The 130,298-nt window shown below is 46.7% G+C and overlaps 1 protein-coding gene and 1 long non-coding RNA gene across 6 annotated transcripts; one reads left to right on the forward strand and one right to left on the reverse strand.

Annotated features, from left to right (window-relative positions):
- Positions 1-281: 281 nt before the first annotated feature.
- LOC144266978 (uncharacterized) lies at positions 282-98,124 on the reverse strand. 4 transcript variants are annotated; one of them, XM_077820568.1, is made up of 30 exons: positions 98,007-98,124; positions 96,226-96,338; positions 93,641-93,740; positions 91,990-92,108; positions 86,061-86,137; positions 85,601-85,732; positions 82,465-82,584; positions 74,349-74,386; positions 70,182-70,234; positions 61,659-61,758; positions 59,759-59,880; positions 54,803-54,882; positions 54,272-54,400; positions 51,735-51,830; positions 51,360-51,530; positions 36,353-36,472; positions 35,691-35,728; positions 31,645-31,697; positions 30,121-30,220; positions 28,392-28,513; positions 25,368-25,447; positions 24,138-24,269; positions 13,461-13,553; positions 13,152-13,271; positions 12,387-12,515; positions 11,599-11,636; positions 11,283-11,335; positions 3,245-3,301; positions 2,572-2,625; positions 282-2,435 (listed from the first exon to the last, which is right to left on the reverse strand). In XM_077820568.1, exons 1-29 carry the CDS (start codon positions 98,111-98,113, stop codon positions 2,594-2,596), a joined length of 2,724 nt encoding a protein of 907 aa, XP_077676694.1. In that variant the 5' UTR covers positions 98,114-98,124; the 3' UTR covers positions 282-2,435; positions 2,572-2,593. The 4 variants fall into 4 exon arrangements, with proteins under 4 accessions (XP_077676694.1, XP_077676695.1, XP_077676696.1 ...); XM_077820569.1 differs by lacking the exon at positions 98,007-98,124 and adding an exon at positions 96,595-96,730; XM_077820570.1 differs by lacking the exons at positions 86,061-86,137; positions 93,641-93,740; positions 96,226-96,338; positions 98,007-98,124 and having other exon boundaries at positions 91,990-92,022.
- Positions 98,125-110,643: 12,519 nt separating this feature from the next.
- LOC144266979 (uncharacterized) lies at positions 110,644-121,823 on the forward strand. Of its 2 annotated transcripts, XR_013346522.1 has the most exons (4): positions 110,644-110,915; positions 114,407-114,501; positions 117,929-118,096; positions 119,115-121,823. It is a non-coding gene; the product is annotated as an uncharacterized LOC144266979 (long non-coding RNA). The 2 variants fall into 2 exon arrangements; XR_013346523.1 differs by lacking the exon at positions 114,407-114,501 and having other exon boundaries at positions 110,648-110,915.
- The last annotated feature ends 8,475 nt before the right edge of the window (positions 121,824-130,298 follow it).

The raw sequence follows: 130,298 nt of genomic DNA on the forward strand, positions 1-130,298 counted from the left end.
AGAGAATGGGCTAGAACCAGGGAGAAGGTAGGTACCCACTCTATGTGGGCAGAGTCGGGATCCCAGACCGGCAACAGGCTGAGCAGCAGCGGGCTGAGCCGCTCTGTCCACTGCCAGTCTGGGGTCCCAGTCGCCGGCCCCGCTCAGCCCGCTGCTGGTCTGGGGTCCTGGCTGCAGGCCCCACCCAGCCTGCTGCCAGCCTCAGTGAATGGCCCAGGCTGGCAGCGGGCTGGTGGCGTAAGATCAGCATTTTAATTTAATTTTAAATGAAGCTTCTTAAACATTTTGAAAATCTTGTTTACTTTACATATGACAATAGTTTAGTTATATAATATATAGACTTATAGAGAGAGACCTTCTAAAAAACGTTAAAATGTATTACTGGCACGCAAAACCTTAAATGAAAGTGAATAAATGAAGACTCAGCACACCACTGCTGAAAGATTGCCGACCCCTGCACTAGACTATAGTAACAGACAGAAAGCATCTGGTTTCCTGATTAACCCCTAACAAGATATAGGTAAACACAGACAAATGCAATCGCTATCTTCTTCTAATTCTCTAACAATACAAGTCTACATCTGAAAGTTCTAGTCCATCTGACAGGGCTTTGTTAGCTTTATATATTTTTCTAAGATGTCTTTAAAGGTTGAATTTGGGTCATTTAGCTTGCTAGTCACTGAACCCATTTGTAGCTCACAAAAGCTAATGCTCTAATAAATTTGTTAGTCTCTAAGGTGCCACAAGTCCTCCTCTTCTTTTTACGGATACAGACTAACACGATTTCTACTCTTAACCCATTCTGGCTCAGTGTCACGACCACTAGCAACAAACCTTGAGTGGGCTGTAGCAGAGAGACAAAGGGGGAGAGTGATGTGTTTAAGGGATCTTTGTTCAACAGACATTCAAGCAGTCAAGCAGGAAACTATGTGGAAGACTACTGCCTAGAATATCATGGGGATGGGTGTTCTACTCGTTATTTGTATGGATATATTGCTGGTTTATTGTTGCTACGTTCTTTTTCCTTAATAAATATTTCCTTGCTTCATACACAGACTCAGTGCTTGAGAGGGGGAAAATATCAGCTGCTAAGGTATTCAGTTTTCCCCCCAGGTTTCTGGGTGGGGGCTCATGCCAGTGGTGTTGGCTAATTTTAAGAGGAAACCCCAGACATTTGAACCCGGCCCTCTTTTTCGCTGCCAACAACACCTGGCAGCAAGGCTACAGAGCTCTTGAGTGAAATATCTTTTCTAGAAACTTGTTGTGACAAGATGTTCATGCTTTCCACCTACTCCATTATCAAACCATGTTTTCCAGAGAACATGTCACACAGGAAGTAATTCTGCTTTTAAAAAGTATATTTAATGTTGTGGTGACTTTTCTGGCAAATGGCGTCCAGTACGTCTGGTCCAACCGAGTTGGCAACCCTAGGCCTGGGAGGAGTAAGTGGTCTTCAGTAACAACAAAAAACTCTCAAGTCCGAGTAGAGGGGTTATTTTACCTCTCTATTTGGCACGGGTGGAATACTGTGTCCTGTTCTGGTGCACACAATTCAAGAAAGATGTTGATCAGTTGAAGAGGGTTCAGGGAAAAGCCAAGAGAATGATTAAAGGATTAGAAAACAGGCTTCGTAGTGAGAGACTCAGGGCTGCCGGTGGGGAGGTAAGTGGGGGGACGGCAATTTAAAAGGGCCTAGGGCCACCACTGCTGCTACCACAGCAATGGCAGAGGCCAGAGCCCTGGGCCCTTTAAAATCGCTGCTGGGGCCCTGGGCAGCCCGGTCCGGGCAGTGCTGAAGGGCCTCAGCCCTGCCCCTTCCACCTGAGTCCCTGCCCCTTCCGGGGGCCCAGAGCCACATACACACACACACCTTGCCCAGGGGCCCAGCAAGTCTGTCAGCTGCCCTGGAGAGACTCAATGAGCTCAATTTATTTAGCTTAATAAAGAGCAAGTTAAGGGATGACTTGATCATAGTCTATAAGGACCTGCATGGGGAAAAAATATTTGACAGTGGGCTCCTCAGTCTCGCAGAGAAAGGTCTGGCATGATCTAACGTCTGAAAGCTGAAGCTAGACAAATCCAGACCGGAAATAAGGTGTGATATTTTTAACAGTGAGGAAACTAAACTTTGGGACAATTTACTAAGGGTCGTGGTGAATTCTCCATCACTGACAATTTTTAAATCATGATTGGATATTTTTCTTACAGATCTGCTCTGGGAAATGTTTTGGGGAAGTTCTCTGGGTTGTGATATATGGTCAGACTAGATGATCACAGTGGTCCCTCCTGGCCTTGAAATCTATGAAAAACTTCACACAATTTTCTCCTCTATGGGCAACTCATGGGCTCAAATTGAAGAGGTGACTTAGTGCTCTGAAATTTACTTGAGCTTTTTTTTCTTTTTGCTGTCTGGTTTCTGCTGAGGATCAGCTGCCCTAGGAGTAAAAAATACGACAAGTTTTGAAATGTTATTTTAATTTAACTGGTGTTGTTATGTAGCAAGGAAGAGCAGTATTAGGACATGCCCACTACCGCAAATCAACATGGAAATAGAACATGTACTGTACTCACCTCATCAGTTCAGCACACCCTGTTACTGGGGAAAGCCTCCCCACATGCTTGAATCTTGAAAGAGAATAATGAAAATACATTAGGAAAAATAACATCAACCTTGTATCAGTCATCACAAGGCACGGGATTCCCCATCCCTTAAACCATTCACTTCACCCTCAGTGGCTTCCTGGCTCCTACTCCTTCCACCCCATTTTCTGATGGATCCTACCTATGGTGTGAGACATGTAAGGAAGGATCTGTTCCCTCAGATCCTTTCAACACTGAGGCCCAGCTCTGGATTTGAAGTATGAGGGAAGGAAGAAAAGAAAAAGACAAGTGACAGGGTTGGTGCATTTGGACAGCAGGGGGCAGAATAAGAGTTTTCATTGTTAAACACAGTTACTGGGAGGTGAGGGAAATCATTCCAGGGAATATCACTAGGACCTTCTGCAGCCAACAGAACTGTCACCATCCTTGGTCTCTGCATTTCAGCTGCAGAGCTGCAGCAGCCATGAGGCAGGAGGGGCTCTGTCTAGCCTCTACTGCCACTGTTACTCCACACCCCCGTCACAACCTGCCACCTGAAGTGCCCCTGGTAACTCTTCTCTTCTTCACTGACTCCCATGCCTGCCTGACTGTACAACCCTCTACAGCTTATCAGCCTCCATGACCACTTAGTAAGTCATCTCACCAGGCACCTGCTCTCCTCTGTTCCTTCTGCCAGTATTCTTCTCAATTTTCTTTGCTTCTGTCATAAAAATAAAGGGAAGGGTAACGACCTTTATGTATGCAATAACATAAAATCCCTCCTGGCCAGATGTACTGAATCACTTTACCTGTAAGGGGTTAAGAAGCTCAAATAACCTGGTTGGCACCTGACCAAAAGGACCAATAAGGAAAGAAGATACTTTTAAATCTGGGGGCGGGGGAGGTTTTGTTCATGCTCTTTTTGTTTTTTCCCTCTGGAGAGAGAGACCAGGCAGGTAAAACATCTGAAAGCATACCTGAAATGATCCATCTAAGATTGCAAAAATTGTAAATAAGGGCAAGAAAATGCGTTAGATTATCTTTTGTTTTAGCTTGTGAATTTTCATAGAATCATAGAATATCAGGGTTGGAAGGGACCTCAGGAGGTCATCTAGTCCAACCCTCCGCTCAAAGCAGGACCAATCCCCAATTTTTGCCCCAGATCCCTAAATGGCCCCCTCAAGGATTGAACTCACAACCCTGGGTTTAGCAGGCCAACGCTCAAACCACTGAGCTATCCCTCCCCCTGAGCTATCCCTCCTTTCCCTATGCTAAGAAGTAATTTCATTCCTGTTTTGTAACTTTGAAGCTGAGCCTAGAGGGGAATCCTCTGTGTTTTAAATCTTTTTATTTACCCTGTAAAGTTACCTTCCATCCTGATTTTGCAGGTGTGATTCTCTTACTTTTTTTTATAAATAAAATTCTTCTTTTAAGAACCTGATTGATTTTCAGTGTCCTAAAAACCAAGGGGTTTGGTCTGTGCTCACATTGTAACCAATTGGTTAGTATATTATTCTCAAGCCTCCCCAGGAAAGGTGATGAAGGGTCTTGGGGGAATATTTTTGGAGAATAGGGACTCCAAGTGACCCTTTTCCTAAATTTTTGTCTAAATCACTTGGTGGTGGCAGCAATACCATCCAAGGTCAAGGAAAGGATGTGTGCCTTGGGGAAGTTTTTAACCTAAGCTTGTGGAATATAAGATTAGGGGGTCTTTCATGTGGGTCCCCACATCTGTACCCCAGAGTTCAGAGTGGGGAGGGAACCCTGACAGCTTCTCTTTCACTTAAACTCACTGTGGTCTGTGCTTCTTCCTCACTGACCCCATTCTACCCCTCACATTTCAGTATCAGCTCCTTCTCTTCTTCCCCTCCTCTTTGATCACTCACTCATTCATCTCACTTCACCCCTTCTTTCTCCCTCACCTAAGAGACTAGTTACACCAGTGGCATTTCCATCTAGTGGCTAGTGCTACTGTCACTACCAGCTAAATGCTTAAGCTTGAGTGGTAGATGCCCAGGCTTCTAGGGCTGATGCTCTTGGTGTTCAAACCCATAACGGGAAAGACTATTAAAGTGGTGTCCCAAAAGTGCAGGTTGAATTGCCGTGTATCTCAGATGCTTGTGATGAATCTCCCTGACAGGGTAAGTGTGTAACACACTTGTGGTTGCTGTTTCCTGCTGAAGTGACTGGTCTACACAGAGGAAAATACCTTATTACTACTATAGAAGAGGGAATTAACTCCTCTAGCTAAGCTCTAGCTATGCCTTTAGTGCTGTAGATCCAGAGAACAAACCCCAATTACAACCCCTGAGGGGCACTGTTATGCACATGCATTCCCCTGCTTATCCTAATATGCTCACAAAGTCGCTCCCCCAGAGACATTCCTCAAGGGCTGTTAGGTCACCTGCTAAGCAGCCAGAAGAGGAGCCATTTGTTGAGCACAAAGGAACTGAAAGGAGCCCCAGGACCCACAGATTGTTGCACCGGTAGCTGCTGGGAGGGCGAAGGAGAGGACTTCATGCTCTGAGCACCTGCAATCTCAGCTGGAAAAGCAACTTTCTGCAAGAGCCCAAGGCAACAGCACCAAGGCAAAGGAAGCTGTCCTGACTAGGATGCTGCCAAGCCCAGCTCCAGCACAGGCCTCAGACAGTTGGTCTTGCATCCATCCCTAGGGACAGCCCTGACTTGGGTGGGCTTTGGTCAGCATCTTAGACAATAAGAAACAATTTATTTTATTTAGGATAGATGTTTTGTGTTAGGATATAGATATAGATATTCAGGCCTGTCTGCAAAGTCCTATACTTTAAGAATGTAGGTATAAAAGAAAGAATTAAAATCACTGTCTGCCAGGGTAAGGGCCTTCTCTCACTGTGACAGTCTGGGGCCCTGTTCTTAGGCTAAGGCCTTTGGCTAAGCAGCAGAGGCAGCCTTATGCTGGGAAGCGACCGGTCACATCCTCCCATTCCAAACCCGGCTCCACCAAAGTTCAGGGCCGGGTCTCTCCCCCGGCCCCGCCTGCCGCCCCCAAGCGCCTCCCCCAGAGCGTCCCCCATAGCCCCACCTGCCGCCCCTGGGCAAGTTAAAAGGGCCTGGGGCCCCCGCCGCCACCACCGGCAAGGCAACAGGACTAAGGCGGCTTCTTGCTCCCCGGCTCTGCTTACGGAAGCGGCTGGCACGTCCCTGCGGGCCCTGGGTGGGGAGGAGGGGGAGTGAGCGGTGGGATATAATTGGTTAGATAATCATGTTACAATATGTTAGGATTGGTTAGTTAAATTTCAGTAAAATGATTGGTTAAGGTATAGCTAAGCAAAACTCAAGTTTTACTATATAGTCTGCAGTCAATCAGGAAGTAAAGGGGGAAATGGGAACAGGGAATGGGGGTGGGGGAATTGGAATTACGTTTCGCTAAGTGTGGAATGGGAACAGGGACACAGGCAAGGTTCTGTGGTGTCATGGCTGGGAAGGGGGACACTAAGTAAGGAAATTGGAATCATGCTTGCTGGAAGTTCACCCCAATAAACATTGAATTGTTTGCACCTTCGGACTTCGGGTATTGTTCCTCTCTGTTCATGCGAGAAGGACCAGGGAAGTAAGCGGGTGAAGGAATAAATCCTCTAACATTTTGCCTGGTCCAGGAGCTGGACATGGCCTCTGCAGAAGAAGGATTGCTAGGCAGAGACAGGCTCCACCTAACGAAGAGATGGAAGAGCATCTTCGCAAGCAGGCTGGCTAACCTAGTGAAGAGGGCTTTAATCTAGGGTCACTGGGGAAGGAGACCAAAGCCCCGAGGTAAGTTGGGAAGTGGGATACCAGGAGGAAGCAAGAGCAGGAGAGCGCAAGAGGGGAGGACTCCTGCCTCATACTGAGAAAGCAGGACAATCAGCGAGTTATCTTAAGTGCCTATACACAAATGCAAGAAGCCTGGGAAACAAGCAGGGAGAACTGGAAGTCCTGGCACAGTCAAGGAATTATGATGTGATTGGAATGCCAGAGACTTGGTGGGGTAGCTCACATGACTGGAGTACTGTCATGGATGGATATAAACTGTTCAGGAAGGACAGGCAGGGCAGAAGAGGTGGGGGAATTGAATTGTATGTAAGGTAGCAGTATGACTGCTCAGAGCTCAAGTATGAAACTGCAGAAGAACCTGAGAGTCTCTGGATTAAGTTTAGAAGTGTGAGCAACAAGGGTGATGTCGTGGTGGGCATCTGCTATAGACCACCAGACCAGGCGGATGAGGTGGATGAGGCTTTCTTCAGGAAACTAACAGAAGTTACTAGATCATAGGCCCTGGTTCTCATGGGGGACTTCAATCACCCCGATATCTGCTGGGAGAGCAATACAGCAGTGCACAGACAATCCAGGAAGTTTTTGGGAAGTGTAGGGGACAATTTCCTGGTGCAAGTGCTGGAGGAACCAACTAGGGGCAGAGCTCTTCTTGACCTGCTGCTCACAAACAGGGAAGAATTAGTAGGGGAAGCAAAAGTGGATGGGAACTTAGGAGGCAATGACCATGAGATGATCAAGTTCAGGATCCTGACAAAAGGAAGAAAGGAGAGTCCAGTCAGCCTGGACTTCAGAAAAGCAGACTTTGACTCCCTCAGGAAACTGATGGGCAGGATCCCCTGGGAGAATAACATGAGGGGGAAAGGAGTCCAGGAGAGCTGGCTGTATTTTAAAGAAGCCTTATTGAGGTTGCAGGAACAAACCATCCTGATGTGTAGAAAGAATAGTAAATATGGCAGGCGACTAGCTTAGCTTAACAGTGAAATCCTTGCTGATCTTAAACACAAAAAAGAAGCTTACAAGAAGTGGAAACTTGGACAAATGACCAGGGAGGAGTATAAAAATATTGCTCAGGCATGCAGGAGTGAAATGAGGAAGGCCAAATCACAATTGGAGTTGCAGCTAGCAAGGGATATTGAGGTAACAAGAAGGGTTTCTACAGGTATGTTAGCAACAAGAAGAAGGTCAGGGAAAGTTTGGGCCTATTACTGAAGGGGGGAGGAAACCTAGTGACAGAGGATGCGGAAAAAGCGAATGTATTCAATGCCTTTTTTGCTTCTGTCTTCACGAACAAGGTCAGCTCCCAGACTACTAAAGCTGGGCGAGCACAAGTCCATGGGGCCAGATGCACTGCATCCGAGGGTGCTAAAGGAGTTGGCAGATGTGATTGCAGAGCCATTGGCCATTATCTTTGAAAACTCATGGAGATCGGGGGAAGTCCCGGACGACTGGAAAAAGGCTAATGTAGTGCCCATCTTTAAAAAAGGGAAGAAGGAGGATCCTGGGAACTACAGGCCAATCAGCCTCACCTCAGTCCCTGGAAAAATCATGGAGCAGGTCCTCAAGGAATCAATTCTGAAGCACTTAGAGGAGAGGAAAGTGAGCATGGATTCACCAAGGGCAAGTCATGCCTCACTAATCTAATTGCCTTCTATGACGAGATAACTGGCTCTGTGGATGAGGGGAAAGCAGTGGACGTGTTGTTTCTTGACTTTAGCAAAGCTTTTGACACGGTCTCCCACAGTATTCTTGCCAGCAAGTTAAAGAAGTTTGGGCTGGATGAATGCACTATAAGGTGGATAGAAAGCTGGCTAGATTGTTGGGCTCAACGGGTAGTGATCAATGGCTCCATGTTTAGTTGGCAGCTGGTATTGAGCGGAGTGCCCCAAGGGTCGGTCCTGGGGCCGGTTTTGTTCAAATTCTTCATAAATGATCTGGAGGATGGCGTGGATTGAACCCTCAGCAAGTTTGCAGATGACACTAAACTGGGAGGAGTGGTAGATACGCTGGAGGGTAGGGATAGGATAGAGAGGGACCAAGACAAATTAGAGGATTGGGCCAAAAGAAATCTGATGAGGTTCAACAAGGACAAGTGCAGAGTCCTGCACTTCAGATGGAAGAATCCCATGCACTGCTACAGACTAGGGACCAAGTGGATAGGCAGCAGTTCTGAGGAAAAGGACCTAGGGGTTACAGTGGACGAGAAGCTGGATATGAGTCAACAGTGTGCCCTTGTTGCCAAGAAGGCTGTTACGAATTACACCTGAGAGGACACGCACACAACTGCTACGAATTACACCTGGTAGGACACGCACACAAATGCTGCGAATTACACCTGGTAGGACACGCACACAAATGCTGCGAATTACACCTGATAGGACACGCACACTAGTGCTGCGAATTATACCTGATAGGTCACGCACACCAATGTTGCGAATTATACCTGATAGGTCACGCACAGTTCGAGTCTAGGCTGAGGCACAGAAACAAAGTCCACAACTGCAGAGTTCCCAAAAGACACTAAGTTTATTACGCTCAAGCGTGGTGACCCCCTGCTAGCCAGGAGGGGACCCTGAATACAGATTATTCAAAGGTTATATACTTTTTAGCAAAGCATGTTGCCCTCGTGCATCGGAAACCTTAGCCAATAAACAAACCCTTGTCTTATCTACCACCTATCCCTGCTTGGTGCATTCCTCGTGCTATACCAGTATGTTAATTACACAGCATGGTCCTAAAGCCATGCATCAGTAACTTTTATTATCAGGATGGGAGGCCTCACATCAAGGCCAAGAGACAAGGAGTTAGAGACTAACAAAAACCAGATACTGGGAGTCAAGGCAGGCTGGGGACAAGGAGGAGGATTTTCACAGGGATTCAGTATCTAAGGATCACTCCTCCTGGTGTATAATGTGCTGGCATTTAAACAATGGTGGGCCCCAAACCAAAATGGAGTCACATGTGCTAACTTTTCCTTAACAGGCTAACAGCATTTTGGGCTGTATAAGTAGGAGCATTGCCAGCCGATTGAGGGATGTGATTATTCCCCTCTATTCAGCATCGGTGAGGCTTCATCTGAAGTACTGTGTCCAGTTTTGGGCCCCACACTACAAGAAGGATGTAGAAAAATTGGAAAGAGTCCAGCAGAGGGCAACAAAAATGATTAGGGGGCTGAAGCACATGACTTATGAGGAGATGCTGAGGGAACTAGGATTATTTCGTCTGCAGAAGAGAAGAATGAGGGGGGATTTGATAGCTGCTTTCAACTATCTGAAAGGGGGTTCCAAAGAGGATGGATCTAGACTGTTCTCAGTGGTAGCAGATGACAGAACAAGGAGTAATGGTCTCAAGTTGCAGTGGGGGAGGTTTAGGTTGGATATTAGGAAAAACTTTTTCACTAGGAGGGTGGTGAAGCACTGGAATGGGTTACCTAGGGAGGTAATGGAATCTCCTTCTTTTGAGGTTTTTAAGGTCAGGCTTGACAAAGCCCTGGCTGGGATGATTTAGTTGGGGATTAGTCCTGCTTTGAGCAGGGGGTTGGACTAGATGACCTCCTGAGGTCCCTTCCAACCCTGATATTCTATGATTCTTTAAAAACACAGTGAATAGAGTAAGGAAGAAAGGGAAAGCTCTAGTGGCTTGGTGCTGCTGGTGAAGAGAAGGCAGCTCACTCCAAACTGACTGGGGTAGCAACCCACATGGAACATGACGGGAGGAGCGTGGGTCGCAGGAGGGAAGTGTTTAGAAGAGGCTACAAACAATCAGTCTGGATGCATGTGGCTAGAATAATAAGCTGCAAGAACTGGAGTCAGGAAACTGAAGGGAAATTTAGCAAGGTACAGCATACTTGACATACTACGCTCGGACAATGGGCTGTGACAATGATTCAATGCAAAATGGGAATTTGAGCACAAGGCCTCTTCCCCGGCTACCCACAAAGCAATGGGACGGCATAGATGGCAGTAAAAACAAACAGCCAAGAGATTGATGGCAAAGGCCAAAAACCAGGATAAGATTCCGACCTGGCAATGCTGGAACATCATAATACTCCCTTCCACAGACTAGGTAGTTGCCAACCCAGCTACAATTGCTCCACCAGTTACCACAAAGGATTCCTAACCCAGGTCAGCCCAGAACAGGGGTAATAGGATAAGAGACTTGTTGAGATTCCCTCACTTTGTCCCCCTGCCTGCAGGCCGCCGCCCTGTGTCTTCCTGCTGTGTCAGCAACAGAGTGTAGCTCTGTTCAGTTCTCAGCCTTCCCACCCCAGCTCACAGGTTGCCTGCTACCCAGGTACTTCTCAGCTGCTTTCTCTGGCCTGTTGCAGCTGCTTTCCCATGGCGTAGGATTCCTTCTGAGTCCTGAGCCCAATCCTTTTAACCTCAGGTTGGGCTTCCTTTGTTTGTACCAGAGAAATTATAGAGCCCTCTACTGGCTGGCTGTTGAATGGGGTTCTTTACAACAGGAGAACATAAGAACGGCCATAGTGGGTCAGACCAATGGTCCATCTAGCCCAGTGTCCTGTTTTCCAACAGTGGCCAGTGTCATGTGCTTCCCTTGGAATCAGAGGTGAGAGACATACATTTGAAATCAGAAAGATGATTTACGCACAACAATCCCAAGAGCCTGGCAATGTCATCACACCCCAGTAGCAATTTGCAGCAGCTCCAGCTCTCACTCCCCGGTCGAGTGGCAGAGAGGGTATCCCAGTACTTGGGCTTAGGAGGGCAGGTTTCTGTCTGGGCCTCTCCCTGTCAAACCCCACCCCCACAAACTGCAGCAGCTCCTTCTCACACTCCCCAGTGGAGAGGTGGGATGTGAGTCTCCCAATACATCAGCCAGGGCAGGGGCCCTGGTGTCATAATGTTTCCCTGGCTCTGGCAGCGAATAGTAAACAATAGGTGCATGTTACTTACCTGGCTTAGCATCAGAATTCACCTTGTGGTACATTAACAGAGACACGGTGCCACTATAACAGAAACAAAGGGCTTGTTTATACCTAGTCACGTGGACGCCCATATCCCTGAGCCCTTCCCACAGCTCAAGGGTGCTTTGCAAGTGTAGTACAATATTTATATTATTCAAGTGAGTTATACCATCAGAGTGCTCGAAGACAAATAGAAATAGTCTGTCAGGGGGCCTGACCGGGCCAACTCTTTGGGAGCTCTGAAAATGTCACACTGGGACTGAAATGGCTGAAAGCCTGATTCTCAGAATGGGCATTGAAAATACCTGTTCTGGATTTTTGAAGAGATCTGTTCTTCTGAGACCTGTAAAAAAACAGACAGGATCATTTCCCAAGGCAACTTCTGACTTAGTTATTAAATATCTGCAACACAGACAGTGGATGGAAGCAAAGGGAATGTCTCCTGTGTCCACAAGCGACAACTTTCAAAAGTGCTGGGGGGTGCTTGACCCCCTGGCTCTGCCCCAGGCCCTGCCCCCACCCCACCCCCCAATGCCCCACCCAGCCCCACCTCTTCCCGCCCCCACTCCACCCTTGCCCTGCCTCTTCCCGCCCAGTTCCGCCTTCTCCCCTGAGCATGCCATGTCCCCGCTCCTCCCCCATTCTCCAGCCCCGGAGCACCCATGGAGTTGGTATCCCAATGGCTGTGCTAATGCTAGACAAAAGGTGATAACATTATGATGTACATTAAACACCAATCAAGGGGAGAACTATGCTTTTTTCTATGTGTTTCAATTGAGTATTTCATTTCTATCTGGTCAGTCACTTCAGAGGATCATTACAGCTCTCATCTACTACACCTGCTGGAAAAGGCTGAGGGTTGTAAGCTGAGGATCAGAGGCATAAAACTGGGGGAGAAACGTTCTATAACTGACGAGGGGGGAAGGGCTGGGGACTGACAATGCTCTACCTATATTTTCGGTAACACAAATAATGGATAATAATAATTCTCCTGTATTAGGAGACGTGGATGACCCTTTATCCAAATCAGAGCTCCGTCCCCACACAACTCAAGGTATTACATAGTTTCCATGAACTCTTAAGCACATTTTACCTCAGACACTCCTTTATCATTGAAGTGGTACCAGTGATTATCTTCCAATGACTTTACTTCAGCTGTGTAATGATCACCATGATTTGCTCCAATATGGTGACATATTCCAAAGAGCTCATAGTCTGTGTACTACAAGATAATCATGATAAAGTTCAGTAGTCAACCATCTTGTATCTTCACAGCAAGAAGATTGTCAGAGTTCACAACTGATGAGGTCCTAGGGCACTAGCAGTGATGTTAACAATGAAGGGTTGGGATCATGAACTGAACCCTACATGATTATATCTGAGGAATGGGTAGTGACCAGGCCACGAAGGTTTGAGTTTATGGGCTCATCTCTCCAAGGGGACATGCTCTGAGCCTGGTGTTCCCCAGATACAACTGATGGGGGAAGCCACTGAGGACAGGGAGCCAGAGGAGGAGGCCATAAGACCCTACCAGAAGATGGAAATGGTAAGTAGAGGCCCCAGGGCTCAGAGAAGGGCAAATATCAGGCTAGGGGCATCCAGCTGTATTCATAGATTTCTCCTAATGGCAAACTTCCTTCCTTCAGATTCACAAAATATCAAAGTTCCAGGCCAGGCTCAGTCCCACAGGCTCAAAGTTCATTACAATAGCCTTGCACAACAGCAGAGCTGAACTCTGTGACGCCTGGTTAAAGAAGCTGTTGGTACATTTTCCTCCCTGTTCTTTTTGTCATTAGATCATGTAGGTAAAACAAAATAATAATCCCTTGAGAGCTCGATGGAAAGTCCATGTACTTACAAGCTGCTTGCCTGTTGTTAGCGTGAGTGAGAGGGGCACAGACACCCCAGCACTAATGTCAACCGGATCTCTCTCCAAATGGATGACCAGAATCTGGGGTAGAGTTTCAAAACAGTAGCACTGAAAGAGACAGCAGTGCAGGACACTGTATCATTTTGGCCATGCTAAAATTTCCTATTGTAGGCAGACAAGAGTAATGAGATACACGTTTATAAAAACCTTTGCCTTCTGCTTGGGCTTGCCTTTTACATTTTAACAGCTCAGCCCAGCACTGAGCACAACAGAATGTTCTAAAAAGTCCTTGCTTACCTGTGTGCTTCTTTGGTTTCCACAGCATTGACAATAGTGTTGGCCATCCCCAGTATAGGGATGTTCTTCCTGCATATCAGCCAAAGCATGATCCTATGCAGAGAAGGATATTGAGATGTTATACGGCATTACTGTGACCAAAATAAAACAGTATGGATTCTATTTGACAAGGCAATAAAGGGACCTGCCTTGGGAGAACTATAAGGGAAATTCTATGGACAGTCATTAGGGGGAAAGGTAATAGTTGGTTGTAATCCACCTTGCACTCCTCAGGTCCTGAACCCTAATGTCTGGGGGGAAAACATCCAACGCACACAGGGTGCCAATTTTATATAACTGGTTAAACTAAATAACTAAGTCAAAAGCGCAATACATATAAACTAATCAAATTAAAAGTAAGTGGGTTAATATGAAATCATCAAATTAATTTAGTAATCAGGTTGGTTAAACCACATCAAATAAACCAGCAATTCTTTATAAGCATCATCTAATAACTTGGGAAGGTGGCAGTTTTTTGTTTAAGTAACAGCCCCAAAATAACAGGACATTTTCAATCTCAATGCCAATTAATATGTTTATAGTCCAGCCAAATGCTTGGGAGGGTCAAGTCACGCCAAGAGCAATTTGAATGTGAATCACTTTGATAGCAATTCGGTAATCTTGCTCAAATAAGAGGCAGTTAAAGTGATAGATCATCTCTTGCTCCCACAATGGATTACATGAGACATTCCAATGAAATTCAAGATAACACATAGCTGGTTACATTTATAATTCAAACTAGAATTTAGGTGAAATTAGCAATGTCAGGATTTTACATATTACTCCAAACCCATAAGATATATGTACACATGATCTTTCACACAGAGGGGTTATTTAACCTAGAGCTTTTTTAGATGTTCGAGGGGGGAGAAACGGTTACTTTACCGTCCCGTAACTCTCATGCTTCAAGATGTGTTGCACATGTCCGTTACGCTGTAGGTGCGCACGTGTTTTGTGCGCTGCTGCCAGAGAGTTTTACCTAGCAGTATCCATAGGGGTGGTCCCACCCAACGCCGAACTCCTCATGCTCCATAGCGAGGATATAAAGGGTGCCGTTGCCCCACTTATCCACAAGTTCCTTCGCCCTGGAAACCGATGGGAGACTCCAACACTTCTGGGAGGGAGGGTGGGTGGTTAGCATCTCCCGTTTACTACGGCCACAACTAACGAACCAGATGCATGATGTAAATAAAAGTGTTCAGACCCCCTGAGGTGCCTGGTATTTATGTTCCTTTCTTTTGGCCACAGTGAAAGGGGTTTGCCAGATTGTTTTGGCCAGCTGCATGATGACCTCATTTATGGGCAGAGCCACTTTCCCTGCCATAGCAATTGGTTTGTGGGTATTCTTCTCCACTAGCTCAACCGGAGGTAGGCTGCCATTCTCCTGGGGAGCTCCTGTAGCCCCTTAAAGTCATCCAGTACTGGGTAGGGTGCCCCACCCCTGGTACCAGATCCTCATCAGGAAGACTCATGCAGGAGGAGCTGCTCTTGCGGTACCAGGACAGGTTGCAGCTCCAGAACAGGCTGAGGTAAGTCCTGAGCTGAGGTCAGTGCAAAGGCTGATCAGTGCCAACCGTGACAGGTCTCAGCACCAAAAGGAGAAGGCTCCTTCCTGGAAAATCTATTTGCATGGAAAATTGGCAAAGGACATCTGGATACTGGAAGCATCCCCCAGGGTATTCAGTAGGGTCCCTGAAAGGCCCCTGAAAGGCCACAGGCGTGTCTGCCCCAAGCATCCCAATCCCTGGCTGAAGTCTTCTCAAATCCAGGCTGGTGATGAGAAAGGGACTGGGAGGAAGCTCTGGACTCTCAGTACCGACATAGCCCAGAGCCTACCCTGGAACTGGAGTATTCTAAGTGCCAGGATGGCACAGAACCAAGAGGGGACCGTTGACAGAGAGCTAGGCTTGCATTGAGGATGCAGCACTGGAGGAAGCATGGATGACTTCCTAGCTACTCATAACGTGTGGTGAGGAGGAGCCGGTACCAGTCCAGAAGACAAGGTAGGAGGCGGTACTGATCCTGAAGCTGGAGGTTCCAGACTAGAGTGTTCTGGTGCCAATGGTTTAGGCAGCTGCACTAGGCCCAGAGGAGGGTCCTCGATCTGAAGCAAGGGTGATGGCAGTACTGACAGGCACAGCAAGGCCCTGGCTGCAGCATAGGGCTCTGGCGTAGTTGGAACAGACATGGGCTACTGACCTGGAGTGATCAGGGACAACTGCTGCATTGCAGCTGAAGAGGTAGACTGTCTCGACAGTCTCTGGGAGGGTACCAGAGACAACAGCTCAGATCTGTCTCTATGAGCCAGCACTGGGGACCGTGCTGTAGGGTACATTCTATTGTCTGTACCAGACTGATCTTCTGTAAAGGAGACCCACACTCCGGACTTCGAAGAACCTGATGCCAACTTCTTCTTATGTTTCAAGGCCAGGACTCTTCTGAAATCTTGGGCCTCGAAGAAGATAGTGCCAGTAAGGGGGATCTTCTCTGGCTCTGTCTGTGGGCAAAGCTGGGGGAGCTCTTTGGGACCAACAGAGTGCCAACGCTGACCTCCAGGTAGCCTCCATATGGATGTACTGGAGACACTCCTCCCTCAGTCTCTTTATCCTGGTCTTGAAACCAATACAATTGGAGCACATCTCTCTAACCCAAGCAGTTGAGACAGTGTGATAAGGGTCATTAACGGGCATAAGTTTTCTGCAGCCTGCACTAGGTCTGAACCCTGGGGATCCTGGCATAGGCCCTCTGACTGGGAAAATAAAAAACTAAAAAATTAAACAAAAAAACTGAACAAAAGGAAAAGCAAACAAACAAAATAAGATTTTAGAACATCAGGTGATGGGAAGAGCGCCATTGTGCACAAAGGTAAGTTTGTTCACAAGGAACACCAATGCTCCAACCACGGATGATAAGAAGGAACTAAAGGAGGGATGGGGTGTGTCATAAATATAAAGGGAAGGGTAAACACCTTTAAAATCCCTCCTGGCCAGAGGAAAAATCCTCTCACCTGTAAAGGGTTAAGAAGCTAAAGGTAACCTCGCTGGCACCTGACCAAAATGACCAATGAGGAGACAAGATACTTTCAAAAGCTGGGAGGAGGGAGAAAAACAAAGGGTCTGGGTCTGTCTGTATGCTGCTTTTGCCGGGGACAGAACAGGAATGGAGTCTTAGAACTTTTAGTAAGTAATCTAGCTAGGGATGTGTTAGATTATGATTTCTTGAAATGGCTGAGAAAAGAGCTGTGCTGAATAGAATGACTATTCCTGTCTGTGTGTCTTTTTTGTAACTTAAGGTTTTGCCTAGAGGGATTCTCTATGTTTTGAATCTAATTACTCTGTAAGGTATCTACCATCCTGATTTTACAGAGGTGATTCCTTTACTTCTATTAAAAGTCTTCTTGTAAGGAAACTGAATGCTTTTTCATTGTTCTAAGATCCAAGGGTTTGGGTCTGTGGTCACCTATGCACATTGGTGAGGATTTTTACCAAACCTTCCCCAGGAAGTGGGGTGCAAGGGTTGGGAGGATTTTGGGGGGAAAGACGTGTCCAAACTACATTTCCCAGTAAATCCAGTTAAAGTTTGGTGGTGGCAGTGGAAATCCAAGGGCAAAGGGTAAAATTAATTTGTACCTTGGGGAAGTTTTAACCTAAGCTGGTAAAAGTCAGCTTAGGAGGTTTTCATGCAGGTCCCCACATCTGTACCCTAGAGTTCAGAGTGGGGAAGGAACCTTGACAGGGTGACTGTCCTTGCTTTCGAGCACAAGGAGCTCACTGGGTGGATGAGGCCGTCCCTAGAGGTACTGCTAGGGAAGCCACTCTGGCACTGGTGCATGAGGTACATGCACCATACAGCATAGCGCACATATGCGAGCACTCAAAGAAGAACTGTTCTATAGGCACCATTCTCAGAGCAACGCTATAGTCATCTGCTGGAGTTTAAAATAAAGTGCAAGAATTCCAAGGTGGTGGTATTCCCATATCAATAAAAGTAGGGGAAAGAAAACCAAAGCAAAAAGGTTAATACTCATGGCAGGTTTATAGCTGACACTCTGGGAGCAGTGGTAGATAGGCTGGAAGGCAGGGATAGGATACAGAGGGACCTAGACAAATTGGAGGATTGGGCCAAAAGAAATCTGATGAGGTTCAATAAGGATAAGTGCAGGGTCCTGCACTTAGGACGGAAGAACCCAATGCACAGCTACAGACTAGGGACCGAATGGCTAGGCAGCAGTTCTGCGGAAAAGGACCTAGGGGTGACAGTGGACGAGAAGCTGGGTATGAGTCAGCAGTGTGCCCTTGTTGCCAACAAGGCCAATGGCATTTTGGGATGTATAAGTAGGGGCATAGCGAGCAGATCGAGGGACGTGATCGTCCCCCTCTATTCGACATTGGTGAGGCCTCATCTGGAGTACTGTGTCCAGTTTTGGGCCCCACACTACAAGAAGGATGTGGATAAATTGGAAAGAGTCCAGCGAAGGGCAATAAAAATGATTAGGGGTCTGGAACACATGACTTATGAGGAGAGGCTGAGGAAACTGAGATTGTTTAGTCTGCGGAAGAGAAGAATGAGGGGGGATTTGATAGCTGCTTTCAACTACCTGAGAGGTAGTTCCAGAGAGGATGGTTCTAGACTATTCTCAGTGGTGGAAGAGGACAGGACAAGGAGTAATGGTCTCAAGTTGCAGTGGGGGAGGTTTAGGTTGGATATTAGGAAAAACTTTTTCACTAGGAGGGTGGTGAAACACTGGAATGCGTTGCCTAGGGAGGTGGTGGAATCTCCTTCCTTAGAAGTTTTTAAGGTCAGGCTTGACAAAGCCCTGGCTGGGATGATTTAATTGGGGATGAGTCCTGCTTTTGAGCAGGAGGTTGGACTAGATGACCTCCTGAGGTCCCTTCCAACCCTGATATTCTATGATTCTATGATTCTTGTACTTTTTTCATTCAGCTTCAGGAAGCTCGTATCCCGCTGAAAAGATGAGCTCTGTTTCGAGCTCAGACTTGCTGGCTGGCTAGAGGTTGCTTGCTTGTGTGATGGGATACGCCGCCATCCCACTGACAGCAACGCAAATGAGTCAATGCACTCGGCAGCAGCCAGGCACACAAGCAGAGCATGCTCTACCAGGAGAAGGGGAGCTTACAAAAGTGAAGCTGACCGCAGAGCAGGAAGGACGTTTGCCCAAGAGCAGAGGCTGCTGGAGACTGCTAAGGAGCCCAGCAGCCAGAGGAGTCTAACAACTAGGGGAGCCCAGACTGAGGCAGTGACTAGCCTTCCCTTTCTCCCCCTTATTTAGGGCACACAGACACTTCAGCCCTGAGAGAGGCTTTGGGTGGCTGCTCCCTGTCAGTGCCCTGTAACTAGATCTGATGAGCAGTGCAAGGGACTGGATGTAATTGGACTCAGAAAGGACTCTGGGAGAGAGCTCAACTCCCATGGGGAACAGTGAGCTTGCCCAGGAGTGGGGCTCCCAGGGGGAGAAGGGATGGTGATTACTTTTCTTGATTTTGAAGATGGCGGCCTGGCTGATACTCCTTGGGACTCCTCCTCGGGAGTTTTTTGGTAAATCACAATGGAACACTCGCTGTCTAAAGGCACCAGTATCATCCAGTGGTGTTTGATTGTGTCACCTTTCTGCAAACATTTATGTGAGTCCTGACTAAAAAAACAATGAAAATGCAAAGCTAACAAAAAATTGAAATTTAAATCATAAGGAAAACCCCAATCACACATTCATTCATCCAAGCACACAGAGGAAGAATAGTTCCTTATTCTTCAGACAGATGCTTAACTTTTCTTTTGTATTTTGGTATTCAGCAGCTCATATCTGAATAGTGACACAAAGTATGTGTGAAAGGTCAGAATTTAACTCTATCAGAGCAAAGTCTTTTCCTCCTAAAAATGATGGTTTAGGAGTTCCTTTTTCATCAATACAGGTCTATATCTCATAATCTGAAGGTCAAGAGATTCAGAATTTGATCTGTTTTTTTCCTTATATAGAGAAGTTCACTGACTTTGCTAACAAAGGACTTTAGCCCAACACCCACAAAAACGTTTTGTGCAAAGAGCATTCATGTTTAGGAACATCCCTATTCAGGAACACACTTAGACGTATATCTTCTATTAACTTCAATGGGACTTAAACATGTTTCAGGCCATGTCTACACTACCACTTACGTTGGCAAAACTTATGTTGCTCAGAGGTATGAAACCCCTCCACCCCCAAGTGACATAAGTTTTGCCAGCATAAGCGCTTGTGTGCAAAGTGCTATGTTGGTGGAAGAGCTTCTCCTGCCGACACAGCTACCATCGCTCGTCGAGGCGGTTTTATTATGTCGACGGGAGAGCTCTCTCCCATCAGCATAGAGTGGCTACATGAGCGATCTTACAGCGCTGCAGCAGGATTGGTACAGCTGTGCCGCTGTACGTTCGCTAGTGTCAACGTGGCTTAAGTGCCTTCCTATGTGGGAATGGACTTAAGCATGTACTGAAATGCTCTGCTGAGTTGGGATCCTAGAGCTGATGGTCACACAGGGGCTGTGGCAGTGGCTGGCCCAGAGAATCAAGGAGCTGTAACTGGCCTGAAGCCCTCTCCTACCACTGACTTCTGGCAAAGAACCTAGTCCCATGGCTACATTTTTCTCCTCAAATGCATCATGCGACAATAACCTCAACTACCTTGACAAATATTTGATCTAATCAAAGTAACAGAGCAGAATTAAATAACCCTTGTTTAAATCATCCATGTTTGTAGGTAGATTTAGAGAACAGGATGGCCCTAATGCTGCAAAGACTTACACATGACTTTAGTGTTATCTATTTTAAGGACAGAAGGGCCTGTTGAGATAATCTAGTCTGACCTCCTGCATAACAAAGGCCAGAATATTTCCTGCAGTAGTTTCTGATTTCTGTTTGTGCTATAGCAGCGGTTCTCAAACTGTGGGTCAGTACCCCAAAGTGGGTCACAACCCTATTTTAATGGGGTCACCGGGGCTGGTGTTAGACTTGCTGGGGGTGGGCGGCACGGCTCAGGCTTCGGCCTTGGCTCTGGGTGGCGGGGATCAGGTTACAGGTCCCCAACCCGGGGCTGAAGCCCTGGGGCTTTGGTTTTGGCCCTCCCACCTGGGACGGTGGGGCTTGGACAGGCTCAGGCTTCAGTCCTCAAAGTAATTTTTATTGTCAGAAGGGGGTTGCGGTGCAATGAAGTTTGAGAACCCCTGTGGCTCGAGCATGTTTTTTTAGAAAAGCATCCAATTTTGATGTACAGCCTTAAGTGATGGAGAATCTACCATGACCCTAGGCAAACTGTTGCAACGGTGAATTCCCCTAACTGTCAAAAATACAGAATTGTCTAACTTCAGCATTAATCCACTGGATCGTGTTATGCCCTTGTTCGCAGAGTAAAGAACAAATCTTCTCTCAAGGTAGGTACTTACAGACTGATCAAGTCGCCACTTAGCCTTCTCTTGGATAAAGCTAAAAAGATTGAACTTAAGTCTTTCACTATACGGCAGTTTTTCCAGACCTCTAATTATTCCTGTAGCTTTTTTTCCAAACCCTTTACAATTTTTCAACATTTCTTTGGAAGTATGGACATCAGGGCATATTCCAGTAATGGAGTTCACTAACCCCATAATAGAGTGGAGCAGAAGCTCGGTTAAAGGTCTGAGCATCTCTTACTGTTGAAGAGACACCTAACCTAAATCCTCTCCAATCTACATGCTTAATTGGATTTTCTTGAAATTTGTGGTGCCTCATGGAGATGGAGGATAGAGATAGTGGTCCAAATTTGGAACCATTTGAGCAAGGAGTTTCCCCCTAAAATCATGTGTTTACAAAATCTCTTGTTTTTTCTAATGATTTTTGTGCACACCTGGGACTAACTATGTCTTTAATCTTCCCCAGGTTGATCTCAGACATTAGGGATTTAACTCAGCAACTGTACAGCAGCCATTGTCCCTTAGGGATGTAATATTTCCCCAGCTATTCAGGATAAAAGTTTAGAACTCCAGCTTACTTTGAGTCTAACGAATGAGCCATGAGGGTATGTCTACACTGCAATTAGACACTTGTGGCTGGCATGGGCCCGCTATGGATTTCTATTTGCAGTGTAGACATACCCTGAATGTGCAGCAATATTAGGGCTCTGTTCAAGCTACAGGGTTTGCAAGCAGGCTGTTGGTACAGTAATGGGGTGGCTCTTACTGTGGCCATTGAACCCGAGCAATACCCAAGTCTGAGCCCATGGCAGCTTTCACAGAATGAGTGTTTGTGCACATTAGCTGTTCTCTGCCTGCATTCTGCAAGCGTTCCTCTTGAAATGTTTGCCCCTGTTTAAGAGCTGGTATTTTAAAGTACTCTAAAATCCACATGCAGACTCTGATTTTAGAAGCCCTGTCACAGAAATTAGCATTAATTTTAAATGGGGAAGATGAAAGACTCTAGTAAGTAACGTAATGTAATCATGGCAATGTGGTCATGATTCAGGCTCCGCATCCATTTCCTGAACAATGGGACTGAGCACAATCAAAGAAAAACAAATTGCTGGGTCATTCAGCCAACTGATACACAGCCCCTCTACCAGGAGCTACCAGGAACAGTTAACATAAGAACATAAGAATGGCTGTACTGGGTCAGACCAAAGGTCCATCCAGCCCAGTATCCTGTCTACAGACAGTGGCCAATGCCAGGTGCCCTGGAGTGAGTGAACCTAACAGGTAATGATCAAGTGATCTCTCTCCTGCCATCCATCTCCACCCTCTGACAAACAAAGGCTAGGGACACGTGGGTTTCCAAAAGCGTAGCTCTCCTATGATCACTTGCTGAATAAGGGATCCTTCTCAAAGGGACCTTTGCTCTCTGGGGGCTCAGAATCACTGAGCGCAGAGCCACATGGTGTGTGTGGAGGGAATTGGGCACCTTTCCTTCCAGTGTTATAGTTGGAGGGGAAGTGAAGCCATCTATGTTCTTTCCCACTCCCTGCAAGAACCACCACTGCCCAACAATTCCTCCCATGGCTGCTCCAACAGGCCAAGGCAGGAGGCTCAGGAGATCCCCTCAGGAGGCTCCCTGCACTGAGCCCTGTTTGGGGGAAGGAACCCAGAACTCTCCTTCTTCCCCAGGCTGCCTCCAGCAGTGGGCTCCAGGCTCACCCTTCTCCTCAGTGCTGCTGCTCCTATGGAAGAAGAGGTCAGAGCAGTGCATGAGAGTGGGGGGGAGGGGGGAGGGAATGAGGGTGTCATAACTGTGCAGTGGAGGAAGTAGGAGGGCTTCAGCTGCGACAAACCATACCCACTATTTCTATCCCCCACTTCAAAATGTGCCCCCAGATGACTCCGTCTAAGTTTCTGCGTTGTCTGCCCAGTTCCGCAACCCATGGGGTCCCTGTCAATGCCCGCCCTTCTGTGGGAAGGAGGGTTGGTAATGGAGGACTGCCCTCAGAAGGGCAAAGGGGAAGGGTGGTAACGCTTAGTAGGTCTGGGGCAGTTTGTGTGGTGTAAACTCAACGCCTGAGTGTTGGCAGCATCTGTTCACTACAATTGACCTAAACCTTAGCAAAGCGAAGGTGTTAGACTGTCTCCTACAAGGCTCTTGTATTCTGTTCCCTGAGTGTTCAGTAACATCTGCAAGGGGAAAGGGCTAATCTGTGTGAAATTGACATGTTTGGGCATCACGCAAACAGGGCAGAGTTAAGTGTGCTTTGTGGGGGTGGCTGGTAACTTAACTCTCCATTTTATGGTCTTCAGAAGTTCGAGTGTAGCTGAACTCAATGTTCTGGAAGGGCACAAGGACAACTGGCAACCTTCATGGCACATTAACAAAGTTTTGAGGCAGTTAGTATAGAGGTAATACCACCTTCCTACTTCTGGGTGAGATTCCCCTGCTCACACATCTAGCAAGTAAATTAGCCATCTTAGCAACATCCCACTGGGGGCTCATGTTCAACTGGTTATTCACCAAGTCCTTTTCAGAGTCACACCTTTTCAGGATACAGTTCCTCCATCCAGTAAGTGTGACCTACATTCTTTGTCCTTAAATATATGATCTTACATTTGACTGTATTAAAAGACACGTTGTTCAAATTAGTCCAGTTTACCAAGAGATCCAGATTGCTCCATGCAACTGATCTTCCTTATTATTTATCACTCTACCAAATTTTGTGTCATCAGCAGATTTAAGCAGTAATGCTTTTATATTTTCTTCTACATCGTTGATAAAGATATTGATTACATTGGGGCCTCACTAGAAACACACCTATTATATTAAAATTAAGAAAGAGAATTAAAGCAGAAACCATCTTCAATTTTTTAAAATAAATGAACAGTTGAGATCAGAAAATTCCCAGAAGTGCATTAGACCCAATTTGTGGGGAAATTTGGAAATGGACAAAACCAAGGTGGTTATGCAGAGCTGAATGCAAAAGTTAGCATGCACCCACACTTAATTTTCTTTGGAATCCCCCAATTCATGGGGAGATTTGGATATAAAGTTCCAGCATTCAGGGTACTTCCAGGAACCTCCCTCCCCCTTAATATATATGGAAAGAAGCTTGAAGACTTCCTATTTAAGGTTTAACTTTAGCCAGCAGATCTGCCTTTGTAGCTTACCCAGAATTCCTAAGAAATACCAGGATATTTTCCTTACCACAGAATAAAGCGCACAATTAGAACTTTGTTTCTGAACTGAGACACAAATACTCAGATTGGATTTCTTCAGCATCTCCTGATGGTGGCATCCATGGCAAGTGATGCGGTGGACCATTTTCACCTGGTATAGCTAGTAAAAGAATGACAAGTTATAAGTGTTTCTGCCCATCTGGAGAGATTCAGTCCTAAAGGTAATGCACAGAAATGCCTTTTATCTGGGTGGTGGTGGTGTTTCAATCTTCATCTTCCCAGAAAACCTCCCCAGTAACAATCAAAGGGGTTTCTGACTTATATTGCCTTTTGAGAGCAGAGCCAGCCCTATCTGCTAGAAATAAGGACCACACCACACGTCTAAGAGCACAGGGATTTCCCAGTCTGTCTTACACTGGAAGCTTGAAACCCACAAGGGAGTCTCCTGGGGAGATGGGATCTTTACACAAATGATCATTGCTTTCTTCTGCTCTAAAACAGTGGTTCCCAAACTGTTACAGGGGGTTCTTGGGAAAAAATTCCCTAATGGTGGACAGAGCTGTCCATAGGGATCCCAGACAGCATGGGGCCAGCAGCCAGGAGCCTTGGGGACTTCCAAGAGCTAAGCAGATCAAAGCAAGCATATCTATCACACTGAGGAGATTTAAACTTCAAGACTCCTTATATGAAATAGAAAGAGGTGGATATTTTTTGCTGCTTTTAAAATTAAATAGGCAGCTAGTATTGTTTTAAAAATTATTATGAACAACAAGTTTAAACTTTGTAGTAACGTGCATTGTTTGCCTGGACTGCTCAAGATCTTACTGCTTGTGTAGGAGAAATTCTTTGAGTTGGCTTCTTAAATACCTTCATGCTGTTTCACATCTGATACTCCTTGATGAAACATAGGAGCCTTGTCTTATAACAGATTATTCACAGGGATACAAGCTATGAAAGTGAGATCTTGGAAGAGTGTTGCTGTTTTCATAATGTAATAAAAATACTGTAATGATAAATAATAATTAATAATAAATAGTGTGAAATAAGCATGGCATAAAAACAAATTTTATATTTCCAAGATCACTGCTTTTATAATTTATACTCAGGTAAAGGAGAAAATCCCTGGAAATATTCATTTTTAGGAGGAGGTTCACGAGACTTGACATTTTAGTGAAAGGGGTTCACAGGTTGTTAAAGTTTGGGAACCACTGCTCTAAAATAAAGTCTCACATTTACACTTGCAGAGAAGATGAGTTACCTGCTGAATATCTTCTTTGTCCTCAATGATTTTATTCATCAGAAGCTGGAAACATTCCTTCACATTTAGCTGCTGGCGCACTGTACACACACAAATCAGAATGATCAACGCGTAACTGTGGTTGCTGGTTCCTCTGTTCTGTGGTGGCTGAGAAGAGCTGCTAGCCCTTGGGGCAGCGTCTTCTGCCCATTTCCATTTCTCCTGGGCTATTTTGGAGGAGACTCTTTGTTAAGATGGCAGAACTCGCATGCACAGTCAGAAAACGGGGCTGGATGGAACCCTGAAAACCCATCTGGCAGCTGCCACACAGTTACCACCTTTGTAAAACATGACACACTGAGACCTTTCAGTACCATTTAAAACATCCAGAGGAGGGTTCCCCAGCCTGCTGCCTATTCCACTTTGCTAATCCCTGGGTCAGTCCCTCCCACAGCACACTTGGTGCCTCTGGGTAGAAATGCAGGCTGGATATCAAGATTCTCAAAGGCCAAGGTCTGTGGGGTGTATTCACTATGTAGAAGGGGGAAGTAAAGGAGAAGGAGGGGGACTTTGGGAGCCTTTTTATTTGCCTGAGAAAACTTCCTGGATTCACAGAGAGGCAGGGGAGCTAACAGGGGAACAAACAAGAACATGCTGGGGGCTCACAGCAATTAAGGGGAGTAGCATGACAGTCTGTTGGGGACTGGGGAAACAGTAGTGACAGGGGCCAGGAGGCAGAGAAAGAGGAGATGATGGAACTTCAGGAGATTTCAAATGAACATCCAGACTTCTGGGGTTTGTCCAAATTGAACCACTGGCCCTTTTGATGTTCACTACGAGTAATAAGGAGACACTTCAGCAACAATACTTGTCCCACAGGAACAGAGGATGGGAAAGGACCTCTTGGGTCATTGAGCCCAGTCCCCTGCTATCACAGACAACTGCATCCTATCATCCTGCTCACAAACTTCTCATGCTCCATTCATATCCCTTCTCAGCTTTCCTTTTGCTAGGCTAAACAAGCCATGTTCTTTTAGTTTCAAGGGAGGTTCTCCATTCCCTGATCATCTTTGTAGCCTTCTCTGTACCTATTCCAGTTTGAATTAATCTTTCTTGAACATGGGTGAAAACTAGGGCTGTCAATTAATCGCAGTTAACTCACACGATTCAACTCAAAACAATTAATCATGATTTAAAAAATTAACTGCAATTAATCATAGTTTTAATCACACTGTTAAACAATAATAAAATACCAATTGAAATGTATTAAATATTTTGGATGTTTTTCTACTTTTCAAATATATTGATTTCAATTGCAACACAGAATACAAAGTGTACAGTGCTCACTTTATATTATTTTTATTAAATATTTGCACTGTAAAAATGATGAAACAAATGAAATAGTATTTTCCAATTCACTTCATACAAGTACTGTTGTGCAATCTCTTTATCATGAAAGTGCAACTTACAAATTTAGACTCTTTTTGTTACATAACTGCATTCAAAACCAAAACAATATAAAACTTTAGAACCTATGAGTCCACTCAGTCCTACTTCTTGTTCAGCCATCGCTCAGACAAACAAGTTTGTTTACATTTACAGGAGATAATGCTGCCCACTTTTTATTTACAAGGTCACCTGAAAATGAGAACAGGCATTCACAAGGCACTTTTGTAGCCAGCATTTTAAGGTATTTATGTGCCAGATATGCTAAACATTCATGTGCCCCTTTATGCTTCAGCTACCATTCTAGAGGACATGCTTCCATGCTGATGACGCTCATTAGAAAAATAATTTGTTAATTAAATTTGTGACTGTACTCCTTGGGGGAGAATGGTATGTCTCCTGCTCTGTGTTTTATCCTTATTCAGCCATATATTTCATGTTATAGCAGTCTTGGATGATGACCCAACACACTTTGATCATTTTAAGAACACTTTCACTGCAGATTTGACAAAACGCAAAGAAGGTACCAATCTGAGATTTCTAAAGTTAGCTCCAGCACTCGACCCAAGATTTAAGAATCTGAAGTACTTTCCAAAATCTGAGCAGGACAAGGTGTGGAGCATGCTTTCAGAAGTCTTAAAAGAGCAACACCCCAATGAAGAAAATACAGAACCTGAACCACCACCAAAAAAAAAAAAAAAAAAATCAGTTTTCTGCTGGTGGCATCTAACTCGGATAATGAAAATGATCATACATTGGTGCACACTGCTTTGGATTGTTATCGAGCAGAAGCAGTCACCAGCATGGATGCATGTCCTCTGGAATGGTGGTCGAAGCATGAACAGATATATGAATCTTTAGCGTATCTGGCAGGTAAATATCTTGTGACACCAACTACAACAATGCCATGAGAATGCCTGTTCTCACTTTCAGGTGACATTGTAAACAAGCAGTGGGCAGCATTATCTCCCACAAATGTGAACAAACTGGTTTGTCTGAGCAATTGGCTGAACAAAAAGTAGGACTGACTGGACTTATGGGCTCTAAAGTTTTAAATTGTCTTATTTTTGAGTGTATTTTTTGTACATAAATTCTACATTTGAAAGTTCAACTTTCATGAGAAAGAGATTGCACTACAGTACTCGTATTAAGTTAATTGAAATACTATTTTTTTTACAGTGCAAATATTTGTAATAAAAATAAATATGAAGTGAGCACTGTACACTTTGTATTCTGTGTTGTAACTGAAATCAATATATTTGAAAATGTGGAAAACATGCAAAAATATTTAAATAAATGGTGTTCTATTATTGGCATTTTTAACAGCGTGGCAAATGGTATTATTAACAGCATGATTAATTGCGCGATTAATTTTTTTAATCACTTGACAGCCCTAGCGAAAACTGTACACAATATCCCAGATCAGGTTTGACCAGTGCCTTGTACAATGGCATTAATAGTTCTCTCTCTCTCTCTACTAGAAATACCTTGTCTGATACATTTTAGGATTACATCTTAGGTCACCCTGTGAAGAACTGTTTTACCAGAATCTGTGAATGCAAGAACCACATAGCATAGGTCTCTACAGAGCCCTCTTACCATTGCCCATCTCGAGGGCTCTTGTAATCTTCTCAGTGGTAGGTGAAGAATCACCAGTCATCAGCTTTTTAAACAGCTGTTGCAGATGGCACACAATGACGGAGTCACCAACATTATCGCACCTACAAAACACCAGAGAGACATATAATGAATACATCACTTCACAGGTAGAATCCAGGTGCTGATGCATAGGGAAGTGCGGCAGTGCCTGCAGGAGAAAGTGTGATCTCACCAGGTCTGGGTTGGATTCTCCTGGTGGAACTCTGAGAGGAATCCCAGAAATGAAAGAACAGTGAAATCACCTCTAGGAGGATCTCTCTGGCTCAGAGTTACAATGTGTTAGCTCAGGGGTTCCCAAACAGGGGGCTGCAGCCCAAAGATGGGCAACGACACAGTTCAAGGTGGTCCGCCATGGGTGGAGTTGCCCCCCCAAACTGCATATGTTGGCGGAGTGGTGGCCAGCGATGGCCCCCACCCAGGGCTGGAGGAATCTAGCAGTGGGTGGAGGGCGATGACGAGAAGGGGCCAGCCCTGAGAGGTGGTTGGAGAAGACTGGAGAGTTTGCAGCCGTTCCCGCTCCGAGCTGCCGCACCTTGTGACCTGTGGCTGTTGGATCCCTGAAGTATCTGCCCCAGGACCCAGCCAGGGACCTGGGCTCAGCGGTGCCGCTCTGTTTCCATCTGGACAATGCTGGGATTGGGACTGTCACAGGTAACGGCCAGGCTCGGCCTGAGTGCCTACCTCTGCCTGGCACTGGCAGCCCCTGATCCCTTCCCTTGTTCCTGGGCAGGGGTGCCCATGAGGTGCGCCGGGCACCGGGTGGATGACCGGGACAGGGCTGCCAGGTGACCAGCTCAAAACTGCTGAAGCGGAGGGTGTCGGCAGGGCCTGGCCATGCATGCCCCAGCCCGCAGTGTTCCTTCCCTGACAGAAGCGTGCTAATAGTGGGCGGCAGTGTTGACTGCAGCTGCATGGGTGGGCTACAGGGAAAAAAGTTTGGGACCTCCTGCATTAGGGGCTTGTCTACACTACCGCAGGGGATCGATCTAAGTTACACAACTTCAGCTACGTGAATAGTGTAGCTAAAGTCGATGTACTTAGATCTAGTTACCGCGGTGTCTTCACTGCGGTAAGTCCACAGCTGACGCTCTCCCATCGACTCTGACTGCGCTCCTTGCTCTGATGGAGTATCGGAGTCGACGGGAACACACTTGGTGGTCGATTTGTTGCGTCTAGACTAGACGCAATAAATCGACCCCCACTGGATTGATCATTGCCCGTTGATCCGGCAGGTATAACCAGGTTCATCTCAGAAAGGTATAACCAGGTTCATCTCCTCTGGCCCTTTTCAGTGCCCAGCTATTCCTAGGCTTTACCAGGGCAGGTTCTCTGGAACTGGATTGCTGATCCAGCATCCCACGGCCAGCCACACAACAGTCCTTACCCCACCCTCTACTAGTCACTTGCAGACATGAAGGCAGGTAACTGCTGCCTCATTTCTTTTCCCTTCCCCTGTAGCCTGCTACCACCTCCAGTTCCTTTCTCTTCCCCTCCCCGCCACTGCAGGTCTCCTTCCCTCTCCCACCACACCTGGCACAGTGCTGCCCTTTCAGTCTTGTCTCAATGAGTTAGTCTTACAGTGGGTCCCACAGCACCAGAACCATGCAGCTATCCAGAATAACCACACGTTGCTGATGTAACCCCAGGGTTTATCGTGAACACCCCTCACCTGAGGATGGCCTCTCTGAGCTCTCGCGTGAAGAAGAGACAATGCAGCAGGCTGTTTAAATAGCAGGTGCAGCTTTGGTTACGCAGCCCTACATACATCCCTGTAAACAGAATCTATGTCAAATCACGTGATATTTATGTATAATTTTTTTAAGGAGAACAAATGATCACAAATATTTTAACAGGTAAACTCTGGTTGAAGTGCTGAAATATGGTAGAGCTGTTCATCAAAGTTAATATTTGGTCTGTGTGAGCTGTAGGAAAGGTGCAGGACAGCCTTTGCAAACGCTCTTTCCTTCCTCCCAGAATTGTATTGCTTGGAAAATAGGTCTCTATTCAGTCCCAGCCTCACCCCATCCAGTGCCTTTCTTATCTCCTTAGGTGCTTTTGTGGGCTGGTTTGAGGTTTTCTAACACAACCCATGACGTTCCCAGGCTCCACATTTATGGCTTCAGGAGGAATTGTTGTTTGCTCCCAGAAAAAAAATCAAAGCTTCTATTTTCTTTCTGAGCCCCAGTAAGACACAAAAAACAGTTCCACAAAGACTGAGGCATAATTCCCTTAATAACCTCTCTATCCTAGATTGTGTATTCAGGACACCCAAGAATATCTGAGTAAATGCCTGACAAACTTTCATTCACTAAACTCTGACACTAACCCAGGTAGTTGCATCAATACTCCAATTGTTATTTTGCTGACACAGTGTATTGGGCACGGGGACTCACACTCATGCTTGGTGCCCCAGAAAGTTCCTGTGTTTTGTCCAAAAACAGCCACTCAACAGCGATAAATCAATCAACAAAGCCAACAAATAAATAACTGGGGAGACAAACTGAAATGCCCCCGCACTAACAACAGCCCCCTCCCCCAGCAACATGGCACAAACAGAACAACAGATGGCTCCAGCAATGAGGTCACAACAATAATCAAGAAAAAGGCCAACCGCTACCTGGGCAGAGCAGACTCCCTGACTTAGCTCTTGGGGGCAGGGACTATTATCCTACGGGGTATTTGTACAGCTGACTGAGCGTCCGTGCCACACAAATATTCAGTAGAACAACCAATGGAGAAACCCACCCCTTCCATCACCGAACTCAATCCCCACCTGGATCCTCACTGTGGCTGTGGGGTCTCTAGAGCCACCCTCCGCTTCTCCACGTGCTGAACCGGCTGCACTTTGCACACTGCACCTGAAGAAAGGGCTCTCAACAGGCTGTAGATAGGCTGGGGAATCTGGGAGGCTCAGTGAACCGTATCTGTATGGCCGTAATGTGTGGTGAAAGACCAATCTAAGACACAAAGACACCTGAGCAGGATGGTGTCTGGGGGAAATGGAGGTTCCCAAAGCCCTTCCCATGGGTTCTGTTTACCCAGGAACAGAATCTTCATGGCACTGGCCTTGCCCTGGCCCTGACCCTCCCTGGCAGCAAACTGAACCAGCTCCTCTCACTGGCTCTCCCATCAAATGGTGGGAAACAAGCCTCCAGGAACTTCCCTTTGTCTTTGACAGCAACATGTCACTTACTTGGCTTCGCAAAGGAATCCACCTTGTGGTACATTAACAGATATGCAGTGGAACTATGACAGAAAAAAAGAGAAGTGAATATTAATACCTAATCAAATGGATGCCACATCTCTCCACACAAACACCTTTTCAGTCTAGGAGTTTACTGGCCACTTTACCTTGAAATGGTCCATTTAAATATATGTTAACTATTTAAGCTAAATAATCTGTTCCACCTTGTATTTAGCTGTGACACTCTGAGTACATTTCCCAGACTAGAAGAAGAGCTCTGTGTAAGCTCTAAAGCTCCTCTCGCTCATCATCAGAAGCTGGTCTTGGTCTCTTTGATATCCTGAGACCCACATGGCTACAACAACGCTGCATACATACTTAGATGAACCAGAGATTCTGCCTGGCCAAGAAAAGAACCATGACTATAGCCTGCAACCACCTACTTACCATCAGACCAAGAAAGGAACAGCTCTTCTCCGGTCTCTCTTTTTGTTTACATTTGTTTGCTGTATGCTTAAGGGGGGATCTGGACTTGACAAAACTTGCAGCTTTGTAAATAAGCTGACATTGATTGTATCATCATTAATATTCCAAAATTAATGAATAAAAGCTGGGTTGGTGTCTTTAAATTTCCCTGCACATTTAGGCTAATAAAGATTCACATCATATGTGGATACTGACTACATAAAGCTAAGGCCAATACAGATGCCTATGGCAAAGCACAAGGCATGAGGTGCAAAGATATTATCAAAATAACCCTACAACCATGACAGAACTGGACTTCTGCTGTATTCTCTCCTTCCTAGCCAAGGAGATTCATCCTGTTCCAAAGCTCACTACATGGTCCTGATAAGCTAGACTATATACCAGGCCTAGGATCCAACACCCCTTAGGATCTGAGAGAGCTCTCCTATCAGATCTTCACATGCTTAGGCAAGTAGAACAAGCCACTAGGTGCTGGAATCAAGGAGTGACTCTAGACTAAAGCCCTCTACCTAGGGAGCTTGGAAACTGTGCTCCAAGCTTTAAATGGTGCCCTTGCTCTAAGCAACAAATAGGTGAGAAAATGGCACAAACTGGCAGAGGCAAGGTGGGTGACACATCACTAGAGACCGCTGAGATATGTGAAGGGTTAACCCAAACCAAAAGGGGAGAGATTTTGGCTGTGCTGCAAAAACACCAGCAGGTATTTTCCAGCAAGCCAGGTTTAACTCATAAGATGGTCCATACGATTAGCACTCTGAGGTCACAACATGTCCCTAGCAGAGCTTATTGAACCACTAGAAAAAAGAAGGGGCAAATTTGTAAAGAAATACAGAGTTGTGACACTCTATACCTTGGGGGAGCGCCCTGTAACCCCCATATTCCTCATTTGTATATGGTTGTGATATTGCATATAAAGCATGACATGTGAGGTATCACGGGAAGGTTATGATCTGCTGAAACCTGCTGTTCCAATATGTATAACCTCAATGCATATGAAGGTATGAGAATTGTATTGTATGGTTGTCACTAAAATATGCGTTTGGGAAGTGCCCAGATACAAGCTCCCCAGAGACAATAACAAGGGAAGTAACCAGTGCCCAGGCAGGTGCTGAATGGACATCACCGGCCATTGTCCAGCAGAGGAGTTACAATTCAATGGCTCACTCACACAAGACTCACCAGGGTATTGCTCCACCTTGTGACTCAGCAATGCCCACCAGACAGAGCTGGACTTGTGCTTTCCAAGACCACGGACTAAGAGTATAAAACAGAACACAGTGGCCCCACAGTTCGTCCTCTGTCTTCTCCCCGCACCTACACTGCAAGCGACGAGGACACTGGAGCTTAAGAAACCTGGTCCCCAGGCTAAGAGGGAAAACCTGCATATGAAAGACTGTAACCAACCTGCAATATCCAGTGGGGTGAGAAAAACTGCTTAATCTAGATGTTTCCTTGTTCAACAAGGCTAAGAGTTTAGACTGCATGCTTATATTTTATTTTGGTAACCGCTCTGATTTTTTGCCTATTTCTTATAGTCACTTAAAATCTACTTTTCATAATCCATAAACTTCTTTTACTGTTTATCTTGACCAGTGAATTTTCCTGAAGTGTTTGGTAAATCTGTTCAGGTTACAAAGGCTGGTGCATGTCACTTTCCATTGATGGTGTGATGAACCAATCAATAAACTTGCATTGCTCAAGAAAGGGTCTTGAGCAGTGCGAGATGGTCTATTCCTGAGGAGCAAGACTGGGATTTGGCTGGAGCCTCTCTATTGTTAGTTCATGAATGGCCAGAGAAGTAATCATGTAACTTAGTTGGGTGTGTCCCTGCCTGTGGATTTCTGTGTAGGTACAATGCCTGCCAGAGATTTGTAGCTTGTCACAGCAACACAATGTGAGAGGGAGCCCAGAATGGTGGGGCAGAGGGCTCAGCAGTACCCCAGTTCCAGGTTGCACCCCAGGGATCTCATCTAAATAGAATACTGGAATGGGTGTTCCTGAGCCTCACAAGTTATGGTTCCTAAAATAGATGGGACTATAAGATTTTAGAAGAGGGACAAGGTAGGTGAGGTAATATCGTTTATTGGACCAACTTCTGTTGGTGAAAGAGACAAGCTTTCAAGGAGAGTTCTTCAGGTCTGAAAAACTTACTTGGGGAAAGTCTACTCTACAAAATTAAGTTGACCTAAGTTATGTCAATGTACAGCACTGTAGTAAGTGAATCGGTTTTACATTTCCACACTTCGCTCCTTGGGTCAGCGGTATGTGTCCTCACGAGGAGCGACTGCACCAATTTAACTGCCAGTGTGGGAGGTTGTGGGATGGTATCTTAAAGACAGCAACAGTCGATGTAAGCAAGGCACTGTCTACACTGACACAGCATCGACCTAATTACATTGACTTAAGCGCTACGCCTCTCATGGAGGTGGAGTTATGAAGTCAGTATAGTGGGTGAGTTACAGTGGTGGGATCTACATTTAGTGTAGATACTTACAGAGTCTACTGTAACCCTGCAGCATAGACCAGACCTCAGTGTCACAGCTAAATACAAAGTGGGACAGATTATTTAGCATAATAGTTAACACATATTTCAAAGGACCTGTGACGGGGATCCCGCATGTTAAGCTGGGCCATCCCCTTGGCCCAGTGTGGGGTTGGTACACCCCATCACCCAGTCATTGTGATTCCCTGTTAAGTGGGTAGTTGCGGCCAACTGGGTTACGGTCTCCTGACAGGGTCACACAACCGAGTAGTACGTTGCCTCTGGGTGGGCAAAACAACCAAACAGTCCAGAGCCCTGTAACCACCTGGCTGGGTCAGGCAGTAGCAGTTGGGAAAACAACTCCCTAGACAGGCAAAGCAAGAAGCAGGCTGCAGCCCCTGGGCGGGGCAAAACAAGCAAACAGTCTAGAGCCCTGCAGCCTCCTGGCTGGGGCACCCATGGCACTTGGGGAATTAGCCCCCTGAACAGGGCCAAACAGCCGTCAGTCTATGGCCCCTGAGTGGGGCAAAACAAACACACATTCTGGCCAGTCCAGCTTTTGACAAAACATTCAAACTCCGTACTAATGCATCAGACACTGGTTTAGGCATGGTACAGATGCAGACAGTGGGAGGTAACAAAAGTAGCCCCTTGCTTTCTTAAGTGAGAAGCTGACACCCACTGAACAGAATTATTTTGGCATAGAAAAAAGCGTTATGCAATTGTATGGGCAGTCCACACTCAAGGGAGTGCTCTGCATACAAGCACCTGAGGAGTCAGGAATGCTGACCCTAAACCAATATTTTCACATTGCATGTCTCAACTCCAGATACCTAGCAGACCCAATCTCAATGCAAAGGGGAAGAAGCAAACAAAAGGAATGGAACAGAATTTGTCTGTGGTCCAAGCCAATCAACAGGCACACAACCCCCCCCCCTTTTTTTTAACTACACTAAACAACTGACCTAAGCAATGATCAGCAAACTAATAAGAAAAATGGTGGCCAAGGAAGGGAGGAGCTTTGAAAAAGTCACACTGGCATCGGAATGGCTGAAAGTCCAACTGTAAAACATGGCAATGGAAATACCTGTCCTTGGCACCCATTGTGTTCATGTCTTCTGGCATCTGTATGAACAAACAGAAAGGATCATTTCCCAAGAGAATTGCCAAAGTATTTATTATATATCAATACCAAGCACTGTATGGAGGTGAAGGTGATATCTCATGTATCCCTATGGCTGTGTTAGCACTAGACAATGGATGATAAACTTAAGATCTACATTTAACGTCAGTTAATGGGAAGGAGACTATACTCTGCTTTGTTCCAGCAGGGCCAACGGAATAACTGCCATCTGAACAACAATCACTTCAGATGTTCATTACCTCTCTCATCCAACAGGATGGCACCACATCTGCAGGGAGAGGGAATGCTGGGCTATCCAAACACCATATTGTATTGAAGTAAGGCTAAACGGAGCACGTCCAGGTTGTAATGCACCAATATACAGATTGCAAATTTTGCTCTCAGTTACACTAGAGTAAAGCCAGAGCAACTCCATAGGCTTTGAATGAGTAGCTGCAGATTTACACCTATATAAATGAGTACAGACTTTGGTTTACAGTGTTTTCAATCTGCTATAGAGGTAGTTCCAGATATGGCACTTCCCTCTTGTACTACACTTCTCAGATCCCTTAGTAGAAACTTGGACATGTCTATGTTTGTTTTCCCTGAACTCAGGCACCCATTACCTTTTTCACCACGGTATCGTTGAAGGAGTACCAGCACTCATTTTCATATGATTTTATTTCAGCCACATAATGGCCACCATCAATTCCTCCAGAATGGTGACACACTGCAAAGAGCTCATACTGTAGGATTGGGAAGAAAATCATGATGAAATTCAGATCAGCAATCTTTTCAGTTGCACTGCAAACAGACTTTCAGAGGGATGCATATAGAGCTAATTGCAACCTTACTTTTAGTCAGGAAGCATTTCTGTCACTTCACCTATAAGCATTTCCTAGGCCTCTGAGCTGAACTCTTCAATGGAGAATAAATTTCAGACAGTATGGAAATAAAATTTTGATTTCTTTACAAAAAGCAAAAGATTTGACTATATTGGTGAAACCGTAGTAACAATGTAAAGACTGACATCTGACTGTGTGCAAATATGACCGCATAAACGTTCACAGTATAAACGACTATTTTATATTTATTATAAACAAATGTATTAAATCTGTGCCATACATTAAATGACTTTTGTAAAAAATAAACCAATGGTCTGATTGGACACCCAAGGTGATGATACTGCTCCTTTCTAACAGGAAAACTGGCAACTTCCGAGCTCAGAGGACAACTTACTCCTTGGATTCATTTAACAGTGTCTTTCTTGCCTGTGCATTTAGCCAATCTGGAATAATGTGACAATCTGGAATCCCTGCAACAAACCCCATTGCAAATTCAGTCCGCATACCTACTCAAGGGACACCATCATAAGACCTAAGCACATCAGCCACACTATCAGTTCACCTGCACATCTAACAATGTGATATATGCCATCATGTGCCAGCAATGCCCCTCTGCCATGTACATTGGCCAAATCAGACAGTCTCTACGCAAAAGAATAAATGGACACAAATCAGACCTCAAGAATGGTAACATTCAAAACCCAGTCGGAGAGCACTTCAATCTCTCTGGACACTAAATAACAGACTTAAAAGTGGCCATAGTTCAGCAAAAAACTGAAAACAGACTTCAACGAGAAACGGCAGAGCTGGAATTAATTTGAAAACTTGACACTATCAGACTGGGTCTGAATAGAGACTGGGAGTGGCTGGCGCACTACAAAACATAATTTTCCCTCTTTTGGTATTCAAACCTTCTCATCAACTGTTGGGAGTGGGTCACATCCACCCTGATTGAATTGGCCTCATTAGCACTGGTCCTCAACTTGGTAAGATACCTCCCATCTTTTCATGTGTTAGTATATTTATACCTACCTACTGTAATTTCCACTCTTGCATCTGACGAAGTGGATTATAGCCCACGAAAGCTTATGCCCTGTCAGGGTTCCCTCCCCACTCTGACCTCTGGGGTACAGATGTGGGGACCCGCATGAAAGACCCCCTAAGCTTATTTCTACCAGCTTAGGTTAAAAACTTCCCCAAGGCACAAATCCTTTCCTTGTCCTTGGACAGTATTGCTGCCACCACCAAATGATTTAGACAAAGATTCTGGAAAATTGACCACTTGGAGTTCCTATTTCCCCATAATATCCTCCCAATCCCCTTCACCCCCTTTCCTGGGGAGGTTTGAGAATAATATACTAACCAACTGGTTACAAGGTGAGCACAGATCAACCCCCCTGGGTCTTTAGGACACTGAAAATCAATCAGGTTCTTAAAAGAAGAAGTTTATTTAAAAAAAAAAATAAAAGAATCACACCTGTAAAATCAGGATCGAAGGTAACTTTACAGGGCAAATAAAAAGATTTAAAACACAGAGGATTCCCTTCTTGGCTTAGCTGAAAAGTTACAAAAAACAGGAATAAAACTCCCTCTTAGCATAGGGAAAATTCACAAGCTAAAACAAAAGATAATATAATGCATTTCCTTGTTATTACTTACAATTTCTCTAATTTTAGATGCATCATTTCAGTAGGAGCTGGTTACTTGCTTGGTCTCTCTCTTTGTCCCCAGAGGGAACAATACAAAGAGCACAAACAAAACCTTCCCTCCCCCCCAGATTTGAAAGTATCTTCTTTCTCCATTGGTCCTTCTGGTCAGGTGCCAACTAGGTTAATTGAACTGATGAACCCCTTACAGGTAAGTGATTCTGTACCTCTGGCCAGGAGGGATTTTATATTACTGCATTCATGCAGGTTGTTACCCTTCTCTTTATATTTATGACATGCCCAAATAAATTTGTTAGTATCTAAGGTGCCACAGGACTCTGTTGTTTTTGCTGATACAGACTAACACAACTATCCCTCTGAATGTGACAACTGTTGTTTATAGATTGGTTTAACTACAGACTATCCTGTATACAATGAAGTGTTTGGATCAGGATTACATTCTCCAACTGAACCCTACATTATTGTATCTGAGGGACTGACAATGAAAAAGAGGTTACTTACCTTATAGTAACTGATATTCTTCAAGCTGTGTTGTCTATATGTATTCCACTCTTAGTACTGCATGCCCCTCATGCCAGAGATCAGAATTTTTTCCCTTATTTGTCCTCACATGCTCTCTGAATGCCCTTGCACTCTCCCATTTCCGCTCTCTCAGGACACAAAGATGTGGGGCATATAGGGAGGACCTGACATCAATGCATAATTTCACCCACTCTACGTGCAGAAGTAATCACTACTCAAAACACTGTTTTCATAGAGAGAAGACTTAATGGGCGGGTAGCTAAAAACTCAAAACAGTGTTTTCATTAAACTTGACAACACAATATTCAGATCCCATGGAGCAGGTGGAAAACACTTAAAGTAGATGCCTAAGGAATCTTTTAGAAATAGGAGGAGAAAATACATTAAACCAATCAAGCTTAGGATGAGAGGCAGAGATTGACGCTAGATACACTTTAATAGACCTAACTGATAACCCAGAGGATTTTAAGGATAAAATTTAATTAAAATGAAGGGAATGTCAGCCTGGAATGGGGACATAGAATGATCCTGGGACCAAGCATCAAATCTTTTCCAGTTATAGCTGTAAGTGGAAAGTTTTTTTTTTTTTAATCATTTGAGAAGAGGATCGCAGTTTCATTCAAGCAGCCATGATCGAGACTGTTAGATGTATGGAGGACAAGCCCAGATGAAGAATTGTCCTGCCGTTCTGCAATATCAAGTTGGGAATGAGAGGAAGTGTGATGGCTGGTCGTATCGACAGCCTGACTGGTTCTGGAAAGCAGTATTGTCCGTGCCATACTGGTGCAATGAAAATCATAGAAGCTGAGTTTTGTGTGAGCTTCATTAAAGTTCTTGGAATCAGTGGAATTGGTTGATAAGCGTAATGAAGGCCTGTAGATCATGAATGCATCAGTTATAGAGCCTGGACTGACCCCTACCTTTTGTAGGCCTTGCTGGAGCCCTAGGCTTCACTAACAGTGCGAACCAAATGCTTTGAACCAGAGTAGGCCTGGCCTTGGCAAAATGAGAACACACCAGGTATTAGCTAATACCAGGTAAGCGCATTCCTGACCAGAGAGGATGGTACAAAAACCACACAGATCTCTCAAGTTATGACATAAACACATACGTAAGAGATGGTATGGGAAGACACCAAACCCAGGATAATGGATAAGGATGTTTTGTTCGAACCAGCAAGTATAAGGAAAAGGGTGGTAATTAACAATGTCTGGCGTATGATACTTAACTTGTTTGTATCACTGTATAAAAGGAGAAGTCATAGGAGTCGTACTCGCCAAGGGGATAGCATGCTGAGCGGGTATCTGGTCATGGGCATCCATGTGTTAGTGCACCTGTAGCTCCTAGGGGGGGCTAGTACTGCGCTTCGTCGACAATAAACCTGGCCAAGCACCTTTGCCACCGAAGCTAGCCTGTGGTCTTTCTTATGAATAAGATCGAGGTCTGCTGAATCGCTAAGCTGTGTTCTCTGCTAGTGCAGCTGGCATCGGAGCTCCCAGACAAGTGGCACTGGCAGCAGTAACAATGTAGCAGCCTTAACAACTCTCCTCGGCACCTATGACATCCTTGAGCAAAACCGCTGACACTTTTCACTGAGCTGTGGGTAAAGCAAATCCACACAATGGTGGCCCCATTTCTGTAATATGGCAAGAGTAACAGCTCTCTTCAGTGATCATTTGTGATCGGAGGCAAATCGCTTGCTCAGCAGATCTGCACAAATGTTCAGCAGACTTGGTAGATTAACCTCGTTTAGGAAGGTGTGACAGTGTATACACCACTCCCAAAGAACTGAGCTTCTTCACATAAAGGTGCTGATCTAGTCCTCTCCCCCGCCTCTCCTGCACACATCTGTGTACATAATACTTTCAAGACACAAGGTGAGTGAGGTAATGTATTTTATTGGACCAACTTCTCTTGGTGAGACAGACAAGCGTTTGAGCTTACAGGTCGAGGAAAGGTACTCAGTGTCACAGCTAAATACAAGGAAGAACAGATAGTTTAGCATAAGGAATTAAAAACACCACAAACAAGAATTTAACTGTCATAGGCTTGGGGGAGGGAGGGGATGGTTCTTCCTACTACAGCAGAATGGAACGCCAAATGATGCTGAGCAAACTTTTCCCTTTAGGTGGAGCAGGTAATTAAGAATAAATTGTATGCAAACCTGTAAATAAGAGGTACCTTTCTACTGGGACCACACAGAGAATCTTCTCCATTTCCTGAGGGCAGAACATCTGGTGGATGGCATCCTGCTATTTAAGAGAACATTCAAGGAAACAGCCTGAGAGAGTTAAACACTGAGCATCCAAGCAGACAAATGTAGGCTGACAGACAGTGTTGAAATGCAGCATCTGGCTGTGGTCCTATGAAACTATGCTTGAGACCAGAGGGAGAGCCATGGGATCTTGAACTGAGAGAGTCAAAAAGTCCAAGAACAAATGCTGTTGGGGACAGGCTGGTGCTATCAAAGTTGGAATGATGTGATCCTGTCTGCATTTACACAAAACTCTAGATACCATAGGGCTGGGGGAAAGGAGTATAGAGATTTCCCTTTCTGGGACAGTAGGAGGGTATCTGGCAAAGACTCCAGTCCATGACCTGTTCTTGAGCTGTACAGGTGACCCTGTTCTGTCCGGTAGCAGGGTGGTCTATTTCTGGCATTCCCCAAGTCTGAAAAATGGACTTTGCTGTGTCTGCTTTGAGGGACCATTTGTGATCCCTGCTGAACATCTGCTAAGCTGATCCACCAGACAGTTTTGGACCCTTGGGAAGTGTGATGCTTTGAATGTAATTTTGGTCTTGATGCAGAAACTCCGAAGGTCTACTGCATCTTGGCAAAGAGGATCTGATAGGGCGCTTCCCTGCCTGTCCAAATAGAACATAGCATCAGTGTTGTCTGCAAACACCAGTACAGCACATCCTCTGATGTGGGGCAAGAATATTCAACATGCCAAGTGGATTGCTCGAGGCTCCCAGACACTGATGTGGAAAGAGAGATCTTGCTCCAAACATAGCCCCTGAATCTGTAGGTCCCATAAGTGATATCCCCATCCAAAGGATGAGGCATCTGTGACCAGGGTCATGGAAGACAGAGTTAAGGAAAAGGGAACCCCTTTGCCTATATTGGCAGGGTCCATCCACCAATCCAGGGACAAGACACTTGCAGGTATGTGAGTGCAGTGGATGACGAAAGGGAGAGTAGACTAACTCCAACCACTTCTGCGTGACTCTGAGACAAAGGGTGGCATGCTGAGTCTCATACATAGAATCATAGAATATCAGGGTTGGAAGGGACCTCAGGAGGTCATCTAGTCCAACCCCCTGCTCAAAGCAGGACCAATTCCCAATTTTTGCCCCACATCCTTAAATGGCCCCCTCAAGGATTGAACTCACAACCTGGGTTTAGCAGGCCAATGCTCAAACCACTGAGCTATCCCGGATACATCGGATGAAGTGAGCTGTAGCTCAGAAAAGCTTATGCTCAAATAAATTGGTTAGTCTCTAAGGCGCCACAAGTACTCCTTTTCTTTTTACAAATACAGACTAACACGGCTGCTACTCTGAAACCTGGTAAACTATTGGGTGCATTAATTTCACAATCTCACTTATAGTATCTGTATCCCCTGTTATAAGGCAATATTTATGTGGGATACCAGGAGGAAACACAAGGAGGAGGGTACAAGACGAGAAGCCTCCTGATTCATACTGAGAAAGTAGGGTAATCAGCTAGTTATCTTAGGGGCGTGCACACGAATGCAAGAAGCCTGGGAAACAAGCAGGAAGAATTGGAAGTCCTGGCACAATCAAAGAACTATGACATGCTTGGAATAATAGAAACTTGGTGGGGCAGTTCACATGACTGGAGCAGTGTCATGGATGGATATAAACTGTTCAGGAAGGACAGGCATGGGAAGAAAGGTGGAGGAGTTGAATTGTATGTAAGAGAGCGGTATGCTTGCTCAGAACTCCAGTATGAAACTGGAGAAGAGCCTGTTGAGAGTCTTTGGGTGAAGTTCAGAGGCTAGAGCAACAACAGTGATGTCGTGGTGGGTATGTGCTATAGACCACCGAAGCAGGAGGAGGAGGTAGACGAGGCTCTCTTTGAACAACTAACTGAAGTTTCCAGATCACAGGCCCTGGCTCTAATGGGGGACTTCAATCACCCTGACATCTGCTGGGAGAGTAATACAGCAGTGGAAGACAATTCAGGAAGTTTTTGGAGAGTGTTGGGGACAACTTCCTGGTACAAGGGCTGGAGGAACCAACTAGGGGCTGTGCTCCTCTTGACCGGCTGCTCACAAAAAGGGAAGAATTGGTAGGGGAAGTAGAAGTGGGTGGCAACCTAGGCAGCAGTGACCATGAGATGGTTGAGTTCAGGATCCTGACAAAAGGAAGAAAGAAGAGTAGCAAAAAAACAGATCCTGGATTTCAGAAAAGCAGACTTTGACTACCTGAGGGAACTGATGGGCACAGGGCCGGTGTAACCATTAGGCGAACTAGGCAGCCGCCTAAGGTGCCAAGATTTGAGGGTGCCAAAAAGTGGTGCCCAAAATGTCTGGGATGCTCACTCAGCACCGGCTAATATGTAACCTCTTCCCGCCACTGTGCGAGGAGGCGCTGCGGCTTTGATGGGCTCCAGCCAGCCAGGAAGTGATGTTATTCCTCCTCCGGCCGCCGAGGGCACTGGAAACCATGTGGGCCACCGCCTGACCCTGGGCACAGGCCCTCTTGCTGCTGCTGCTCCCCCTGCACCCCCTGCCCTGCCCGCAGCCAGCCCTGCACCCCCTACCCCGTCTCCAGCCAACGCCTGCCGCACCCCCCTGCCCGAAGCCAGCCAGCCCCACACCCCCCATCTCCAGCCAACCCGCACCCCATCTCCAGCCAGCTCCGCACCCCGTGCCCTGCCCGAAGCCAGCCAGCCCCATACCCCCCTGTCTCCAGCCAACCCCTGCCGCACCCCCCTGCCTGAAGCCAGCCAGCCCTACACGCTGTCACGTTATTCATTTATTTTCATTAAATATGTAGACTAAATAATGAAATTAATAAATTTTCAAGCCGAACATGTATTAATTCTAATGAACAATGTCACATTATGCAGTATTCATTTTTGAAAGTTTATAATAAGCAATGCTCTAGGGGGAGGGGAAGGGGGAGGGTGGGCGCAAGGTGGAAGTTTCGCCTAGGGCGCAAAATATCCTTGCACCGGCCCTGGATGGGCAGGATCCCCTGGGAGGCTAATATGAGGGGGAAAGGAGTCCAGGAGAGCGGGATGTATTTTAAAGAAGACTTACTGAGGGCACCGGAACAAAACATCCTGATGTGCAGAAAGAATAGAAAATAGAGGGACAAGGTCCCTCACCAAAGGCTCTTACGTAAATTAAGTTGCCATGGGATAAGAGGGTAGATCCTTTCATGGATTGAGAACTGGTTAAAAGACAGGGAACAAAGGGTAGGAATAAATGGTAAATTTTCAGAATGGAGAGGGGTAACTAGTGGTGTTTCCCAAGGGTCAGTCCTAGGACCAATCCTATTCAACTTATTAATAAATGATCGGGAGAAAGGGGTAAACAGTTAGGTGGCAAAATTTGCAGATGATACTAAACTGCTCAAGATAGTTAAGACCAAAGCAGACTGTGAAGAACTTCAAAAAGATCTCACAAAACTAAGTGATTGGGCAACAAAATGACAAATGAAATGTAATGTGGATAAATGTAAAGTAATGCACATTGGAAAAAATAACCCCAACTATACATACAATACGATGGGGACTAATTTAGCTACAACTAATCAGGAAAAAGATCTTGGAGTCATGGTGGATAGTTCTCTGAAGACATCCATGCAGTGTGCAACGGCAGTCTAAAAAGCAAACAGAATGTTAGGACTCATTAAAAAAGGGATAGAAAATAAGATGGAGAATATCTTATTGCCCTTATACAAATCCATGGTGAGCCCACATCTTGAATACTGTGTACAAATGTGGTCTCATCATCTCAAAAAAGATACACTGGCATTAGAAAAGGTTCAGAGAAGGGCAACTAAAATGATTAGGGGTTTGGAACGAGTCCCATATAAGGAGCCATTAAAGAGGCTAGGACTTTTTAGCTTAAAAAAGAGGACACTAAGGGGGAATAGGATAGAGGTATATAAAATTATGAATGGTATGGAGGAAGTGAATAAGGAAAAGTTATTTACTTGTTCCCATAATAGAAGAATTAGGGGACACCCAATGAAATTAGTGGGCAGTAGGTTTAAACCAATAAAAGGAAGTTCTTCTTCACACAGCGCACAGTCAACCTGTGGAACTCCTTGCCTGAGGAGGCTGTGAAGGCTAGGACTATAACAGGGTTTAAAAGAGAACTGGATAAATTCATAGAGATGAAGTCCATTAATGGCTATTAACCAGGATGGGTAAGGAATGGTGTCCTTAGCCTCTGATTGTCAGAGGCTGGTGATGGATGGCAGGAGAGAGATCACTTGATCATTACCTGTTAGGCTCACTCACTCCAGGGCACCTGGCATTGGCCACTGTCAGTAGACAGGATACTGGGCTGGATGGATCTTTGGTCTGACCCAGTACGGACATTCTTTTGTTCTTATGGCAGGCGACTAGCTTGGCTTAACAGTGAAATCTTCAGTGAGCTTAAAATCAAAGAGGAAGCTTACAAGAAGTGGAAACTTGGACAGATGACTAGGGAGGAGTATAAAAATATTGCTAGAACATGCAGGGATGTAATCAGGAAGGCCAAAACACAATTGGAGTTGCAGCTAGCAAGGGATGTGAAGGGTAACAAGAAGGGTTTCTTCAGGTATGTTAGCAACAAGAACACAGTCAGGGAAAGTGTGGGACCCTTACTGAATGGGGGAGGCAATCTAGTGACAGATGATGTGGAAAAAGCTGAAGTACTCAATGCTTTTTTTGCCTCGGTCTTCACAGACAAGATCAGCTCCCAGACTACTGCACCGGGCAACACAGTATGGGGAGGAGGTGAGCTGCCCTCAGTGGTGAAAGAACAGGCTAAGGACTGTTTAGAAAAGCTGGACATGCACAAGTCCATGGGTCCAAGTCTAATGCATCCAAGGGTGCTGAGGGAATTGGCTGACATGCTTGCAGAGCCATTGGACATTATCTTTGAAAACTCATGGTGATTGGGGGAGGTCCCGGACAATTGGAAAAAGGCAAATATAGTACCCATCTTTTTAAAAGGGAAGAAAGAGAACCCGGGGAACTCAGACCAGTGAGCCACACTTTAGTCCCCAGAAAAATCATAGAGCAGGTCCTCAAGGAATCCATTTTGAAGCACTTGGAGGAGAGGAAGATGATCAGGAACAGTCAACATGGATTCACCGAGGGCAAGTCATGCCTGACCAACCTGATTGCCTTCTATGATGAGATAACTGGCTCTGTGGATATGGGGAAAGTGGTGTATGTGATATATCTTGACTTTAGCAAAGCTTTTGATACGGTCTCCCACAGTATTCTTGCCAGCAAGTTAAAGAAGTATGGATTGGATGAATGGACTATAAGGTGGATAGAAAGCTGGCTAGATTGTTGGGCTCAATGGGTAGCAATCAACAGCTTGATGTCTAGTTGGCAGCCTGTATCAAGCGGAGTGCCCCAGGGGTCTGTCCTGAGGCCAGTTTTGTTTAACATCTTTATTAACAATCTGGATGATGGGATGGATTGCACCCTCAGCAAGTTTGCAGATGACACTAAGGGCAGGTCTTCACTACCAACCAGATCGGCGGGTAGAGATTGATCTTTCAGGGATCGATTTATCGCATCTCATCTAGACGTGATAAATCGATCCCTGAATGCGCTCCCCGTTGACTCCGGTACTCCAGCTTGCAAGAAGCACAAGCGGAGTCAACGGGGAGTGGCACTGGTCAACTCCCTGCCGTGAGGACAGCCAGGTAAGTCGATCTAAGCTACACCAACTTCAGCTACGCTATTCACGTAGCTGAAGTTGCGTATCTTAGATCGACACCGCCCACCCCCCCCCAGTGTAGACCAGGGCTAAGATGGGGGGAGAGGTAGATATGCTGGAGGTTAGGGATAGGGTCCAGGGTGGAGGACTGGCCAAAATAAATCTGATGAGGTTCAACAAGGACAAGTGCAGAGTCCTACACTTAGGACGGAAAAATCCCATGCATTACTACAGGCTGGGGACTGACTGGCTAAGTGGCAGTTCTGCAGAAAAGGACCTGGGGATTACAGTGGATGAGAAGCTGGATATGAGTCAGCAGTGTGCCCTTGTTGCCAAGAAGGCCAACTGCATATTGGGCTGTGTTAGTAGGAGCATTGCCAGCAGATCAAGGTAAGTGATTATTCCCCTCTATTCGGCACTCGTGAGGCCACACCTGGAGTATTGCATCCAGTTTTGGTTTCCCCACTACAGAAAGGATGTGGAAAAATTGGAGCGAGTCTAGCGGAGGGCAACGAAAATTATTGGTGGGCTGGGGCACATGACTTACGAGGAGAGGCTGAGGGAACTGGGCTTGTTTAGTCTGCAGAAGAGAAGAGTGAGGGAAGATTTGATAGCAGCCTTCAACTATCTGAAGGGGGGTTCCAAACAGGATGGAACTCGGCTGCTCTCAACGGTGGCAGATGACAGAACAAGGAGTAATGGTCTCAAGTTGCAGTGGGAGAGGTCTAGGTTGGATATTAGGAAACACTATTTCACTAGGAGGGTGGTGAAGCACTGGAATGGGTTACCTAGGGAGGCGGTGGAATCTCCATCCTTAGAGGTTTTTTAGGCCTGGCTTGACAAATCCCTGGCTGGGATGATTTAGTTGGCGGTGGTCCTGCACTGAGCATGGGATTGGACTAGATGACTTTCTGAGGTCTCTTCCAACCCTAATATTCTATGATTTTATTCTATGATTCTAATATTTAAGTGGGCCTCTGTAATTTGAAAAGTATTTGCTTCGAAATTGTAACACATACACCCCCGCTCCCCTGGCAGGCAAGAAACATCACCCAAGTGTGAAATACTACTTTGCCAGAGTAAATGTTATGTTCAACAAAATAAGGTCCATAGACACCAGACAAGCCATTGTGGAACATCAAAGGAAAAAAGACTTTGTTGATTGCTTGCCCCACACCCATAGGCACGACCCGGTACGGAGATTAAAAGCTTGAATAACGAATGAAAACAAGGAAAATATTTTTGAAAAGCAAGTACCACTAACAATAACTAGCTATATATACACAATAATTTTCCAGAAAACTTTCTCTGAAAAGAGAAAAAGGAAAGAGTTTGACAAACGCACACGCTCACACACTCTGACTACAGACCACAGGCAGTGAGAAGGAACTGAGGTATATTGGGACAGCTCTGTCCTTTATACCTTTGGCTAGAAGGATGAGAGGGTGTGGAGGATGCATGCTTGGGGGGAAAAAATCTCCAGCAATCTTCTTTTAAGAGCTCAGAAAGATCTATAATCATCTAGAGGTGAGGAAGATGTTGCTGTTGCCCCTTAAGGAAGAGAAGACAAAATATTTGCAGGAGTTTGCTCTGACTGAACCTGAAGAGCTCTGTGTAGCTTGAAAACTTGTCTCTCTCACCAACAGAAGTTGGTCAAATAAAAGATATTACCTCACCCACCTTGTCTCGCTAACATCCTGGGACCGATACAGCTACAATGACACCACATAATGACTGACCCTGTAATTCTTCTTCGGAGGAAACAGGCTGATGTAGAACAGGAGATGTATGAGGTTGCTCATCAGGAAGACCAATTTCTAACTATTTGGGTGATGGAGACCTTTGCCTTGAATGAGACCAAGATGGGGTCCTCTACCCCTGAGGAGGAGCCCAACAGTACTAGTAAGGCCACATTTGCTGTTCATGAAGAAACTGCTTGGCAACCCAAGAAGGAGGAAACCAAGAAGCATGGGAAAATTCATAACCTTAGAAGTAGATTTCAGAGGTCTAGTTTTAGGATGAACGAACCTTTGGTGATAGATAAGCATGTGTGTAAGAAGGAGATCCCTACAAACTTGCCTCACAAGCTGATGAAGATAATTCATATTCTTCTGAACAAAGATAATAGACCTTTGAGGGGTCTTCATTAAGTGAATACTAGATCGGCAGTCAGATATTTAATAAACAGTACCGGTGACTCACCCAGACATGGTACTGACAATGGATTGTCAGCATTAGCCAGTAAAGGTGATTCTCTTTGCCCAGGTACCAATAATCCTGGTGGTACTATGAATAAGGGAGCATTTTTCGTTGCTTTCACCATGCATAGTTTCGTGACCACAGGAGGGTGTACTAATGTCCACAAGAGGAATGCACATGATTGTTCAAAGAATTCTAATTGGTTTTTAACTGGAGCCCAAGTGTTAGCAATTGCAGAAGGCTGCTCAGACTCCATTGCTCAGTCTCTGAGCTCAGCTAGCCCTGTTCCTCCAATCAGCTGATTTGCCGCACTCCTGGAGGGAGTGGGAGGAGCAGGAGGGAGCCTTGAAGAGCTGCAGGCTACACCTCAAAAAGCCACATGCGGCTCGCAAGCCGCGGACTGAGTATCACCGCCTTAGACAATACCTGTGCACACAATACTGAATCCTTGTGTATCAATGGAGCACTTGTAGTAGAGGGTAATGTAACCTTCAGAGGAGGTATTGAAACTTCTGACTGATCTGAAGGCTCTCTCCTTAACAGTACTGAGCTCTTACAGGTATGCTTCAGGGCTTCAGATGGCACTTTTGTATGCCTTCCAAAGCCACAGCTTGAGGTGTTCTGACCTTTTTTTCCTTTGAAGACCTGGGGAATTAAATGAGCATCCCCTTTGAGTCTAAGGCCTTGGCTACACTTGCAAGTTAGAGCGTACTAAAGCCACCCAGAGCACTCTAACTAATTCACCATCCACACTGGCAAGGCACGTAGAGCACCCTGACTCCCTGGCTAGAGCACTCCTGGTAATCCACCTCGGTAAGAGGGATAACGTCTGATGCGTATTGAGTGTCATGCCCCAGCATCAGTGTGAACGAGGTGTTGCATTACTGCGCTCTGATTGACCTCCGGAAACGTCCCATAATCCCCTTAAGTCAAGTGACCACTCTTCTCATTGTTGTGAAATCGGCTGCAGGAATGCAGAAATGCCCTTTCAAAGCTCCATTTTGGACAGCCGGCTGCTTATCTGCTCCAAGAAAAAGCAAACATTTACTGTTTGCTTTGAATGAGTGAGAGAGAGGCGGGGCGGGAGGGGGGGTCTGAACTTACAAGACAGCATGCTGACACACTTTCAGCACCCCAAAAATCCACACTCTCTCCCCCCACATACACACAACACACTCCCTGTCACACTCCACACCACATCCCCCCCGCATTTGAAAAGCACGTTGCAGCCACTTGAACGCTGGGATAGCTGCCTATAATGCACCACCCCCAATGCTGCTGCAAGAGTGGCCACACAGACTGCACCACTCTCCCTACTACGGTCTCCAGAGGCTGGTTAACTCAAAGGGCTCTACATTTGCAAGTGTAGCCAAGCCCGATCTTTGAACTGCAGCAGGAGCATGACTTGTAGCAGCCGATAGACAGATCTGACTGACCAGGAACTGAGTCAGGCCTCGTGGATCTCTCCAGAAGATGCCTCCTGAGTTTAATCTCCCTGTTCTTCTGAAACCCTTTGCCGAAAGAACAGCAGTAGTACATTTACTAGGAATATGCCCCTCACCTAGACAGTAAAGACTCTTTTCTTGAGTGTTGTGGTCCAGCACAGCAACATGACATGAAGGCCATGTTTTGAAACTGGGACATTTAGGAGATGACACAGCTGCCTATCACCCACTAATTAACTAAATGTTAAAATTATCTTAAAATACTGACCCTAAAATATTAATAAAAATTAATCTAAAACTAAATGACTAAATCACTATTTGCAATAGATTATGCTACTTGAGCTTAAAACAGAAATAAGGCACTGCTAAAGTGTTCCACCTCCAGCCTAAGGCTGCAGTTGAAGGAAATGAGTGGTGGTTTTTCTGCTCCGCCCCTTTATGACTGGAGGTGGGTGGGAGAGTGTGAGGGCATTCAATGAGCACATGTGGACCAACAGCAGACAGTGCTAACTAGGAAAAAGCACCAATCTCTGGCACTAAGGGGTGCACAATACCAAGAGTGGAAGATGCACAACATCACTCAATGAAGAACCATCTCACAGAGGTTTGCTTGCAGGTTCAAGTTTATGAACTCATCTCTGCAAGGGGGCACAGACTAACTCCTGCACCTACTGTCCCCCAAAGACTGAGGCAGTAAAAGTCACCAGGGCCAAGAGGAAGTCAGAGGAAGCCATCAAACCCCCACCTGAAGTTGGAAATGGTACCTAGGGATGTCAGGGCTCAGACAGGAGCAGATGTCAGGCTAGGGACACTCCAGCATTGTTCACAGACTTCCCTGAATGGCAAATCTCTGTCCTTCCGAGTCAAGACCTCAAATCTCAAGACAAGGCGCCATCTAACACAGATTCAAGGTTCATTACAATAGCTTTGCACAAGGGTAGGCCTGAACTCTATGAGTCCTAGTTAGGGAATTTGTTAGTATATTTTCCTTCCCATTCTTTTTATTAGGCAAAGAGAGAATAAAATTCACCTGAGGGCTCAGTGGAAAGTCCATGTTCTCAGCAGTCTGTTCTTTCAAATTCACAGGCAGTGAAAAAGGCACAGACACCTCATAATGCAGCTTTCTAAACCAGTTACCATCAAACTGATATCTCTTCAAATTCAGAACAAGAATCGGGGGTAGTCTTTCAAAGTAGCAGCGCTGAAAGAGGCACCAAAGCAGCTCATTACATACCATATTACTATCGTCTCCCTTCTAAAAATTCCCTTTAGTAGACAGTTCTTTACAATAAAATATACATTTATTAAAAAAATCAATTTCCCTCTTTTTACGTACAGCTTTCAAGTCTGAGCAGCTCAGCTCAGCGCTGCGTACAATAGACCATTCCAAACAATCCTTGCTTACCGATGTGGCATCTTGTTTGCTTTCACATGTTTCACAATAGAACTGCTCATCACCAGTAAATTTATTTTCTTCCTGGACAGCATCCAACGCATTACTCTACAAAGAGCCAGAAATTACAATTTGATGTACATTATTATGATTGAAAGAGAGAAGTAAATTGAACAGCATGGATCATATCCCACAGGGCACTGAAGGGACAGCATTATAGTAAACAGTATTTGACCTGCTTTTTTTCCTGTATGAAGAAGTACATCAACTTTGCTAACAAATGAGGTTTTTTCCCCAGGCAAACTTTTAGTACATAGACCAAACCTAACCAGGAAACATCATATTCAGGAAAACACTTAAGCAGGTGCTTAATGTTAAGCACATTCTCAATGTCCCTTGACTTTAATGGGACTTAAGCATATGTACTCAAACATATGCTGAAGTTCTTATCTGAACAGGAACTGACTTGAGTATGACCTTCATTTTTTTTTGTTTTGAATTTGAACAGCAGCTCTGAGTTACAACAGGGCTGTGGCTGTCCTGAGAACTGGCCCCCAAACACCCTCCAACGAACTCTCTCCTATGCCATGCAGACCTCTGGCAGAGAATTTACCCTCTGGCTTCATTTTTCTTTTCAAAGGTACATTTTAATTATGACATCAACTTCCTTGGAAAGGTTTTTATCTCATCAAAGCAACAAAGAAGAATTAAATAACCCCTGTTTAAGCAAACTGGTTTTTTAGTTAGCTACAGAGCACCGGGCATTTTGCTCCAATTCTGCAGAGACTTAGGGCTTCTCTACACATACAGTTCTGTGCCACTGTAGCACTTAGTGTAGACGCTACCTATGCCGATGGGAGAGCTTCTCTCATCGGCATAGGTACTCCACCACCCCAAGAGGCAGTAGCTATGTCAGTTGGCGAAGCTGTCCTGTCAACATGGCACTGTCTACACTGGGGGTAGGTCAGTAGAAGGTGTGGATTTTCCACCCTCCTGAGCAACGTACTTATACTGACAAAAGTTTGTAGTGTAGACCTGGCCTTACACACATGCTTAACTTTCAGAATGTATTACAGTCAATGTGACTGTTCTCATGCTTAAAGTTACGCACATGCCCAAGTCATTGCAGGATTAGAGCCTATACCATGTGCCAGTATATAAGGTGAGAATATGCATTTCAAGTGTGAGTGAAGGTTTACAGTAAAAGAAAACTGCCCCATCACTTAAAGACGTACCACTGCTTAGTTTACACAGAGCGCAGGATACATCTGGCAGTGTAATCATCGCTGGTATACTGGTAACAAGCTATTCCTTACTACTTTCAATAGGAATTGAAAAAAAAAGTTGTCAGGGTTCCTTCCCCACTCTGAACTCCGGGGTACAGATGTGGGGACCCACATGAAAGACCCCCTAAGCTTATTTCTAGCAGCTCAGGTTAAAAACTTCCCCCAAGGTACAAATCCCTACTTGTCCTTGGACAGTACTGCTGCCACCACCAAGTGATTTAGACAAAGATTCAGGGAAAGGACCACTTGGAGTTCCTATTCCCCCCAAATATTCCCCCCAAGCTCCTTCACCCCCTTTCCTGGGGAGGCTTGAGAATAATATCCTCACCAATTGGTACAGGTGAGCACAGACCAAATCCCTGGGTTTTTAGGACTCTGAAAACCAATCAGGTTCTTAAAAGAAGAAGTTTATTGTTTAAAAAAAGTAAAAGAAGCACCTCTGTAAACTCAGGATGGAAGGTAAAGTTACAGGGTAATAAAAGGTTTAAACACAGAGAACCCTCCTCCAGGCTTAGCTTCAAAGTTACAGAAAACAGGAATAAAACTCACTCTTAGCACAGGGAAAATTCACAAGCTAAAACAAAAGATAATCTAACGCCTTTCCTTGGTTTACTTACTAGTTTTGTAATCCTAGATACTTATTTTGGAGTAGGGGTTTAGGAGACGGATTTTCCTGCCTGGTCCTTCTCCGGCTCCGAGACAACATACAAACAAAGAGCACAAACAAAACCTTCCCCTCCCCAGATTTGAAACTTTCTTTCCCCATTGGTCCTTCTGGTCAGGTGCCAACTACGTTATTTGAGCTTCTTAACCCTTTACAGGTAAATGATTATGTACCTCTGGCCAGGAGGGCCTCTGGCCAGGAGAGATTTTATATTACTGCATACATAAAGCTTGTTACCCTTCCCTTTATATTTATGACAAAGGTTAACAGCCCGCACTGTATATTTAGAAATGCATCAGTACGTAAAACAAAAAGGAACCTGTCACAAGAATGAAAAGCTCATTATTTCACAAAAATGGTATGTTCATTAACCCCAAACAAGATGACAAATCTGCACCAGATCCCTTTATAGTTCTGGAAGGCTTGAATGACCACACAACCCCCAGACAAATGAGTTTGGGGTACTTTTCTATGACAACCCTCTCCCCCTTTTTTTTGCCTATTAACTTAAATTTAATGGCTTCCTATTGAAGGTTTAATTGTAACCAACAGATCCGCTGTTGTAGGTCACCCAACCAATGCCAGGATATTTTTCTTACCACAGAATAAGCTTTACAGTTGCACTTGTCAAGAGAGAGAGCAAGACTCAGGACAGGATTCTCCTTGATTCTAGTTTGTTGTTTGCATCCATGGCAGACGATGGAATGGACCATTTCCACCTGGTATAGCTAGGGAAAGAGTGACTAGTTAGAAGTAGCAGAGGGGTAGCTGTGTTAGTCTGTATGCACAAAAACAATGAGGAGTACAATGGCACCTTAAAGACTAACAGATTTATTTGGGCATAAGCTTTCGTGGGTAAAAAGCACATCTGAAGAAGTGGGTTTTTCACCCACGAAAGCTGATGCCCAAATAAATCTGTTAATCTTTAAGGTGCCACTGGACTTCTTGTTGTTTTAATTAGAAAGGTTTCCAACAATCCATAGAGATATAATGCCCCAGATGGCACACAGAAAGGACTTTTATCGGGTGAAGGGTGTACTGTAATGTAAAGTTCTTTAAATGCAGGGTTTTCTTGGAAGTAATGATCTAAAAAGCATCTCAAGTTTCAATTTCCTGAAGGGAAGAATTACCTGCTGAATCTCCTTTTTGTCCTCAACGATTTTATTCATCAGAATCCGGAAATATTCCGCGACATCCTGCTGCTGGTGCACTGTACCAACACAAACCAGAATGATCAACATCTAACTGTGGTAGCTGGTTACTTAATCCTAAAAGGGGCAGTGTTCACTGCTTCGGTTTCCATTTCTTCTGTTTCCTCTTCAGCAGAGACTCTGTGGTAAGATGGCAGATCAGATACAGCTGGGATGTTTCCGGAACTCACATGCCCAGTGAAAACTTGTCTTGTAACTGCCACAAAGATACCATTGGAGTTTGTTTTTTAAAAACAAACAATAAAACCAAAACAAAAAACAGTGAGGCTTTGAAATACTACTTAAAACAGTGGTCACCAACTCATCGATTGCGATTGACTGGTTGATTCTGGAGCCTCTGACAGTCAATTGCAATCTCCGGCCGTTAATAGTCCAGCAATGCAGTGGGGCTAAGACAGGTTCCTTGCCTGCCCCCGCCCGGCGCCGCTCCCGGAAGTGGCCAACGTGCCCCTGAGGTAGGTACGCAGTCTCCGCACACTGCTTCTGCTTGCGAGCACCATCCCTGCAGCTCCATTGACTGGAAATGGGGAACTGTGGCCAATGGGAACTGCAGGGGTGGTGCCTGCAGAGAGGGGCAGCGTGAGGAGCCACATGCCACCCCCCAGGGCTTCAGGGGCATGTTGACCACTTTTGGGAGCAGCCTGGGGCTGGGGCTCGGGCAGGGGCAGGGGCAGGGGCAGGCAGGCAGAACTGCCTTAGCCCTGCTGCACTGGCATCTGGGAGCCGCTTGAGGTAAGTGCTGCCCAGCAGGTGCCAGCAACCCAACCCACAGCCCTGACCCCCCTTCTGGAGCCAGCACCCCGTAGCCCCCTCCCACACCCCAACCCCCTCCCCCGCCCTGAGCCCCCTCCTGCACCCAAACTCCCTCCCAGAGCCCGCATCCCTCACCCTCTCTCATACCCCAACCCCCTGCCCCAGCCCAGTGAAAGTGAGTGAGGGTGGGGGAGAGTGAATGATTGAGGGAGGGGGGATGGAATGAGTGGGGTGGGGCTCTGGGGATGGGGCAGGGCCTCATGGAAGGGGCGGGGTAGATCTGAGATGTACTTAAATTAAAAAAAAAGGAGTACTTGTGGCATCTTAGAGACTAACCAATTTATTTGAGCATAAGCTTAGGGTTTGACATCTGTAGTATGCAAGGTCTTGGAAAAAATTTTGAAGGAGAAGGTAGTTAAGGACAATGAAGTCAGTGGTAAATGGGACAAAATACAAAATGGTTTTACAAAAGGTAGATCATGCCAAACCAACCTTTTTTGAGAAAGTAACAGATTTTTTAGACAAAGGAAAAGCAGTGGATCTAATTTACCTAGATTTTAGTAAGGCATTTGATACCGTGCCACATAGGGAATTATTAGTTAAATTGGAAAAGCTGGGGATCAATATGAAAATTGAAAGGTGGATAAGGAATTGGTTAACAGGGAGACTACAACGGGTCCTACTGAAAGGTGAACTGTCAGGCTGGAGGGAGGTTACCAGTGGAGTTCCTCAAGGATCGGTTTTGGGACCAATCTCATTTAATCTTTTTCTTACAGACCTTGGCACAAAAAGTGGGAGTGTGCTAATAAAGTTTGTGGATGATACAAAGCTGGGAGGTATTGTCAATTTAGAGAAGGATAGGGATACCCTACAGGAGGATCTGGATGACCTTGTAAACTGGAGTAATAGTAATAGGATGAAATTTAATAGTGAGAAGTGTAAGGTCATGCATTTAGGGATTAATAACAAGAATTTTAGTTATAAGCTAGGGACACATCAATTAGAAGTAATGGAGGAGGAAAAAGGACCTTGGAGTATTGGTTGATCATAGGATGACTATGAGCCGCCAATGTGATATGGCTTTGAAAAAAGCTAATGCGGTCTTGGGATGCATCAGGAGAGGTATTTACAGTAGGGATAAGGAGGTTTTAGTACCATTATACAAGGCACTGGTGAGACCTCACCTGGAATACTGTGTGCAGTTCTGGTCTCCCATGTTTAAGAAGGATGAATTCAAACTGGAACAGGTACAGAGAAGGGCTACTAGGATGATCCGAGGAATGGAAAACTTGTCTTATGAAAGGAGACTCAGGGAGCTTGGCTTGTTTAGCCTAACTAAAAGAAGGTTGAGGGGAGATATGATTGCTCTCTATAAATATATCAGAGGGATAAATACCGGAGAGGGAGAGGAATTATTTAAGCTCAGTACCAATATGGACACAAGAACAAATGGATATAAACTGGCCACTAGGAAATTTAGACTAGAAATTAGACAAAGGTTTTTAACCATCAGAGGAGTGAAGTTTTGGAATAGCCTTCCGAGGGAAGCAGTGGGGGCAAAAGATCTATCTGGCTTTAAGATTAAACTCGATAAGCTTATGGAGGAGATGGTATGATGGGATAACATGCTTTTGGTAATTAAATATTCATGGTAAATAGGCCCAATGGCCTGTGATGGGCTATTAGATGGGGTGAGATCCGAGTTACCCAGGAAAGAATTTTTTGTAGTATCTGGCTGATGAATCTTGCCCTGATATGCTCAGGGTTTAGCTGATCGCCATATTTGGGGTCAGGAAGGAATTTTCCTCCAGGGCAGATTGCAAGAGGCCCTGGAGGTTTTTCGTCTTCCTCCGTAGCATGGGGCATGGGTCACTTGCTGGAGGATTCTCTGCTCCTTGAAGTCTTTAAACTATGATTTGAGGACTTCAGTAGCACAGATACAGGTGTGAGGGTTTTTTTTGTAGGAGTGGGTGGGTGAAATTCTGTGGCCTGCGTTGTGCAGGAGGTCAGACTAGATGATCATAATGGTCCCTTCTGACCTAAATATCTATGAATCTATGAAAGCTTTTGTGAGCTACAGCTCACTTCATCGGATGCATACTGTGGAAAATACAGAAGATGTTCTTATACATACAAACCATGAAAAAATGGGTGTTTACCACTACAAAAGGTTTTCTCTCCCCCCACCCCACTCTCCTGCTGGTAATACCTTATCTAAAGTGATCACTCTCCTTACAATGTGTATGATAATCAAGTTGGCCCATTTCCAGCACAAATCCAGGTTTTCTCCCCACCCCCACAAACCCACTCTCCTGTTGGTAATAGTTTATCTAAAGTGATCACTCTTCTTACAATGTGTATGATAATCACGGTGGGCCATTTCCAGCACAAATCCAGGGTTTAACAAGAATGTCTGAGAAGGGGGGGGGGTGTAGGTAGGAAAAAACAAGGGGAAATAGGTTACCTTGCATAATGACTTAGCCACTCATTATGCAAGGTAACCTATTTCCCCTTGTTTTTTCCTACCTACACACACACCCTTCCTCAGACGTTCTTGTTAAACCCTGGATTTGTGCTGGAAATGGCCCACCTTGATTATCATACATATTGTAAGGAGAGTGATCACTTTAGATAAACTATTACCAACAGGAGAGTGGGGTTGTGTGTGGGGGGAAAAAGGGCGGGGGGGGGGAGAAAACCTGGATTTGTGCTGGAAATGGGCCAACTTGATTATCATACACATTGTAAGGAGAGTGATCACTTTAGATAAGGTATTACCAGCAGGAGAGTGGGGTGGGGGGAGAGAAAACCTTTTGTAGTGGTAAACACCCATTTTTTCATGGTTTGTATGTATAAGAACATCTTCTGTATTTTCCACAGTATGCATCCGATGAAGTGAGCTGTAGCTCACAAAAGCTTATGCTCAAATAAATTGGTTAGTCTGTAAGGTGCCACAAGTACTCCTTTTTTTTAAATTCAAAAAGTGATCTTGTGTTAAAAGGTTGGAGATGACTAACTTAAAAGATCCAGAGGATGGTGCCCCATACTGCTGCCCTATTCATTTCTTCATCCCTGGTCATGTGCATCCCACAGAACTTTTCATGCCTCTGAGCAGAGAGCACCCCGAGCACCTCTGAATGCAGCAACACTTAAGAATACGTCTTCACTGCAGTTAGCCTGGGTGACTGACACCTGTGTTAGCCTAGCCCAGGTGTGAAAACAGTCACACCGCAAAGCCAGATAATGCATCATCATTGGCACTGAGATCCCCTGTGTATGTCTAGGGTTTCTGGGGGCCATATCCTATGGTTCTATGTGCTGCAGTAAACTGAGCAACTCCATGATTCTTTGCCGTTGGATTGTAGGAAAACTTGTCTGTCTTCCTGGGCACATGGGGTGGTTTGTGAGAAGGCACTGGAGGACTATCAACACTTGAGTGATTTAGCCTGTGTTCTTACTGCAAAGGGAGCGGATTACCAGCCCAAGTGAAAGCAGAACGTGGGCTCTGGCACACCCACACAGCTGGGCCAGCTAGACCAGGTTCAAAGGACCACTAAACTCGGGTGGGAGGTTTGTGGGTGTGGACAGAATGGGAGGTTAGCAGCAACACCTGAGAAAGGCCTCGGGCTACAGGAAGAGAAACTCTAAGGATCCATCAGAAGACAGTGTGCCTGACATGGCAAATCTTCAGAAGTATAGGTATCTGAGAACTTTTATTGTAAAGAAGGAGGAGAAGCTGCATAGGGAGAGGGCAGGGGAAAGTCATGGAGCAGAAACAGGATTATGGAAACCTTTTATACTTGGCTGAGAAATCATCTTGTATTAACAGACTGGCAGGGGAACAAATAAGGGAGCTAAAGTAAACACATTGGGGGATTCACAAAAATGAATGGGAGAGGCATGAGAACCTGCTAGGGACTGGAAAGCGGGTGAGAGGGGACTGGGGAAGAAATATAGGAATAATTCAAATATGCATACAGAGTTTTAGTGGCCTAGCAAAAAGGGAACTTCCAGCCCTTTTGATGATTAGCATCTATAATGAGATATTACTTAGGTAACGTCTGTCTCCTGTTTAATAGAAAGCTGTGTAAATGTGAATATGCCATGGCACAGAACTCTTACCATCTCTCACCCCAAGGCACTTTGTAATCCCTTTGGTGGAAGGTGCTGATTCATTACACTTCAGTTCTTGAAACAGCTTTTGCAGCTGACACACGATGCTGGAGTCACCACCATTATCGAAGCTACAAAATATCACAGAGACACAAATTTAATTGGCCACTTTCCAGCTAAAATCCAGGTTCTGACCCAACTGATGCTGTGGCAGTGCTTCCAGGAGAGAGTGGTCCCTCCTGGGGTCTGGGTTGGGTCCTGCTAGTGGCACCCTTGGAGAAATCCCAGAAATGAAAGAACAGACTGAAATCAACTCTCATCTCACGAGGGAGAAGTGGGGGGATTCTCTGTGGCTTGGTGATACAGTGCAATAGGGGACTGAGTAAGGGAGAGACAAAAATTACTTGCTCTGACTCTTTTCTGTGACCAGTCTATTCGTAGGCTTTACAGGGATGGCTTCTTTGGGACTGGATTTCTGACCCAGCATCGCATTTCCATTCTGGCCAGGTACACATCTCTCCTCGGCCTGCTCTTTATTAAACACTTGCAGAAATGAAGCCAAGTAACTATTCCCCTTTCCCAAACTGCCACAAAGATTGCAGATGAGAGTCAGGTTACAGGCCATAAGGGCCTGCAATACTAGAACCTGGGACGTGGAGCCTGGAACAGCTGAAGTTCCCACATTGCCACCTGGAGGCCATGGAAAGCTGTAGCCAAGGAGCACTGTGGAGATTAGGTACCGCAGGGAGTACCGCCTACAGGGCCCAGAGTGACAGCACCCTGTGGCTTTCTGATTGGCCCCTGCTCACTATTTAACTCTGGTGGTTGCCCTGGATGCTGTGTGGGCAACCACATGGAGTGCTGACTTGCTGTGACTCCAGGCCTCCCCCAACTTTCTGATCTCCGGTCTCCATCTCCGGTCTGACTCTGACCCTGACTCTTGCCTCTTGATTCCAGCTTGGTTGCCAGTCTCTGACCCTGCTCGCTAACTATCGCCTGGTGGCTGTCCTTGCCTTGTGGACACCAACCCAGCTGTGGTCACTCCAGTCCCTTACACAGACACAACATGTTACTGCCAAAGAGGTGTTTATTGAAAGATAACCAGAGAGGAAAGGATTTCAAAGGTTAACACCAAGACAAGGTCTAACCAATTTGAGCGAGTGTCTCAGTTGTACAGAAGGAGGAAGATATTAAAACATTAAATATTATTCAGCAGCCAACCTTGGAGAGAGAAGGGCCCCCTCTGGCTCCCATCTCCAGCCCTGGCAACCTGGGTCTTATTTGACCTCTGGTACCCAACAGCTGTTTTCATCACCTTCTCCCGCACGGTTCCAAACCCTCCTCAGTCATCCTAGGCAGAGTGAGTGAATCTGGGGAGCTCCCAATAGACGTCTGACTGGTCTATTTAAACCCCAATCAGCATCTTGAAGGCTGATTTCACTTGCAGATGGTTCAGCTACACAGACCAGTGCCTGCCTACCATGGACACTGCCTCCTTCAGAGAGCCTTCCCTTAGAAAAGGTGTTTCCCTGCTACTGTGCCCTGGTTGTCTCTCTTGGGAACACTCTGCCACCCCACTGGACATGGTCATCACATTGCTTGAATGTGCCCTGAAGCCACTATTAGAAGTGGGCCCCATTTTCCAGTATAACTTCAAGGTGCCTCCTCCTCTGCCCTCCCCATACTTGTGGGCTGCTGCCCCTTCTCTTTTCTCTTCCCCCTCACACCCTGAAGCCAGCTATCACTGCCTGCCCCTTTCTCTTGCACAGTGCTGCCCTGCCATTCTTACCTCAATGGTTGTGTCCTACTTTGGGTCTCAGGGTCAGAACCATGCAGCTACCGAGCCTAACCACACGTCTCGTGTGCTGTTGCTGATGAAACCCCAGGGTTTACCATGAATGCCCCTCACCTGAGGATGTGCTCTCTGAGCTCTTGCGTGAAGAAGAGACACTGCAGCAGGCTGTTTAAGTAGCAGGTGGAACCTTGGTTACGCAGCCCCACGTATGTGCCTGTAACCAGAGAAAATCTATTTCACATCCGGGTTGGTTGATTTATAAAAGGAGAGAAAATGATCAGAAAGTGACTAGCCAGAGAGCTGTAATACAGCAAAGCTCCCTTATCAAAGGTGGGTAACAGCTCTGGGTAAATGCAGCTCTAGCTGGGTTGCAGGGCAGCATCTGAGAAAGAAAAAGCCCAACATTTCCCTCTGCCAGGATTCTACTGTTTGGCAAGCAGGTCTCCATTCAGCTCCAGCTGCACCTCAGCCAGTGCCCTTCTGCTCCCTGCAAGTACTCTCTTGGTCTAGTCTGAGTTGATTTAAGCAGAGCCCATGATGTTCCCAGGCTTCAGGAGGATCAGATTCCTGACGTCAGGAAGGATTGTTACTGGCTACCAGAAATCTATTAAACCTTCTGTCCTACTTTTGGGTTGCACCAACTCAGGAACAATAGTTATGTAACACCCGAGGAATGATAACCTTCTTAGCTTCCTTATTCTAGATGGCATTCCTTATGGGACCGGAGACTATCAGAGCACATTCCTCACTTATGAAACTCCGACCCCAAGCCGGATGGCTGCAGCCATCGCCCAGCTGTTATTTTGCCAATAGAGTGTGCTGGTTGTGGGGACTCACACTCACGTGTGTGTCTTCCAAAGTTTGCTGGGCTCTTTTTTCTAAACTAGCTGCCCAACAGGGATACATAAACCAACCAACAAAACTAACAATAACCACCAACATGGATCCCCTGCTGTGGGGTCCCCAGAGCCCCTCCCCAGCTCCACATGCTGAACCGGCTGCACTTTGCACATAGCACCCGAAGAAAGGGCTCTCAACAGCTGTAGATATGCTGGGGAATCTGGGAGACTCCATATACGTATGGCTGTTAGGAGTCAAAAACATGGGTGGGCCAAACCATTATGCACTTCAGTGCCCTGGACGTTACATAGACGTATCTTAAGGTGCCCAGAGGGCTGTGAAGGTGAGCTCCTGCCTAACTCTGAGTATTTAGGCCACTAATCACTCTACTTAAAGAAAAGGAACTGAATTCCCACTGCTTTGCCTTCAGTCTGAGCCTCGCCTAAAGCTCACTTACCTCGGTTTGAGGTCATTCCAGCTTTTCCTAAACTTTTGAAAGCGAAGTCACCCAGTTCAGGAAAATGAAATTAATCGTAGCCCTGCCCGTGCTGCTCACCTCCAGTGCCTACGAAAACCAGCCCCAACTCCCATAGAAGAGTAGCTGGAGACCCAGAGTTCAGTCTCTAAGGATTTTCAGCAAGGATTGCACTGGGTCAACCTCCCCACATTCAAGTCTCAAAAGGAACTAAAGAAATGAATTTAATTAAATAACTTTATAAAATCTTATGAGAAAGAAACAAATAATAATCTAATTTTTACAGCATGACATGGCTATTTTATTATCCATGGACATTACCTTCACAGTTATACATAAACATAAATTAAGAAAACTAATTAAAATCTGAACAGTTCAGTCCCCACAGAAATACAGTGAGAAGAAACTGAAAGTTCCCAAAACCTTAGGTTTTGTTCACCTAAGTCTCAGTTAGAGTCTTTGATCACAAAATCTATACAGTCTGCTGAGTCTAAAACAACATCTTCCCTCCACTGGCTTGTAGGAATCTTCAGCTGGAATCCATGCAGACCCTTCCTCTGCTCAAATCACTGCTCATGGTTATAGTTTAGCTGTATCAGAAATACTTTTGGCCCTCTGGTGGGAAACAGGCTGGCTTACCAGCCCTATACTGCATAGTGCATGAACACCAGTTCCCCTGCCTCTTGGAATCTCCTCATTTATAGCCCGCTCTTGTCTATGGTCTCTGAGTGCCTTCTGCACTGGTGAAGTTGGAGGTGGGGTAAATACAATTTTCCTCACATTAAATCGCAGTGATCAATGTGTGGTTCATGCAAAATTAATCAGTTGGACTGAACCCCTATGGTGCGGTTGGGAGAGTGATGAAGAAAGAAGGTTGCCCCTGTATTATAAGGAACATGGAATTAGGCACCTCATAGAATGGCTGAGGGCCTGACCCAAAGCCCAGTGAAATCAATGGAAAGACAACACAAGAAGGGAGAGGGACACAGCTGTGACAGACATGGAGACTCCGGTCCCAACGAGGGCCCAGTTCTGCTCCTGGACTCCCAGCTCCCATACCCAGGGACCCCCGCTCCTGCCCTCTCCATGCAGCCCGCTCTGGGTACCATAGTCTCCCACTGCCCCTGAGCCCGCAGCATCTGACTGGGGCAGCCTCCCCCTGCCACTGCCTGGGACCCTGCAGCCAAGGCTCCCAGCACAGAGGTCTGCAAGCCCTGGGGAGCCCTATATAGCCCCCCAGTACCCAGGCCAGCTCCTGATTGGCTGCTCCAGCCTCCTCTATGCAAATAAGTCCCCATCCCCTGATGCTAACGAGGGCCCAGGTGGCCCCTTGGGGGGAGGGGAGCTCAGAATGTCCCTGAGGTGACAGTTAAACCGACATAACTGACCGCCTGGGGAGCAGTGGGGAGGGGTTGAACTCACGGGGCTCCTCGGGGGCTAGAGAGGGGGAAATTCAGGATGGGGCCAGGGATGAGGGGAGGGAGGAGCTTGGTAGGAGGGATCAATTGGAGAGGGGAGAATTTGGGGGGTCAATTGGCTGAGGGGAGCTTGGGAGGGGTGTTAATTGTGAAGGGCCTGTTCTGTAGGGTTGCCAACTGTCTAATCCGAAAAACCCAAATACCCTTGCCCTGCCCCTGCCTCTGCCCCTGCCCCTTCCCTGAGGCCTCGCCCCCGCTCACTCCATCCCACCACGCTCACTCACTTTCACTGAGATGGGGCAGGGGGAGCGGGCTCTGAGCTGGGGCTGAGGAGTTCACAGTGTGGAAGGGGGCTCGGGGCTGAGCCGGGAAGGGGGTTAGGGTGCAGGAGGGGGTAGGGACCCTTGGAGAGAGTTTGGTTGTGTGGGGGGCTCAGGCCTGGGGTGCAGGAGGGGATACGGGCTCGGGGAGGGAGTTTGGTTGTGGGGGGGCTCAGGGCTGGGGTGCAGGAGAGGATACGGGCTTGGGGAGGGAGTTTGGTTTGGGGGGGGCTCAGGGTTGGGATGCAGGGTTGCAGGCTGTGGCCAGGTGGTGCTTAAGTGTATAGATTTAAAGAAAATCCTGTTACAAGAAAATACAAAACTAAGACTAGCAAAATAGAAATAGCTCTGTCCCCACTGCTACATTTAAAGAAGAGTTGGTGACTCCGACTAGTCGGGACAATTTAACTAGAACAATTTGATTAAAATCAAAACCACATTCAAAGCACGCGATTAAAATCAAAGACATTATTTTTCCCTCCCAATTTCCCCCTGGCTATAATTAGCACTGCCAGGGCTTCCCTGTTGGAGGGTAACATTATCACTAAACTGCTGCAAAAAGCTCCAGGGTTAGGGACACCAGCCTGCTTCCTGCTCCTGGACTCAGCGTCTCCCAGCTCACCCGGGGCACATGGCCCTTTGCAAAGCAGCTGCCCTGACCGCTCCCCCTCATGGAGTCTGACCCCAGCAACAGGGAACCTACTGGAGCAGACCCCAAACTACCATACCCAATTCCAGAAGCTTCTGGATGTGAGGGTTTAATCAGCCTAGCAACAATGACCCAGACACAACCCACTCCTACCCGACCCTCAATGGGTCTCTTAAAAAGATATCTCCCTATTACATCTCCCGTAACATTTTTCTTCCTGTAACGGAATTTCATTCAATGGACTTCAAAATCTGAAATTCCTAGGCAACGACAGTGTTCTTCCACTTTGGGTGCTTTATTTTGTGTCACAATCATAGAATCATAGAATATCAGGGTTGGAAGGGACCTCAGGAGGTCATCTAGTCCAACCCCCTGCTCAAAGGAGGACCAATCGCCAACTAAGTCATCCCAGCAGGGCTTTGTCAAGCCTGACCTTAAAAACCTCTAAGGAAGGAGATTCTACCACCTCCCTAGGTAACCCATTTCAGTGCTTCACCACCCTCCTAGTGAAAAAGTTTTTCCTTATATCCAACCTAAACCTCCCCCACTGCAACTTGAGACCATTACTCCTTGTTCTGTCATCGGCTATCACTGAGAACAGTCTAGATCCATCCTCTTTGGAACCCCCTTTCAGGTTGTTGAAAGCAGCTATCAAATCCCCCCTCATTCTTCTCTTCTGCAAACTAAATAATCCCAGTTCCCTCAGCCTCTCCTCATAAATCATGTGCTCCAACCCCCTAATCATTTTTATTGCCGTCAGCTGAACTCCTTCCGATTTTTCCACATCCTTCTTGTAGCGTGGGGCCCAAAACTGGACACAGTACTCCAGATGAGGCCTCACCAGTGTCGAATAGAGGGGAACGATCACATTCCTTGATCTGCTCGCTATGCTCCTACTTATACAGCCCAAAATGCTGTTAGCCTTCTTGGCAACAAGGGCACACTGTTGACTCACATCCAGCTTCTCATCCACTGTAACCCCTAGGTCCTTTTCTGCAGAACTGCTGCCTATCTACTCGGTCCCTAATCTGTAGCGGTGCATGGGATTCTTCCATCCGAAGTGCAGGACTCTGCACTTGTCCTTGTTGAACCTCAACAGAATTCTTTTGGCCCAATCCTCTAATTTGTCTAGCTCCCTCTGTATCCTATCCCTACCCTCCAGCGTATCTACCACTCCTCCCAGTTTAGTGTCATCTGCAATCTTGCTGAGGGTCCAATCCACACCATCCTCCAGATCATTAATCAAGATATTGAACAAAACCAGCCCCAGGACTGACCCTTGGGGCACTCCACTTGATACCGGCTGCCAACTAGACATGGAATCATTGATCACTACCCATTGAGCCCAATGATCTAGCCAGCTTTCTATCCACCTTATAGTCCATTCATCCAGCCCATCCTTCTTGAACTTGCTGGCAAGAATACTGTGTGAGACCATATCAAAAGCTTTGCTAAAGTCAAGGAATAACATGTCCACTGCTTTCTCCTCATCCACAGAGCCAGTTTTCTCAACATAGAAGGCAAGTAGGTTAGTTAGGCATGACTTGTCCTGGGTGAATCCACGCTGACTGGTCACTTTCCTCTCCTTGAAGTACTTCAAAATTTGATCTATGAATGTCTGATCTGTTTGACTTAGTGATTCCTGAAGGTTTAGTTGTGCAAATCACGCTTCTCCACTTCCCTCTCTTCAGCTCAAACGCTGCAGGTGGTATGAGAAAAGCTAACCTGGAAAGCTGTCATTCTGTTGCTGTTTGAATACTTTTGCAGAATGATTTATTTTATGGCAGTAAGCACCTATGGCACCTAAGCTGGACATTTGCCTTTTTAACTGTTTCTCCAACAGTGCATGTATTGCTTGCCCTTCTTTGCAAACCAACGTTCTCTTTGTTTTCGTCTGCGTTTGTGTCTATCTTGTATATGTTGTATGCCTTTTATATTGTTAACAATTTCCATTTTTGTAACGGTTTCTTTGCTTGGTTGCTCTTATGGCATATATCAAATAGCATGGTTAAATTTCATCTGATTGTCATAACATATGCACTCTGGTTTCATTGCCTTTTGTGCCTAAATCTTTATGATCTCTAAGAAGTTCATGTGCAAGCGTGCCAAATTTGTGCGATTGACGCTAATTAGTGGTGTCTGGTTGCATATTGGTCCACAGGTTCTTTCCCTTAGATCAGATGTGTTGAGAATATACCACTCATATATTACATTTCTTTGAAATACAAAGTTTTGGGTTTTTTTTTTTCTAAATCTTCTAGGACTGTAGTTGCATCTTGCTTTTCTTCGTCTGCTACCTTCAATGTGGCCACTCTGATTTGCATGCTTTCTTGAGTCAGTTTGCTCAGAAGGCCACAAAGAAGCTCCAGTTTTCACTAATATCCCCATGTATTTTCATAATAGCAGAGAGTGAATAGGTAGTCGCAGAGACCACAGCTAAAATGTGACTCAATGACTCTGGTCAGCTACAACAACCACCTAAAGCAGTAACAGCTCTTTTACTTCTGACACTATGTTAAGAGCTGCACACAGGCAGCTATCTGCTCTGCATAACAACAAACATTTTATTAAACCTATATATTTATGATGAATACAATAGGCACTATTAGCCTTATGTGCCAGCAGATGGTGATCTTTATATGTAATAATTATACATATACCATATGCAAAAGAGTGTACAGAAAAAGAGTACTGATTGAGGGCCCTTTTTTCAATCTCATGTCGAGCCTCCGGCTGAACAGGGTGGGCACCACTGGGGTAATGGGAAAGCTCTGAAGAGCCACAAAGGTATATTACTAAAAAGAAGCAGGTGTCTAAGGTGAGGATAAAGTACTATCCAGGGGGAGCGTGTCTGGGTTCGGAAGGATTGGGAGGCTGCCATGCTGAGTGAGATGAAGGAAGGGTAGATGTGATAACTATTCAGTACATTTCATTCAGAGCTGCAAAAGGAAACCTCAGGTTGCACTAGAGATGAGTGAAGAGCAGTAGGTGACCAGAGGCAATGGGTCTCAATGACACTACCATTTCAGCCAGGGGAATTAAGGCTCTGCCTCCTGTAGCCAGTGATTTTAGTTTATTGTTCATTTATTGTGTGATATTATAATTTATTAACATGTTATGTCATACATAATCATTGTATGCTAAACAGAGTTAAGTTGTAGGATTATAGAAGTATCAGATTGATCAGTACGTAGAGAGAATAATCATGTATTAGGTCTCTAAGTAAGGCAGGCTGAAACGCAAGGCCTACAGCCTGAGGCCTGTAAGATATTAGCTTAGCCATACTAGGCCATAGAGTTAAGAAATGCTGATATGTGTGCCACTGGTATGCTACAAAAGATGCTTTGGCATACACATGGTTTGCCCAGTCATCACCTCAAAGGGGGTATGATCTGTGGTGGCAGTAGTGGGAGTTCCCCTAGTTTAAAATCCCTCCTGGCCAGAGGAAAAATCCTTTCACCTGTAAAGGGTTAAGAAACTAAAGATAACCTTGCTGACACCTGACCAAAATGACCAATGAGGAGACAAGATACTTTCAAAAGCTGGGAGGAGGGAGAAAAACAAAGGGTCTGTGTCTGTCTGTGTGATGCTTTTGACAGGGACAGAACAGGAATGGAGTCTTAGAATTTAGTAAGTAATCTAGCTAGGTATGTGTTAGATTATGATTTCTTGAAATGGCTGAGAAAATAGCTGTGCTGAATACAATGAATATTCCTGTCTGTGTGTCTTTTTTGTAACTTAAGGTTTTGCCTAGAGGGATTCTCTATGTTTTGAATCTAATTACCCTGTAAGGTATTTACCATCCTGATTTTACAGAGGTGATTCTTTTTTACTTCTATTAAAAGTCTTCTTGTAAGGAAACTGAATGCTTTTTCATTGTTCTAAGATCCAAGAGTTTGGGTCTGTGGTCACCTATGCAAATTGGTGAGGATTTTTACCAAACCTTCCCCAGGAAGTGCGGTGCAAGGGTTGGGAGGATTTTGGGGGGAAAGACGTTTCCAAACTACGTTTTCTCAGGAACCCAGATAAAGTTTGGTGGTGGCAGTGGAAGTCCAAGGGCAAAGGGTAAAATAGTTTGTACCTTGGGGAAGTTTTAGCCTAAGCTGGTAAAAGTCAGCTTAGGAGGTTTTCATGCAGGTCCCCACATCTGTACCCTAGAGTTCAGAGCGGGGAAGGAACCTTGACACATGGTTTGCCCAGTCATCACCTCAAAGGGGGTATGATCTGTGGTGGCAGTAGTGGGAGTTCCCCAAGTGCCATTAAAATGAATGGAATCAGGGTATTCCAACTGCATCCATTGGCATCTACCAGTTTCTGCAGCATTAGCTTGACGGTGTGATTTGTTCTTTCTAGAATCCCTGAGGATTGACGTCTATATGGAATAAGCAATTTTGTTGCACTCCGAACAACATCTCTGGAACACTCGTGTTTAGCAAAAGCATCTATATATTTAGTCACTAATGGCTGCACATTTGCCTTTCCCTTTGCAATGTTTTTCTTTGGGGGATAAAAAACTGCACCGGGCCTGTTGGCTTTAGGCTATCATTATGGGTCCGCCTTTTCCACCCCCTGCTAGAGACTCTAAATCTGAAGCAAGTAGCAGAGGTGACTTTCCCTCTGTTAAGCTTGAAATTGTAGCCACCAGAGCTGAACCCAAGACGGTGTAATACCACATTACAAAATTCACTTTAAACAAAATACAAGGCTACACTCCCCATTCCCAAACCCCTTGCCAGGGTTACATTTTCCATGTACCCAGTTCTCACGGAAACAGAACATTGGTAGAACAGGCCTCTCCCAGACCCTCCCGCTAGAGGAAATTGCAGCAGCTCCTTCTCTCACTTGCCAGTCAAGTGGTACGAAGCAAGTTTTTCAGTACATGGGCCAAGCTCATCCTTGGCAGCAACTTATAAACAATCAATGAATGTCACTTACTTGGCCTAGCATCAGAATTCACCCTGTGGTACATTAACAGAGAGGCGGTAGCACTGTGACAGAAGCAAGAGACATACGCATTAACACCTAGTCCAGTGGATGCCACCCCTTGCACCCATCCCACGGTAACCTTGGTTGAATTTTGAGACCACCCACAAGAAATGAACAAGAGTCCACTTTTCAAAACAAAGTTCCCCTATTTTCACAATCATATTGTTTGGGTCAGAAGACCTACCTCTGCGAGAACAATTGTGGATAGCACAATCATTTCCCACTGATTGGGAATTACAAAACTAAGAAAGCGAAGTGGAACCAGTACTTGTCTTTGTTTTGTCAGTTTTGTTTTGACTCAGCTCCCCCCCCACACACACTTTTTTTGTTTAGCTTATTTTCCACTCAAGTTATAAGCATCAAGACTTTTGAACCTCAGCAATGGGGTTTCTTGGATGTTACCAACATAAGTTAACTATTCACAGATTTGCTTTTCCATGCTCACCTGAAGCTTGCTCTCACTATTGGGAGAGAGGAGGGAAAATTTAGATCAATAATGAGACTGCACCTCTGACCCGAACTTTGCACTCTGACCTCAGATGAACCAAAGACTGAGCCATGACTCTAGCCTGCAACCACCCACCTACCAACAGACTGCCTGCTCTTTTGCTATTCTCCTTTCTCTGATTTTTGCATTTGATGGGGGAAATGGACAAATCTCCAGCTGTATACGTAAACAGTGTTTTGGTTGCAATATCATTAACATTCCAAAAATTAATTTAAAAAATTTAACTTAATATTTTCCTGTACACTTGGGTTAATAAAGTGAAGGGGCCCATCTTGTATGGTTACTGAATGGTTAATCATGACAGCATTAAGGAAACCTAAGATGAAGCGCTAGCCATGGGATGCAAAAGTAACATCTAAATAACATGACAGATCCGGTCTCCTGCTGTATTATCTCCTTCCCAGCCACAGAAGATTCAGCCTGCTCTAAGGCCACTGGCCTAGCACATGGCCCTGACAACCTGAATCATTTAGCAGGCCTTAGAGTCTAAACAGTTCTTCAAGACTGTCAAATGCTTTGCCATGCAGAACAAGGCTATAGCTGCTGGAATCGAGGATTTTGAGTCTAGACTAAAGTGGAAATTACCTTTACCTAGGCAAGCCTGAAAAACTTCTGCCAGGAAAAACAGTTTTAAATGGTCCTTCTGCTCCAGGCAGAGTTGGGGTGGGGGGCAACATTGCACAGAAAAGATATCCCTTTGAGGAGCTCCCCTCACCCAAGCACTGAGAAGCCAGGTTTATTAGCCTGATGGCAATGTGTTTACATCACACTGAAATCTGACCTCCTAGCCGAGCCCACAGTCAATGCCAGGGGATGGTAGGAGTTTCTACAGATATGTAGAAAATCATTTTTTTTAAGTATGCTAAAAACTGACTTACCTAGGGACCACTACAACTGATAGAGAACATGGGAAAAATGGATGCAAAGGACAAGAGGAGCCTAATGGTATGTCTACATTGCAATAAGCGCCCAGGCTGAAGCTCTGGCTCAAGCTTACCTCCCACTCCGCTGCTATCTACACTGAAATTGCTCTAACCCAGGGCTTGGACCCAAGGTCCCAGGATCCTGCAGGGCTTCAGGGTCTGAGCATGAGTCAAGATGGGACCCAAGGTCTGAGCCCTATTGCTTTGCTATGTGAACACAGCTCTCCTCATCTTGTGTCCTGAGAGTCTGCCAGAAACACCCCACAATTCCAAGGGCTGACTTCCTTTGTCCTCTCTATCCCAACAATCTTCCATTCAAAATGGAAGCCACCCCTCCCAGAGTGCAGCAGCTGCTCAGTTAGTCTGCATTAACCCATTACCATATGAGCACCGAGCTGCAAGTACACCTTTGGAGACCCTCCTGGGTTTGCCATGGAGACCGAACCGAGCAAACCTTTTGCAAAGCGAGCTCCTTCTTGATCACAGGAGCACAGCCAAATTTTGGTGAATCTCTGGTACGAGGCCAGTAAAACTGTGGATTTCGGCAAAAGCACCAGAAATGGCCATGCATACCAGCAGATAGCTAAAAAAGCTGGCAGCTTTGCAGATTTTACAGACAGATGACCAGTTCAGGGAGCATAGTAAGAGACTGAAGAGTGAGTACCAGAAGGTCAGGGACCAGAACCATGCCCATGCCTTGGGCAACTTGCCAATGTCATGCCCATTATAGGAGGAGTTTGACTGGGTGCTGGGCACTGTGCCCAGCACAGAGCCAACTGTGGTGCTCATCAACTAGAATGATGCCTTGCTGTCACCTGAATCTAGCTTGGGGACTGATGGGAGCCAGCAGAAGACTCTGAGCAAGGAGCACGAATGCCAATTTCCTGACACAGGAGTGAAAGCACAGGCAAAACAAGTTCTTCTAAAGCAGGGGTTTTCAAACTTTGGGTCATGGCTCATCAGGATAAGCTGCTGGTGGGCCGCAAGATGCTTTGTTTACCTGAGTGTCCGCAGGCATGGCCGCTCACAGCAGCTCCCAGTGGCTGCAGTTTGCCGTTCCCAGCCAATGGGAGCTGCGGGAAGTGGTGCAGGCTGGGTCAGTGAACCACAGTCACTGAGAGTTCTGAGCTGCTGTGCTTGCAGACGCTCAGGTAAACAAACCATCTCATAGCCTGCCAACGGCTTACCCAGACGAGCCATGACCCAAAGTTTGAAAACCCCTGTTCTAAAGGTCCCTCCTTCACGTTGCTGGCTCTAGTAGTTGGGAATGCACAGACAAGAAAAACTGCTCCAGAGGCTGTGTTGATGGGCTGTTCAAACTTCCTATAATGTGCAGGGTGAGCTGTAAAGTTCTCCCCACAGTGCACCACAGTCAAAATGCTAGAGAAGCCACATTTCAGGAGGAAGCTAGGGACTCCTCAATACAGTGGTTTTGACTCAGGGCTGCGTGCTGCAGTCTGGATGCCAGACCTCCAGGTTCAAGCCCAGGTTAGAAAAGTCTTAATTGTGATGAAGCTCCTTCTCTCCGTGCTTCTGGTTAGCAGTAGTCTGAGAATTCTATCCCTTTCCAGGGAAAAACCTGCAACTCCCAGTTCTAGTGCTCACCTCAGTGGCTCACTATAGTTCTCAGGGGCATGCTTCAGTCTCTTTTAGCCACTCTCATCATCGGCCAGTAAGGGAGGTGGGAAGAAGCAACCCTCCCTCGCACAGTGTCTGTTGTCCCACAGTCTCCATGATTGACTGGGGAGGGGGAAGATAGAGCCTGGGCCCACCTTCTACTCCAGGCTCCAGCCCAGAGACCCTAATAGTAGGAGCTATTGGTAGCTGACTTTTTAACAACAACAGGACAGGTACAATTCCATGGGCCACTTCCCCACAGCAGCCCCCCGTTCCTCAATATCTCCTTTACCCTTACCTCAAGGCCTCCTTCCTTGTGCCTGATAGTGTTTGCACTGCCCAGTTTCTCCAGCAGCGTGGCTTCCTCTGACAGTTTCTGACACGCCTCCCTAACTGACTAACTGGGAGGCTCTTAACTAGTTCCAGCCTGCCCTTGATTGGCTTCAGGTGTCCCAATCAACCTAGCTGTCTCCACTGCTTTCTAGAAGGATCTTAATTGGCCTCAGGTGTCTTATTTGACTTGGAGCAACTGCCATTTGGTTACCATGGTAACAGGGATTTGTTTAGCCTGGGGCTAATATACCTGTTTCTCATTACTTTCCTATAGCCATCTGGCCTTGCCCCATCATATTAAAAACCCATTAAAAACCAGTGCAGATGCTCAAGCCTAGAATTCTCTAACACGGGTCAGCTGACTCGAGTCCCACTAACCCTGGGCTTACACTGCAGTTTAAACAGACCGTAATGGGTACACCCTCACCGCTTCACTGGGGAGCAAGGGGTGGATAGGGCAAGGGTGTAGCTCCTTACATGCCCTGGCTCATTTTCCTGTCTGACATAGCATACACTGCTTCCTAGCAGGCCTGTGACTCTAGGCTGGGAGTACATGTAGAGTACATGGGATTACATGGGAGTATATGGCAAAGTGGGTCAATTCTAGTACTTGAAGGAGAACAAAAATAGTCGCTATGGGGACCTGACAGGACCAACTCAGTCGGAGCTCCGAAAACATCACATTGGCATTGGAATGGCTGAAAGAGTGATTCCCAAAATGGGGATTGGAGATACCTGTGCTGTTCATCCAAGCAGATCTGTCCTTCTGGGATCTGTAAAAAAGAATAGAATGGATCATTTCCCAAGGCAACTTCTAAAGTATTTATTAAATATCAGGCACTGGATGGAGGTGAAGGCGATATCTCCTGTATCCTTATAGCTGTAGCTGTAACATAATGGGTGATTAATGTACATCTTAATTTTAACACCAGTTACTGGGAGCGGGACTTACTCTGCCCTGTTCCAGCAGTAAGGAAAGTAGTCCAGTGGGTATGGCACTAACTTGGGACACCTGGGTTCAATTCTATGCTCTGCAGAGAATTCAATTTTCTCAGACTTTCTGTGTGACCTTTGGCAAATCACTTAATCTCTCTGGGTACATCTATGCTCCAATTTAAGCACCTGAGACTGGCCCATGCCAGCTGACTTGGGCTCATAGGGCTCAGGCTAGAGGGCTCTTTAATTGCAGTATAGACCTTTGCTGGAGGCTAAGCTCTGGGACCCTGCAAGGGGGGAAGGTCCCAGAGATGAGGCTCCAGCCCAAACTCAAAAAGCTATACCACAATTAAACAGCTCCTTAGCCTGAGCCCCTGCTAGCCCAAGTTGGCTGACATGGGCCAGCCCCGGGTGCTTAACTGCAGTGTGGACATATCCTCTGTGTCACCAGTCCCCATCTGTAAAATGGAGGTAACAGCACTGCTCTGCCTCACAGGGGTGTGTGAGAATAAATCTGTTAAAGATTGTAAGGCACTCAGATAATGTGATTCTGGGGACCATATAAATATCATAGATCAACAGTAAATTTCAATAGAATATTTAATTTCCATGTGAACAGTCACTTCAGATGTTCATTGGATAATGGCATAGAGAGAGCACTTATAAAGTTTACAGACAACACCAAGCTGGGAGGCATTGTAAGCACTTTGAAGGACAGGATTAGAACTCAAAATGATCTGGACAAACTGGAGAAATGGTCTGAGGTAAATAGGATGAAATTTAATAAGGACAAATGCTAAGTACTCCACTTAGGAAGGAACAATCAATTGCACAAATGCAAAATGGGAAATGACTGCCTAGGAAAAAGTACTGCAGAAAAGGATCTGGGGGATACAGTGGATCACAAACTAAATACGGGTCAAAAATGTAACACTATTGCAAAAAAAGCAAATATCATTCTGGGATGTATTAGCAAGAGTGTTGTAAGCAAGACACAAGAAGTAATTCTTCCGCTCTACTCCACACTGATAAGGCCTCACCTCAACTGGAGTACTGTGTCCAGTTCTGGGCACCACACTTCAGGAAAGATGTAGGCAAATTGGAGAAAGTCCAAAGAAAAGCAACAAAAATGACTGAAGGTCTAGAAAACATGAGCTGTGAGGGAAGATTGAAAGAACTGGGTTTGTTTAGTCTGGAGAAGAGAAAACTGACAGGGGGAGGACATTATAAGTCTTGAAGTACGTAAAACGTTGTTATAAAGAGGAGTGTGATAAATTGTTCACCTTAACAGTTGAGGACAGGATAAGAAGCAATGGGTTTAAATTGGAGTAAGGGAGATTTAGGGTAGACATTAGGAAAAAATTCCTAACTATCAGGGTAGCTCAGCATTAGAACAAATTACCTAGGGACATTGTGGCAGCTCCGTCACTGGGGGGTTTTAAGAATAGGTTCAACAAACACCTGTCAGTCACAGTCTAGATAATCCTTAGTCCTGCCTCAGTGTAGGGGACGGGACTAGATGACCTGTCCAGTGTAGTAGGGAGAGATGTAGAGCACTGGGCCTGGTGCAAGGCTTGAGGCCTGAACCAGGGGCTGCGAGCCAAAGCCAGGCCAGGTATTAAAGCAGATGTTCACATGCTCACTGTCCGAGGCATGAACTTAGCACGGGTACTGCTAGTGTTGGTGAAACAGAGGCACTGCTAAGAAGCAGCAGATGCTGGGTACGTATGTGAATGTACTCCAGAAGATTAGCCCAGTGACATCCTGAGCTTGAACAAGAGAACAGGGTCTGACAGAAGTGATGGATAGGGATTCTTTTTTAACCCAAGACTTCTGGAGCCAGGTACAAGGGGAAGTAAGAACCAGGTGTCATGAAACACATAAAATGGTACATAAGTTGTTTGTCTCGGTCTATAAATGTTGGGGTACCTCACTTTAGCCCTTTGTGCAGCTGAGGGGACAGAAGAAATTCCCGCTGCTGACTAAGTCATTCCTTGCCACTGGGCACTCATTTTAGTGTACCTGTAGCACCTATAGGACACTAGGACTGTGCCTTGAGGGCAATAAACCTGGCTGAGTGCCTTTTTCACTGAACTGTGCCTGTGGTCGTTCTCTGTGAGTAACAAACATTGAGGTCTGTTGAATTAGGAGGGTGCACTATCTGCTTGTGTTAATAACACTGGAGTTCCACAAACAGAAGCTCTGAGCAGCGGTAACAACCTGGCAGCAGTAACAACATTGTTCATCAACATTCTTAACAACTTTGTGGTCCTTCCCAGTCCTATGTTTCTATGATTTTGTCTCTCATCCAATAGGACGGTACTATACCTGGGGCAGGAGGAATGCTGTGCTTTTCGAACACCATATTGTGTTGAGGTGAGGCTAAATAGGGCACAACCAGGTGGTAACACAGTAATAGATGTAGGCCAAATTCTGCTCTCATTTACACTGGAGTAAATCCAGAGCAACTCTAATGGCTTCAAGTGAATAAGATTTAATTTGCATAAATGAGAGCAGAATTTGGCTTACTTAGTTTTCTATTCCCTATAGGGGAAGTTCTCATTAGAGCCCTTGTACTACACTGACCAGAGCCCTTTACAGAAAGTTTGCATATTTCGTTTTGTGGGCTGTTAGCAGCACAGCTTTAAGGGCTGGTTCTCAGGTCCAGTCAGGTTAAATATATTCATTTCAACCAGCTCCCTAAAAATTGCCCTGTATAACAGGGATCCTCATGAGGCATACTGCAGTCTTTGTGCCTCAACTCCAACCCCCTACCAGCTCCCACAGTAGATAACATGCCCCAAAGACAGAACAGAAGGCATGACTTGGGTGTCCTGGCACATACCCGATCCCTGCCTGTTAGAGCAGCCCCATGAGGCCATGGACAGAGGGATGTAATTTAGATCAGGCCTGAGGCTGCTGTAATTTATTTCAGAGACTGGCCTGCCAGCCAACTGGCCACAGGACTGGGGAAAGTAGAGGTGGGCCACAGCCGACTTTGCTCACTCCTTCCCCCAGCTGTGCCAGCCGTATCTCCCTTACCAGAAAGGGCTGAAGGCACTCTGGGGATTGTGTGCCCAGTGCTGAGAGATGAATCATTCTATGTGACCCTTTGGTGAAGCTGGGAGCTGCCCTGACTAAGTCTGTGAAGACTCACTCTGCTTCCCTCAGCCAAGGACAGTTACCTTAGGGTCAGAGGCACAAAATGGGGGGAGAAATATTCTACAACTGAGAATGGAGAAGAGCAGGGGACTGACAATGCTCTACCCATATTTTTCTCAGCATTTGAGAACAATAAAAGATCCATCTTCACTGCCACAGTACGAGGCAACAGTGGACAGTTACATAGCTGGGGGAAAGTCATTCAGAATCATTGCTGAACTTTGGGAGATCGAATGTCTCTGGTTTCAGACAGATTTTACACTAAAACTAGGTTTTCCTCATCTATATTTCCATTCTCATTCCATAGATACAGGGGACACACGTGGCAAGGGGAGAAACAAAGTCCCTCCCCTGACCTCACCATCAGCTGAAGCATCGCTGAACAGTATACATAGGCATAACTGTAATTATCTAAATATAGTCAGAACACCTGACAAACCCCACCCAGAAGATAATCGCACACACAAGAGTAACTTGGCTAGAATCAAGCCATTTCCATACAGGCAGCTCCACAACGAACCTCCAACAGCAGCACAAAGAAGTTTACAGCTCTAGTGTTAGAGCTGGCTGAAGAATAAACAATTCCTGTGAACATTTTCAAAATTTCAGACACTTTTTGTTATGCTGGATTTTTTAAATTGACTTATTTGTCACTTTTTACACACTTTTCTACAGAAACTCTCTTTAGAAAATGGTAGATTTCACAAATGGCATTTTTTAATTTCAAACTGACAATTTTTCAGTTTTAAAATATCCCACTAAACTTTGCTTGAGCTGACCAATCTATGTTGTAATGAAAAGAATCCAAGCAAAGGAAACAAAAAAGTTTCACAGAATTAGAGAAATGTGGGACTGCGAAGGTCCTCAAGAGGTCAAAGTCCAGGCCCCTGAACTATGACATGAGAATGTAAACCTAGATTATCTCTGATGGGTGTTTGTCCAACCTGCTCTTAAAAATCTCCGGTGATGGGGATTCCACAACCTCTCTTGGAAGCCTATTCCAGAGCTTAACTGTGCTTCGAGTTAAAAAGTTTTTTCGCAGGCTACATCTCCACTACCGCAGTAAGTCGACCTAAGGCACGCAACTCCAGCTACATGAATAACACAGTCGGAGTTGACCTACCTTAGGCCAACTACCTGCGGTGTCTACACCGTGCGGGGTCGATGGGAGACACTCTCCCATTGACTTACCTTACTCTTCTTGTCCAGGGTAGAGCACTGGGGTTGACTGGAGAGCAATCTGTTGTCGATTTTGCGGGTCTTCACTAGACCCACCAAATTGACCATCAGTGCATCGACCTCCACTCTGTCGATCTCAGCTGTAGTGTAGATGTAGCATAACATCCGACCTAAATCTCCCTTATGGTGGATTAAGCCCATTACTTCTTGTCCTATCTTTAATAGACAAGGGGAGCAATTGATCACTGTCCTCTTTATAACAGCTCTTAACACATTTGAAGACTTTTATTAGGATACTCCCTCTGTCTTCTTTTTTAAAGACTAGACATGCCCAGTTTTTTATCCTTTCCTCATAGGTCATGTTTTCTAAACCTTTTATCATTTTTGTTGTCCTCATCTGGACTCTCTCCAGTTTGTCCACATGTTTTTGAAAGTGCACACCCAGAACTGGACACAGCTGAGGCCTCAGCAGTGCTAAGTAGAGTTGGACTATTACTGCTTTGACTTACATATGACACACCTGTTAATGCACCCCAGAATGTTAGCTTTTTCACAATTGGAGCACATTGTTGACTCATTCAATTTGTGATCCACTATAACCCCCACATCCTTTCCAGAAGTACTACCGCCTAGCCAGTTGTTTCCCATTTTGTAATTGTGCATTTGATTTTTCCTCCCTAAGTACTATGCACTTGTCTTTATTGAATTTCATCTCATTGATTTCGGACCAATTCTCTAATTTGTCCAGGTTATTTTCGATTCTAATCATGTCCTCCAAAGTGCTTGCAAGCCCTCCCCTGGAGTCATCCTCACATTTTATAAGCATAGGTCTGGACCCAAGACTGATCACCGGGGCCCAACTAGCTACACTCTCTTAGTAAACCCTTGATAGCAACTCTGAGTAAGGTCTTTTAACCAGTTGTGCACCCACCTAATGGTAATTTCATCTAGATCACATTTCCCTAGTTGGCTTATGAGTCTGTCATGTGAGACTGTGTCAAAAGCCTTACTAAAATCAAGATATTTCATCTCTACTGCTTCCCCCTACCCAGTAGGTCAGTAACCCTATCAAAGAACGAAGTTAGGTTGGATTGGCATGATTTTTCTTTATAGAACATTTTCAAAACATTGAGAGTTTAGACAGATCTATCAGCCATCCTGCAACTCATGAGCTTGGCACGCAGCTCCCATGATTTGGACCTGCAGGGGCAATGCATGCAGAAGGACAATGAACATTTCTAGAGGTAATGCAGAATTTGGGATTTTGAATGACTCAGATTTGTCTGTATTAGAAAAAGTGAATGAACCTATCTTCAAATCAGAACCTCTTCCCCACACAGGCCAAGGCATTACATACTTTTCCTGAACCCACAAGCACATTTTATCTCTTGCACAAAGGTTTCAGTGAAGCGGTACCAGCAATCATTTTCAACTGACTTTATTTCGACCATGTACTGATCACCCTGAATTCCCCCAGAATGGTGACACACCACAAAGAGCTCATAGACGGTGTCCTAAAAGAAAATTATGACAAAGTTCAGTGGTCAATAATCTTGTATTTGCACTGCAAGCGGACTGTCAGTGCTCATAAATCATGAAGTCCTAGAAGAAACTCACAATAAAGTTCGGATCACCCATCTTTTTAGTTATGCCGTAAACAAATTTTCAAAGATCTAGTCCACAGAACTAACTGCAGCCACAGGCACTGACTTTCAAAAGTGCCGGGGAGGGCTTGATCACCAGCTCTGCCCCAGGCCACCCCCACTCCACCCCTTCCCTCAAGGCCACACCCCCACCCCACTTCTTCCTGCCCCCGCTCTACCTCCACCCTGCCTCTTCCCACGCAGTTCCACCCCCTTCCCTGAGTGCACCGCATCCTCACTCCTCCCCTCTTCCCCCCAGAGCCTCCCAAATGCTGCAAAACAGCTGATCCCGGTGGTCAGGAGGTACAGGGAGGGAGAGGGAGGCACTGATCCACGGGGCCCACTGGTGGGCAGGAAGCACTGGGGGGGTAGAGAAGGGGGGCTGCCGGTAGCCGCTCAGCACCCACAGATTTTTCCCCATGGAGTCAGCACCTATGATGGCAGCTGCTTTCAAGAGAACTCTACTTCTAACCAGATGCCATTTCTGTCACTTTAAGTACAAGCATTCTTTAAATATCTGAGCTGGTTTAAATAGCTAAAGGCTTGTCAACACTACCTGCCAGATCGGCAGGCAGCAATTGATCCAGAGGGGGTTGATTTATCACTTCTACTCTAGATGCGATAAATTGACCGCCGAGTGCTCCGTCGACTCTGGTACTCCACCAGAACGAGAAGCGCAAGCGGAGTCGATGGGAGAGTGTCAACTGCTGACTTACCACAGTGAAGACACCGTGGTAAGTAGATCTAAGTACGTCGACTTCAGCTACACTGTTCACGTAGCTGAAGTTGTGGTATCTTAGATCGACCCCGTGCGGTAATGTAGACAAGCCCTAAGAAACCAAAATATTGAATTTCAATATGAGAGAGAGAGAGAGAGTTGATTAAATTGGTGCTACCATCTTAACAATGTAAAGACTGCCATTAGTTGGTGTTGCACAAATGTAGTCACATAAAAAACTATTTTACATCTATCTCTATTGTTTTAAACAAATCCATTAAATCTGTACTTATTTTTGATTATTTGAAGGGAAAATAGTGTTTGCATCATGATGATGTTCAGGAATTGAGCCCTACATTATTGTATCAGATAGATGGCCAGTGAGCATCACATGCACATTTGAGCTTCTCTTTCCAAGGAGAAATGCCCTAAGAAATCAATTCTTTTTTGTCAAAGGCCAAATTCCTTAGTCAAGGTCCAGATTCCAGAGAAAATAATACAAACATAACAATAATGATAATAATAAGTACATAAAAAGATTTTGGGTCCATTCAAAAACATCTGACAATCCAGATTTAGCCTGCAGTCTGCCTATTGACTACCCCTGCCCTAAGCCCTGACCCTACTGTTCCCCAAAGGCGACTGATGGACGAAGCCGCTAGGAATGTGAAGCAGGAGGAGATGGCCATCAGACCCTGCCTGAAGATGGAAATGATAAGTACTGCTCCCAGAGTTCAGAAGGGGGCAGATGTCAGGCTAGGGGTGTCCAGCAGGGTTAATGGATTTCTCCAATTGGCAAATTTCCTTGCTTCAGGTTCACAAAACATCAAACCTCAAGACCAGGCTGAGTCCAACATATTCAAAGTTCATACTATAGCTTGGCACACTGGTAGAGCTGAACTCTATGACATGTGACAGATGTGTAGTCAAATTGCTTAATGCACTACTGGAAGGCTATACAGATACTATGGTAATAACAAGTACGGTGTAAAAACCTATTCAGAATAGAATATATGAGTTTCTCTTTCCCCAAAGGCCAAAAGGACAGTTATTACCATCTTTAATACCACATGACTATACCAGCCAATATTCCTAAATTTGAAATCAGGAAGTTGCTGGCATGCTCTCCTTTCCTTTTTTTTTTTTTTTAGATCGGTTAGGTAAAACAGAGGATAAAAATAATGAAAGCTCAGTAGGAAGTCCATGTACTTACAAGCTGCTTTTCTGTTTTCAGTGTCCGTGAGGGGGACACAGAGACCTCAACATTAATGTCACCCGGATCTCTCTTCAAATGGATGACCAAAATCTGGGGTAGAGTTTCAAAACAGGAGCACTGAAAGAGACAGCCGTGCAGGATACTATATCATTTTGGCCATGAGTAATGAGATACACGTTTATAAAAACCTTTGCCTTCTGTTTGGGCTTGCCTTTTACATTTTAGCAGCTCAGCCCAACTCTGTTTGGGCCCATCTGTTGTATTATTTGGCCCTGCAAATTTTCTTTAATTGTGAGCTCAACTGAGAAAAGTGACCTATTTGATGGGAAATGGTGCTAAAGAGACAGTCTTTGAATTATATACATAGGCCTCTTTATTTGGACTAACTCAGTCTGTGTTAAGACCATGCCTAGCAAACGAGAACAGTGTGAGACCAGAAATCAATGAACCAAAATTGTTGTGTTGGAAATTAGCCCTAACTGGTGGACAAAATAATGAGAGGAAGGGCTCTTCCAGACAGTACTTCCCTTCTGCGGTCCTCAGAAGGGGACTTTGGAAGGAAAAGCTGCTTACCACAACACTGTCTGATTGAGAGATGGGAGAAGGGGAAGGAGTGAACTTCACCATGATGCTGCCACCCCCACAGTGTCCTGCGGCCCCAGACCTTCTTCATCCTGATCCTCTGAGATGTCCTGACCAAACTGGGCCAGAGAGAAGGAGCCAGATAACACCACCACCTCCAGATAATCACACCCACCACCTAGGATGTGAGACTGTGACACACACACACACACACCTCTCCTTATGTCTTCTTTTCCTTTCCCACCTATTTCTTCTCCTTCCTACCCCCTCCCCTCCTTTTCCTTCTGTTGAAGGAGAGTCTGGCTTAGCTGACCAAGGCTGTATATATTACAACACTGCTGTGAGTCTCTTATGAGAAAGGCAACTAAATGCAATGCACTAAATAGCCTTATGCTGGTACAAGATTGCCAGGTCTCAGAGTAGCTGATAAGACCATGTGCTGTGCCTGTGTTTCTCCACCGTGAGGCTGCAAGCAGCGCCACTGATGCAGGGGTGGGGGTGGCAAAGGGCAGCTGCCCCGGGGCCCGACAATTTAAAAGGGCCTGGGTCCCTTTAAATCACCACTGGAGCCCCAGGTCACACGGTCCAGGCTGGGCAGGCTGAGGGAAACTAGCCACCAGCCCCGCCTCTTCTGCCTGAGGCCCTGCCCCTTCAGGGGCCCAGAGTCGCCCCCCCACCCCCCCACGCCCACCTTGCCTAGGGGCCGGCAAGTATGTCGGCCGCCCTGTTTGCAATTGAGCATCATCCCTGAGACAGAAGCTATGTTTTCTATCCAGCTGTTCTTTTCTTTCCCCTTTGTGTGTATTTATCTTGTTTTGTCTTCCAGGAAACGGGACTTTAACAACAACAGCAACGCCAGCTTCAGTCCATCTCACCTAACTTCTCTGTTCCCTAAAGGCCACACGGCCCCTTATTACCATCTTTAATACCATCTAAGAGACTGTCAGACAAGGGGGACTTCCTTCTAAACACCCTCTCCAGCCAAAGGGAAAGGGAATGAGGGATGATGTTAAAATGAAAGCCTTACTTAATACTTTTCATTTCATATACTTTAACTGTCTTTGTTTCCTTCTTTTTCTGTACCTTTAATACAAGGTTAAATGATGTGTTTGCTACAGTGCTCAGCAAGCAGAGGGCTCTGGACAGGGCCGGCCTTACGGAGGGCTGGGCTGGGCCACCGCCCCGGATGCCACGCTCGGGGAGGTAGGGTGGGGGGTGCCAGGCAGGTACCTCCCACCAACCTGACCTGCTGACAGTCAGTGGGGCTTAGAGGAAGGCATGGTGGCACCTGGAGAGGGTGGATAAACTGTGTTGCAGGAGGGCAGCTGGACCAATCAGGTAACTCCTCCGAAGCAGTGGGGGAGGAAAGGCTCCACTATCATCTGCAGCCTCCCCGCTCCTGCTCCTTCCACCCCCACCAACAGAGCAGCCCCTGACCAAGCTACCTGGGACCGGGAGCCGGTCTCCTGTCTGCTGCACAGAGCAGGCAGTGTGGGGTGTCCCCTCCCCCCACCCATGTACCTGGTCTCCGCTGAGCTGGAGTGGGGGTCAGGGGCAGCTTGGGACCTACTGGTGCTGCTGTTCCGGCCTCTGAATGCTCTGCTTAAAGAGATAGCGCGCTGACCCGATCGCTCAGGCACACACACACTCCCCCGCCCCAACACACACACTCTCGCTCACACACTCCCTGCAACACACGCATACTCTCTAACACAGACACTACCCCAACACACACAGACACTCACACACATTGCCCCCAACTCTCTCTCTCTCTCACACACACACACACACTGCCCCCTACACTCTCACACACCCAGTCCCCCAACACACGCACACACTGCCCCAACACACTCTCTCTCACACACACGCACACCCCCAAGACACAAACACTCCCCCAACACACACAATCTTTCTGTCTCACTCACTCACACACACACCCTTCCTGAAACATATGCACACTCCCCCAACACACACACAACTCTCACTTAGGGTTGCCAACCCTCCCGGTTTCGCCGGGAGTCTCCCGGAATCAGGCCCTATCTCTCGAAGGCTACTGAAGCCAAGCTGGGAGATTTTGTGTAAAGTAAAAAGACTTACACATGTTCTTAACTTTAAGCATCTCGTAAAGTTAATAGGACGCTTCGTGTGGTTAAAGTTAAGCAGGTGTGTTATTAGTAACCATGTTTATTGCAGCAGTGACTAAGGGCCCATCAAGAATGGGGCCTCATTGTGCTAGGCACTGCAAAACACAGGAGTAGACAACCCAAATGGACAAAACGGACACCAAGAGGGGGAAAGGGCATATAAAACACCAGCAGAGTCAACAATGTCACAACAGCAAATGGCATCTTAGTTCCATGACTTTTTTTAGGAGATGGAGGATGGTTTTAGTTAAGAGGGAAAGAGCCAATCAGCACAGGGTAGAGACGGTCTCCCCCTCTGCTCATCTTCTTGTCTGTAGGCAGAGTGTGAAGGCTTCCTAACCATAACCAGCTAATCTGCTGTTGTAGATCACCACAATTCCTAATGAATGCCAGGACACTTTCCTTACCACAGAGTAAACTGTTGGAGCCGGAGTGCACTTGTGAACACAGAAGGTGAGATTCAGGTCAGGCTTCTCCAGTCTCATCAGATAGCTACCTCCATGGGAAGTGGTGGACTGGACCATTTTCATCTGGTATGGCTAGGAAAAGAGTGACTAATTAATAGTATTTCCACCAATTCAGAGAGGTAACAGAGAAGCACATCTTTTGTCCATCTCCCGTGAGCGCCTTCCCAGTAACAGCCAAAGTTGTTTCCAACTTCTACTGCCCTGGAAGAGCCACCTCTAACTGCTATAAATAATAACACCTCAAACCTAAGCGCACAGGGATTTCCCAGTCTGTCTCAGACCGGGACCTCCCACAAGGGAGACTCTTGGGGAGATGGGATCTATACACAAATGATCTTTGCTTTCTTATGCGCTAAAAAACCTCTCGCATTTACACTTCCAGAGAAGATAGATGAGTTACCTGACGAAACTCTTCTTTGTCCTCAATGATTTTATTCATCAGAAGCTGGAAACATTCCATCACCTCTAGCTGGTGCACTGTACACACACAAATCAGCATGATCAGCACGTAATTGCGGTGGCTGGTTCCTCTGTTCTGTGCAGGCTGAGAAGAGCTGCTACCCCTTGGGGCACTATCCTCTGCACATTTCCATCTCTCCTGGTTCCCTCAGAGAGGCCTCATTGTTAAGATCGTGGATGTCTCCAGTGACGTCTCCAGAACTCTTATGCACAGCCAGAACTATCAGCCTGAAAACCTCTCTGGCAGCTGTCCAAACATACTATTTCCAGTCTCCTTTTTTAAACCTGAAACACTGAAGCTTTAAAGTACCATTTAAAACACCCAGAGGAGGATTCACCATCATGCTGCCCTATTCCACTTTAGTAATCCCTGGTTCAGTGCATCCCAGAGCACACTTGGTGCCTCTGAGCAGAGATGCATGCTGGGCATCAAGATCTGCAAAGGCCTAGGTCTGTGGAGAGCATTCACTGTGAAGGAGGGACAGCAGCAGGCAGTGGGGAGGGGAGGGAATCAAGGAGAAGAATTGGGATTTCGGAGCTTTTTTATTTGCTTGATGAAGCTTCCTGGGTTCATGGAGAGGCAGGGGAGTTTGATGCTTCTTGGGGGTACCCAGGGTTGTGAGGCACCGCGTTACCACCTGTCCTTAGCATGAGGAGGCCTTGTAGGTTTGCCAACTTTCTAATCACACAAACCGAACATCCTTGTCCTGCCCCCTGCCCCACCTCTTCCCTGAGGCCCCACCCCTTCTCTGAGGCCCCACCCCCCTTCACTGCATCCCCCCTCCCTCACTTTCACCAGGCTGGAGCAGGGGGTTGGGGTGTGAAAGGGAGCTTAGGGCTGGGGACGAGGGGTTCAGAGGGCGGAGGGGGGTGCGGGGTGCAGGAGGGGGCTCAGGGCTGGGACAGGGGGTTGGGATGCAGGGGGCACGAGGCTCTGGCTGGAGGTGCAGGCTCTGGTGTGGGGCCAGGGATGAGGGGTTTGGGATGTGGGAGGGGGCTAAGGGTAAGGCAGAGGGTTGGGGTGTGGGGGTGTGAGGGCTCTGGCTAGAGGTGAGGGCTCTGGGATGGGGCTTGGGATGAGGGGTTTGGGGAGTGGGAGGGTGCTCAGGGCTGGGGTGTGGGAGGGGGTGAGGGCTTTGGCTGCAGGTGTAGGCTCTGGGGTGGGGCCAGAGATGAGGAGTCTGGGGTGCAGGCAGGCGGCCCCGGGGCTGGGGCAGACTGAAGATGCCTGCCCAGCTCTTTCCCCGCTGGCAGCAGCAAGCTCCGGGGCCGGGAGAGAGGCCCGTGGTAGCTGGGGTGACCAGGTGTCTGGTTGTCGACTGGAACACCCAGTTGAAAAGAGACCCTGGCAGCTCCGGTCAGCAGCACCGACCGGGCTGTTAAAGGTGCGGTCAGCGGTGCTGTGGAGCCAAGGCAGGTTACTCCCTACCTGTTCTGGCCCCACACTGTGCCCCAGAAGTGGCCAGCCAGTCCGGCTCCTACCGGTGGGGGCCACAGGGCTCCATGCGTTGCCCCTGCCTGAGCACCAGCTCCACACACCCACTGGCCGGTTTGGGCGGGGGGGTGGGGAGGCGGTACCTGCAGGCGAGAACAGCGCACGCTGAAGAGCCTCCTGTCTGATCCCCCACCTTCCCCTCCAAACCCAGAGTCCCCTCCTGCACCCCGACCCCCTGCCCCAACCAAGAGCCCTCACCCCCTCCCACACCCCAACTCCCCCTGCTCCAGAGTCTCCTCCCACACCCTGAACCCCTCATCCCTGTCCTCACCCCAGAGCCCGCACCCCTCCTACATCTCAACCCCCTGCCCCAGCCCAGAGCCCACTCCCACACCCTGAACCCCTCACCCCAGCCCCACCCCAGGAACCTCACCCCCTCCTGCACCCCAACCCGCTCCCTCAACCCACAGCCCTCTCCTGCACTCCAAATCCCTCACCCCCATCCCCCAGCCTGGAGCCCCCTCCTGTACCCCCTCTTCCCCAGCCCCACCCCAGAGCCTGCAACCCCAGCTGGAGCCCTCTTCCCCTCCTGCACTCCAACTCCCTGCCTCAGCCCGGAGCCCCCTCCCACACCCTTAACCCCTCATTCTTGTCCCCACCCTGGAGCCCACACCGCCATTTAAAGCCCTCACCCTCTCCTGCACCCCAACCTCCTGCCCCAGCCCAGCGAAAGTGAGTGAGGGTGGGGGAGAGCGAGCCACTGAGGGAGGGGGGATGTAGTGGGCGGGGCCTGGAAGGGGCGGGGCTAGGGTGTCCGGTTTTACAACAATAGAAAGTTGGCAACCCTCATGGCAGCCCTGCATACCCCACCTTGCTCCCCTCCCCAGTTCCTGCCCACCCCCTACCTCTCTCCTCTCCAGGCCCCTGCTGTGTGGCCCTTTATACTGTGCAGCCATGCAGCCTAGAGGGAACTTAGCTGGCAATCCTTAGGCCCTGCCTGTGCCCTCCAGGGGTCAGCTTTCCGACAACTCCAGACACAGGCAGCACAAGCGCTCCCCTCTCATTCTACGCAGGTTCCGCTGTCCTCACGGAGGCTAGTGATAAAAACATTCCAACTCCTCCGAGCATCCCCCAGCACTGCCAGTCCCTTATTCACAGGACACTCACAGAACTACTAGACCCACGTTCCCAAAGGAACACTACACCACGCAGGACTAGTTACACCTTAGAATCATAGAATCCTAGAATATCGGGGTTGGAAGGGACCTCAGGAAGTCACCTGGTCCAACCCCCTGCTCAAAGCAGGACCGATCCGCAACTAAATCAGCTCAGCTTAGCACACAGCACTTACATTTGTTTATAGAGAAAGCCATGTAAGTTTCTTTAACAAGATATACAAAGGAAAGCAAGTAGAAATATTTTAAACAAAGGATTACAAATAAAATCAAATCATAACACACCTACTCGAGCCTAAGCTAAGACATTATGTCATAAGAGCAAAAGCTCACCCAACAGCCTCCCAGTATATTACATCCAAGCTTGGCTGCGCTTTTTCATTCATTAAGCGAACCCACTGTCAGCTTACTTCCTAGGTGAAAGATACCATGTGTCTTCTTGCATTCCCCTGATATACAAACTAATTTTTTGATCTTAGTCATAAACTGGACACCCTCCTGCTGCGTGTTTCTTCCTGTCGATTTTGTGATCTCATGGACTTTCCAGTCTTGATTAGGTGGTGATTCCATATGTAAATAGACTTCTATTGTATGACACACAATGCACCATGGTCAGCCAGAGAGATCAGTGTCCCCTATTTCTTGTCAGAACAGAACCTGTTTATCACTTTCTGGTGACCTGTCTTACATACATTTTCAGAATAGGCACATAACTCCTTACATATTATACGCACATACACTTTGCAAAGACTATGATGATCCGTGTGACACAGGCTTTCAGTAATCACCTAACATGATTCTCTCTGGCAATCTAGTACGAAGATATCAGATCCAGGGTATTGTTGTAACCCTTATGCACCCTTGTGCCCTCTGCCAGTTGGTACCAAAAGGTCCCTGGGTGACAGGGAGCTAATATGGAACCAAAACAGAGTACTTGGGTGGCTCACAACAACTAAGAGAAGTATCATGGCAGCGGGGCCAAGAAAGGGGTGAGTAAAGGAGAAGAAACTTCAGGAGGAGTCAAACAAATATCCAGACTTCGGGGATATTTTCAAAACTGACCCACAAGTGCTTCTGATGTTCACCATCACTAATACTGAGATACATCAGCAGCAAGAAGCATCTCCTATGAATAACAACTGTTTAACTGCAGTCTATGAATGTGAGTACCACATGACACAGATCTCAAGAGGGCACTGAATCACAGAAATGTAGGGCTGGAAGGGACCTCGAGAGGTCATCAAATCCAGCCCCTGTGCTGAGGCAGGGTCCAGCAAACCTAGACCATCCTGACAGGTGCGACAGCCTGTTCCAGAGTTTCACTAAATTGTCCTAATATCTAACCTAAATCTCCCTGTGACAGACTGCACACTTGTGTCTCCTCCTGCACACTGTTGTAACAATCTTTGTACACAGTATGCCTTGTGAGGTATCATCTGAACACTCACAATTTGCTGGTCAATATTGCCCCAAAATGCACATGAGAACATTGTATGTGAAGTTATAAGATTTCCCTGTATAATGTTATTAACACATGTTCCAAATCACAGCAGAAGTTGGTGAACAGGTCTATCTCAAACCAAGGAATGGGTTCTCTGCTTAATTTTCATTTAAGCAGTAAACAGAGTTATCAAGCAGGAAGGGAAACAAAAGAAGGTCCAACAGGTAGGAGAAAGCAGCGGGGATCATCCTTCCCTATAGACTTTGTCTCCTGAATCTCAGCTGGAAATGTTTTCCAAGAGAGCAATTAACACTACAAAAAGGAGGGACAAACAACTCAAGGCACCCTCCTCTCTCTATCAATTAACTGCACCAGAAGAGACAAAGAAAGCAGCCATTGAACTGGAGAAAGGGCCTGCTCTAAGACATTTGGTCACTAAGACTGCTGAAAGCATGTGATGAGAAAACTTTGCTTTGAATTGAACATAGTTTGTTGTTAGGCACCAGTTGTGTTTTTTCTTTATTTTTTAACCGTTTCTTATGTTTATGTCGCATTACTTGTACTCACTTAAAACCTCTTTGTAGTTAATAAACTTGTTTCATTATTTTATTTAATCCAGTGAGTTTAAATTGAAATGTCTGGGTAACTCCATTTGGGGTGGCAAGTTAAGTGCATATTATCTCCATTAAAGCAATAATGGACTTTATATAATTTATATTGTCCCAGAGAGGACTGGGCAGTACAGGACAGACATTTCTGGGGGGAAATCTGGGACTGGGGGTGCATTGGGGTCACGCTACCGTATAACTGAAACTGGTCAGAGCCAAGGGGTGGCTGACTGGCTGCAGCACACACAGACATAGCTGGTAGTGACTTACATGCTGGAGGCTCTTTGTGAGCAGTCAAGATTGGAGGCCACAGCATCAAGGCATTGTAAAGGACACCCCAGGTTAGAGGGTAGAGGTGACAAACTTACTTATTGGTCTGGATTGTGACCAGGTATGTCAAATTCCCTTGCTGCAAATTAAGCCCATTACTACTTCTCCTATCTTCAGTGTACAAGGGGAACAACTGATCCCTGTCCTCTTTATAACAGCCCTTCACATATTGGAAGACTGTCCTCAGATTCCCCCTCAGTCTTTTTCACGCAAGACTAAACACAGCCAAGTTTTGTAAACTTTCCTCATAGGTTAGGTTTTCTAAACCTTTTCTCATTTTTGCTTCTCTCCTCTCTCCAGTTTGTCCACATCTTTTCTAAAGTGTGGCACCCAGAAATGGACACAGTGCTCCAGCTGAGGGCTCAACAGTGCTGAGGACATCAGGACAATGACCTCCTGTGTCTTACACACTGCACTCCTGTTAATACACCTCAGAATGACATTAGCCTTTTTTGCAACTGCATCACATTGTTGACTTATAGTCATTTTGTGATCCGCTACAAACCCCACATCCCTCTCGGTACTACTATTACCTAGCCTGTTATTCCCCATTTTGTAGTTGTGCCTTAGATTTTTCCTCCCTAAATGAAGTACTTTGCATTTGTCTTTTTAAAAAAATGTCATCTTGTTGATTTCAGATCAGTTCCCCAATTTGTGAACGTCCTTTTGAATTCTAATCTTGTCCTCCACAGTGCTTGCAGCCCCTCCCAGCTTGGAGCGATTCCTCAAATTTTATAAGCACTCTCTGTCCAAGTCATTCATGAAAATACTGACTAGTACCAGACCCAGAACCAGAACCAGACTGATTAGTGGGACCCCACTAGATGCACCCTCCCAGGTTGACCAGTGAACCATTGATAATTACTCTTTGAGCATCTTACCATTGTTCATCCTAAGATATTGGATAATTTCGTCAGTATTAGGTGATGAATTACCAGTCATCCCTTGACACAGCCTTTGCAGATGGTACATGATGTGGGAGTCGCCAACATTATTGCAGCTACAAAGTACAATAGAGACATACAATTAAATTGCCACAGTACAGGTAGAATCTAGGTTCTGAAACCACTGATGCTGTGGCAGTGCCTCCAGGAAAGAGTGGTCTCTCCCGGTGTCAGGGTTGGGTCCTGTTGGTGGCACAGTACGAGGAATCCCAGAAACGAAAGAACGGACGGAATTCACCTCTCACCTCACTGGGAGGGGCAATGCCTCTGGCTCAGGGTTACAATGCATTAAGGCACTGGGTAAGGGTGTGACAAGAACTACCTGCTCTGGCCTTCATTTGCTGCCCTTTTCAGTGACCAGCCTAACACGGGCAGCAGCTCCTTGCCCCGCCTCTTCCAGCCAAGGCCCCGCCCCTGTTCACTGATCTCAGCCCCTCCCAGCCAAGGCCCTGGTGGCGGGGGGGAGGGGGTGCAGCTGAGAGCTCAGCCCCGGCCAGGGTCGAGCTCTCAGCCACGGCTGGGACTACAGCGGAGCTCTCTGCCCTGGCTGGAGCTCCATGCCTGGAGCCCCTTCCCCATTCTGCCCCTTCCGCCCGTTGCCCCACCCCATTCCGACCCTTCCCTGTTCCACCCACAGCCCTGGCCCTGTTCTGCCTCTTCCCCCTGCTCGTTTCTCCTTCACACCCCCTCCCCCAGGCTGCGGCCCTGAGACTGGAAAAGCTCTGTGCCTCTGGAGCTGTGGCAGGGAGTGAGATTTCCTCCAGCCCCAGGGCCATGGCAGGGGGAGATTTTTCAGGGGACCCCAAATCCACCACGGCTCCTGCCCCCAGCAGCGTGAGTTTGGGATAGGCTTAGCCTCCCCTAGCCTCCGTTACATGCTGCCCATGCAGCCTATTCTTAGGTTTTACCACGGCAGCTTCTTTGGAATGGGATTTCTGACTCAGCAACCCTTGGCAATCCTCACTAGTCACACACCTGTCCTTAACCTGCTCTCTGTAAGTCACCTGCAGAAGTGAAACCAGGGAACTAACCCCCTTTCCAAGAATGCCACACAGTGCAGAGCAGTCAGATTGTAGCCACAACATGTGACAGCCAAAGAGGCAGCTCTTTAAAGATAACCAGAGAGGAAATATAACATTAAAGGATTTAAATGGTATGTCTCTGCCACCGTGCCCTGGTCCTCTCTCTGAGGTGGGGGACAACACTCGGCCACCCTTCTGGGCAGGGCATAACAATACTGGAATGGGCCCTCAACAAACCATTTGAAGTGAGCTCCATCTGCCTGTATAACTTCTAGATGCCCCTCTCTCCTCCTCTGCCCTCCCATACCTGCAGACTGCTGCCCCATCTCTTTTCCCTTCTCCCTCACACCCCTGCAGCCTGCTACCAATGCCTACTCCTTTCCCTACCCCTCCTCCTCTGCCGGCTCCTTCCTTTCCCCACAATGCTGCCCTTTCAGTCTTGTCTCCATGGGTCAGTCCTATAACGGGTCCCACAGCACCAGAACCATGCAGCTACCCAGCCTAACCACACGTTTCTTGTGTGTTGTTGCTGATGTAACCCCAGGGTTTGCTGTGAACGCCCTCACCTGATGATGGCCTCTCTGAACTCTCGCGTGAAGAAGAGACACTGCAGTACGCTGTTTAAGTAGCAGGCAGAATCCTGGTTACGCAGCCCCACGTATGCACCTGTAACCAGAGAAAATCTATTTCACGGCTTTATTTATTTATAATTATTAAAAGAAGAGAAAATGATTACATATTTTACTACATATTGACTTGTCAAAGTGACCAGCCAGAGAACTGATACAGCAAAGGTTCCCGATGAAAACTGGTGGGGAGTGTTATTACTATTTATTTTTTGTATTGTGGTAGTGACTTCTGATCTGGTTAGGTGCTTTCTTGGTCTGGTTTAAGTTTATTTAAACAGTGTCCATGATGTTCCCAGGCTTCAGTAGGATCAGATCCCTGACTTCAGGTGAAATCATTACTGGCTACCAGAAAACCATCAAAGCTTCGGTTTCCCCTGGAGCTGCAAGTAAACATCGACAACAGTACGAAGAACAAGGGATGGGTCCTTTACGATTAACCTCTCTATCCCAGGTAACTTATTTCAGGGTACACAAGACATATCTAAGTAAATTCCTGACACACTTTCTTTTACTAAACTCTGGCACCACCACCAGAAACTGCAAAAATAGCCCAATCATAAATTTGCTGATATAAGGCCTCTGAACCAATAGCCATTTTGGAGGGAAAACAAAGAAAAGATTAGTTCAGAGCTTTTATAACCTAAACTACTTGGGGGATGGGTGCTTTTGTGTTCTCAATAACTTGCCTAAGGTTTAGTCTGCACTACAAATTTATGTCTATATTATACTGACCTAGTCCCCAGTCTAGTCAATGCTATGTTGATTAGAGAGCTTCTCCTGTGGACCTAGGTACCACCTTTCACGGAGATGGAGTACCTACATGATGGGAGAAGCTCTCCTGTTGGTGTAGGTAGCGTTTTTGCTAAGCGCTAGAGCAGCACAGGGAGCTAATCAGAAATAGTTAATCAGGAATAGTCCTCAGTAACTCCCAGTGTAGACAAGCCTTCAGCCAGCTAGACAAATTCAGAACGTTCTCAGCATGACAATTCATAGAAAATTATTTGCTCAATGACATTATGCATATTTATTTGCTTTTCTCTTTTAAATAATCCCAGCAGGTAACAGCAAGTTTGCCATTTCACATAAACTCCTCTCTAATTTGACACCTGGCTTTCTCCCTTTCTTCCTAGTCCCTCCACTCCTGCTGCCCATTCCTTCCTCTTCCTGGCTTCCTCATTCGGGCCAGGTCTATGCTACAAAGTTAGGTCAACACAAGGAAGCTTACACTGACCCAGTTGTGCACGCGTCTACACTTCAATTTGACTCCTGCCAATGTAAATGCCCTATTACACTGACTTAATAACATCGCCTCCCGAAGTGGTATACAGCCATTGCCAATGTACTTAGGCTGATGCACTGTGAGCATAGTCACTGCATTACATACGGCGACCGTAACTGTCTCCAGCCGCCGTCCCACACTGACTGCTCTGGTCACCATTGTGAACTCCGCTCCCCAGGGGTCATGGAGAATGGAAAGCCCCTCCCCTTTAAAGCCCCACACATTTTTGTCCTGGTTGCCCAGCTAGGTGAACACACCTATCAGCTCCTCACTGTTGAGTGCAACTGCTCTGCTGACTGTGTCAGCTACACACTCCAGACATGCTCCTGCCTGGTATTGGATCTCCTGGGCCTATGAGGAGACAGGTTTAAGCACGATGCAGGCTATCACCAGGGGAGGTGCTCAGGGGGGCTTGCAAGGGCTATAGCTACTCCAAAATTTGTTTTATCCTCCCACCCCCCCATCCCCCCGTAGCAGCTCTGCTTTCTGGCTGCCCAGCTCTGAAGACAGCGGCCCCTGACCAGTGTCTCTCACACCGCCTAGGACATGTGGAGGGTCCAGGGCTCTGCACAGCAGAATGGGCGATCCGCTCTGGCCTGGGCTCCTGGGTGCCACCCCACGAGTGCTGCCAGGGCTCTGCAAGCCCCGGAGCTAGGCCCCCCTCCCCTGGTGGCTGCTGCAAGCACTGCACGGCTCTGGCCTCCCATCCCATGGGGACAAGGGGCGGAGATTTGGAAGGAGAAGAGGGGCTGGGGCGGAGCCACAGAGAGGACAGGGCCCCGTGGCAAGGTGGGGCAAAAGCCCACAACAGGCCCCCCACCAGGAGAGGCTGGCACCACCCCTGACTATCACACTATGTTCGGGGGGGACAGGACATGAAAGATCTAGATCCAAATCAAAACCCTGCCAGCGAAGTGAACCTGCACTAAATGCCAAGTGGTGCTGCCTCCCGGCTGGGCTCTGATCAAACAAGAAAGTTTTGCCTTTAATGGGAATCCAAGTGAATGAGTTTTCTCCTGTCCCGCTTCCTGCTTGCCAAACGCGTGCAGAGAACGCTTGTGAACATGGTGCTTGTCATAAATTAAGGGATCAAAAATGGGGTCCCCCTTAGTAAGTACTGCCTTATCCCAGTGATGATTTGTATTCCCAGCAATACCACCAGTTTATAAAATGCCCCCTGAACATCTGGTACTATGAAAATAATACCTAAATTATTACTGTCATTTATTTTAGTAACACTAACTCTTTTGCATGTTTGTCTCGTCCCTCGTCTCCTTCAAGCTGCCTGGTTTAGTTCCATCAGCCGTTAGCATCCGATGTCTTCCCAGGTTCATGCACGTTTCGATACACTGCAAGCTAATCAAGCACATGACATAAAGGTTAGTTGTATCTAGCTGCAAAGTCCACCACCAGCTGAATGTCAAGGTCTGACTCTCCCTTTTAACTAAACAGGCATTGCCACACTATTTAACGCTGCTCGCTCCTGTAACACAATCTCCATTATATTTTCCACACAGTGAGGCCGATACACATTGTGAACTAGCTTCCCCACCTCTGTCACACACGTTCTTTTCAAGTTCTGATTTCCCCTGTGCACAGTAACACAACTTACCTTTTTGCACAAGTCCCTGAGCGGTGTGTAAATTAGTCCCCTGAGCAGAGTTCTGAGAAGAAAGCTAAAGGCTGAATCCTCTAGACCGACTGATCCTGAGGGCTTTGAAGCAGCTGCTCCTTTAACTATCACTTTCGTTATGATGGAACAGATTGAGCAAATAAGTAGCTTTGCTTCATTTTCCTTCTTAGCCCACTAGAAGGAGCAGTGGAAAGAAAGCCACTGACATTTGTTTGAACACATATACCCTTGTATGGTGTGTTTATTATTCAGCGCTTCATGTACAAATTTAGCTGTGCAACTTCCTTTAACACCAGTGGGAGTCACAAGGCTAAATCCTATGGCACTGCATTGAAATATTATATACTTCCTCAAAAAACAAACAACAAACATAAAACCATCATGGGCCTGATCTTGCCCTGCGGGGTGTGGAGGGTCCACCAGCCCCACCTTACTCAATGCACAGGTTAACATAATGCACTTTCACACATAGAAAACTGCCAATTATTCACATGCACACACAGTAACAGAAGGGGAGAGCTAACTTTGTTGGTACTTATGTGGCCCCCATTTCCATAGGATCTGAGCATCTCCATCTTTTTAACCTAACACCCCCCCCCAACACACACACACACAGGAAGCAGGGCAGTGGCATTATCCCCATTTTATACTGAGGCAAGAGTCTACACTACTGCTTAAGTCGATGCAGCTTACGTCGCTCAGGGGTGTGAAAAAGACCCCCCCCCAAGGGATACAAATGACAGTGGCCAAAGCGCTGTCCATGCTGGTGCTATGTCAGTGGGAGAGCAGCGATTATGCCAACGGGAGAGTGCGCTCCCCTCGGCATAGTGCCTCTTCGCCAGACGCTCTACAGAGGCACCGACGTAGCGCTGTCGTGTAGACTTGCCCTTAGTCTCTTGCCAAAGCCACACAGGGAGTCTGAAGTGAAGAAGGACGTGAACCCAAGGCTCCCAGGTGCTAGGCTAGCACCCTAACCACTGCCTCACCCTTCCTCTCCTGAGGTTTAAAACCATCCTCGCAAAAAGCCTTATTGCTAGTAATAAAGTAATAAAAAGCCTTATTGCTAGTAATATAAGAACCGTGGCCCTAAGGAAAGGAGGTTGATACCTCACCTTGTCCCTTCAGAACAGCTTGAGTGGAGAAAAAGTTTCACGTTAAGTTGACAGAAACCAAGACATTTGGGGTTTGGTCCCTTGAACTGCCATAGTGAAACTGCAGGGTTATCAATTCTGACAGATGCATGAATAGCTCCTGTACCCACCGGCTCATTATAGTGTCTCCCCTGATCTGCAGGAACCTGTGGTTGGGCCTCGATTCAATCCTTGGTGTTAATGCTCAGACTGCTACAAACCTGACCACTGGGAAATGGACTGAGGCTTTTCAATGCTTACCGCAAATTGCCTGGTGTCCTCTGCAGGGCCATAAAGGGACAAATTGCAGAGGACGCTCTCTTTCTATTTAAAAAAAGGGAGGTTACTTTGCAAACTGTGCCTTGCATCACCCTGATGATCATGCAGCCAGACCCCTGAGCTTCACAGGAAGCATAACCTTGGGCTGGGCCAGGCCTTTGTGGGCCATTGCCCTGGGGGGTGTGGGGGGGGAATTCCTGACTAAACCTGTCTGTTTACAAGCAGGCTCAAGGCATCACTTTCTGATAAACAGCTCGATTCCTGGAAATGCTGCCTCAGCCAGCAAGAAACACAAAACTTAAAACTGACTTTCACTTTCTCTTTTTTACTCTCAGCTTAGCTGTCCCTCCCCACATATTTCACCAGCTGCGCTGCATCAAGAAGAAAACAGCTGTAGTAATCAAGCCCAGTTGCCTGTAGCCATGTTACAAGCAGTTTGAAATGACCTTTTATTCCCTAGTCCACTTCAACAAAATTATGCAGCCCTTAGCCAAAACTCTTGCGAAACCAATAGGATTTTTGGGGACTGTAGGATTTATCCTCAAGTGAGGAAGCTTTGGCAGGAACAGCAGTTACTAGGCTTGCCAGGGGTCCCGTTTTCGACCAGAACACCCAGTCAAAAAGGGACCCTGTCGGCTCTGGTCAGTACCACTGACGGGGTGGTCCGGTTGGTGGCGCAGCGGAGCTAAGGTAGGCGCCTTGCCCGCTCTGGCTCCGCACGGCTCCCGGAAGCAGTGGTATGTCCCCTCTCTGGCTCCTACCCACACTCTGCCCCACACCAAGTGCCAGCTCTGCAGCTCCCATGGGCTGGGAACTGCAGCACGGGGCACCAGGCATCTATGACCCGCTCAGTGAAATGGATAACAAAATGTCCTTTTGTTTTCTCCTTTATATTCCCTAAGTACATTGTCCTGGTTTCAAGTCAGGATGACCCCTGGGGCTCAGACTCCAGTGTGCTCACCCCTCTCTCTCTTTCTCTCTTTCTCTCTCTCTCTCTCTCACACACACACACACACACACGTGAACCTATTTTCCCTGTTGACTTAATATTCAAATAGGGCTTGTGTTGGTTTCACACTGCTTAATTTAAATTAGAGGCCTAGGCAGACAGGTAAATCCACATTCCTTTGTCTAGAAAAAGCTCATTTATCAACCCTGCCTGGTTACATAATTTAAACATATTTTTCGTATGCACCTTTAACTCCTCACACCCTGACCTGTCATAGATCTCACACTGACTATGCCACAAGTTTCTATTTGATGCCTCACAAAACACTTTTTGGATAAGTACTATGAAAGCAGTGTGGTAGGTGTAGTGAGCTTGTCAGGCCTGATCGGTGTTGCTGTTGCAGAACAGTGAATCCTTTGCCCGTTGGCACTGAGCGATTCTTAGAGTCACAGTCCCCACCCACCACTTCTCTTGCTCCAAGGAACTGGATTGGAGGGAGGAGGGTCCCAGAATTCGAGCTCCAGCCTCAGCCTAAACATCTGTACCACAATTAAATAGCCCCTTAGCCCGAGCCCCATGAGCCCAAGTCAGCTGTATGGGCCAGCCGTGGGTTTTTAATTGCAGTGTGTGGAGAGACCCTGTGAGGGTCAGGAATCAGGACTTGCCAGTCTCCAGGGAATATAATGAGCACAACTGGCCTACAGGAGGCTGCCTGATTGGCAAGAAGAGTCAGCAGACCAGCTCTTAAGCCCAGCAGCAACAGCCATTTGTCAGCTGCTCAAAGCATTCGCCCATGGCTGTGGGAGCCCCTGCGCTTGCCTTGGGGCCAGCTTTGCCTCTGTGATGGGTTCGGTCACAGAGATCTCCTTGGGACTGTCACCTGATGTGCTGAAATTACCTCTGAGTCCATTTCCTCTGCCAGCCCAGGCCTCCAGAATCCTGCCTTGTTGAGCCAGACATGCTAGCCTGCCCAACACATACCCAGGGTCTGAGCCATGCCTCCAAAGCTGCAGACATTAACTGAAAACAGCCCAGCAAGTTGCCTGTCTCCAGCATCCAGACACCCAGCTCCCAATGGGATCCAAACCCCAAATAAATCCATTTTACTCTGTACAAAGCTTATACAGGGTAAACTCACAAATTTTCTGCCCTCTATAACACTGATAGAGAGATATGCACATCTGTTTGTGCGCCCCCCCCCCCAGGTATTAATCACTTACTCTGTGTTTATTAATAAACAAAAGTGATTTTATTAAGTATAGAAAGTAGGATTTAAGTGGTTTCAAGTAATAACAGAGAGAACAAAGTAAGTCACAGAGCAAAATGAAACAAAACACGCAAGTCTCAGCCTAATACATTAAGAAACTGATTACAGGTAATATCTCACCCTCAGAGATGTTCCAATAAGTTTCTTTCACAGACTAAACTCCTTCCTAGTCTGGTCCCAATCCTTTCCCCTGGTACAGTCCTTGTTAGTTCCGGCAGACATCTCAGGTGGTAAGCAGGGGTTCTCTCATGACTGGCAGCCCCCTTTGTCCTGCTCCACCCCCTTTTATAGCTTTGGCACAAGGTGGGAATCTTTCATCTCTCTTGGTACCCACCCCTCCTTCTAAATGGAAAAGTACAAGTTTTAAGATGGATTTCAGTATCAGGTGACATGGTCACATGTCTGAGACCTCATTCCCCATGGGCTGGCCCACACGTACACAGGAAGGCTTTCAAGTAAATAAGGCCATTTACAACCAATTGTCTGGTCAGTAAAAAGAAAAGGAGTACTTGTGGCACCTTAGAGACTAACTAAGGTTAGTCTCTAAGGTGTCACAAGTACTCCTTTTCTTTTTGTGAATACAGACTAACATGGCTGTTACTCTGAAACCTGTCTGGTCAATGGGAGCCATCAAGTTTCTAAACCACCATTAATGGCCCACACTTTGCATAATTACAATAGGACCTCAGGCTCTGAGCCTCGGCCCTGACTCCTGGCTATCAACTCTGGCTCCAACTGCTAGGCCTGACTCCAGCTCCAACCACTAGGCACAATCTCCCATGTCCCCGTCTCCGACAGTTTGAGCAGACAAAAAGCCATCAACAATAAAGGAACTAAAGCAGATATGGTAAGCATGGATCTTACAAAGGCCAATACCTCTCTGACAGAGATAGTGGGAGCCCTGCACACCTCACAGGCCCAAGTTGCCACCTTGCAGGTGCAGAATGTGCTCATGCAAGTCAAGGTGCGCCTCCTTTAGCTGCCCCACCTGACAAGTCTGATGGTGATCGCGACAAATTTAGTGCATTCCTTAAATCAGTGTTGGCTCCTATTTCTACTACGGTTCTGGGTGCCCTGAGAAATGCTTACCATGACGTAGTAGTTGAACAGGATTTACAGACCATTTTCTCGTCCTCCAAGCACTGGTAAATTAGATTCTAAGAGGTTCACAAGTGAGAAGGTTGGAAACGGAGAAAAGGTTGCAGTTTTGTTATTTTCTGGTGATTTCAGGAGGGGGCCATAGAACAAGATGAAGAAAGCAGCAGAAAAGTCAGGGTGAGCAAAGGAGCGTGTACGGAGCTCACCAAGAAGCTGTGTGTAATGAGGTGCATCAGCTGCTGATCATAAGCATGAGAGCTAGTGGCCAGATGGCACTTACATGCCATGAAACATGGCACAGACCCTGGCCAGAAGAGGGCCCTTTTCCTCCATTGAGGCATGCAGGAGATCAAGCAGATGACACAGCAGAGACAGTGGCAGTGGCAAGAGGTCCAGAGATGTGGATACTCTTGTGTAAAAGACTGCTCATGGAGGAGAGACAGAGGGAGCGGGAGGCCAGGTGTCAGAGTGAGGAGGCAGAGCAGGAGCAACAGAAGCTTGCTGACCAGGACAAACACAGGCAGCTCAAAGAGGAGAAGAAGGTCAAGTGACGCCCATGGGGCCCAGGTGGAGAGACGTAAGGATGAATCCCGTCCCTCTGCCCACACCTGAGTCCATATGGACACTACAGGGAGATGCTGCAGAGGTATCTGGGGACTGGGAGACAAGAGGAGTTACCTGCAAGGCTAAGGAAAGGCTGGCACAGTTTCAGAGGAGATTGTTTGTGTGGCTAACAGACTGGGGCAGTAAGGACCTGACATCCAATTTAGCCAGAGGTAGATTACAGTTTTGTGGGGTCCTAGACCAGAGCACATGGGGGCCCCTCCCCACCCTTTCCACCTGTAGCCCTCCTCCAAGCAGAAAGTGGGATTGGGGCATGGGGGTTTCCTCCACCTGCCTGGCACTTCTGCCAGGGAGTGGGGTCATGATGTGGGGGCTTCCCCCACTCCCCAGCAGGAGCATCAGGCGGGGTGGCGGAGCACGGTACAGGGCCTCCCATTTTTCCGGGGGCCCCCCAATTGGCCAGGGCCCCAGGCACGGGCCCCGTTGGCCCAGTGGCTAATCCACCACTGAATTTAGCACCAGCAATTCTCTCTCTTTGAAGCAGGAAGAAAGCACCAGAGTGGCATGATTCAAAAAAGGTTGGAAACCCCTGTTGAAGAGCATGCTGGTAGTCACTGCTCATACCAGTTTAGCTGTGGTCATGGGGGAGGACTTTATAGGCATGTGTACAGCATTAAGTTTCAAGGCGTTTGAAGGAGTACAGGGTAGTTTTGACATTCTCTTCAAATGCACATCCATGCACACTCTTGCGGAGATCCAGGTTTAAGCATTGTGCAAGACTATCTGTGTATTTTCCAGGAACAAATTCCAGACACTTTCAGTGAACTGAACTAAAGCTAAATTCCAAGTGGTGTTAGATCCTCAGCAGGGGTCTCCTTCAGGATGGGGGAGCAGGCAGACACCAGACACAGGGTTGGTATATAATACTCTGAATACTCTTTATTGCTTACAAAATGAACCTCATTCACTTCACATTCATATCCCATACATACAATACCAGAGTCCACTTGTGTCAGAAGTCAAGGTTCAGTTCAGTTACAAGGTGTGGGGAGTCCATAAATACCACACCTATATCCACACGGGGCTCTGCATCACGCCTTTTACCCATGCAATTCCAAAGAGACAATCCTGGGCAGGCCACCATGATTCAAGGCATGCCATTTCCTCCTGTTCTTATCCATAACAGTCCATCTGGTGTTGTTTCCTTATCCACTGTCTCTCCACTTTTTCCAAGGACACACAACAAAGGTGTTTTGTACAAAGAGAGTTCTGACTACTTGACATTTAAGTTCTCACAATGGATGCCAAAATGCTTCTTGGGTTGGGTTTTCTTTAAGTGGTTGGGTTTTCTTTAATAGGAATTCAAGGGAAGGAAATCTCTCAACCTTCCTGCCTGCCAACACATGCACCCCTGGGACAGGCAGTCGCAGTCTATTATGGTCTAATGGAGAAAATTTGGGGGCATCCCTGTGACAGTCTGTACCCCTATGTTGACCCCTTGTACAGGACTATGATACATTTTGTACAAAGTATGCCTTTTGAGATATCATTTGAAAACTTGTAATTCGCTGATCATTATTGCCCTTGTAAAATATGTGAGACAACATTGTACATAAAGTTCTAAAATTCCACTGTATGGTATTATTAAGACATGTTCTAACATGTTCTGGAGGGCAGGCACAAACCAGTTCCCTCAGAGACAAAAGGCTAGCCGATGTCTGTGCGGCCTCTGTCCTGCCATTGTAAGGTGTGCGGTGTGGCTGCTCTTTATCACCGCGGGAAAGTTCTCTCAGTGACAAAATAAAACCACCTCCAACGAGGGGTGGTAGATTTGTCGCCAGCAGCGTGGCTCCACCAACAAAGCGCTGTTCACCCCTGCACTTGTCATCGCTAAAACTTTTGTCATTCATGGGGATGTTTCTTCACACACCTCCCACCCCGAGAGACAAAATTTTTAGTGACAAGTCCAAGTAGACTCAGCCTAAGTGGCCGCTCTGGCAGAAAAGAGGGTGTGGGCAAAACAGCTACATCTTGACAAAGAAGCAGCTTGAGGTTCCTGCCCACACAGATTTTCTGTCTCCTGAGCCTCAGATGGAGCTGACTCTTGCACAAGAGAAAAGGCTATAAGAGGAGAGAGCAGATGCAGAGAGGCTGACTTTGTCATTTCCCGCAGGGTGCTTGACCCCGAACTCTGCACCAGACCCCACCACCCACTCCACCCCTTCCCACAAGCCCCATCCTTGCCCCACCTCTTCATGCCCCCACTCTGCCCCCTCCCCTTCCTACCCCTGCTCCTTCCCCCAACACATCCCGCCCTTGCCTCCCCCCCAGCACCTCCTGCATGCTGCCAAACAGCTGATAGTGGCGGGCAGGAGGCACTGGCAGGGAGGGGGAGGAGCTGATCAGTGGGGCCCCTGGTGGGAGCTGAGCCTCCATTACTTTTTTTCTGTGGGTGCTCCAGCCCTGGTGCACCCATAGAGTCGCCACCTATGAGCAGATGCACCAAATCGTTCCTCCCTTTCTCCCTACCTGAAGAACAAAGGAAGCGGCAATGGACTGGGGAGGGATCCTGACTGAAAGAGATTCAGCCATTTAGACTGTTGTAACCTGTGATGAGGGAGACTTTTCTTTGACTTCACTTAGCTTATTAAGTCAGGTGTTAGTTGCATTTTACGTTGTATTTCCTTGTAACCAATTCTGACTTTTATGCCTCATTACTTGTAATCACTTAAAATCTATTCTTCTGTACTTAGTAAACTTGTTTTATCAACGCCTGTGTGCGTGGCATGAAGTGTTTGGGAAGCTCCATTTCAGATAACAGGATTTGCTCATATAATTTTCTATTAATAAAATGACGGACTTTCAATGAGCTTGTGTTGTGCAGGACGGTGCTGGACGGTACAAGACGCACATTTCCGGGGGCAAGTCTGGGACTGGGAATTTGCTGGTGTTGCTCTGCTGTGTAACTCAACAGTGGCTGGTCCTAGCACTCACACAGTATATTTGGGAGTGACTTACATGCTGGAAGCTGTGTGTGAGCAGACCAGGAGTTGTTCCTTTCACAGCAAAGCAGTGTAAAAGGCACCCCTGTTTGGAGAACAGATGGGAAACAGCTGTTCAACATTCCAGATTGTACCCTGGGTAACGTCAAATTCCCTTTGTAATGGGATGGACTCACCACCGCGGCACCTCCTGCTGGTCATTCTGGGAATTAGCTCAAGTCCTTCCCCAGGGCTCCCTCCTCCAGTGGTGTCTCGCCCGCCGCTACTCCTGTTTTGCTGTCCCCACCACTCTGTGACCCGTGTTGCTCCCCGGGCCATGGTTTCCTCTTCTTGGCACGGCCCTCTGGCGTGCCCCGCTCTGCTGTCTCCCTTGTTTCAGGGGAACTGGCAGTCTATAGTATAGCCACTCACCTCAGTGGCCTCCTGCAGTCGCAGGTCTAGTCCCTTGCTCCAGGGGCAAACTGCAGTTTGTGTTGACAACTTCCCTCAGGGCAAGTGGGGGCAAAAGGGGGGGGGGGATCCAGGCCTGCCCGCTACTCTGGGTTCTGACCCAAGGACCCTATAGCCAGAAGCCACTCACTCCCCCTCCTCCAACTCCTCTGCTGCCTCTTTTCCCTGGGCCACTTCCTCCATAGCCCTAGCACCTTATCTGCCCTTCTTCCAGGGCCTCAGTCTGGCAGCAGTCAACCAGAAGCTCCCTCTGCCCTCGCCCTCAGCCAGTCCTTCTCCTTAGCACTCCAGGGAGAGACTGCCCTCTGCTTTGTGGAGCAGCCCTTTATATATGTCTGCTGCTGGCCCTGATTGGCTGCTGCAACAAGCCACCTCCCAACTGGCTCACTTAATGAGCCCTTCTCTGATTGGAGGGTTCTGCGCAGACTCCCTCTGGCCTGCTTTAACCCCTCCTCTTCCCGGTGTGGGGCACCTGCCCCACTACACCCTTATTAAAAAATTAATAAAATAACACAGAGATAAGGCAGTTCTTATTTTATCCTAATTAGCTTACTAACCCCCAATAAAAGGTTCAGTTTATACAAGCATCTTGACACTTTTGGGACCGTACAAACAATACATGATTACTGCTATTATTTATGTCGGCAATACTAACTGACTCGCACATTTGTGCCTTCCTTCATATCTCTCTATGTGTTTAGTGCATCATCTGGAAGCCTCCAGTATCTTAAATTATGGCACATTTCAACATACCGCACATTAACTGGAGAATAGTTAATAGTGTCCCTTCGTTAGGCCCACAGACAGCTGAATGGAAAGAAGTCTGATTCCTCCTTTTTAATTAAGGCTTTGTCTACACTGCCAATTGAGCGACAAAACTTTTGTCATTCACAGGTGCTTAACCCCACCCCTGCCTCTGGAAAGACAAAAGTTTTGCCACAGCAATGGCACGTTGTTGGCAGGGACAACAACAACAGACAATGCAAACCCCGCTCATAGGGGGTGGAAGTATTGTGTTGGCAAAAGTGCCGACAAACAGTGTTTACACTGCTCGACTTTTGTGTCGCTAAAAGCTGTGTAGTGTAGACAAAGCCTAAAATAAACTAGCCTAAAATAAACTTGCTACTTGATCCATTTAATAATGCTCTTACCTTAAATACAAGATACATTTCCCAGGTGACCCATTATCTATTCTGAAAGAACTTCCTCCCTCCCTCCCTTCCTCCCTCTCTCTCTCTCACATACACACACTTTCCAGCATCCTGTTAACCCTGAAGAAATAGATGCAATGTTCTTACAACTGAATGCTTTATTTCTCTGACAGTGCTTATATGTGGCTGCTCCTTGAGCTCTCACTTTCGCTATGACTGGACCAGTGTAAAGGTATATTATGTGTTCATATGTGCAAGGAATGAGGCAGGGCGAGGAGACCCGTCATGCATGAGTCAGAAAAGCCAGGGCTGGTTCTTCCAGTTTTTTGAATGCTTCATTAACATTTTGAACTTCTCATCCAGAAAGTCTGTTTTACGTCCTTAAAGCTCAACTAAAGGAGATTCTGGGGAGGTGACACGGGGGCAGAGGGAGTCTAAGAAGAAGATCCTGAATGAAGATGCAGAGAAAAGCCTTCAAGCTATTTTGCCTTGAAAGCAATTTTAATTTTTAGGCCAAACTTCCCCAGCTGGGGTTACCCTGCTCAGAAACCCTGAGGGGAAGTTCTAGACTCTTCATAAAAGAGGCCCCGTGGAAAGAGGTTTGAGAAAACTTGAAGACGATACCTTTGCATCCTGGCTGCTAGGAACAAAACTTACCTTCTCCTTTAAGGATTGTTGAGGAGATAGTGTCTCACCTTTTGCCTATGGAGTGGTTTATACTGAAAAATAGTTTTACTTTAAGCCGACAGAAGCCTATAGTTTTGGGGTTCTGACTCCTGACAATCCTACAGTATCACTGCAGCTACTCTGTTCATATTATAACATGAACAGCTGCTGCATCAACTTGCTCTCTTTCTGTTCCTCACCCTGCCTGGCAGGAGTCCGTGGACTGGTGGTTCAGCCTTCATTTACTTTCTGGCCTTGCTGCTCAGACAGATATGTACCTATCCACTGGGAACGGGACTGTGACCATCAACTCATTTCAGACAATATATCCAGCAAGCATCATGGCTTTTGGGAGCTACTCACCTGGGTCAGAGCTGACTTGGTGACCTGAAAGGGAAGATTCTGTATCCCTTCTTCATATCTCCTCTGGGCCATGCAGCCCTCCATTAAGTTATTCTTAAGCACAGATTTTGCCTGGCTTTGTCTGCAACCTTGATTCATGGAAATAATGAAATCCATGGGCGGTGGATCCCATAGGCTGGGGAAAGTTGTGCCTCCTCAAAAAGCCAGGCATGGCCCTGCCCATGCTCCGACGTGCCCAGTCAGCTCCCCTCCAGCATGCGTGCGGCTCCTCAAGTCCCCCTGTGCTCCGGCCAGGGCTCGGGAGACTGCGGTGGTGCCCCCCGCCCGCCCTCCCTGTGCTCCAGGGCTCGGAGGTGCTGGGGCCGTGCGCTGCCCGCCTTCCCGGTGCTCTGGAGCTAGGGAGATCTGTGGCCACACACTGTCTATTCTTCTGGTGCTTCTTTGGGGTTGGGGGGCTAGCCTGGGGTGGGGCTTGAGGCCAGTAGCCGGGTGGGGGGGCTCCGGGCTCTGGCAGGGTGAAGAAGGGGTGGGACCTTGGATAGAAGGGGCGGGGCTGGGAGCTAGCCTCCCTCAGCCAACAGTTCATGCACTGCCCTTGATAAAATCCTACCTTGTGCTTCTCTCCTTGACTGGCTAGCAGGCCTCTTCAGTGGCACAGAGCTGCTGCTGCTGCTCAGCAGGGAGGGAATTCAGTGGGGAACTAGATTTAAAACAGGTTCCAGTAAAATAGATTTTCCCCCAAGGTAGATGGACAATAACTCAGCAACAGGCACCTTGCAAAAGGACAGTGATTCAGAGATTCATCGATATTAAGGTCAGAAGGGACCATTATGATCATATAGTCTGACCTCCTGCACAATGCAGGCCACAGAATCTCACCCACCCACTCCTGCGATAAACCTCTCACCTATGTTTGAACTATTGAAGTCCTCAAATCATGGTTTAAAGACTTCAAGGTGCAGAGAATCCTCCAGCAAGTGACCCGTGCCCCATGCTACAGAGGAAGGAGAAAAACCTCCAGGGCCTCTTCCAATCTGCCCTGGAGAAAAATTCCTTCCTGACCCCAAATATGGCGATCAGCTGAACCCTGAGCATGTGGGCAAGATTCACCAGCCAGATACCCAGGAAAGAATTCTCTGTAGTAACTCAGATCCCACCCCATCTAACATCCCATCACAGGCCACTGGGCCTATTTATCATGAATATTTACAGATCAATTAATTACCAAAATCATGTTATCCCATTATACCATCTCCTCCATAAACTTATCAAGTTTAGTCTTAAAGCCAGATAGATCTTTTGCCCCCACTGCTTCCCTTGGAAGGCTATTCCAAAACTTCACTCCTCTGATGGTTAGAAACCTTCGTCTAATTTCAAGTCTAAACTTCCCGATGACCAGTTTATATCCATTTGTTCTTGTGTCCACATTGGTACTGAGCTTAAATAATTCCTCTCCCTCTCCGGTATTTATCCCTCTGATATATTTATAGAGAGCAATCATATCTCTCCTCAACCTTCTTTTGGTTAGGCTGAACAAGCCAAGCTCCTTGAGTCTCCTTTCATAAGACAGGTTTTCCATTCCTCAGATCATCCTAGGAGCCCTTCTCTGTACCTGTCTCTCCCAGTTGGAAGTGGATGTTAGACTCCTGCAGGGAGCACGACACACTTCAGGCAGGCATACTGCATATTGTTACAATAAAGAACACCTGTTAGGGGATCCGCTTCCCAGTTAGATGGCAGACCCACTGCAGCCAGAGGACTTCCTCTCTCTCAGTAGAGCCAATTTCACTGTTTTGGCTGGTTTCGCCATTTTGTTTTGCCTGAGTTGTTGTTTGCCCTCCACGTTAGTCCCCTTTCTTCATCGCCCAGTTGGTGCTCTTTCTGAAGTTTGGCGGGAACTTGTAGCAGGAAATGGTCACATGACTTGGAATAATCCGCCCGGCGACGGGAGGTTACCAAAGGACTGTGTGCCCAGCGCCAAGTGTTGTCCGCCCGAGTCGCAGCCCAGTTCCGTTTGCCTGTGCGCATCATCGGTACCCATGGGACGACCAAAGAAGGATTCCGACTGACCTGCTTATTACCTGATCCTGGTCCTATCTTCGTTGTGGCATTGGTCCTGATTCTCTGTGCTGTCCTGAAAGGAGCCTGACTGCTGTCTCCTGGTGGTCCTTGTCGTTCCTGTCCATGGTCCATAGTGTTTGTGTGTCTGCAAGACATGGTTATGTATAGAGTTATTTGATTTACTTGTTCCCTACCTATCTTGTTTTGGGGTCCCTGGCTTTATGCCAAACAAATGAGTTATTTTTCTTGTGTTTGTTCAATAAATACGTGTTTGTTTTTACTATACCTGCCTTTCCTTGTATCTTTGAGTGGGACAAAGCACCACCAGTGATAGATACAGTTGGGGGAAGGGGCCTGTAGAAGGGGGTTCTTTTGTAAACATTAGCTCCCTGGGTTAAGCTATTACAGTAGTTTTAGCTTTCTCCGGTTAATATTGAGAGTTGTGGACTTGTCGCACTGCTGATTCAGGAGTTGCGGAATCTAGGATGTGTGTTTTTGCCAAATATCTCTAGTTAGGTTTGGATAACTCTGCAGGCTGTTGGGGGAACAATACCGTAAGAAGCAGTTTATAAACTGGATTCATTTAAAACCGGAGCTGCCTCAGAGGGTGGTAAAGAACAGTGCTCGGTGGCAGCCCTGCTGTCAAATTAGGGACCAGGACATCTGCTGATGCCCAGAAGAACATTCTCTCCCCAGAAATAAACATAAAATAAAATTTAAAAAAATTTTTGTGGAGACATGGGATCGAAATCTTTTACTTCTCTCTGCTCATGCTCTTCTGCTGCTGTTATTCACACTAAATATGAAAAGTAAAAGTCATTTTAGACACAAAACACTGTCTATGAGTTAGATGTGCATCCTCAGTAACACTTCTATCATTTGAGCCCTTTCTATCAGGGCTTTCACGTAACGATTGCCGTGGCAAAACTGTCGCTCCCCCTGTATGTAAACTGTACTTTTTTGAACTGCCACTCTGGGCCTCACAGAGAGACAAACAGGGAAATGAAAGGAGCAGCTCCCTTCTTTCCCTCACAAAGGGCAGGGCAGTATGAGTGTAGAATGATGCAGCTGGAGAGGTAGAGGGAGGAGTCCTTAACCAGCTCAAAGTGAAACCACTTCTAGCTAGCTTTGTAATCATTTCTCAAAGCACACTGTACCATTGTACAGGACAGAGAGAGACTTGCTCTCTCCCCTGAGGGATAATTTTTGGAGGGGTCTTTTCTGTCCCCTTTGTGTCTCCAGCTAAGACTATGGAATTTTTTAGAAAAGAAAATGAAGAGCCTACACCAAAGTTTGTTCGTCGAAAGGACGATATCACAGGTATTTCTGGGCAGCATTTTCATTTGTTGTCAGCCTGATCACTTAGGTCCTTCATTGTTTGTGGCAAACACACTGCAGGGGTGGAGAAGGGGCATTGTCTCACCATTCTGAAATGGAATTGGAATTTGTATAACCAGACTTTCAAGCCATTTTGAAGCATGAGAGCAAAGCAGAAATTTAAAATCATTATGTAAATGACCCTAGTTTGAAACCTGCTATTCGGTGACTTTGCTCCTTATAGTTTCCTATTCAGCACACAGGGCTCACTAGGAGAAGCAGCCGCTGGGTGCGTGCAGCATGCGTGGCCACTCTTCTCCCACTTTTCTGGGGTGTCTGGAGAGAGGAATGATGGGGAGAGGGATGGCATTAGGAAAGCAGATGAAGCCTTTAGAGCCTGCCGATGCTGGCAGGGGTTGGCAACCTTTCAGCAGTGGTGTGCCGAGTCTTCATTTATTCACTCTAATTTAAGGTTTTGGAATGAAACTATTGTTGTATGTAAAGTAAATAAGGTTTTTTAAATGTTTAAGAAGCTTCATTTAAAATTCAATTAAAATGCAGCGTCTCCCTGACCGGTGGCCGGGACCCGGGCAGTGTGAGTGCCACTGAAAATCAGCTCACGTGCCGCCTTTGGCACACGTGCCATAGTTTGCCTACCCCTGCGTGTAGCCATAGATGGGGGGGAGGGGATATGCCCCCTTTTACGAGCCTGGGACTCTGCCCATTCGTGACCAGGCTGGTGGATCAGAACACAGATCCTGCCCCAGCTAAGAAATTGAAAGAGGGTATGAAAATGATCATTACTTTAAATTGAACTAATGTAAACGTATTTGGGTCAAAAGATGTAAAGAGCCCTTTGTGAATTTCATAGAGACAGAGGCGACAGTGGGGGGCATGCCGGGTCACGTGCCCCCCAGATTTGCCGGTTGGCTTGTACTGAGCATTTTGTAAAATAGGCTTGGGCATCGCTGCAGACAGCTTAATGGAGACCGCTGTTCATAGATTCATAGATATTAAGGTCAGAAGGGATCATTATGATCATCTAGTCCGACCTCCTGCCCAATGCAGGCCGCAGAATCTCACCCACCCACTCCTGCGATAAACCTCTCACCTATGTCTGAGCTATTGAAGTCCTCAAATCGTGGTTTAAAGACTTCAATGAGCAGAGAATCCTCCAGCAAGTGACCCGTGCCCCATGCTACAGAGGAAGGCGAAAAGCCTCCAGGGGCTCTGACAATCTGCCCTGGAGGAAAATTCCTTCCCGACCCCAAATATGGCGATCAGCTGAACCCTGAGCATGTGGGCAAGATTCACCAGCCAGATACCCAGGAAACAATTCTCTGTTCAACATGTACTGTAGTCAAAAAGCCAGGAAAATGTCAGGATATCTAAGGAATGGGATGGAGACTATGACTATTATGGGGGAGACATCAGATAGCAATGTTAAAATAGCTTTACAAGTTCTTTTTCTTAGCGCGCGAGAGAGTCAGTCTGAAGAAACGCTGTATTATTGCTAGTTTTGTGATGCAATCTCTTTTGGGCGGAGCTGTTGCAAGTAACGGGAGAGTTTCCTCTTCCTGTAGCTGGCAATATTCTGTAGGGGGGTCCTGTACATGCTCTGTGCATTTTTATGGCAGCCTAACTGGCCTGAAGGAGCCAAAGGACCATGAGGAAGAAGGCTCAGGAAGTCTGCGGTAGTGGAACCAGAGGCGGATTTACAGTAAAGCACAGCAGGGTGCCCTGGCATGCCCCCGCCCCCAACGACAGGGGGCCCCAGGGCCGGGCAGCTGCGGGGGCAGAAGCTTGGTCCTGCCAGCTCCTGGGGCTCCTGCTGAGGCTCCGCCCTCACCAGCAGCTAAGCTCCCCCTCCCCTGCCTCCTCCCCACCTCCTCCCCTGAGAGTGCTGTGTTCCCGCCCCTCCCTCCCTCCCTCCCAGTGCTGCCCCATTGCCGAACAGCTGTTTGCCGGCTCTGGACGCTCCAGGAGGGAGGGGGAAGGGTGGGGCCACAGCGCGCTCGGGGGAGGAAGTGGGGAAGAGGTGAGGGCGGGGCCCTGGGGAAGGGGGTGGAATAGGGGCAGTGTGGAGCAAAGGCAGGGCCCCTGCACTCCGCTTAACATACCCCCCAACCCCTGCCGTGAGCCACTCAGGGCAGGGGGCTGGGGTAGGACAGGGGGCTGGAAGCACCCCCACAACCTCAGGCCCCTGCCCTGACTCCTGCACCCCCCTCACACACATTCCCACCTGCACCCCTTGCACCAAATGGGAGCTGCCCCAGGTAAGCGCTCCACACCCCAACCTCTTGTCCCAACCTTGAGCCCCCTCCTGCACCCTAACTCCCTCCCAGATCCTGCACCCCCAGCCCTGACTCCTGCACCCCCCTTACACACCCCCAGCCCTCTGCCCTGAGTGCCCCCCACATTCACACCTGCACCCCTCGCACCAAATGGGAGCTGCCCCAGATAAGATCTCCACACCCCCAATCCCCTGTCCCAGCCCTGAGCCCCCTTCCATACCCTAACTCCTGGCCAGACCCTGCACCCCAACCCCTAGCCCGCTTCTGCACCCTAACTCCTGGCCAGACCCCGCACCTCAAAATATTTTTACATTTTTTTTAATAAAGCGCTTTTATCCAAAGTGCTCTACAATCGTTAGCTTATGGTACAAACAGTATTTGGAAAGATCGTGAAGTGGGCCGCCGAGACCCTCAGTGATTTTCAAGTGGTCTGTGAAAAAATAAGTTTGACTACAAAAACAATCAAGGTACCTCCCTTTATTTTCATTTACTTCCTGTGACTTATAGGAGGAGGATGAAGAAAAAAAGAATGAAAAACGGGGGCAGATAAGAGAGAATGTTCTTTTTCTTGGCTGGGTCCCAAAAATGAAGCCAAGCACAGGGCCCCACTAACTCTGCATCCGCCACTGAGTGGGACTAGAACTCAGATCTCCGGACTCCCAATCTTTTGCTTTCACAATATCCTTTCTAAGCAGGAAAGATGGAGGTCCTCAGGTCTTGGGGAAGGAGACAGAAGACCCCTTTCCCCAAAGGGTAAAAAGAATGGTCTAAATCAAATAAGGAAAGCAGTAACACCAGGTTTTCAAAAGCACCTCAGGGTTTTAAAAGTGCAAGTCCCACATGTCCCACTGAAAGTCAATGAGACTTTGGGGGCAGGGGGGATAGCTCAGTGGTTTGAGCATTGGCCTGCTAAACCCAGCCTTGTGAGTTCAATCCTTGAGGGAGCCACTTAGGGATCCTGGGCAAAAATTGGGGCTTGGTCCTGCTTTGAGCAGGGGGTTGGACTAGGTGACCTTCTGAGGTCCCTTCCCACCCTGAGATTGTAGGATTGCCTGAGGAACTTTTGTAAATATGGGCACCCTAGACACATCTTCTGCCAGCTGCTTCAGTACTGTGTGCAGAATCTTCCAGACTTGATAAACACACTCAGTTTTGAGAGGATTTTTATGTTAATTCAGCTAGTGTCTCCTGGCTTGTCAGGTGACGATGATGATGTAATGAGGGTGGAAATGTCTTGCGGACATGCTGCGGATCCTGGTTCCTTAACAGGTTGGTGCCGAAGTCTGTTAGACCAGGTAAGAGAACACAGAAGGCAGTCAGAAAAGCCATACTACGTGTTTTTAATGTACTTGATTTCTTCCAGAGATATGTCCCTTGATATATTGAAATGTTCTGTCAAGTGGGAAAACTGTCTTCAGCTAGTAATGTGGGGCATTCTAAGACCATTTACTGTTATTTCCCCTCCCATCCCCCACTTTCCTCCCCACCCAGGAGAAATAAGTAACTACCTGTAATGCAAAGAGATCATTCTTTCCAGTGACAAGAGAACCTCATAACATTCAAAGGGTCCATTTCAAATAAACAACTGAAGTCCAGATGCTCTTTTTAAAGCCTTCGAGTTCTTTGAACCTTTTGAGTCTGCAAAATTGTGCTGGAAATGTGACAAGAGATCCAGCAATTCCTGGGTTCGGTTGGTACTTTTGGTTGTAATGATATTGTAATGTCAGGGGTACACAAAGCAATGAGGTGAGACCACATTATATACAAAACCCAAATGCAGCCAGAGCCCTGACACAGCAGTGACTGACTTCCTTAGAGCCGGCAACAGGCAGCTCCACCTGCCACCCCACTTGGTTTCAATTCCCACTCCCTGCCAGCACCTAGAAGTCTCCCTCCCACTGACAGCCAGGTAAAAGAGGAACTCCGTCAAATGGAGACGATGCATGTAACTTTCCAAGTAGATATTCCAGCAGAATGGTGTGCTAGTGACAGGCCCAAAACCCAAAGATTCAGATCCATGTACAATTTTTTAAGCTTAATGAGAATCACTGAAGGAAGAGACATGTACCTCCATGTGTAGAACATATGTTAGAACAACTTGCAATCCTGCATCTTGGCAGGGGGTTAGACTAGATGATCCCTGCAGTCCCTTCTAACCATATGGTTCTCTGATTCTATGAACTTGGAGACACAAAAGTCCTCTCAAAATGCCATGCCTAGTTGCGTTTCTTTTGAGTATTCATAGAATCTGCACTACTGATTACTTCTATTACACCATTTGGAAATTTTTGTTTTAGTCAACATCCATTCGGCATATCATCTGCCTTTGAACTCTTTCAAAGGAAGATGAACCTTTCCAGGAATTATGACTTCTGCCAAATCATAGAATCCTAGAAGATATTAGGGTTGGAAGGGACCTCAGGAGGTCATCTAGTCCAACCCCCTGCTCAAAGCAGCACCAACACCAACTAAATTATTCCAGCCAGGACTTTGTCAAGCCGGGCCTTAAAAACCTCTAAGGAAGGATATTCCCCCACCTTCCTAGGGAACCCATTCTAGTCCTTCACCACCCTCCTAGTGAAATAGTGTTTCCTAATATCCAACCTAACCTCCCCCACGGCAACTTGAGATCATTACTCCTTGTTCTGTCATCTGCCACCACTGAGAACAGCCGAGCTCCATCCCCTTTGGAACCCCCTTTCAGGTAGTTGAAGGCCGCTATCAAATCCCCCTTCACTCTTCTCTTCTGAAGACTAAATAAGCCCAGTTCCCTCTGTCTCTCCTTGTAAGTCATGTGCCCCAGCCCCCTAATCATTTTCATTGCCCTCCGCTGAACTCTCTACAATTTGTCCACATCCTTTCTGTATTGGGGGGCCCAAAACTGGACACAATACAGAATAGAGGGGAATAATTACTTCCCTTGATCTGCTGGCAATGCTCCTACTAATGCAACCCAATATGCCGTTAGCCTTCTTGGAAACAAGGGCACACTGCTGACTCATATCCAGCTTCTCATCCACTGTAATCCCCAGGTCCTTTTCTGCAGAACTGCTGCTTAGCCAGTCGGTCCCCAGTCTGTAGCGGTGCATGGGATTCTTCCGTCCTAAGTGCAGGACTCTGCACTTGTCCTTGTTGAACCTCATCAGATTTCTTTTGACCCAATCCTCCAATTTGTCTAGGTCAGTCTGGACCCTATCCCTACCCTCCAGCATATCTACCACTTCCCCTAGTTTAGTGTCATCTGCGGATGACACTGTGGATAAAATGGATAAGTTCGAATTCTCAAGGGACAGAATGAAGTTTTTAGACCAAATTATTGATGAGACAGGGGTCAAAGCGGACCCAGAAAGTGTGCAAACAATAACCCAGGGTGAGCATAAGAATTTTAGAGACATACCTAGATTTAATGGGCATGAATGACCCATGCAAGGAAGTACCATACCTAGCAGAGAAGTCAAAATCCTTGACTCCAGTCTCTTGAGGAACCAAAAAGTCCTGTTACTGGAGACCTATACAGAGCTAAGTACACTCAGAGATAAAATAAAACTTGAGCACCTTGCCAAATTTAGTTTTCTATAGCCCAAATAAACACCACAGTTTCAGCCAATGCATTATCCTACGGACTTGATGTAGTCCTCCTTCAGAATCAGGATGGGCTTCCCCAGCCAGGGGAATGCGTAACAAGAAGTGGATGAATGGCCCACAAAAGTTATTATCCATTGCAAAAAGGGATGGGGAAAAGAACAAAAATTCAGATCATGCTATCAAACCGTGTTGAGCACTTTCAGATGATCCTAACATAAATCAGTGTGTTGTTGAAGGGGCCCAGAGCAGCTATCCCGAAATCAACATAAAAGCACATTCTCAAATTGCATGAGGACTACCACGTTCTTCATGAGTCCTGCTTCCTAAATCACAGTCTTTTGGTGCCGTGTGTGCTGGTTCAGTGAGCTAGTCTTAAATTTAAGAAAGAAGGCAGGCTGAGTGGATGATAACCTGAAATTCCTCAACACCAAGGAGAGCATAAGGTGGATTAAACAGCCAACTGCGGCTGGAATTGCTCTTTGCAGTTTTCCAAGCTGTGCACATACAGAACAGATGAGAACATAAAACAAGAGATAGACAAAATAGGGAAAGAAATGTTAAATACTAAAAGAAAGAAGAGTAATTTTATAAGTAGCCCCACAAAACAGCACACACGGCCAGAATGGAGACCACAATCAGAGTCAAAGCAATTTTTCTTCAAATCACTGATTCCCCCCCATTTAAATATGAGCTGTTCCCCAGGACTTTGTTTTTTTGCTTCAGGAAATATTTCGCAAATATACTCCTTTAAATACATTTATAAATATTTCACTTGGTGATGACTCAGTGATACATTCATAAACCTCAGATTAGCAAGTTATTTAAAAAAAAATTAGTGGGAAGTGAAGGTTGGTTATGACTATATATACACACAATGCTTCAACAAAGTGAGAAAAATGAAGAGTTAAGCTGCTTCAGAAATCAGAGAAAGCATCATGTTTTCTGGCCATATTTAGCACTTCCATCACCACCAGAATCTCATCAGTACAACTAGACCCAAGTTCCAAACAAGCAAACAAACAAGCAATTATATGAAGATGGAGTGAACACTGACCTTAATAGGTGGCTTGTAATATGGAACAGGTTTCAGATTTCACAGCTTTGCCTCCTTGACTTCTCTGCTTTCCTGGCCCACAGGGTCACTTGAGGTTTCACTGCCCTGCTGATGTTAATGGGGAGAAATGTGGGAAGGAATGGTCCTATCCGGAAGTCCGTCGGAATGCTTCACTCACTGAAACAGAGCAACAGAACTTTGAAGAAAAACTTGCAAAGTTTGCAGCTAAATATTACTATGACTTCAAAGAGGTGAGTACAGATCCCTACTGCTTCTCTCCTCTTTCACACCTCTGTCTTTGCTGGGAGCCTGGGTGGCAGTCCGGCTTGGAGCGGAGACCAGCAGAACTGTGAAATTGCCAAGAATGACAGCCAATGGCCGATGTAAGGAAGGCAGTGTCTACACAGACACTGTGTCACCCTAGCTGCACCGACATAAGCCCTATGCCTTTTGTTGAGGTGGTTTTATTATGTCAACATAGCAGGGGAGTTACATCGGCAGGAGGAGCATTTCAGTGTGTACACCTCCACTGTTTTGATGTTCCTGATATTTCTGTGGCAAATAATCAAAAACAGTAAGTGTTTTTGGAGAGAAAATACCCTTTCAGACCTTCATTATAAATCAGTGGTGGGCAAACTACGGCCTGCAGGCCACATCCGGCCCGTGGGACTGTCCTGCCCAGACCCTCCCCTGCTGTCCCTCCTCCCCTGCAGTGTGGCTGGCTCTGGCCGGGCGGTGTGGCTGTGAGCTCCTGCTGCTCTGAGTGGCATGGTAAGGGGGTGGGGAGTGGGGGGGTTGGATAAGGGGCAGGAGGTCTGGGGGGAGCAGTCAGGGGACAGGGGTGTGGATAGGGATCTGGGGGGGCAGTCAGGGGACAGGGAGTAGGGGGGATAGAATAGGGGGTGGGGTCCCGGGGGGCGGTTTGGGGCATGGGGTCCCAGGAGGGGGCAGTCAGGGGAGAAGGAGTGGGGGGGTTGGATGGGTCGGGAGTTCTGAGGGGCGCAGTCAGGGGGCAGGAAGTGGGAGGGGGAAGATAGGGGGCAGGGGCCAGGCTGTTTTGGAAGGCACAACCTTCCCTACCCGGCCCTCCATACAGTTTTGCACCCTGATGTGGCCCTCGGAAGAAGTCAAAAGGGCACACACTCATCTTTACAGTGTAAAATGCAAAGGAACTCCAGAAGTGATGTAAATACCATTTTGTGTCACTTTCTTTTTAAAAAGGATGGAGTAACATTCTCACTCACGTCTGAAATTTGTTTTTTCTCTAAGTGTCCCAACTGCAAAAGTTTTGTGGAACGCCAAGATCTGAAAAACCTGAGGGTGGTCTGTATCCTCTGCCATTCTCTGAAGGGGGAAGTCTTTGAGTTCTGCTGGCAGTGCCTGAAGCCCTGGAAAGGTGCTGGAGCACCCTCTGAAAGGTGTGAAAATGAGGGATGCAAGAACCAGTCCCTGGAAGTCTTAGCAAACTGCAAGCTGAAAGATCTTCCAGGAAGTGAAATAAAAAACTGTCCCTCCATCCGTGCTTGTCCCACCTGTGGGCGACTCATTGAGCACATGGAAAAGTGCAAATATATTGTATGTCCACAATGTCAAGTTGAATTTTGTTTCGCTTGCCTTGAAATTGCTCGTAACTGCCAAGCCAGCAAAGGTGGTGCCTATTTTAAATACTGTGCAAAGCCACTAGCTCCAAAACAAACACAAATTCCGGTATGGGCTCAGAAATAAGCAAAATTGTTCCAGCCACACAGGCCAGGGAGATTGGGAAAATGCCCCAGGGTCAGTACCCAGCTCCACGCAGTACTCCCGAATGCTACGTTATCCCTCCTGTCAAATTAAGCTTGATGGACAGATAAGAGATTGATCGAGAGTCAGGACAAGCCCATCCCCTCCAATGACATTTTTTCCAGGAAGGATAGTGTGTGTTGGGGGGGATATTATAGGTCTGCTACACCTGATATTTAAGCCATATGTGAAAAAAGAAAATGCTTGTAATCTAAAATTTATATGCTATTTTTGTAGCTTGTTTATGATACTGGAGAACCCATGTAATTAACAGATACTCAGATTTTGCTAGACAGCAAATATAAATTCATAATCATAATTGTATTTCCCCTCTCTACAAGGTGGCTAAGACTGAACCAAACTTGAACAAAACCAAATACATATGTTTTTGTTTTCATAGGCTTAGGATAAAGAGGTTCGATCTTGGCTTTTAAAGTATTTTGTCTAACTGAATGAAAAACCACTCTTTCTGTGCAGTCCTCCAACCTTCCCCACAGGGATAGGGGCTTGTGAAACATGTCCAGCTTTTCACACACAGTACTGCAATCTAACACGCACAACCTGGGGAGTCCCTCTTGAACCCAGTATTAATCAATCTTACTCTTTTCATGGGTAAGAAAGTTCAGGCTTGCCATTCATTGGGAATAGCGGGGGCTGGTTAAGACAACCAAACATACCAAATTTCTAAATATAACCCGTTGTGAAGCTGTGAATAAATTGGTCTATGTACAATGTGTTATGCTGGCCTCACTGTGGAAGTAAACTTATGGGTCTTCTTTATTCCCGTACAGCAATATTCTCTGTTCAGTGTTAGAAGAACGTGGTTCTTAGATATCCACTACTGTCACATTACAGTAGACTCTTCATAGTTAAGACTGTAGTTAGCATTTCACTGCAAGACGGATTTTGATTTGCTTTGAAACTCCAAAAAAACTTTCTTGCTCTCAGAGGTTTAGCATTAAAGCTCATTGACAAATTAATTGACTCCTGTTCTGAAAATGTTGAATAAATTGAATTAGATCTTTGAGATTTTAAAATGACACTTCTAGGAAGTTTTGGTGAAATGTAATGTTTGTGCCCGTCTACTAGCAGAATGCTATCTGCTCACAGTATGCTTGAAATTGTGTGAGGCAAGAGGATACGACTAGAACTGGTCAGATTTTTTTCTTCCTGTGCAAAATTTCACCACCACAAAAAAATTCATTTTTTGTCAACGTTTTCTGCTAAACATTTCATTTTGTGAAAAACTGAAAAATTAAACTTTTGAGGTTTGGGCTGAGAATTTTTTGGTTTTCAGTGAATAAGTTTGTAATTTTCCACAGAAAGCAGACACATTCCATGGAAAACCCGGGTTAGCTGAAAACCCAATTTTCTGTCAAAAAACAGTTTTGACTGAGAATTTTTGACCATTCCTAGATAACTCCACACTTGCTCACCATTGCTTTTGGTCCATGTACAGCACTTAGGAACATAGGAGATAAAAGCTATCTACATGCAGAGAGATTGGATTTAGACAATGATTCATGCCACACGGGGATTCTAAGTGCAGGTCTAGTAAAATATTAACGGAACTCTCATTATTTGAAAACTAGAAATGATTCTCTACCGCTGTAGTCTACAGTCAAAAGGACGAACAGGATTTATTCCCATAGTCCTAGAGCCGGCAAAGTCTTTCAAGGACAAAAACAAAAGATAAGGGGGTGATGCTTTGCTTGTGCAGAGAGCACAAATCTACACACATCAATGACCAATCAAATATACAGTCAATTTTGACGGATAGTTTTCAAACTATTTTAGAGCTTCTAGGGACATATGGATTGTATTGTTTATAGCCAATATTAAGTTGCCACTAACTCTTACAGTGTAATGCTCTGTTTACTCCATCCAATTTGTTTAGCTCCCCATTCAGCAAAGGACGTAAGCTCATGCTTCCTCTTATTTACAAATACTTTAATTCTTCATTTCTTTGCTTTTAAGACATCATATATCTTATATTGCTCAAATATATATCAGATACAGTATTGTAAACGTGTGTTTCAGCACAACATTGTTGTCATTTAGTATTCTTACCTTTTTTAAATCGGTTTTGTTTTAAATAATACAGTAGTGTCACACAAAACGATTTTTATCTCTCTTTTTCCGCCCACAAATTGTGCCATTTCCCAAGAAAAAAATAAACTTGATTCAAAGTGGTTATATCATTGTCTTGTAGACTTAACAGGTTTTTAGAGAAATGTGTGAATCTCAGCCGGTTTATAAATTCAGACACAAAAATACAGAAGTGTCCCAGCCACACTATTTTTGACAAATTGCTACTTACTCAGTTTTACCATATAATTATGAAATAAATCAACAGGAATATAACTATTGTACTTACATTTCCGCGTGTAGCATATAGAGCAGTGTAAACAAGTCGTTGTCTGTATGAGATTTTAGCTTGTCCTGACTGCGCTCGTGTTTTTTATGGAGCCTGTTGGAAAACAAGGCAAATATCTAGGTGAGTGGAGGTACCCCCGGAAGACCTCTGAGTATCCCCAGGGCTACACGTGCCCCTTGTTGAGAACCACGGCTGTAGTGAACGTAGACTCTTTGACCCATGCCCCCAAAGCCTGACCCCTTCTGCCCTGTCCCAGTCCTAGTCTCCACTACACCCGTGGCTCCTCGTCCCCTCTCAGTCTCCTCATTTAGCCAGCTCCAGTTTCCACTCCTGAGTTTCTGATCCCAGTCTCAATCCTCCAGATTCCTCACCCCAGTCCCAGTCTCCCCACCTTGTCATTCCCAGTCCCCACTCCCACTCCCCAGCTCCTTGTCCCAGTCTTAGCCCAGCCATTTCCAGTTCTCCCCGCCTATCTCAGCTCCTTGTCCGACCTGCCTCCCCTCCTGGTAGGGTCACCAGGTGTCTATGTTCCCTGTAAGCTGTGCAGTCACGAAGCAGGCTCTCAAGGGCCACGCAGGCCGGGGGGAGAGGCACCACTCCTCCGACCCAGCCTGGCCCCACCGGAGCTGCCAAGGAGAAGAGCCCCTCCCTCGGCCCAGCCCAGTCCCACCATTGCTGATGCGACCGGGGAGAGGCACCTCTGACCCGGCCCCGAGCTGCTGCAGCAAGAGAGGGGTGGAGGGAGTCCTCTCTATGCACCGCAGCCCCGGGACAGCCTGCACCCCAAACCCCTGATCCACCGCACCCTGAACCTTTGTCTCGGCCCTGAGCCCCCTCCCACCCCCCAAACTCCTCATCCCCAGCCCCACCCCAGAGTCTGCATCCCCAGCCAGACCCCTCATCCCCCGCACCTCAACCCTCTGCCTCAGCCCCGAGCCCCCTCCCACACTCTGAACCCCTCAGCCCCACCCCCACCACATGAATTTATGAAATTATGGGCACTGATATGAAGGTGATGAATCACACATCGCCTCCATATTGTGCACGTAACAAAATTCCTTCCACACATGGATGTAAAAACCTAGAGGGAACACTGCCAGATGTCCCAATTTTATCGGGACCATCCCGATATTAGGGGCTTTGTGTTATATAGGCAACTATACCCCCCACCCTCCCAAAAAGTGTGCTGATTTTTCACACACACTTGCTTTCTGGTCACCCTACCTCCTCCAGTTCTTTCCCCCTTGCCCAATCCCCTCACCGCCACTTCCCTCCCTGGCTCCCAGACCGAGTCTCCTTGCCCAACCACTCCCCATCTCTGCCCCTAACTCCAGTCGCTGCCAGCCTCCCGTCCCATTTCTTGGCAAATCAGCAGAGATCCCGACTGTGCCTTTCTCAGGCTTGCTCAGAGGTGTAAATATCAGTTTCTACAGAACTTGCTGCTAATGGACCACAGATGAGTCTACAGTTGGGACAGGGGCACTATCTGAGGGCAGGGGACAATACCAGGCTATATAGGAGCCAGCACTTTGGCGAGATTAGGATCCACTGATCATCACTCCCTTTTAAGAGCCATAACCATAGCCCTGTGAGGATGCCTGCTCTCAGAGGTGTGCGCACTCACTGGCAGTCGGTGTGGAGTCCCCACAGGTGGACATTCTGTGGTCCCATCGTCTCGCTGCACACACAGAGGCATAACTCCAACAGTGCTCACTGATGGCACCTTGTCAAGGTTCCTTCCCCACTCTGAACTCTAGGGTATAGATGTGGGGACCTGCATGAAAACCTCCTAAGCTTATTTTTACCAGCTTAGGTTAAAACTTTCCCAAGGTACAAACTATTTTCCTTTTCCTTTTGGACTTTATTGCTGCCACCACCAAGGGTCTAACAGATATAAAACTGGGAAAGAGCCTGTTTGGAAATGTCTTTCCCCAAAAAATCCTCCCCAAACCCTACACCCACTTTCCTGGGGAAGGTTTGATAAAAATCCTCACCAATTTCCATAGGTGAACACAGACCCAAACCCTTAGAACTTAAGAACAATGCAAAAGCATTCAGGTTCTTAAAAGAAGAATTTTAATAGAAGAAAAAGTAAAAGAATCACCTCTGTAAAATCAGGATGGTAAATACCCTACAGGGTAATTAGATTCAAAACATAGAGAATCTCTCTAGGCAAAACCTTAAGTTACAAAAAGACACAAAAATGGGAATATCCATTCCATTCAGCACAGCTTATTTCCTCAGCCATTTAAACAAACAGAATCTAATGCATATCTAGCTAGATTACTTACTAAGTTCTAAGACTCCATTCCTTTTCTGTCCCTGGCAAAAGCATCACACAGACAGAGAGAGCCTTTGTTTCTCCCTCCCAGCAGCTTTGAAAGTATCTTCTCTCCTCATTGGTCGTTTTGGTCAGGTGCCAGGAAGGTTATCCTAGCTTCTTAACCCTTTATAGGTGAAAGTGTTTTTCCTCTGGCCAGGAGGGATTTTAAAGGTGTTTACCCTTCCCTTTATATTTATGACGACACACCTGTGTTCGTAGGTGCAGACTCAATGGGTGCTCTGGGGCTCAAGCACCCCCAAAAAATAAATAGGAGGTGCTCAGCACCCACAAGTCACCAGTATGTGGCAGGAGCACATACATGGTGCACAGTGAAACCAGAAGGCGGAAAGCACCCACCGGCAAAAATAAAACTCAGCACCTGTGCTAATCTTCATTTCCCAAATGCTGGAAAAACCGAAGAGGGGTGTGAAGGTCTGGGTGTTTCAGTGCCACTGAGCTTTCGGGATGTGTACAACCCAAAGTTTGCCACGTTTGCACAGTGTTTACCTCACATCCGCACTACAGCAAACCTGCCAACCTGAACAGAGCAAAAACCAGTCTGCCTAAAATGCACGTACAGGTGTGTGAGGTGTGCCGGGGTGCGACACAGGGAGAGCAAGAGCTGCGTGGGCAGGAGGCTTGGAGGTACAAAAGCTGACTGGACTGAGGGGGAAATGGGCCAAGGTGGGGAAAGTGATTAAGTGTGGAAGGGGGGAGGCCAGAACTGACTGTACTGAGAGCTGAAAATAGACTGATTATGTGCAAAGGGCATGGGTCCTCTACCCCCTCTGCACCTCTTTCCCTGCTCACCTCCCTCTACGTCGGTCTTTGTTCTCTTAGCCATCTATGCCCCAACTACTGCCTCTCTCTACCTCTTGCTCTTGCCAGCTCCCTCCAGCCTCTCTTCCCACCCCCTTGTCTCTGACCCACAAAACCATTTTACTTTCTCCACCTCCAACATTTCATCCTGCCCCTCCAACCAAATCCCCAGCATTCATCTCTCTCCCCCCTGCCACTTTTCACACTGCACCTAGCTCATCACCCTGCTCCTGTCTCTTACACACAACACACTCAATAATACAACCCAAAATGTATCCGTGCTCTCGGTGCAAGACAGGAAATGGGGAGGCACTTCTGAAACGTTGAGACACCACCATGAGAGGACATGCGAGCTCCCTGTTCAGGTCTATGCTGAGCTGCTGTACCAGCCAGGTGGACATGAGACAGATCTAGACTTTTAAATGCCTCAGATTGTCCAATATGGATACAACGGATGAGGAATCAGGCATTAGGCCCTTTTCTTTGGCCTGAACAGAGAATCTCTTCCATTTTTGGATACAGACTTTTAAAGAGGACGTTTTTTCTAGATAATAAAAGAATTGCCCGGGCTTGAGAAGACCAGGTTAGGACAATGGACATGAACATTTTATAATTTATGCTGCTAGCCTGGGAGACTCCAGAGAGGAATGGAGAACCAGGCTTCCCCCGCCCCATTCGGGGAAAAGGCCTGAGACAGAAACAGACACCATGGAGCTTCCTGAGAAAAACAGATGGCACTCCAGAGGATCAATGACCTATGCGCTGAGAGAGACAGCACCACAATTAGACCCTGTTTTATTGCACCCCAGAACAGCCCCCTGCTTGCCAAACTTGTTGGCTTGGCTCACTGGGGACCCAAGGTAGAAACATCAGAGCAAATGGCCCCTGAATTTTCCTTTAAGTGCTGGTAGCTGGGTGACTATCTGAAGCCATTGTTTTTTGACGTGCAGACACCCTCTTCCTGGATTAACCCCATTTATTCATGCAGTAACACACCCCTTCACAATGATCAGACAAACATAGGTAAGCCAGGATACCCCACGGCTACTGAGGCACTGAGGAAAGGATCTCAGGGGCAGAGCGCATCTGCACAGATGCACCTACTCTGCCTAGGCAGTCAGCAGACAGACCTGCTTTGCCACAGTGAGGGGAGCCAATGGGAAATGGGAGCAGGGAAACCACAGGTGGGTGAATATCTGGTTTTTGACTGAGAGAAATGCAGTTTATTTGGTGCGTTTAGTGGAAGGTGTTTGGTATTCAAATGGTACAAAGGCAAGCGTGAGATATGCATACTATAGGGGACATTTGGGTTTTAAATGCTCAGTACAAGCCCCTGGGCATTCTGAAGGAAAAGCTACTGTGGTTACTTTGCAAACATGAACCCTGCATAGCCCCGATGAGCCCACAGAAACCCCCCTGAGCTTCCCAGGAAGCTTGGCCTTGGCCTGGATGATTGCATTTGTGGGCCTCCGCCCTTGGGGCTGTCTCACAGGCAGGGAACTCCAGGCTCCCGCCTGTCTCTCTACAGGCGTGTCCAAAATTAATGTTTGTTCATGGTGTCACTGTTCTGATAAACAGCTCTAATTCCTAGAAACGCTGTCCCAGCCAGCAAGGAAAATTAAATTTAAAACTTACTTTAATTTTTCTCTTTTTTTATTCGTAGATTAGATCTCCCCCTCCACAGTTCACCAACCAGAGCTGCATCAGGAAGAAAACAACTGGCTGTAATCAAGCACCGCTGCCTGTAGCCATGTTGCAATTTGTTTTTTTAAAAATGAGCTTTTATTCCCTAGGCCACTTTAGCAAACTCATGGAGTCCTTAGGCAAAGCTCCTCGGAAGCCAGTGGGTTATTTTTGCCTGAATACGGAGTGTAGGATTTGTCCCTGAGTGAGAAAGACTTGGCAGGGACAAAGGTCACATTAAAAACTGATTGTCTTACTTTCATTTGCAGGGGCTCAGGGCACCAGTTTCTAAAGATTGAGGGGGCAGCTGGGACAGCAGAGGAGGGAAAGACACCAGAGGCTCAAGCCTTGTCCACACTGCACAGTTGTGTCCACAAAAGGCAGCTTTTGCCAACAAAAAGGTGGAGGTGGACACGTTGCAAAGCTCCTTTTGGTGGCAAAACTCTGCTGTTTTCTTACAAAATAAAACTACCTCGAGGAGAGGCATTGAGCTTTTTGCGGCAAAGTTAAAGCAACAAAGCGTCAGCGTAGACACTGCCATTTGTTATATCGCCAGAACTGGCCTCCCTCACTATCCCGCAATGCCCACTGTGACCGCTCTGCTCAGTGTTTTGAGTTCAGCTGCCCGGCAGGCATGCGCCCCCTCCCCTTTCAGAGCTCCGGGAACACGGGCAGCGGGTATCCTTACGTAGGCAGGGGTACGCTGTGCCTTCCCAAACAGCCTAGCGTGGCCCTGCCCACACTCCACCCCCAGGCCAGGCCCCCTCCTGCAGTTCCCAGAGCGCTCTGCCTTGGCGAGCCCAGGCTGGCTGGGGCTGGCTGGCCTGCCTCCAGCAGGGAGTCAGAGCAGCTGGTGCTGGGCCATGCCATCCGGAGGCTGGCTGCGCCGCCCAGAGCACCGAGCCTGGGGCCTCACCCCCGGTCGTCCAGCGCTGGGGCCAGGGGCTGTGGTGGGGGTGCTCTGAGCTCCTGCAGGGGAGGGGGGACAGAAGGAGGGGCATATGGGGCAGGGCCTTGGGCACAAGGGGAGGGGCTGGGGGCTAACTTCCCCCAACGGCCTTGTCACCGGCCGCCCATGAGCTCGTTTCTATTTTCCGCTGTCCTGCAAAACACGGTTCAGAACAGAGAGGGGTTTTGGTCACACTGCTTTGTCCTTTTGTGCAAAAAGTCCGAAGAGCTTAAGACCATTTGGCTCAGCAGAGTCCTTACTTTTGCAAAACAAGGTCCTGCTGTCTTGTTAATACCAGCTCAAACCAATGCCATGCTCACGCCAATCTCAGCTAACAGCTAAAATCATATTGAAGCCTTTCACCAGTGTTAAACCTGTATCTACAGCATCACCCAGCTCTCCCCCCAAGACCAGGCCCGAGAGAGCTGCCCCAGCATCCACCCCAATGACTGCTCTGGAAGACATTTCTTAATGGCTGTTTTTATGGCTCAGTAATGCAGACGTTGTTGCTTTAAAAATGCATCACAAACAGTGAAAGCGAAAGCTTCAGAGACTTGGTGGTGAGGAGAAGGGAACGCATGGGCTCAGTTGCCAGCTGACGGTGACATGGAAAGACACTGCCCCCCTAGTCCAAACAGTGCCCCCACTACAGGTCCCCCCGCCAGCACCCCCCAGGTACCCTCTGCACACACACACTCCTCCGGCTGCCCCAGACACCCCTCCAGCACCCCTAAATACCCCTCCAGCACCCCCCGGGTACCCTCTCAGTACACACACCTCTCCAGCTCCCCCACATACCCTGCTAGCACCCCCAGGTACCCTTCTCAGTACACACACACCCCTCCAGTACCCCCAAATGCCCCCTCCAGCACCCCCTTTCAGCATATACACTCCCCTCCAGCACCCCCAAATACTCCAACAGCCCCCAGGTACCCCTCTCAGTTCACAGACACCCCCACCAGCACCCCCAACTGTCCCGCCTCCCCCAACCCCACCCCCTTTTTGGGAATCTGAAATATGTCAACCCTAGGCGAGGTAGAGAGAGGTGGAACCAGAGCGATTGTGGGGTGCTGGCTAGGAAAGTGGGAGCCAGAGATGGGCTATGGGGTGACGGGGGAAATGGAGCGTAAAGGAAGGGAGAGAGGTTCCAGGAGCCGACAGAGGAAGATCAGGGCCAGAGAGAGGCAGGATTGACTGATGCAGTTATTCCTCTATATAGATTTTAGGGTGGGGCTATCGTCAGGCTTATACCAGCGATTCACTTGCAACCTTCACTGCCGTGCACTGGCCACCACTCCATAATATCTAAACTAGTGGAGGTTTGGTAATTGCTAGCCCTTGTGGTTGCAAAGCTAATCTTACAGCCAGAACTACGTGCAAACTAGTCTGGTGTTGTCTTCAGCAGACAGCCTGAAATTACAGCTGGGAGGCTTTAACTCCCCTCCCTCCTGTGAATCATATCAGAGCGTTCAAATGTCATAGTTAAACTGTAGCATTAACATCAGCACTAATTAGTTCAGTGCTGAATTTTTGTGGCTGATGGGAAGCAGTGAAGCCGAGTTCTGAGGCTGCTTCTTTGTCAGCTCCTGTTGGCTTCAGTTTCTTTAGTCCCTGGGGTTGTCTCCCTCCAGCCTCCCACCCCGGGGATCATTATTGTTAACAATAAACCACCGCCATCTCCCCCATATTACCCTAACGTCTTCTGTATAGTCAGGTTTCTTCCCTCCAGACCCCTTAGAATGATAGACTCATAGAAGATTATGTTGGAAAAGACCTCAGCAGGCCATCCAGTCCAACCCCCTGCTCAGAGAACCTGGCTTGCACAAACATTGATTGTTTCTCACATGTACATCTCTCTCTGTCTGTGTGATGCTTTTGCCAGGGACAGAAAAGGAATGGAGTCTTAGAACTTAGTAAGTAATCTAGCTAGGTATGCGTTAGATTCTGATTCCTTTAAATGGCTGAGAAAAGAAGCTGTGCTGAATGGAATGGATATTCCTGTTTGTGTCTTTTTGTAACTTAAGGTTTTGCCTAGAGGGATTCTCTATGTTTTGAATCTAATTACCCTGTAGGGTATTTACCATCCTGATTTTACAGAGGTAATTCTTTTTTACTTTTTACTTCTATTAAAATTCTTCTTTTAAGAATCTGAATGCTTTTTCATTGTTCTTAAGATCCAAGGGTTTGGGTCTGTGTTCACCTATGCAAATTGGTGAGGATTTTTACCAAACCTTCCCCAGGAAGTGGGGTGCAAGCATAGGGAGGATTTTTTGGGGGAAAGACATTTCCAAACAACACTTTCCTAATAAAATAAACCCGGATAAATGTTTGGTGATGACAGTGGAAGTCCAAGGGCAAAAGGTAAAATAGTTTGTACCTTGGGGAAGTTTTAACCTAAGCTGGTAAAAGTAAGCTGAGGAGGTTTTCATGCAGGTCCCCACATCTGTACCCTAGAGTTCAGAGTGGGGAAGGAACCTTGACACCTCTGTAAACAGCTGGCCTGATGATTCCATAGTCTGG

This window comes from Eretmochelys imbricata, chromosome 6 (genome assembly GCF_965152235.1).
Source record: "Eretmochelys imbricata isolate rEreImb1 chromosome 6, rEreImb1.hap1, whole genome shotgun sequence".
Lineage (NCBI taxonomy): Eukaryota > Metazoa > Chordata > Testudines > Cheloniidae > Eretmochelys > Eretmochelys imbricata.

Coding starts and splice junctions, on each gene's coding strand:
- LOC144266978 (XM_077820568.1), bottom strand. CDS start 98,113: ATGCAAGGCACAGTTTGCAAAGTAACCTCCCTTTTTTTAAATAGAAAG. Junction 86,138..91,989: donor ATATCTTAGGATGAACAATG/GTAAGATGCTCA, acceptor GTGTGTGTACAG/TGCACCAGCTAGAGGTGATG. Junction 35,729..36,352: donor ACGATACCGTGGTGAAAAAG/GTAATGGGTGCC, acceptor TTGTTCATACAG/ATGCCAGAAGACATGAACAC.